Source organism: Lipophrys pholis, assembly GCF_963383615.2.
Source record: "Lipophrys pholis genome assembly, chromosome: 5".
Taxonomy (NCBI): domain Eukaryota; kingdom Metazoa; phylum Chordata; class Actinopteri; order Blenniiformes; family Blenniidae; genus Lipophrys; species Lipophrys pholis.
Genome location: NC_137628.1, coordinates 4,722,371 through 4,863,234, shown reverse-complemented (window position 1 = coordinate 4,863,234; position 140,864 = coordinate 4,722,371). Strand labels below are relative to the sequence as shown.

Sequence of the window (140,864 nt, the reverse complement as noted above, 5' to 3'; positions counted from 1 at the left end):
GCTTTTCAGCGACAACTGCTGGTTGTAACAGTCAGTGCTCGGATTTACAGCCTTCCTTTCCTGCTTCAGTTAAATTGCGATTATCATTTCAATCAGAAATAATAATTTAAACATTTTAATTGAACTTTCTTTTTTAAGACTGATGTTTCGTTTAAGACCCTAACTTCAGCTGGTGCCCCGACTTTGATTAAGTAACGGTAATATTCAATTGATTAATAGTTTGAATGGTTTAAATCAATTTCAATGATTTTAACGCTTTGGGTAATTTAACACACCTAGGAGGCGTTGGCGAATGAATGCAGGTTTTCCACGGGAATAACCCGCATTGCTTTTAAATAATTTTAAGTGTTTCATCGCATTTTCTGTGGTTAATTACCCGCACTATTATTGATTGATCTGTTACCCAGTTAACCTAATCACAACTTGAATTGTCTCTAAGCTATTGTTCATTTATTTTTGTTGCAGATAGATAATTTGTATGCTTTATTAATTAATAAATTAGTCAATTTATTCAATTAATACTCAAGAGTGCTTTTAATCATTTTTAAGTGGTTTTCGTGCATCTCAGCATCCAATTATCCAGTATTATTAATTCATAAAGCGCAAGTTTATCCAATTAATAATCCTAACTGCATTTAATTCAATTTCAATGGTTTAGCTCATTCAAATAACTCATTGTATTTAATTAGTAAACCCCGACTTTACTTAATTAATTCCAACTCCTCCTTGATTACTCCCGATTGTTATTAGATAAATAACCAAACTTGTTTGATTAACAATCCATTCTAAATTACTTGCAGATCACCTTCGGTGGTCCACTCCACCGAAGTAATTCAGCCTCCCCTCAGTTATTGACTTACAAATCGCAGGTTTGTTTCATTGATAACTTGAATCATAGGTTGCTCTCCGTAATTTAATCATCACTCGTAATCAAGTACCGTTGTTCATTGATAGGTCAATAGCCATTTGTGACGCCTTCGCAGCTTGAGCTTTTCCCCGGTTACTCCAGCGAGTCGCCTCCTGTGGGTCCACAGGCGCTTCGGTAGGTCACGCCACTGACCCGCAGTTGTCAACAAAGGAGTGACCCGTCACGCCTGTTGACCGGTCGTGCCACTGGTGGACCGCCTTCGCGATTGGACCCCGTGGAGGTTCCTCCCGTCAGGCGACCCTTTTTAGCTCAAAGCTGTTGGCCGATAACTGACTATTTACTCCAATCAACCTTTATAGCTTTGCATAACTTACACTTGGTACATTACCTTAGTAATCTATTACTCCAGTAATCCATTACTTTGGTGGCCTACCGCTAGTGATCAGTAATTGTCAACCCGTAAATAACAATTTACTTCTGTTTGGCGATTCGTTTATATGTAAATTACCTCTGACAGGGTAGAACCTTCCGGTAGCCTACCACTAGGGTAATTTGCATATTCTGATCACACGCTGACCCCAACAGCGTGTTACCCAATATGATGACATATAGAAAGAGGTTCATCAGATGTTGATATCCACATGTTTTCACTCGTCAGAATCAGCCAGGATCTCGCCAAAGATCTCGCCATGCTCGCCAGAGAGATTCATGATGTGGCCGGAGAGATCGACTCAGTCAGCCCTGCAGCGACGGACCCTGGAGCTCTGGTACAGTCATCACTTTATGCAACAGCCACCGCATGATGTGGGTTTTTCCCTCCTCTCGCCATGACTGCAGAACATCTGGAGGCTCCCTGATTTCATACTGTCCAAGTAAAACCTGTAATTAATGGGATGCACATTCCTGATGAAGCCACATGACGTATAGCTGGAAAAATATGTGATCCGATGGACTGATGCTTACTTTGAATGATGTGTTTTAGTTGGAGGAGAGGGTATTTGACGACAGCCTGGACCAGGGCCGTCCCTCCGCAGAGCTCAGCGGCGCTGCCGGGACCAACGGGCGGTCAGTGGAGCTTCGACCGCGTGGCTCGAACGGACAGAGCGCCCGCTCCATCCGTCGACAGACGTGGAACAGAGAGGATGTGAGTCTGCACTTTGATGCAGCATCACGTCGTCATACGCGGGCAGTTTATGAAAAGTATTTCAAAGTCTAAATTTGATCTGGACTCTCATTTGTACGGCGGGAACTTCCTCCATTCTGGGGCTTCGCAGAAGTGGAACTTACTGTGGGGAAAAGGCAGATTCACACATAAACAAGCCTGGCTGCATGTTTTTGGTTTGTGGGAGGAAATTGGAGACAGTTAAATCCATGCACAGAAAGACCCTGAAGTCTCAAACCAGGCGTATTCTTGCTATGAGGCAGGACTGCCAACCCCCCCAACCCCGTCCTCTAGCACAGTGGTGTCAAACACGTTTTAGCTCGCGAGGCCCATACAGCCCAATTTCGCCTTGGTAAAATAGACCCATAATAACCCTTACATTTAAACTTAAAAGTTTTGCCTTGTTGTTGAAAGGGAGGATATATTTATTTTCTATATGTTTATTGTTTTTATTACTGGTTTTTAATTATTTGTCTAACATCTTATCTTGCTCTACATCTTTTATATGTAGGCCACTTGTTGTTCCGACATGTCCCTCTGTCCCTTGCTTAAATATGCTTCCTTGGCAAATTGGTTTATTATTTATTTATCTTGTGCATGAGATTTCACTAAGAAGCTACAAATGAATTGCCGCTTGTTGATAAATAAAGTTATCTGAACCAAACTGAACAGAAAAATGACAATTTTAATGAAACTTTATGGTGAAAACTGTTGTATCATGCATGTTTTTACAAACTCACCCTGACAGCATGGCTGATGCTCGTTTGATCTCAGGGCCTCAGTGTTGTGTCCACTACTCTTAAGAAATTGTTTTTTAAGAAATCAATTTTTTCTTTTAAATTATTACAATTTGCTTGATGGTTTAGCCAGATTGGAGCCTCTTGCGGGCCGGCTTTGGCCCATGAGCCTTACGTATATCTCTGCTCCAGCCCAGCTTCATTCTGCATTTGTATTGCAGAAGTTTACGTTTGCCTCAATGTACCACTAGAGGGAGCTCCAATCTCTTCAATAGTCCTACATAATTATTAAACAACTTCAGCCACAAAAACTTGTTTAAAAAGAAGCATATTTTTATAGTGAAATCTATGATCAGGCTATTATCAGTTTTGGGTTAATATTTAACTCCTTTACCCAGTGAATATTTGTGACGTGAGTATTTTCTGTCTCGTATTATCAGGCGGTATTAGATGGTCTGCTGCTCGCCTCTGTGACTCAACTCTCCACCAGGATACGCCAGGCTGTGGACAAAACAAGCTACAAAGTCAGGTACCCATTAGACTCCACTACTCTACGTGAAGTTAATCGGCTTTTATTGAATTTTGCTCTATTTTGAATGCATTTTGCCATCAGAACACTGTGAACGCTCTAACTGTCAAAAGAGTAGCAAGTTACCAGGCGCGTTAAGATTCTTCTCAGTGGTTCCTGTTGGAAGTAAGCCGACCAGTAGAGTGTGAGTGACACATCACAGGGCTTTAATCTGGCAACCAGCAACATATTTTCCTCATTAGGATGACACCTCAAAGGCGTTTTGATTCACTCCTACGAACTGCAGTCGCTATCTGCAGGAAATCACTCCTGCAGTCAGCTAATACTTCTAACAAGATCTATAATAAGCATGTTGTTTTGTGCATTTCACTTTCATCTATTTCCATAACAACCTGGCATCCAGGATCCTCTTCAAGGATAAGGAACGCAAGTGGGAAGAGATTGAGACCAAACTGCAGGAGGAGCACGACTCTTTACTACTCAAGTGCTCCAACAAGGTGCCGAACGTCACTTCAGCACGTTTCATATTTTCTGTTCACCCACAAAAGCACTTTGGCTTGTTACTGACTTTCTTTAACGTTTTCTGTCATTAATGTGTGTGTCATAAACTGGAAATAGCACAGCAACACATTACATTTATAGTTAAACATTTATTGTAAAGATTAACGTATTGCTATGAAGCATAGGAAAAATTTCAGGTGTGCAGAGATTTACTGTATCTTTTCCAGTAATTACAGTAATCATAATGCAGGGGTGTCAAGCACATTTTACTTCAGGGTCCACATACACCGCTATTCGTTCTCAAGTAAGCCGGATTAGTAAATAATAGCATTATAATCTACAAATAAGGAGAACTTTCAATTCATGTCTTAGTTTTAATCCCGCAAGGTATCAGTATATCCATAGATATCAAACTGTCCTTTCGCAACACATGACAAACCTGAAATTTGAATAAAAGAACACCAATATTAAGCCTCAGTTCATTGTGTGCTTTACAATTTACAGATCAACGTAGATTTTTATTATTTACATCTTCAACATAAAACATTCGGTCACATGGAGCTGGAATTCAAAAATATAGTTGGGTATTTCATTTAATTATCAGAATAACTTGTCAAATCCAAGAAATAGTCTTTAATGTCGACACATTTCTGTATTAATACTGATCACCTGAGCTGATTCACCACATCATACAGACCAAAATGCGCCCCCTGGTGGTCAACTATATATATTGCAGGTATCGTCATAATTTCTCACAGCTTGTAAATGTCATCTCGCTCGCCGGGTTGGACTCTGGTGGGCCGATTCCGTACGTTTTACACCCCTGCTTCAAAGCACGACACTGACACCTGTTAACAAGTGTCCCTTATTGGATGTGAATTAGTAAATTAGAGCAATATCCTTTTCTTTTTGAAGTATTCATTCATTCCAAACCATGCTTAGTGTGAAATTAATGATGTACAACATAACATAAGAGGGACACATGAAGGAAAACCACAAAACTTTTAAATGCAACAAGGTGCATTGAGGCAGCCATCCAATGCTGGACTTTTAAGAGAAATGTAATCTACATAATGTGTTTTTCTTTTTGGTAATTTCTTGGCATGGATCGAATCAAACAACAGACTTGAAGGCAATGCAGCGCGCCCACAGTGAAGGATGTCCCCCTTATGAATGTATGGCTATAGTTAGTGATCTTTTCATTGGAACAAACCCAGGAGTTCAGTGCGATATCTGATTACTCACTGCAAGCAATCGCAGTGAGTGCTGACAGCGTTACGGCTCTTTGGGGGATCGAATCAACCAGATCTAAATCTTCCGCATGCCGGTTCAAAATACTGCAAACACATTTTTTTTTTTATATTTAGTAATCCAATTGAGTTGTTTCAAAGTTAAACTAAAAAGGTTACTTCAATAAAAAAAAGAAAGGGAAAAAACCCTCTCCTGCCTGCTGTGTCATTAATCGTAGCATTAACAGAGTCCGGCCTTGTGTGAACCCTGCCGAGCGATACAGTGCGCCAGACCCTGGCACGACGCAGGGCTCGTAAAGCATTCACTGAGTACACGAGGCTCGGCTCCAGACTTATGAAGAGATTCATCGAGGTGATTTATTTGGTGCGTGAGCTCACACCCTCAACCTCCGCCTCATTATTTATTTATGTTTATTTAACAGGAGATTTCAACTATTATTCACGACCTGAAGAGAGTGGAAAGACAACTGATAGGTATGAATCTCATATTTGTCTTTAATCTTCACATCAAAAGGAAATGAGAGTATTAGATCTTGTTGGGACTTGTTTTTTTTTTGTTTTTGTCTCTACTGTTTTGAACCGACAGTCATCGACATGATGGTGGACCCAGACGGCACCCTGGACGCTCTGTCCACCCTGGGGATAACCAGTCCACTGTCTGACCTGAAGATGGGCCCCGGGGCCCAGCAGGGGGCGCCTGGGTCGCTCCCCGCAGCCGAGGCCTCCTCGGGCTCGCTCGCAGCTCCACAGTCCAGCGAACCGCGCGGACCGTCAGACCGCGTCGGCGTGGCAGAATGAAACCATCAGAGCTGACACCTGACACACCAAGGACTTCATTCCCGACGCGTCCATCACATCGGACGCGTCGCTTGGGCCTTGGACGGGGTCGTGATGCGGCGGGAGGGGATGTTGATTTGAGACAAGTTGGAGGAAGGAAAACAGGAGAGTCTGATCCGCTCCCGGGCAAATAAAATCACACGAGTCAAGAGGAAAGCTGTGGTGATAAACTCACATACGTACTATATGAAACCCAACAGTATTAATGAAGGAGCCTTCATATATGGCAACCCATCTGTGTTTTTATGTTGCAGCTCTTTCCTCATTCTATTTGTTCCCTCAAAATATCTTAAAAAGGACAAAACATGTTTTTACAGTCAAACTTCACAATCACCCCCCCCCCCCCCCCCCCAAAAAAAAAATGAAACTGAATCTTGAATTTTCCAACTAAAACCTGTCAAACTTAACACCAAAACTATAAAAAGTGCAATGCTGCCCAAGAAGTGTTCTTCTACCCTCTCATAGAATTATTTCCTATTAAAAAATATATATATTTTTGTCCATCTCAGTAATGATTTTCCATCCGAAGAGGCCGCGGTGCTTTTCACAAGGGAAAGAACTGGGACTACATGATGTACGGGTGTAAATGTTTATTATAGTCACATTTATTACTTCTATCCATGCCTTTCTCGTGCCGATGTTACTTCAAACCAGTGTATCCAAAATAGATCCTGTGTGTTAATGGAAACTATGAAATCAAATGTAGCTCCCAGAAAAAAAAAAAGGTTTTTCCTCTTCCAAATGTATTTCGTCACAAGTGCCCTGGATCAAACAATCATTGCAGATGGAGGAAAGAAGGAGTGCAAGTTACAGGAGGCGGAGAGACGGGGGATAAACCGTGTTCTGTTTGCACATTTAAAATATGCTCATATTCATCTGAGAGGGGCCAGGACGTGTTCCCTCCACGTGTGAACGTCTCCGACCAAAAGCAGGGTTAAAAAGCAAGCAAACTACTTTTCTGATGGTGGTTGAACCAGCAATGACCTCCGAGTCCTGCAGCTGCATTTTATCTCCACCGATGCAATGAAAGGATCGACTGTGTAACCATTAGATAGGGTTGTTTTTTTTTTTTTCCTTTCTCTCCAATGTCTTGCCTCATTCCAATGTTTACACATGAATGTAACCTGATCAGAACTGTTGGAGAAAATTTTAGCCAAAACAACTTTAATAAATACGATTAATGCATTTTGCGCTCAGCATAACTCTGTCTTCAGTTTCGGTTTGAGCGTTTGAACGATTTCTGTTTGGATGTTTTGTACAAAGTTGTTGTTTTTTTTATTATTATTAATGTTAGGTTTAATGTTAACCTTGTGATATCTGAGCATTGTTTGTCTCATTTCCAATAAAATGCATGATAATCATGAAGATTGTCTCGTTTTTTCTGAATATGTGCTGTAGAAAAACACAAAAAGTACATATGGTAAATACTTCTCATCGCTCAGTTTTACAAGAAAATTAAATGATTTTCACATGATCAATTAAGTAACAATATGTAGGGTTTTGTATATATATATGAAGCAATAAAGTTTTGGTGGAGATTTTTTTCCCATTAAACAAAAAAAATCTAAGAAACGGGTTCATTAACCTGCTTTTTATAACTAGAATTGGGCTGCTTTTGTTGCTGTTGGTTCATAGATTTGTTTAGTGTGGCATTGAACAGAACGTTTTGTATGTAAATTCCATTCCAGTGCAGGTTCCCGGGAGAATAGTGCCATCATAACCTTTAAATTTGATCTTTAAACTTGTTCTGTGTTGTGGCGCAGAGTATAAGTGATGGAAATGCCTGTTTTCACAACGTCAAACTACTGAAAATTACTACCATCTCAACATAAAGCCAATTTTAATAAAAATCTTCTGGTACAAAATACAGTGAAATGTCCAAAAAAACCACCTACAGCTGTTGCATTATGGGTGTTTTTACAAACTCTCCCTGACAGAAACGGCTTTGACGCTAATGCTAGTTTGTTAGCTTTCATGGCAGCATCACCGACGTCTCACCCCGGGTCGCAGTGTTTGTGTTTTGTGTCACTACTCTTAAGGAGTTTGTTTTTACAGAAAAAGAAATCCTGGAGAAATCCCATGAAAGCGCTTTAAAAACAAGCAACATACACAGCAGGACATATTGAAGCTGAGCACAACACCACTGTGCGACCCAACAATACAATGGTCATTTACCATGTTTTACTGATTATTTTAAAGGTATCATTTGTTATTTTAGGTGAAGTTTCTGGAATATCAAAGATTCTAAATAAAAACGTGATTGCTTACCGCGTTATTTACCTTCCTAATAGAATGTTTTAAGACACAATGTGTATAGACTGATCATTTATAAATATTTGAAGCCTCTAAAGTCTCAAAATAAGTTTTTTCATTTTTGTTTTTTTTAATCTTGTGTGCACAAGGTAAATAAAAAAACACACCTTTTGAGACTTTGGGGGTTCCATATAAATCAAGTAACAATCATAATGTTATTCTCAGAGCTACTTTACGACAGTCATTCAGCGAAAGATCGGGCTGGGCTTAAGAATTAATCAATAACAGTAAACTGTGTTATGTTATATAGGTCCTAATGCGTACGTCTTGCTCCATTTAGATTCCCCTCCTGACCCCTCAGTGTCCTCTGGAGCCCCCCCCCCCCCCCCCCCCCCCCCCCCCCCAGCCCCTCTCCTGTCTCTGTCTTTGCAGAGCCTAGTCCACACGACAAATTAGTTTTTCGCAGGCCACACTGCCGGAGTTACTGGACGACTAATTGTATGTCTCCAGATATTCTGCTCCACTTCCTTAATCCTCTAAAGCTGTGTCAGGGTTTTTCTCCCCAGTGAACGACTTCCACCGAAGCCGCTGGTGCACATCAGCGCCGCTGCAGGTGTTCACCTCGGTGGGAACAGTTGGTTCCTCGCACTTCTATTAAGTTCGGGCTCCCGGTGGGCTTCGTTACCCCGCTCACACTGCCCGCATTTATTGCATAGGAATAAAATATTCATAAAGCTGCATTCCCGCTGAGGTATATATTTAAGGGCTGCATTTAGGTTGAGTTGCACTTTTCGACACATAACACCATGAAATGAAAACACATTTTCATCAGGCGAGCGAGACATTATTGGGTATTCAGGGTAATTTGACCTGCCGTCGATGATTTAGCACCGAAACAGCCTGAGAGTGAAAAAGATGTACGATGCTACACTGGATACTGTTATAGCATTTGCATATTCCGCACTCCATCATTGACAGACCGTCGCTGCTTGCGGGCGTTAGAGAGAAGGGAGGCTTTGTCAGCAAACTGTGTTCAGATCTGGATAGATATAAAGGAAAGAAGGAACCGTCCATCAGAAAGAGACGGCCTAATAGCTTCACACTAAAAAGCCATGACCACATATGTTATGAAAATAACATGAAACATGAAATGACTTTACTTCAGTAGAATAAAATGAAATAGAAGAGAATACTGTATTAATCCCAGAGGGAAATTCATATTACTTTTAGTTTTCCATGTGTAAATTTGATTCTTACATCAGTAATAATAGTAATATCACTAAACAGAATTAACGACATATGATTGGACTTCACTTCTGTACCTCATTTTAACTACTGAATTCAGTCAGAGGCTTTACAAAGTGCAGATTTAATTTTCTATGAAAGTTATGGCTGGTCATACTTATGGCTTTTGTCCACTAGAGGGCGCAGTTTTCTTTTTGGGAAGCTGGAGGCTGAGGACGAACTGAACAGAAATGTCCATCAAGTTGTGGCAGAGAAAACTAGCCGAAATGACATGAACAGTTTGTAAATACATCGTAGCAACCGACTGCAGGTTTTAAAATGAAATTCAAAGTTGTTCATGATTGTTTCAGTAAAATTAATTTTACTGTTAATTAATAAATAAAGTCTGTTTCAGACTTGACTCTTTGTTTGCTGTTGTGTTCAACCATTATTGTAATTTGGAGATTTAAAAAAGTGCTGTACATAATGTAATTAGAAATCCTGTGTCTAATTTTTAAGATGGAGAAGCAAGTATATATGATGGGATGGGAGACATAGTGCCACAATAACCTTTCAAATTAAACTTCAAGGTTTTGCTTTGTTGTGGCGCAGAGTATATGTGAGGAAAAGTTTTTAATTTTGGCAAAAGCAAACAATTACTATGGAAAATGACTACAATCACAACATAAAGCCAATTTTAATGAACTTTTATCAGTGTTGCATGTTTTTCAGAACTCACCCCAACAGGCTTGTTTGTTTGAGGCTAGTTAGCAACGAATTAGCCATCTTTCATAGCGGCGTCACCGATATCTCAGCTCGGGTCTCAGTGTTGTGTTGTGTCCATTACTATTAAGGAATATTTTCTTTGAAACGTTTACCATTGGTGGTTTGACAGGGCAGATTAGAGCCTCTTGTGGGACAGTTTTTGTTTGACAGCCCTGACCTAAATCCTCTAAATGCTCTGAACTATTAACTAAGGAAAAAAGCACAAAGTTAACTATGACGACATTCTTCTCAGTATTTTAAATGCATGAGAACAACATTTATGAATGTATGAAACTGCACTGGGAGTGTTAACACTGTGTTCAGGAGTTTATTGGTATTTTTGAAGGAGATTAGTGCAAAGTCGATTTGTCTTACACCAGCACCTTTTGGTATCTTCAATTTAAATTGCTAAGGCTTTAATCGTATTTGCATTTTGCCTGTGTGTGTGTGTGTGTGTGTGTGTGTGTGTGTGTGTGTGTGTGTGTGTGTGTGTGTGTGAGTGCATGTGTTCGGGCGTTCGTGCAAGTGTGTGTGGTACGGTTGTGCAGACCTGATTCTGCTAACACACTCAAATGGAAAGAGAATTGTCTTTCTTCTGGACAAGAGCCACATACCCTGGGGGAAAAGTGTGAGGTGAAGTGTTTTTACATGAGCCGAGAGTTAAAGATCAGTTTAGGATTGAAGTTGATGTGCCATTGCGTCGGTAGTGCTTTATGTGTAATCTATGGGTAATGAATGTAATTTAATGATATTTCCCCCGAAGCCTTGGGTTCATCAGACATGTCTGTGTCTTTCTAGCTATTGTAGGAACCCCAGGATCCATTTACACAACGTTTTCAAGTGAAAACCCTAAACTTTAGTTGTGTTTTAAGTGTCTGTTTATGCGACAATGTTTCTTGGAGCGACTGAATACACAACTTTTTGAAAACGGTTCCCAAGGCAGAACTTTTTGAATATGCTCCGACTCTGTCTTCATGTAGAGTACTTTATGAAAACTCTGCTACAGCTCATGCATCCCACAGCCAGGGTACATTCTTCTGCAAATGCTCAGTAGATGGACAATAACAACGTTGTTATGACTCCCAGTCCTTGTTCTCCTGATACTTGGTAGTTTTAGGCCTTGTTTACAGGACAACGTTGCAAGTCACAACACCCCATTAGTATTCAGAAAAGTAACGTTTTGTGTTTCCATGGCAACAGCAGAGACCCTGAAAATGATGAAGTTAGCATGACAGGCCATGAGGGGGCGCTGTTGCTTGTTTTTGTAAAGAAACCAGAGAACAATGTGCAATAAACATTAACATAATCGAGGGTACCTAACGTTTGGATGGACAGATGATGATTTGGATGCTATTAGGGGTGAGTCTAAACTATAAAACTCCCAATATGGAGTATAAAACGAGAATAAGGACTGGGAGTCATGCCACTTCAGACGCCGTCATATTTACCATGGCGGAGGGGAGCATGCGCAGCAACTACGATTGTCTCTGTGGGAGTAATCGCGAGCGTAAAAGAATAGCTCTGCCTTTGGAGCTGGTATGAAAACGCGATGGCTGCAGTGGATCCAAACACTGGTGTCGAGTAAACAGACCCGCCAACAGTGAAGAAAGTTTTACTGTTACTCTCGTCTTCGTTGTCGTGTAAAGGTGGCCTTAATGTGACTATTTCTGAAATAGAAACGCGAAAACGATGTGTTTTCACTTGAAACGTTGTCATGTAAACGGGGCTTGAGCTACAAATCAGGCTACAGGAAATTCTGAATATGAGACGGTGCTTTTTCATTGTGTGGGCAAATCAATTAGCCAACACCCTGACGTCTTCTGCTGTGTAATCTGCCAAGTGCCAGAATGTTTCTGTCTAAACGTTTGTGTCAAGCTTTTGCTTGTTTCTGCAGCCTCTTTCTACAATGTTAATGCTGTTTTATGATAGATGGAACCAGATTTCACTGCTTTGTTACAATTATTCTTCGCAGTGATTTGAAAAATTTCAGTTGATGTGGTTTTACACTATTTGGACAATGTGCAAGGTCTTTCTGTGGGCTGGATTTGACCCTCCGGCGGGCTGGTTCTAGTCCACGTGCCATTTGTTTGAAACGGAAAGGATACGTAGTGTAAGTGAGTGCAAGTAGGTGTAATGTCCCTGGGAGAGGAAGAAAGGGTGTGTGCCAACTTCCCAGCGCACATATGGCGCCTTTCACGACCTGCATGAAAGGTTTCCTGAGGTGAGGCCACAGCTCTTCGAGATGTCTCGGCCAGCATCAGTATTCTGTATGTGAGGTGTAAATGGATGAAATTTGATTTCAAGTAATGGTGTGTGTGTGTGTATCAGAGAGAGAGAGAGAGAGCTTGTACGTGTCTTCATGTCTGATAGAGTCCTCACTCTTTTTCTCAATTAGATTACTCTGCTCCAGTGCCTGCTGTGCTCTGTCTTCTCCAAACAGCAGCTCCTGTTGCACCTCCACCCTGTCAGCCCAATGCCCGCCCCTCCAGTGCCGCCAGAGAGACTGTGCTACATACACACACACATACACACACACAAAAGCACTCCAAAGAATGAGGAGGCGTTGGTGCTCTGGCCAGAAAAAGTCTGGATGCACACACACTGAAGCTCAGACGGCAAACAGGCCAAGAGTGGCTTCTGTCGGGGAAGACTGATCAGACGAGAGGCGGGAGTGTGCGCGTAAAGTGTGTAAAGAGTGTGTGCCTCCATCCCAGCAGGCAGCAGCACATCCACAGGTCATCAATGGAGCTGTCAAGTGATCCAAGGTCGAGGGGGCAGGACGAGGCCCCACCAGCACCGCTGCCCTGCATGTCCCAGCTGAGGAGCAGCAGCTACAGCGCTGTCCAGCAGCAGGGATACTCCGCATCCATCTTCCTACGGCGCAAAGACAAGCTGGAACGGGTGAGCCACTGCTCCTCTTCAACATTTAAAAAAACTGGTGTACTTTTTTTATTATTAGTAAAAGGATTGCCTTGAACTTAGAATGGATTTTTAGCTCATTTAAACAATGAATGTGAAAACGAACCCGGAGCTGAATGCAAAATGTTTCATTAATCTTAAACAAAAAAAAAAACACTATGCAGGAGGGTCGTAAAACTTGTCACTTGAAATTATACATCAGCAGCCCTGGAGTTTGCTGTAAATTCAGACGAGGCGTTTGTTTCAGTCACATTCGCTCTGCATGCCGGTGGCGCATCAGCCTAACACTGAGCTCTGGTCTCTCGCCTCCAATGAAAATTGATTGCTACTTTCTTCACTGCTGCAACACACCCAGTAAACACACATAGAAACATAGAAATCAAGCACCTCAAAGGAACGCGCGAGTTTAACACGTCACCGTGGCTGGGACGTTTTGTTTCCGAGATGTCTGACTGAACAGGACAGTGAGTTGTTTATGTATAAAACTGATAAACTGCCTTACCCAACAAATCTTGATTCCTCTGCTTGACATGAATCACAAAATGCTTTTATCCACAGAAGAGATGAGCCAGGCGGGGATGAAATGAATTATTTTATGAATTAACCCAATAACATCAGAATTATAAATAAGAGTTTCATCTTTTAGAAAATGACTTGATCACAGTTGGAGCGTTTGTTTATACATTAAATTATTTGTGTGTGTGTGTGTGTGTGTGTGTGTGTGTGTGTGTGTGTGTGTGTGTGTGTGTGTGTGTGTGTGTGTGTGTGTGTGTGTGTGTGTGTGTGTGTGTGTGTGTGTGTGTGTGTTAGAAACTGGCCGATTGGCTTCAGGTTGTTGCTCACAGGCATTTTCTCTGAAGACGTTTTTAGGAAAAATACAATAACTCAGTGTATTTTTTTGCTGTGCATGCCCCGGGAGTTTCCTCATTTCTGAATAATCCAATGTGTTGTGGCTCATTTTCATCAAGGAAAACACTCAAAAATAAGATAAATATGATTCTGGAATGAAATAAAACGATGCAGCCGTCCATCGTCATTATAGCTTGGACTTGATCCCAGCAGATTGAGTGAGTGAAGGCAGGCTTCAACCCAACCCCTCCACCCACCCGAGATGACTACAGAAGTAAATGTAAATAAAAGTCTGGAAACAAGTTTCTGCTTTCATAAATCTGACTCATTTAAAACTCGTCGACCCGGTGAATCATTTGCTCTCTTCCCTCCCGTAGAAAGTGAGTTTAAAATCAATATCTAATCTTCCCAGACAGGATTCAGGTCAGCTCTAATTAGGTCCTCTGGAATCACTGAGTATCTTTAATCATTAGAACAGAACAAACAGGGTTTCTTTTCCTTCAATATATTTATACCTGCTTACAAGCACCAAATTACTGTAATTTGTTACAGTTACTTCATTTGACTTTTTCAATGTCACATGCAATGAAAACTGAGAGAAATGGGGAGGAAACAATTCAGAACACTTCTGTTGTGTCATTTCTCAGTGCCTTCCTTTCAGCTTGAAGCACACTCAGATATTTAACCTTGAACCATTTTGAACAGGGGTGAGAAACATGTGGCCGGCGGGACAAAACAGGTTCACAAGAGCGAAACCTTTAAAAACGATGATTGGGCGGGATTTAACAGCTGCTTTTGACACAGTGGAACACGACACCGCAGTGGGAGGGATCAGAAGTCCGGAATGGTTAAGATATGACTATGCGGATCAAACTTTCTGTGTCGGCCTTGTCGAGTGTGTGTCAGCCACCGCTTCCCTCTGTGGTGTTCCACAAGGTTCAGTATTGGGCCCTCTGCTGTTGGATCCCTACTTAGAAAACATAGCGTTTCTTTCAAACTGCTCTGCAGATGACAGCCAGTTTTAGTTACCTCTGAAAAAATATGACTCTTTCAGTATCATTCCGCAGCCTCACTATCATAAGGACATTCAGTTTGAAATGAAGTGATGTAAAAAGTCAGAGCGACCACAATAGTTCTTTATTCATTCTTTATGGCATTTTGTTTTGCTGTCTGAACAGAATTTTAATGGCATATTTATCATCTTGGCATGTATATTTCAGAGAACAAAACTGCTGATAAGAAATAAGAACGATTACTGTGAGCCTTGACACTTTGAAGAGCTATTCTTTGAGACCTTGAACTCCTTTGTCTCTCTACATAAGCTCACCGGTAAAGTTTTGCTAAAAGTAATACGAGCAATGGTTTAACTTGATGTGTCATCAGCAGTGCTGCTCCTCACTGCAGGAAATCTAATTATTGTTCTTGCAACAAAAAGAGTTTCTTTAAAAGGTTTTAGAATCATCTACGTGTCATTGCAGGGTGGTTTTTGCCTACTGAGACAATAAACTGGTTGCTTGTTTCGGAGAACTGTGCGCCAAAATGATGGGAGGGAGAAACAGGAGGGAGCGACTGGGGCCAGCGTGACCTTTGACACCTGCAGTAGCAATGCCTAATTAACGGCAACTATCAAAGAAAGCTTCTTGAACTCAACCTCTCAGAAAACTAACTTGGACTTTTCACCCATTTGCATGTACAGTTGCATCGTTGCAGTGACCTCAGCTGGTGAAATGTTTATGTCAACAGTTTCCTTTCATGACCGCCCCTGACCGGCCGCAGAGGGGATCTTCATCATTTTGCTGCTCAGCTTAAAAATGTCCTTCGTAGGTTTTCTTTGATGATCTGAAAAAAAGTGCCTATGTGAACTTCACCGTTATGTCAAAAATGAAAATGATGAATGAATGAATGATGCTTGAAAATCATCATGCATGATCAACATGATCATTACAACATTGAGGCGCATTTGAAAGCAACTCTCCCAATCTGACGGGGTCGAGTCAGCCTTCATGAAATCCTCCATCCACAGCCTTCCTCAGAAAGTGTTGCAAACCTTTTTCTATTAATTCCACTTGTATTACTACCCTTTTTGGTGATTTTCTTTTAAATCAGTGTGTGTTTTTTAGACTTTCATCATTTCTTATTTGTAACCCGGCCAGCGCTCAATTATAAAAACCAGAAAAAGCATGGGCGGTGATACGTTGAAAAATCTTTTTTTTTTTTAAATCTTGTGGCCTCAAGGCTTTGGAGAGCTACAGGACCTTGTTCTGGGCTCTGGACAGCCTCATACTGATGGAACGAGACGACCTAACAGGATCATTTGTCACTGCTGGATCTCTATCTGCAAACTGTCCACAGTCGCCTCTGGCACCAGGCCCGGCCGTCCTCCCGTGCTGCTGCGCCCAGTCAGCTTTCACTCGCCACGTATCGCCCTGTGACGTCAGAAACCGCCCCGTCCTGCACACGCATGAAGACCCCGCTGTGGAGTTTTGGTTGTGAAGGTGAAACACCCACTATGAGGTGTCCTTCATGGGAAGTCAGTGGGGTTGCGTTTGCATGGGAGCGAAGGTCAGCATAATTTATCCAGATCTAAATGGCAACAAAATGTCATGTTGAGTAATGTAATGTCATCCTGGAAGGATAGTGCGGACGTTATGTCGGTCATAAATAATCTAGGTGTCATGATTGGATTGCGTAAAAAGGTAAAGTCTATAATGCTCAGTGATGTGTGTGTGTGTTTCCACATACTTGACCATAATTATACAGAACATTATGAGTTATTGTTATTGTAATATGTGTGGATATAATCATTAACAAATATTTAATAATGATCATGATTCAAATTGCATCATAGTTTTGAATCAAGATATAGGTTGCCATCTAATTAATGTAATAACATAACTGAACATTGATTAAAAGAATAATAATTTTTATCTCTGAAATAGGAAGTCGACTTTCAATTTTGAATTTGTCATTTTCTGCAGCTTCCGTCTGGGTAACAGTATGAGGATGTCAGCTTGAAGAATGATATCTTTTCTTCAAATGTCTGTATTGGCCGAAATGAGTAAATGAGTAAAGATGAAAAGTCATTAGAAAAGTAAAGTGTTGATCTTCTGATATGAAAAATCGACTCAAGTGCAGGGATGAAGGACAGAGACTTTCTTACTTAAAACTGCCCCCTGAAGTTACCACATATCTTCTCTTCTACTTTGCATGGTCACAGGAATTTGAAGGGGATCCCAGATGACTGTGTGAGTCACCTGTGGGAGGAGACCAGAGCCTTTGTGTAATCTTTTAGAAAACAGTAGCTGTTTTTGACTTCAGATGAGAATGACTCCAGACAACCATTAACATGAATTTATCGATCTGGCCCAGTTGTGTTTTTTAAAAGACACGAAGATAAAGGAATTCGCCAACAGAAACTGACAGGAAAAGATTTCACACTGAACTATTCAAAGTTGCATCATCAGTGACTGTATCGTTGTTTAAATATTCACAGCCACATCGGTCTGGCATTACCACCAGACTCTTAGCCGACCAACACATTCAGTGAAAGCCTGTGCACGTGATCGCTGGAGAAGCAGTGGCGTCGCGCTCCGCCCTGTTCCACCAGGTCGTTCGTCCCTCCCGTTGTCTGCTTGACCCCTCGTGTGCGGCCTCGGGAACGCGCAGCTCTCCTGGGAAGTGACTCAAACACTTCTGTCATGTTTTGTTTCCCTGTCACAGACAGCGTGACGTGCAGAGGGCACCCATCGTGGACGAACCCAGTAGGGAAAACCTGCTGTGACTTTGTTTGTCTGCTCGCAACTCACAAACAGCTCTACTACTCAAACCTGACATGCTCTGCATCACCTTCACCAAACCACTTCAAACACTATCGGAGCACTTTAAAGTCTCTCATACAGAAAACGATGCCAACTGCTAAAACGGAGGCCCCTCAACCTCTGCTGGGTGCAGCTCGGAGATCAGTGTCTTGCTCATCAGCATAGAGGATAGAACCACCAACCTATTGAATGGGAGATAAGTCACAATCAAAGTGAGCTTTATTGTCAACTCTGCTGTGCATACAAGACGCACAGTGGAATCAAAATCTCCTCTTGCCCTCCTTCGGTGTAGACATATATCACCCAGAAGGAAAAATAGAGACTATAGAATAAAATATTGGCAAGAAAAATTGTGCAATAAGATTTTAAAATAGAAGTTAAAAAATGAAATGTGCATGTGTAGTACATAATACAGTGTAGCCTTTAGAATAGCTTTATGGAATGTGTACAAGACCTCATTGAGGCCAGACGATCAGTGGGATCGACCAGCTCCACCAGAACTTAGAAGAAAGTTATTCCCCTTTTTATTTAATAAGTGTTACATTGATCTCTGTGCCAATCTTCATGGTAATATGTCCCAAAGGCTGTGATAACATTTTAGTGAGTACTACACATACAAGTGCCACCAGCCTGTTTAATAAAGACGTATTTGAATATTCTGAGCAGTACTGCCTCAGAAGTGAACAACATCCCCGAATAGCCTCTTTCTTATCCTTGCTGCTCTTCCCTCTGCACACACTGCTGGACTCATAAACAGAGCAGCAGCTTGCCTGCAGTCAGCAGCATATGTTGTTTTCTGTCATCAGGCAGTGCTGTGTTTATCTGCGAAGGGAAGGTTGTTGTATTCGAGGGTGCGTGTAGAAAGTGTGTGCATGTTTCATTTATTCATTTTTCTTTTTCCACCGAGGTCCTTTAATGTAACTCGGAGCAGTGAGAAGAGACAGAACCATTTACAGTAGAAGAGAATGAATAAATGCACTGGAATATAGTGCATCACTGCAAAGCACATTCATCAAAATGATTTAAAATGCACGGGGAAACGCAGACAACAGTGCTGACTTACTCATATGTCACAAGTTTAGCTCATTAATTTGAGCTTCAGAGCCATTTCATTATCTTTATACAGTGAGTGTGTGTGCAGGCTTGTTAGTGAGTGTGTGTACACACCAGCGGCAGACATGTCTGACCTGCCGAGTCCAGAACGATTTGAGAGTTTTTGCTTCAGCTGTCACACACAGTAATTGCATGTTTCAGCGTCACCCCCCTCTGTCGGCAGAGACCGGATGCTTTCTGCCAGATGAGCTTTGTTCTCAAGGAAGATAAAAAAAAAGAGAGATGCGATGGCAAACAGAAGAGGAGGGAGGACTCGCAGCTCTGTATTGGCCATTCGAAGGAGAGGGGCTGGTCTCTCTCACCACCTCCACTTAGAAACAGAGTGTGCAACACACACACCGCTTACACACACACACACACACACACACACACACACACCGTCTGAGCGAACCATGTCAGGACACAGTGGAGACCAGGAGCTAAGGTGCACACAAAACGCACACACACACCCTCACACAAAGCCCTGAGGACAGAGAGGGAGCAGCAGGATGGAGAGAGACAGACACACACACACCGAAGAGGCTGGACGAGTGAGACGGATAAAGATGTGTGAGTGAGCTGCTGTTTCCCACCTGTCAGAGAAGTTTAAGGGGTGCAGCTCCAATGGCAGGACCAGCTCCACAGGAGCCTCTGAAGGTGAGCTCTTACACCTATTCTATAATCATATTCTAACAGTTTTGTTAGATTTCGGTTAGTCTTCTTGGCTTTTCTTCGACTTGTGTAAATCATTTAAATGAATTGACCTTTAAAATACATGTAAGCCGACAAGCAGCTATTTAGGTTTAATCTTAATATATATATTGTATCTTAATCTTTTATCTTAGTTATTTAGCCATTAAAAAATGTTGTTCATCACTTTATTGTACAGTGATGGCAAAAAAAAGCTTCTTTTTTTTTTTTGCTTTTGGCTTCATCACATTTATATAAATTCGTCACATCTGGCACATTATTGTGGCATAAAAGCAAGTTAAAATTACATAAAACTCAAAAGAACAATCAAAGCATGTGTATGTGAATATATTGTGAACTCCCATGTTTAGAAATTTTAGCCGTCACTTGCTCGTTTGCATTTTTTCCAAATAAATGACTATTTTACTATTCATCACAATTCTTCCATGTTTTAGTTTGTTTCATTAATTATGATCTAGAAGCTAAAGGCTTATGTAATAAAAATTACCTGATATGTATGATATTTGTTGTTCATACTTGCTTTTGATGGGTGTATTTATAAGTCAGCTTTCTCCTTTTTTTTTTACAAAATACCTGATATCTGAGAAGAAAATATAACTTTACCATCATAAAATAAAAATTGTTAGTTTTATGAAGGTTGAACTAGTTATTGTGGTTTTGTTTTTAAATCAATTGATAAGCCAGATGAGATTGTTTTCACACATTTCGTGGAAGAAATGCTTTATGTCACTGAGAATGTGACCAACCTGTCTCGCACTGCCAGTCTTTATCATGAAGCTTCATTTCCTGGCAGTCGTGTCCACATCCACGGCCGTCCAGCGCGGTCCTTGACTGGGCTAACAGTAATGAAGAGCTCGCTGGTCTCAGAGGAGCGTGAGGTGCATCAGGCTGGCACCAGCCTTTCAGCCTCATTGCCTGAGACAGACAGTGTGGAGAGGAGTCAGGGACAGGGTCAACAAACACCCACAGGGGGGACTTTGTGCTGAACGGTGTGGTTTTTTTTTTTCTTTTAAATTAAAACCAGCAGCTGGGAGTTATCTTTCGACCCAAACTCATCAGCGGGATGTGACTTACCTGACTGATCAAACACTACAAAGGAGAATATGTAATGTGATGTTGACGGCTCACAAACCGACAAAGCAAAACAAGCGCGGTGGGGGAAAGAGATGGTGAAAAAACTGCAGTGGTAAGCAAAAACAGAAGTGCCCAAATGCACTTTTAAAACTGAGGAAATCAAGACTCCTCAGGCCGGATGAGGGTTGCAGTGTTATCACCCCTGACCGCAGCGGCAGCCATATTGAAAACCTCTGTTTAGAATAAACTCCACGCACATGATGCCTCGATATTGTTTATCATGAATGAAACAATGGCTCAGAGCTCATAAAATCCGTCTTCCACTGGGGATTACTTGAACAACAGGGCGAGCAATATATAACATAAACCAGACTTTTCCAATATTTCATTTTATGGCCGAGCTTTACTGTGCATCAATTTGTCTTCGGCTGGAGACTGTTCCACTTCACTTCTCCTCAGCTCTCTGGAATAAAGTAGGATTTTTGAAGTTGGGTGTCTTTTTGCTCCAGTGCTCTGAATCCTGCCGCACACTGGTTGTCAAATCAAGAGATTTCACTGTCGAATGGAGACATAGCAGTTGCATCGATCACGAATCCTAACCTCTAATCAATGTTATTGACTCAGGACATTAGCATTTAAGAGCTGATAGATTCCTTTTTGTGAACCACTCAAGACCAACAGTGTCACCGTGTTTACTGCACATTGTTACTTTGCAATGTAACTGGAGTCGAAGAGATCCTGACTTTATTTTATGTGTTTGAATCTTCTTCCAGACACAGCAGAAGTGCATTGCCGTCTTCGCCCTTCTCTGCTGCTTTGCCGTGCTGGTGGCGCTGATCTTCTCATCGGTGGACATCTGGGGGGACGACGAGGATGGAATCACAGAGGAAAACTGCAGCAGCGACTGCCAGTGAGTCACGTCACACTCAACTCAAAATGATGCAAAAGAAAAAAAACAAAAAACTGCAGCAATGGAAAAACAAGATTAATTAGATAAATTGTTGGAATTGTCTTGATTTCAGCATTGTGCTTGTGGAGAACATCCCAGACGACCTCTCTCTCCCGCTGGACGGCCAACCCCGGCTTCCCCTCTCTGCTGGCTTTCACACGCTGTTGGACTGGGCCAAACACTCCGTGGAGGTGGTCTCGCCTGTGTGGGACTTAAACTCCTGGGACGTGGAAATAATCCCCAGCACTGCCAAACAGGTAGCGAATCATCTGGCGAAACAGGAAGTTGAACGCACGTCCCACGTGCTCTGCGGGAGAAATGCAATTATTTTCACGTAAATCTTTTAATGAGCTCAGTCCTGCCGAGATACGAGTGTTGCCCTTTTCAGAGACATTAAGAAACGCTGCTCTCTTCCTCAGGGTCAGCTTTTGTTCCAGAGGCTGCTCGGCCTGAAATCTCGTGGGGTTAAACTGAAGATTGCCAGCAGTCTGACAAACTCTGCCGAACTGAAGGACTTGGCAGCGCACCGTGAGTGGCTGTCAGACTTTTATTCTGTGAAAGCAATTCATTTACTCACTGTAGCAAAACAAATCAAGTTGGTATTTTCTAAGCGTCAGCAGTTCGGACAAATTTCTTTACTCTTAAGTGTTGTATTTCAGGCAAGCATCAAAACATGCACATTGTAAGTTTGTATACTCATTTTTTATTCTCATACAGAAGCAGACGTTCGCTTCGTTAACATGTCAGCTTTCACCCGAGGAGGACTGCATTCCTCGTTCTGGATCGTAGACCGGAGGCACATTTACATCGGGAGCGCTGACATGGACTGGAGGTCACTCTCCAAGGTAACACCAAAACATCAGCAGCATGAGCGTGCAGAGTTAAAACCCAGAGATAAATGAGCCTCAACAGTCAGGTGAGGTCAGGTCTACTGTAGCTTTCCATCTTTTAAGAAAAAAAAAGAAGTTGGAACCTGCACAAATTTAATTAAACGATAACCTTTGCACCCCGCAGGGAGCTGGAAAATCACACAGACACAGATTAGCTCCACTGTACTCTTCTGTTCAGTTACTTCGGCGGCTCCTAATATGCATCAGGGATGATTTAAGATTGCTGTCCGAGGCGGTCCGCAAAGAAAAGTGGCATTTCACTTTTTATTTAGTATGTGATTCACAATAGAGGGGAGTATTAGCATCCTGTAACCTGAAGTGATTACCTGGCACTTTTAACGCTCCGGCAGTGTTGGCTGGAGGGAGAACCACTGTTCAGTGTAATTATAAAAAAGGAGCCAGAGGATGCAAAGAAATGGACACATGCACAAACGTGTGTGTCCATAAGACAGGAGGAAGAGACTGATAGGCAGAGGAGTTTAATATGTCTGAAAATTCACAATATGAACCTCTGTGTGTTTCCTTCTGGGGCATGCACACAAAAATAGAATAAACACTGAACACATTTCTGCAGTGTGGTTAATGACCAGGCAAGAGGGGTATATTTAGAAGCGCTTTCTCCTGCTCTCTCTTCATTTATAGTTGTGCATGGATGGCAGTTTGTTTTATCTATCCCAAAATAAGACTAAAACACAAAATGCGTGACGTGTTCTGGCTGCATGGTGGTGCAGGGGTGAGTGTTCTTTATTCACATTGAGAATATCCCCGGTTCAACTCCAGTTTGGGTTGGGGAATACGAGTTATGGTTAATTTAGCTGTCAGTTTAGAGAAAATGAATGAAAGCTCATGTCCAGTCAACTGGACGGATGAAATAAAGCTCTATGTGTGTGTTGTTTCTATACTGATGGGAACGGGAACCAGCTTGCATGCTAAGGCCAGACATTTTGGGAAATCATTTTGACTTGAAGACGGCATTTAATGGTTAGTGTTAGAAAAGAGGTAGTTAGGGTAAGTCTTCCAGAAGTGAATGAAAGTCATCGCTTAAATATAAATGGACTCACTTATATAGCGCCTTTTCGCTGACAACAGCGCCAAAGCACTTTACATAGCTCATCACACTCACCCATTCACACACCATTGGAGGCCGCAGCCGTGCAAGGCGCTGTCACTCCAATGGGGACAGTTTGGGATTAGGTGCCTTGCCCAAGGACACTTTGGCATGTAGGCAGGCAGGGATGGGATTTAAACCTACAACCTTCCGATTGGGAGACGACCGCTCTACCAACCGAGTTATGCTGCCCACAGTCTTGGGTCCCATAAGACATATACTGTATGTGTGTGTGTGTGGATCAGTAACTGTCTATACGCGTGTGTTTCGCCTGTGATGTCCCATTGTCATCCTATCACTCATGTTCCAATCATTTCAGGGTTTATTTAATTTTTACAATATAAATGAGGAATAACTACTTTACACAATCAGTGATGTAACGTAGAATTGATGATGTTTGGGTGGGAACCACAAAGATTATGTTACCATGCCACCCTGCCCATCCAGCTTTTCCTTGATTGTCATCCATTGGAATATTGGATCATAGGAGCTGCATTCAGAATCTGCTGTGTCTGTGTGAGCTGGACTGGCTCCACCCACATGCCCATCTTGGGAAGAGGAGGCAGTACCTCCTCTCGTGGTGCCATGTGCCAGAGCAGAGCTGTCAAATTGTGGGAGGTTCAAAGGGAGAGCACACCTTGATTGGGATTGGCTAAACCCCCAATGCCACTATATAGGGTTTGATTTCTGATTGGCTCGTTGGAGAACACACTTTTCAAAAATGAAACAAGCCAGGGAGAGAGATGACAGATTTTCCAGGTACGGGGATGATTATTACTGTTGGAAAACCATTAGAAAGTGAATTTTGCATAATAAAACCCCTTTAAAGAAAAGTGTGAACAGGCACCGAAGCACTTTCACCCAAACCATTTCCTGAGGTCTTCAGGCCGCAGCGACTTGGTAGTGTGAACAGTCATGCATCGCACATGCGTCTTGGGACAGTAGCGTCACATGAAAATATGTCATACATCAGTGCACGCCATCTATTTGTTTAGGAGAATGTGCCAGTCTGATGTATACAGTCTTTCCAATTTCCTAAAGGACCTATGGAAAAGAACATGGACATCTGGGGGCCTGTAGAGACACGGTGCCATCCGGCTGGATGAGTCTCCCCGCTTGGTCATGAAGCGAGGAAATGAGACACGTGCAATATGAGATCAGAGAATGCGAGTGTCATTTATAGCGGCCTCATCAGAAGATTCTATCCAGCGCAAGCTGGATGACTGTGCGCCGAGCCATTTAGTGGAAGTGACGTAGAGGTAGTAACACAAACTGATCTCAAGTGGTTATTCTGAAACATGTGATACTGAAAAGTATAAAACAGTCTGCATCAGGGCTCGCTGCATGTGATCGGATAATGCCAGGTCCGAACGGGTAGATCCAGAGGTGTCATCAGGTCAGCGCTGTAATTTAATATCCAGAGGACAAATAAAGTTCTCATTCGCCTCCGATGTTTTTTTTAAACCTGATGTCAGTTTGCAAAAATGATAGCAAGTTGTCAAAGTAATCTCAAAGCCTGATTTGGTCTTTGCGAAGCCGAAGGAGAAAAATGGTGGGATAATAACATGTAAAAGACAAGAATACTAACAGGTTTCTCTCAGTTTTAGTGAAAAAACAAAAGAGTTTTCTACAACACCTTCTTAGTGTCTTTTTCTCCCCGACAGTGGACCAATTAGAAGCAGCAGAAATTGCAGTTAATGTCCTGAAATTGTAAGATTATGCATCCCCCGGTCCAGATCGAAGCCTCCAGCAGCCGGTTTTGGTCCTCGGGTTGTATGTTTGACATCTCTGCACCAAAACATCTTCATCACACCTGCATACATCACATCTGATCTGTAGCAGCAGCTTCACTCCAGAGACTTTTATGTGTTTTTCATTTCCTTCAGAACAAAGCTTCACCTTGTTCAGCCTCAAAACTCCTCTGAGATCATCAATTCTCACAGATATTCTGAAATCAGTCCCCTTTTTTTTTTTTTTTTAAGTCTAATTAGTCCACTGCATCCTCGCACAGTAATGACACCGACAATTAGGGCTGAAACTTTTCTGCTGCATCGCCTCTTCAGCGCCGTGTGTCTCTCTAACGCTCCCACAGAGGAAAGAACTGGGACTGGTGGTGTACAACTGCAGCTGTCTGGCCCTGGACCTCCACAGAATCTTTTCCTTTTACTGGCAGCTTCACGAGCGGGACTACATCCCCTCCATCTGGTCGAAGAGAGTTACAGCCCTCTACGGGAGAAACGGCGCCCTGGAGCTGCAGCTGAATGCCACCCCGGCCTCCGCTTATGTGTCTGTGAGGACCCGCCTCTGTTGTTTTACAGGATTTAGTGCATGTTCACGCATAAATCAATAGTGCACAAAGTGTCAAGAAATACACAAGCTAGGGTTTACGTGTGTGTAATAAATGTTTTACAGGTTTGTATTTCACTTGGGGGCATCACAGCTTCTGGGTCTACATGGGGAATGTCTTTATAAAAATTTCATCACTAACTAATAACGTACACGGGCAGGAGGTGATTAATCATGTTAATATCACGCTGAGGAGCATGTTGATTCTGAAGATCTCAGTAGCTCAGCCTAATTTGACAGTAATGAATCTTGCAACCCTCGAAGCGACAAGCTGCTTATCAGTTGCATTGAGGAGATTCATCATCCTGCTGGAACTACTGGAGCCGTGCTGATGCAGACTGCTGGCAGCTCCAACCTGCTCTCAGGCTCCGGACTCTCTTCTAAGAAAATGTCCCAAACTATCCACTGCTTGTATTTTTTAAAAAAATTTTGCATTGGTTCTGAGTTTTTCTCCATCGAACTGAAACTGAATGATCTAATGTGTCAGATGTGTGGTCGTTCTGTAGACCTCTCCAGAGCTCTTCTGTGCCAAAGATCGCACCCGAGACGTGGACGCCATCTATCAAGTCATCCAGGGTGCAAAGAGATTCATCTTCATATCTGTGACAGACTACCTCCCTCTGGTGCACAGGACTTTTAGAGGAAGCTCGGTCACAAGGTGTGTGGACGACGCAACACGTGCAAACCTAATTTCTTCTCTTTTAGTGATGAGTTTTTAAGACATTTATCAGGCGTCCACATGCTTCCAGCAGGTCCTGGAAGTCCTGGAAGTCCTGGAAGTTAATAAGTGGAGCCTCCATAAAGTGGATTTTTTTATTCCAGCCCATACCCCAGATTGACCGTGCTGTGTCGAGGACAAATCAGAGTCTAAAACCGGTTCTTGTGTTTCTCAAATAATTTCAGAGTCCTTTTCTGCTTTAAAACAGCAAGGAAGCATCGTGCCGGAAAAACAGGAGACTCCATGAAAATCCAAAAAACATCTGCACAGTTGTCGTCAAGCCTGCTCAAACTCTGAAGCTCTTAAGGCTTTCTCCCGCTTCTAACACATCAATGTTGAAGATACTTTAGTGACTATTTTATAGATCCAACTCACTAACAAACAGGTCTGCAACATGTGACAGTAGGGCCGTCATGTGAGCTCCCTCAAGCTTCCACTAAATGAGACGTGACGTGACGTGACGTGACGTGACGTGACGTGACGTGACGTGACGTGACGTGACGTGACGTGACGTGACGTGACGTGACGTGACGTGACGCGACGTGACGTGACGTGACGTGACGTGACGTGAGCCCTTATTAGACACATAAGTGAGAAAGTGCAGTAAATTATGTTTAAATAAACATTTCTGCTTATTTTGCACACCAAAATCATCAATGTCAAAAGGACTCTAGTCTCCTGCTTAAAGCAGTTAAAACAGCTAAAAACCAGAAAAAAAAGTTAAAACAAAAGTCATTAAAGTAAATAAAAATGCTAACATTTTCCAAAACTACTAAAAGTGTCAAAATTTCCTGGAAGAAATACAAAAGTGAAAGTTCCTAAAATAGCTAAAACTGCTTCATTCATGCATTTATTTTTATTTTGGACATAAGTGAAAACAATAAGACTCAAGCACACATCAGATGGCTAAAAAATATCAAACCAAAGAGAAGCTGAAATCAGTGAAAAATTTGTAAACTGTCTTTTTCTGTTGTAGTGATGAAATTTCTGAATAGAAACATTTTATGGGCTGTGTTATCCTCATTTTAAAGCTAAACATGTTTTGTGGCTCCAGATGAATTCAAATGTGAACAGAGAATCAGTGGTCATAATATTCTGGCCGATGGGTGTATCTCCCTCTTCAGATGAAGCAAGAGAATGTCAGTCCTGCTGTTCTCCACTGATACTGAACAGGTACTGGTCTCCTCTGGACGAGGTGATCAGAGAGGCCGTGGTGCTCCGAGGAATCAGAGTCCGCCTGCTCATCAGCTTCTGGAGGAAGACTCACCCTCTCACCTTCAACTTTGTCAACTCCCTCAAGTCGCTGTGCGTGCAGTTCCTCAACTGCTCCATGGAGGTGGTGAGTGAAGGATGGAGGGAACGCCCGGGATCTGCAGTGAGCTCGTTCTGAATAACAGCTTCTGAACTGCTTCTGTTGACAGAGGTTTTTTAGTCACAAGGAGCAGAGAGATGACAGCCAGCAGGGACTCAACCACAACAAGTACATGGTGACCGACAGCGCCGCTTACATCGGTAGGTAGAGTGGGCTTTGTGCATGTTTTTTTTTTAAAATAAGCTTCTTGAAAGTCTCTTTCGACATCAGGGCTTTACAGTTATTATGAAAAATATTGGTCAATGTGTTTCTAATGGAATTATATATTAGTTTGTTATTATGCCAAGAGGATTCCTTAAATGAGCACACAAAACCTGGAAGTTAAATAAAATCATCCAAAAATGTGATTAAAAGATATTTTAATATTTTAGAGCAGAGTTGTCAAATATAAGGCCTGTGGACTAAAACTGTCCCACAAGAGGCTCCAAAAGGGCCAAAGGCATGACAGCTGGATACCTTTTTGCTCAAACCGTTTGTTACTGTCAGGGTGAGTTTGTAAAAACACCCATAATGCAACAGGTATAGGAAAAGTTATTTCATTTAATTTTCTTCTTTTTTTTTCCACTGTAATTTGTACCAGAAGTTTTCAATAAAATTGGCTTTAGTCAAGATTTTAGTCATTTTCAGCAGTATTGTTTTGGTCTCCCAAAAATATAGATATTTTCATTGCGTATACTCTGCGCCACACTAAAGAAAAACCCTGAACTAAAAAGTGTTTGACACCCGTTTTAGAGTCTGAGGTGTCGTTTAAATCTAATCTAATCTGTTGAAAACTATTAAGCTGAATAAAAGGACACACAATCCATCATTTATAACATCAGAAATTCCCTTAATCAGTTAACATTTCACTGAAATTCTGTAAAATATTGGAAACACAGTATAGAATACCACTGTATTATAATGTAATAAAGTATTTGCTAGATTAATAAGCCTAAATATGATTGGCTGTATCTCTGGAGAAAGGCACTCAGGCTACTTTATTTAATCCATATTCATGTGCTCCTTTATCAAGATAAGATTCATCTAGAACTAGAACCTGGTTAACCGGCTTGGTCATACGTATGTTTTAATACTTTAACAAAACACAAAAGAAACTATGAGTTTAAATACCTGAGATCAACAACATTTAGTTAGAAGAGCCACTATTTCACTGTGATGCTCTGCTTTTTTCTTTTAGCGTCAACCAGCAACGATTTGAGTTCAAGGTTTCATCAAAATGACAAACTGTTTTGATCTAATCTTCCTTTTTTTTTAAATACGACCAATAAAATATTCCTGCCAATCTACCATATGTGACTAACTAGATTTTGTTTGCTGTTGATAATCACTACAAACCCTGCAACTCTGTTATTTATTAACACTTTCATGACGAGGATTGTAAATATGCGACTAAACTGGTTCAGTGCAAAAGACATGAACAAAAATGACACAAATCTATATTCACCACTTGAGTAGTAAGTTACTATCTGCTTGTCCTCCTTTCTCTCTTCATTGACCTATGTCATCTCTGGTTTAACTTCTCGTATTGATGCCTCATCTCTCCTTCACTACAATTATACCATTTTAAAATCTGTTAAAAAGCTTAAAAACATGCTGATGAACTGACTCATTCCCTGTATCTGCATAAATTCTAGGCCATCCCAAATTTTATTAATTGCATTAATACAAGATATATTTATATATATTCATATTTTCTGTATTTTATGTCTGTAGAATTGTTGAAAATGTGAGTGAGTGTTCCTGCCTCTTCCAAGACAAATGTGTTTTCTGAAAAACTCATGTTAATGTGTGACACATCTGTGAATCTTGTTTGTTGGACTGGCCTGGCGTCACTGTAATGATTGGTAGAAAAGGTACGAAGCTCAACGTTCGAATGTTCATAACGACATCAGAGTCATGGTTATGAGAAGTACACGTGTTAAATCCGGTCAGTGGCGGCAGGATTGGAGTAAAAGTTATGTAATCATAATCGATCTAAATTTAGCAATTTTTTTTTTCTAAACACTGCAACTTGAATCTACTGTTCTAGAAATTCTAACTGTATCTGTTGTCTGCGTGCGCACAGGAAACCACGACTGGGTGGGAAGTGACTTTTCGTCCAATGCAGGAGTCGGGCTGGTGGTCCGGATGAAGGACAGGCCCGAAGACGGAGGAGAGACGATCCTGGAGCAGCTCAGAGTTTCTTTTGAAAGAGACTGGGGTTCGCATTACGCCAAGACTCTCCAGGGAAACAAGGACCAGCAGGGAAGATACAGAAACGTACAACATCTGAAGCATCATACAGACACTAAGGAGAAAAACAGATGGAATAACCCTTTAAATATAGTATAAGCACAGAATATTTCAATATAACCTAAAGCTTTGTATGCCTGAATACTTCCTATTTACAAATATGTACTCAAATGAGAATGTTGACCTTCATACTTAAACTTTGTTTCAATGGATATTGATTTACAGAGAAAGTATGGCTTTGACAATAATATCGTCTACCTAATTAACTACTGACTGTTATATAAGCATGCACTGCTGCATGGATACCGAAAGCAATACTCAAATACAAACTATATACTTGAAGTAGCAATATGCTCCGTATGTGAACTCTGCATAAATCCCATTAAACGCACCAAGACCGTTTACATTCAGTACTTAATGATAATGCACTATTTTGTCTTTACATGTTTGTTTGTTTTTTCATATTTTGTGAAATGCAGTGCTGTTGAGATTACTTAGCATTTTGTTATTTAAAAGCCACAATGTACTGCCTGCAGTTGTAATCAAGTCCGTCAGTGGAACGGCACGCACAGACTTATGCAGTAGTTTGGACATTTTATCTGTTTATCATTGCATTCAGATTTTTCATCTGTCTTTATAAAGTGTCCTTTTTTTTTTTCTTACACTGGCGTTGTGTTTACTTCATTTACATGAGTGCACCGATTCCAGACAAACAAGGTCAGATGTTTCTCCAAAAGAGAGATTTTAATAGCTCTGGCCCATCGCATGCTTAATTTACTTCTTGTTTTACATAATTCAATTAGTGTCGACTGCCGAACCCAGACATTATTCAAATGTTCTCTTTGTGCGGATCACTAACAAGCTGCTTCTGAAGTGATGAAACCAACACGAGAGGAGGAACAAGATCGTTGACCTTTATTAATAATGATGCCGTTAAAGCTACTTCAAGACTCAGTTTCAGGCTTCAGTCTTTTTTACTGTTAAATCACAAATGCTGAGCCTAAAACAACCTTCAACTGGGAAAAATATTACCCATATTACACATCACTAAAACGTGAGATTTAGTAAAAATAATCAGGTGAGACAACCGAGTGTTGTCTGTTACAAGATTTGTCCACATGATGGTGCTGTTGTATCTTTACCAGAAGTTGCAGAACTCAGTTGGTCAGAGGTCCTGAAATATTGTATTATATAATATATATAAAAGAATATATTTAAAAATCTGGGTTTTAATATTTGCTGTATACGTTGTTTGTCATTTCATTATCTGTATCTTAATTCATGTTGAAAATAATTCTGTATTTAGTTTTAATTTTCAGATTTACCTGTTTACCTGTAACTTTTCTCTCTCTCTCTATTGGTGTCAATAACACTTTGAATTTCACCAGCCTGCATGAAACTTGATCAACTACGTTTGACTAGTTTATTAGTGTGTGTGTGTGTGTGTGTGTGTGTGTGTGTGTGTGTGTGTGTGTGTGTGTGTGTGTGTGTGTGTGTGTGTGTGTGTGTGTGTAGAAGATGATGAAGATAATGATAATGATGATGAAGGGGGGGGTTGGGGCTCCGTCTCCATGGTAACAGATTAAATTCAGAGATTTTCCGGTTGCGTTTCAAAACTACAAATCCAACGGGAGAAAACATTTCTATTGTATTTTTCAGGCTTTAGAAGCATAGATCTTTATACATAGTAACTTTTATTTTAATTTCAGTTATTTATAACCCATTACTCCATTGGAGGAAGAGGAGGAAGAGGAAGAAGAGGAGGAGGAGGAGGAGGAGGAGGAGTTGTCGGTGGGACTGACGGCAGATGCCTTTGCAGCAGAGGACCAATGAGGTTGTGTGCGCGCGCGTGTGTGCGTGTGTACGTGAGAGTGTGTGCGGGGTGTTGCGGGACGAACTGCGGATGTCTCTCAGCGGCGACTTTGCGACGGATTTCATGAGTTTTGGTGCAGAAACGACCTGAATCACACTGCAGGGACTGAAACCTGGACCGGACGACTTGTGCACATGTGAATCTCGCCTGAACGGGGATGTAATCCAACAGCCTCTTTCTGATCCACACAGCTCGGATGTCCTGTACAGAATAACACACACTCGCACTCATACACACACACACACACACACACACACACACACACACACACACACACACACACACACACACACACCTTGGACAGAATGGAAAGCGGAGTGTTTCTGGCCTGTCTGGATCAGTTCATGCTGAGTCCACTCGTCACTTGGGTAAGTGATGCACAGCGGCCACATTCACCCTGAAAAATGAGCCTCAGGGTTCACGTCCTCCTTCTCGTTTAGGTGAAGACATTTGTCCCAGGTGATGGAGGGGTCCACCTGGATTTCTCTGAATTGCTGGATGGAGTCTTTTTGAATGACATCATGACTCAAATGTAAGTCACTTTATGTCCGTTTGCTTCTCTTTCCAATTGAGGTTGTGAGTCCAATCAGTGTCCAAATGGATGTTTACATCAGCCTCAAGTGGTGAAGAAGCTGCTCCAGACTTCTGTCATTTAGTTATGATGAATCATGACACTTACCGTACAACGTGTGTGTATGTCATGTCAACCATGGGACAAGATGTGTGTCCTGAAGCAGCTCCTGATACAGTCTCAAACGTCTGCTAACATTCTTATCCTGCCTGTAACAGTCCCGGCTTTGTCAGCCTGCAGTAATAAAGAAGAGCTTTGTAGTCTGCAGAATTCTTTAAATAGAGCTTCCTCATTTCTTACAGGTTGGGGTTTCTTTAAAATGCTATAATTAACATAACTGTTACAGATGGACGTCCAGTCTATACTGAGGGGCAGAAGTTTGAAGCAGAAGAGCTTACAAAGGGGCCAGATCTGACGAAAACATGAAGAGCATCATAAATACTGTCAAATGCTACTTAAGAGATTATGATCCGGTTGCCTTATGCCATGTGGGGGGTTACTGTCAGCCTTAACAAACACTGTGTAATCTTACATGCATGTTTCAACCTCATCTCAGAATAGAGCGACTCTTTAGACACTGATGGCGAAGTCCGAACTAAAAGTTGCTCAAATGTGAAAGAAGTGATGACCCAGAGCGCTGGAGGATAAAGCCGTCTAGCCATCCCGAGTCCACAGTGTCCATTCATCCCACTTATCCCCCGGGTCACAATAACCAGCTCCAAGCGCAAAACAAAGCAGCGCCGGAGGGAGGGGAAGAGGCGGGATAATCTCCTGGATTGAGAGACCCTCTGGGATTAGGGCCTGGTGTTTAGTGCCACAGGGACACAGATGGGAACAGCGTGCAGGGGGAGACAGACCAGGCCAAGCCAGGCCAGGCCAGGCCAGCATCAAGCACCTCAAACTCACGTGTGTCTCTTTCTCATCCAGGAAGTGGAGGTTTCTTTTCACCAAGGTGTTGAATACACTCAATATGTTAGTTCTGTGTGTGTCCGATTCCTCGTCTTAGTTGAATGTGACTTGTTTCAGAGCTGCACGGTCCAACAGATAATACTGTAACAGTGCAATCCTTCACTACAGCTGGCTGAAGCTAGCCGCCCAAGAATCCAGCTCAGGCATTTCTTCAGAGTGAAAAGCTTAATGCCTCCAACATTTGGCTCAGAACGTCTCCACTTTGAAAGGAGTGATCTCACCCAGGCCCAAGTTAGGAATGAATAGAAACTCCATGGATGTCTTCATGTTGATCCTCCGGCTTCCTCCAAAGAAGCAGAAACGGCAATTTAAAAAATCCCCTTTTTACCGTTTCTTGTACAGAAATCCTTCAGCCGCGCCTCAGAGTGCGAACAAAGTGAGCCGAGATCCGGGTCAGAGGATCCACAACTTAAACTTTCTCATCCAGCGAATCAAGACGTATTATCTGGTGAGTCTAAAATGCTCCCCCCCCCGTGTCCTCTGAAATGCTGTGTGTGTTTTAAGCTTTCGATCTGCAGGTATGAGTCTTGAGCTTGAGTTTGAATCCCAGTCGTAGCAGGAAGGCCATCCAGTGTGAAATCTCGCCAGATATATTCTGCCAAGTGTCCTGACCTGCTGCGGTGACCCTGTGATATTCCAAAACTAATACACACGATTGTAATCTGTGTCAACATCACATTATACACATTTATTTAGGATTTTCCATCTCTAATTCAGCTCCAGATCGTGCGCGCGCACACGTTGGATCACTTGTACGAGATGAACTAGTTCTTCCTGAGATTCGTGGCCTAAATATCAGCCATGTCAACATGTGTGTAATCAGCGCAGGAGCGAGGTTAGAGCTGCAGCGGAGCCACGGGAGCTTTGGACTGATTCACAGACACACGCCAGTAATGCAACCGTCTTTGATTTTCTCTCCATGTCAGAGTCATTTTAGATTTCACGTACAGTTTGTAGTCACGTTGTGTAGATCAGCGCAGTAAAGAAATACTGCCTCTTATCATCTGGTGAATGAGCTCCACCACAACAGCAGTGTTTCTACTGTTGCTGCTTTGCTGGAATCAAACACTTCAATTACTTTTAAATAGTCATGCGAAAACTGTAGAGTCACTTATTTAAAATTTGTCTTTGATAAAAATGATGGCTCCTAACGTTTTTGCCCTATATGATGTATATGGAGAACATTTCTTGAAATGCTGGTGTTGTTATTAAGTCTGTGAGAATACTTGACCACGCTGCTAGTCTAAAAAAAAACTAAAACAAACTGTTTTTATTTGAGATCAAACATTATATCTGTATCACATGTTTACACAATCAAGAGGACGAGTAACAAAAGCAATGCTCTCATTTCTGTGATTCATTTTTGTGTACTTTTATGTTGTTTTTTCATACCTTACAATTGACACCAGGTCTGCTACTTTTATTTTAAAACCATATGCTGCAACTAAATACGCCTAAAGTTTGAATGTATAATTAAACCGTTAGATTTGCATGTTTGTAGTCAATAAGTGTGTCCATTGATGGAATGAAAGAGTTCAACCGGTCGCGCTAAATTACCTGTAGAAGTGTGTGCATGTGGGTGCATGGAGGATTTGTAGTTCTTTTCACCAATAATACTTAAACCAAAAGGTACTTTCATTGAGGCTCAGCAAAGATTTTCAGATTAATTGTACAATAGATTTCATTTTCAGTCACAGATTAACCTCAATGGGAGTGGAGAACATGCAAACTCTCCACACTCAAACCTGAGACTGTTCACTTTCAATGCAAGTGCTCACAGTGTTCTACATGTACACCTGATGTGCACTGGATAACATGAAAAGAAGCATTTTTGTTATATCTGGTGCAGCTTATTTATTTCACACTGTCCTTGATAATAATAATACATGAAACAAAAAACTACAGTCGGGATGATTTGTCCTTTCAGGATCACCAGAGTCTGTATCAAACTGTTGAAATCCTTCCAGCAGAAGTTTAAATATTACATTTTCCTTTCATGGAGTTGTCCACTGGGATTAAAAATAAAACCAGGGGAGCATCAATTCCAGCTCCTGGAAAACATGAGAGGCAGTATTTTTTTGATACTGAAGTCTGAAAAGAACTTTGAAGCACACAGACGTCAACAAACAAACTGTATTTCTTCAAAACAGGCGACACTGTTGAGTAAAGGTTTTGAATGAGGAAAAAGACATGCAACTTCTGTCACTGTCCCCCACAAATCCTCTCTTCGCAAAGCTCATTAACATCCGCACATCCAAATGGATGAAGTCAGACTCTTGTAGTCTACAACGAGGCAGCGCCGCACAGTTCTGGAGGATTTCTCCCTTCCAACCAGGGAAACTGGCTCCCTCAGCCCCCACTTTCAGAGCTCTCGTCCATTTGTTGGCCGTGCTTCTATACATCCGTCGAAGCAGGTGCTATGTGCCGTCCATACATACGCCTTCGAGCTATTCAAACCATTTGGCTGGACTCCAAGAAGTGTCTCATTCTGTATCTCTTTTCCTTTTTTTCTCCTCCTCCCATCTCGTCCTTTTCCGTTCCTCTTTTCTTGTGTTCAGGATAATCTGAGACAATTGATCATGACCCCTTTGCCAAAAGTGTTGCTGCTTGGCAGGACTCCGTACTGTGGTGAGCTTTTCCAAAGCAACTTTTAGTGCTGTTCGTCTCAAGTTAGCATGTGGGGGGGAAAAAGGTGTGATATATTGCTGATGCTCACGAAGAACAGACACAATCCTTGTCAACATAAAAACACGTGTAATCTGCAGCGATGCTACACTGTCCTTGTTATTGCAAAACATTAAAGAGTCTCACAAGTCAATGTGGGAGCATTTAGTCCTCCGATGTGGCACCTAAAGCTGCAGTAGTTTCAGTATTTCCTTTCTGTTCTAATTCAATTGCACACTATCAGGCTGATAACCACACTGGCTTTTGATGGCACTGCTCTGGCAAGCGGTGACCCATATTCACTCTTCACTGGTTGACTCCATGCCAACAGACTTCGGTGAAGTTTTATCTGTTTTTAATTCTCCACAGAGCAAAGTCTGGATGAAATGAAGAAACTTCTGTTGTTACTGTTGGGATGTGCAGTCCAGGTAAATTCTGACACCTGATTCATATGTACACGGTAGTGTATAGAGTGATATTTGATTAAATTTGCATGTATTTTTCTGTGTTTGCAGTGTGAGAAGAAAGAAGAATACATCGAGAGAATCCAGACACTCGACTTTGACACAAAAGCTGCGATAGCCGCACACATTCAGGAGGTATTTGACCTTGTGTGCCGTGAACAGCAGCTGCAAGTCAAAGTAAATCCATATTTGTTTTGGTTATGTTGAGTCATTGTTTCCCTGTCTCGCTTCATGTCGATCAGTTGACCCACAGTCAGGAGAATGTGCTGGACCTCCAGTGGCTGGAGTCCAACGAGGTGCATCCAGATGAGATGGAGGCAGTGGCCAGAAACATGGCCGCACACCTCCAACACCTGCTGGACCAGAGAGACGCTCACCTGGAGGTACAGATCAAACTCAACACAAAAAAACAAACAAACATTTCTTTTGTTTAAGTGTCATTTCTAACCTGCAGTATTTTCCTCTGTGTGCAGACTATAGCAGAGCTGATGCAGGAAAAGGAAGGCGTCGGCAGCTTGCTCAGCAGCCCCTCCAGTCCACAGCCAGCCAGCTACTCTCCCAGCATGCAACAGCAGCAGGTCGGGACACAGCAACACTTGGCAGTGGAGCTGGCTGACTCCAAAGCAAAAATCCGAAGACTTAGACAAGAGGTGTAAGTATATGCAGAAAACATCAGCAAGAAGGCATGAAAGCTTCCCGGAGAAAAATAATACATCTTATTTCTAAGTGACTTTCAGGACACTCAAGGTCACTGGACTTCATCGAAATGTTAAAAGATGGGTAAAAAGAAAAAAAACACACACACATAGTAACGTTAATAATAATTAATTATATATTGAATATACTAAAAGACAGGTTTTAATGAGGGATTTAAAAGTGTCCAGAGATTTCATGAGTAAAATCTTATTCTAAACAAATGAATGCATGACATACCTTTTTTTTTATTGGTATACCAATGCAAAGCAAACTGTCTGAGATTCAAATATCCACCTTTATTTATCCACGTCAATGAGTGACGTGGATAAATCCCAGCTGAGAAACTACATAAATCAGGGTGCATTTTGTACAGACAACCACACAAAGTCACACATTATTGTCACATTAGTGTCACATATCATAATTTGGACTGTGGAAGAAAGCTGGATTACCAGATAACTGAGTCACAGTTTTCCTCAGTGTGAAGCCACAGAGTTAAACCTGAAGAACACAGCAGGAATGAAGGGCTTGGTTCAGTTTAAGCTCTTGATATTATCATTATTGTATTTATCCTTTCTGGAACATGCAAAAAAAATGAATAGACATCACAATCTCTTTTTCAAGAAAGACCTGACAGAAAGGAACCAATTTACTTTTATAATTCCTCTGCTTCACTTTCATTTTTAACGAAAAAATTGTTGATATTACTGTGTTGTGAAATGTGCATTTATCAAAACAGAACACCATCTTCCGAATGAAATGACCTTTTCTTTCTTATATGCAATGTATTAATACATGGTATTTATTCTGCTTGTTTAAAGTGAAATATGGCAAATAGTTAAGAGTTTAAGACTGCGAGAGCAGAAAAAGTGTTTTCATGACAGATTTCAATTAATGTAGTCTGAGAGTTGGGGGGGGGGGGTTCTTCTTTTTTTTTTACAGTCAATGATTATCAGTAAAACGTTGTAAAGTTTCTATTCATGCTGGTGGTTGGTAAAGAGGTGGCTCTTCCCCCTCCGGAGCTGCCAGTAGAGAGTGAATGAGAAGCAGAGTGAGCCAGTGAGGGGATACTACAGGATCAGAGATGCCCCAGGGAGTTTGGCCCATATTACTGCCTGCTTGGCAGGTCCCATGGCTGTGCACCACCACTGACCCACATTGCATGTATTTTTGCAAATACCACACACACACACACACACACACTCGCACAATCACTTACACACACACTAACTGTGGTCTGATTGAGGTCTCTGTTCCTTCTCCTCAAGTTATCAAACACAATCTTGCATGAAACCAAAAAGCAGATCGTGATTCGACACTTTTGAATAGCTCAGACCTTTCAGACCTTTACATTCAATGATGTGCGCCGTTAGTTTGAACTATGCAACTTTCAGCAACGCGAGTGACGAGGGCATGCGTTAACTCTTGAAATGTGGTAACACTAACCTCAATGCCCGCTCGTCTGACCTCAGAGAGGAGAAGAGCGAGCAGATGCTGGACTGCAGACATGAGCTGGAGAACATGCAGGCGGAGCTGAAGAGGATCCAGCACGAGGTTCGAACTCAGATAAGACGAAGCATGAAGTGACGCTCACAGTCACCTCTTGATCTCACTGCAGCTCACACCGGTTCATAGAAGATGCACCTCTGCTGTGGAGCCATACTCAAACCTCCGACATTGACTTCGACACACGACTAAAGCTCTGGTGGATTTGTCTAAATAGGCGATCTCAGTTTGTAAAAGCGTGTTTAAGCCTTGTAGCATAGACGGTTGCATGAATGAGCATGATGCATCGCTGTCCAGTAACCTAATGTGTGGTAGACTTGGAGTTTTGTTTGGTGACAATAGAACAAGTTACTGAAAATGAGTACTGTTGTGGAGTTACTTTAGATTTGGAAAGATAACTTCCACTGTCTCTTTGATTTAGGATGTTTTAATAATGTGCATGTCGCTCTATTATTGAACAGAAACAAATGAAACAAGCTCAGTGAAAATGTAGTAATTGTGACCACATCTTTCATTTATTTTAATGATCATCACAAGTGCGTTAAGCCCAAGAGTAGTGTGATTACAGACACGCGTTACTTTATAACGTGACGTTTCCCACGCTGCTTAAAGGTTGTTACAAACTAATGTGATGTGTTATACTCAAACGAGGGACGTCTGTGACTGCCAAACTAAAGTAAGTTCATGTATTTTACCTCAACCTTTGAAAACTGTCTGGTTCTGCAGCAGCCTCATGCACAACAACCGCTCATTGACTGAATCACATTGTGGATTTATCAAAGCATTTTTGGATTTAATTACCTTCAAAGCCTTCAAAGAGAATTGAGCTGTATACAAAACAATGTACTTAAAGACCCCAACATGCTCACCAACTGTCGAAACCTGCAGAGTTCATAAATTAGGTGGGGATTCTTGAAGATTCCCAGTTAAAGATTGCAGATCTGTACTTCACTTAAGTGGCCTCTGTCTGCACTTTCACCAGAACTCGCAGCTACTCGTGGACGCCCGCGCAGCTCGTACGTATCGTGATGAGCTAGACGCCTTGAGAGAGAGAGCCATCAAGGCAGACAAGCTGGAAAGTGAAGTGGGACGCTACAGGGACCAACTGCACAAGATGGAGTTCTACAAGGCCAAAGTGGAGGTGGATGCACTTAAGATACTTCTTCAGAGACTTCACTTTTAGATACATTTCGTATGCATTTTGATGACTATTGAAGTAATACTGTGTTGATACAATTACCACACAATAGAAATAGACTTGAATTCATGATTAGCATAATTAATAAGAGCTTTATTCAATGTCAATTCTGAAAGATGAAGATGAATACAGATGAAACAAATATCATGCATTGCTGTTTTTTTTCATGTGTTTTTTGCCTCAGGAACTGAAGGAAGATAACAGGGTACTTCAAGAGACCAAAGAGGTGTTGGAGGATCAGCTGGAAGGCTGGAGGGGTCGATCAGATAAAGTCCATCAGCTGGAGAAACACAATCTGCTGCTGAAAGCTCAAGTTCATGATCTGGAGCAGGTCAGACCTGCACAGATAACCCCCACAAATGACAGCAGTCACCTTCAGAGTGTCTGAAGTCCCTTTTAAATATGAATAAACATAGTCACACGATGTACAGTGTTTTCATGTTTGTGAGGATTTTTCTGTTTCAGGAGAGGGAGGCAGATAGGAGGCGCATAGAGGAGCTGCAAGAGGAGAACCTGAGCTTGTGTTTGGCACAGAGGAGGAGCATGGAGGAGTCCCAACATCTGGGCTGGGAGTTAGAGCAGCTCGCCAAAACCTCAGAAACCTCACAGGGTAGGAGCCATGTTAATGAGCGTAAGGAGGGCAGATAAACAGAAGACGTTTTGAAATGTAAATTGATGCATGCATGATTGCTGCCGTCTCCTTGATAGTTTATCTACTTGAAAGAGCCACAGAGTGGTGTTTATAAAGATAGCCTCTCTTTTAATGCTGCTTTCACACATCCAGGGAAGTCATCCTGTTTGATGCAGCTCTCTGGGTCAAGATTGTGCCAAACAACATAATGCTGTTTATATAAATAGGCACAATGTGCTAATACATAATTTTTCCATCATTCGTGGCACTTTCCTGACATTCTAAATGTGACTTTCAGATGTGTTATGTCACATTAAGAATGTTAGGAATGTGCAGCGAATGACGGAAAAATACTATTCCCAACGCATTGTGCCTATGTAAACGCGGCAAAATAACATGCTGATAAGTTATAAGTTTGTCAAAAACCTTGCTGCCATCCCTGGACTGAAAGTTGAATGTGATCCTGTTTCTCTCAAGGCCAACAGACTCTGAGTGAGGAGGTCAGCGAAAGGACGCGGAGTCGGATGCTGAAGCTGGAGAAGGAGAACCAAAGCCTCCTCAGGACCATGGAGATGCTCAGAGCTGCTTCTCTGAACAACAACACTCAGACCAAACACAACCACCAGTTGGTGTGTAGCACCAACCACTGTACCTCAACGGACGAGTCCCTGCTGTTGCAGACCTCTTGCTCAGATTTGGATACAGCAACACAGCAGATGCTGAACGGAGATTTAAACTGCAACCGGCAGCTCCTCGCAGACGCGCTGGACGGAGTCCAGAGTGAGATCCTCCTCACAGACAGTCCAGACCTGCACATCCAGGAGAAAGGACAGCTGGAGGATGGACGCAGCGGAGATCATTTCAAAGAGATGATATCAGATCTGGAGGTCTTGGAAAACAATCACAATAGGCTTCACTGTTTTGTTGAGTCACGTGATCCTTCCCCCAGCTCTCAGAACAGCAGTCCTGGCCGCGGCAGCATCTTCACAGGTCTGCCAGCACGGCCGTCTTATGCCAGCAAACACACACAGCGACTTGAGGCCAAGTGCAGGGCCCTGGACACAGTTAACCAGCACCTACAGACCTCCCTTGACAACACTGGTAGGCTCTGAACACCAAAGTAAAAATGTCAATACAGAGTGCTGCCATGAACTAGTTATTCAGATCAGCTGTTTGTGTTCAGAGCGAAAGGTTCACCGTCTGGAGGCCGAGGTTCAGGAGCTGGAAGCAGAGAACCAAACTCTGCAGGCCACCTTAGAGAAACTTCGGATCTCTGCAAGACGTCTGGAGCAGCTGGAGATGGAGAAGCAGAGCCTGGAGCACGAAACCACCGCCCTGGAGAGAGATAAGAGGCAGCTGGAGAAGGAGAACCGACGACTCCGCCAGCAGGTAGGTCGGCTTGTTCAGATGTCAACGATATTGCATGCGGAGGACTTACGTTTCTTTCCAGTGAAAAGACTACTGTTCCACTTTGCTGTGATCTCCTCCGTTTCAGGCAGAAATCCAAGAGGCCAACCTCGACAGCAGCAACGTCTGCATGGCCAGCTTGGAGCGGGAGATGCGGTTTCTCGTGAAGGAGACGGAGGGGTTGAGAGAAACTGCTGAGAGGGTCAAAGGCCTGGAGAGAGACAACAGAGAGCTCGCCAAGCAAGCTGCTATTGATCAGAGGACTCTGGCGACCCTCAGAGAGGTGAGGAGCGACTGAAGGAATAATGTGACGGATGTGAGTGGTGGTAATATCGGTTGGTGGAATGAACATGGATGAAACCCTGAAAAGGGCATTAGTCGAAGACTTTACACTTGGAACAAAGTGGCACCGCCACTCCCTCCCAAGCCTTGTCGCTAGTTTATATGTATTCAGTGTAACTGGGGTATTTCATCCATCTTCAGGAGCTGGTGAGTGAGAAGCTGAAGACCCAGCAGAGAGACAATGAACTGGAGAGCCTGGCTCATGAACTGGAGATGAAGGTCCTGGACCAGGAGAATACACAGCAGACTGACGAAGAGACGGCAGATAATAGGTGCACACATTTTGTTTTTATATTTCTCGCTCCACACTTCAATCATTGAACTGTTTCAGTTTGACTTTTTTTTTTTTTTTTGTCAGCAGCAGGTTCAGGATGCTCGAATCAGAGCTGGAGTCATCACTTAAAAAGTCTCTGCAGATTAAAGATGAAAAGATGGTCGCTCTGGAAGTGCGTCTTCAGGAATCCTCCTCTCTGAACCAGCAGCTTCGCCAGGAGCTGAAGACTGTACGTCACATCACAAAGTCCAGCTCGGCTTGTATGTTGTTTTCCATAAACCCAAGTGTTTGACTCAACTGTAACACACAGGTCAAACTCAACTATGAGGCTTTGCAGCAAAGGCAGGAGGAGGAGTGGACAACGTCGAGCTCCACACCGCCTGTAGAGACCGGCAAGGCCATGAGCGAATGGCTGCGAGAAAGCCAAGAGGCGACCAAGGAACTGCTGAAGCTCAAAGATCGCCTCATCGAAGTGGAGAGAAACGTAAGATCCCCATTGATGTACAGCAGGACATTTCAAATGCAGCACATACAAATACACTTGGGAGCGTTTTAAAGCACTACAAATATGAACTGGAGCTTTATTTCAATTTTGCTTGACCTGGTATTTTAGTCACACCCGGGCCTCATTTTCAAAGATAGACTTGTACTTATTATAAATATAATAAGTTTCATAATGAAAACAATCCCACTAATGCGTCGTGTCTTTGCAATGTGTTCGCAAAAGTTATGTTGATGGGATCTATTCATCCTTCCATCTTTTATACCACTTCATCCAACGTACGGGTCACCAGCAGCTGGAGCCACACCCAGCTGACTATGAGAGACGTCACAAGATGTTCAAACCTGAGTTTGAATTCAAATAAATGTTATTCATATGGCACCATTACAACAGTTACTTCAAGGCACTTTTACAGAGGACAGCCCAATAATTCTACATGAGCAAGCAGAGGAGACGGTCAGGTCGGGGTGGGGAATGTCAGGAGTGATTCAAACAAGGAGTGCTCTGCACAGAAAGTCTGCCAATGGACTTAAACTGGGATATTTTCACTGTGAGGCAAGAGTGCAAACCACGACAGCACTGTGCCGCCTGACAGAAGAACTGGTGTTCTGACAATATAATAGAATTTGTTCTATAAGTAACAATAGCTGGATGTTTATAACCTCTATTCCCCTCTTCCCTCCTCTCCTGTCCCCTCTCCTCCTCTCTTCTGCAGAATGCGACACTGGAGGCAGAGCGTCAGGCGATGCAGATCCATCTGAAACAGCTGGAGAGTCAGTGTGACAGCCAGCAGGCTCAGGTCCTGGCTCTGCAGAGGCAGGCTGCCTCGCTGCAGGAGAACAACACAGCCCTGCAGACACACAACGCCAACCTTCAGGTGCCATCCCAATACCACACTAATGCCTCGAAAAAAGAGCTGTGTGAAGAAGAGCCTGTGAAACACACACACAGACTTCTAATGCTGCTCCATCTCCATGGCCTCCCGCTCCAGGTGGAAAAGTCCACGCTGAATTCCCAGAGTGCCTCACTCATGGCCCAGAATGCTCAGCTGCAGCAGCAACAGTCTGGGACCGAGAGTGAGCGGGACAGCGCCGTGCGTGACCGTGAGGACATGCGGGGCGCTCACGAGCAGCTGTTACGGGACCATGAGCGGCTGGCGGTTCTACACGAACGGCAGGCAATGGAGTACGAGGCCCTGATGGGCAAACACGGCTGTTTGAAGAACGCCCACCGCACGCTGGAGCTGGAGCATCGCACACTGCAGGACAGGTGAGAGAGAGGTCAGAGGAAGAAACAACAAGGAAAGACACAGAGGTTAAACTGATCCCTTATGCCACATTTAGATACAACAGCGTGCTGCAAAAACGGGACAAGCTGGAGGACCTGGAGAAAGCCCTGAAGGAGGAGCAGATGAGGATGGCTCTGGAGAAAGAGCAGCACCGCACGGCTGCCGCCGAGTGTGGCCGGCTCCGCGACGAGAAGGACTGGTGAGAAAACACAGCGTTCACACACTCACACTGGATCACATGCTGTGTGACAAGCTTTGACAAGGAGCATTTAAAAAAGATTAATGGCTGGACCGGTGTTCAGGCTGAACCAGACCTACCGCCAGCTTCTCAATGACAACGAGGCGCTGACCGCAGATCACAAGCAGCTCAAGAGCCAGCTGAACGAAGCCAAGCTGGAGCACACCTGGCTGGAGGCCGACTTCTCCAAACTCAAAAAGGAGTTCCAGCAGCTGGACATCGCCTCCACCAAACTCAGCAACCAGTGTGAGGTATGAACGCTTTGCTTTTACTATGAGAACATCACACATTTGATTTACTTCTCTGCCCACTTTATCGGTGTTTACACTAGATATATCCACATGTACATGCAGTGAGTCTACGTGTGTGCGTGTTGTTTAGCTGCTGGGCCAGTTAAAAGGAAACCTGGAGGAAGAAAACCGCCACCTGCTCACCCAGATCGAGACCTTGATGATGCAGAACAGGACTTTATTGGAGCAGACGATGGAAAGTAAAGATCTGTTTCACGTTGAAGAGCGGCAGTACATGTAAGCACATAAAGCCACCGACACGCCACCATAATGACGCTTCAAAGACGATTTCATCATTTTTCACAAGATGCATCGTAGTGGAAATCTAGTAGGTGGTCCGATTTGGATCTTCTGTCTTCTAATGTGTTTGCTTTTGTGTGTTTAGAGACAAACTTAATGATTTGAGGAGGCAGAAGGAGAAGCTGGAGGAAAAGATAATGGATCAGTACAAGTTTTATGAGCCCTCGCCTCCTCGTCGGTGAGTCCATATTAGCGACTCGACTATTTCTTCCTCTGAAAGCTCCTCACTGTTCACCTGCTACTCACTTTTTTCATGGCAGCCAGTTTTTGACTTCAACTCAGAGTGCATTTTGATTTATTTATACAATTTATTACTATTAAACTCAACTGTGTGTTTTGGGGATTCGAAGTAATCTTTCAACATGAGTAATTCTTTTTCCAAAATGGTCTGTGCTTCGGAATTCTTATTTTAACGATGTTATTTATTTTGTGGATTTATTTTGAGGATGTAGAAAGATGGGAGAAATCTAGTATTTACATGTAAGCATGACGTCCTCCATGTCAGAGAAGAAGTCCCAATATTTATGTTTTAATGTATGATAGCGCTACTATTCATTTATGAATAAGCATACGTAGATATAGAGACGCTTGTGAAAAGGACTTTGTTAAAAGAAAAAGAACAGAAGCAGGAAATATGTAAATATGTAAATACTAACCATTATTGATGTCACTTGGTTACGTCCTGCAGTTTCAGTGTTGATTGTTTACAATTCACTGCTTTGAGTTTTTTCTCTGTAACTCTTAAATGTCCTCACAGAGTTTAAACAAGGAACGAGACAGTTTTGATCGTGCAAGTAAAATGTGATTAGAAAGATAAATACTCATCTGAAGTCCACATATCTGAGAAATCTACTAAATACAAGCAAAGTACAGAAACTTTGATTTTTTTGTATGAAATAATTTGTTTACAATATCATACAGCATGTGGTCAGTATACAAGTTGTAAGCAATGATAAATGCTGATGGGGCATAGTGTTAATGTTTTTAGCTCTCATCTCATACCGAGAATCGTCAAATGGGTCTCACGGTCACAATGCCTAAGTGTCGCCAGCCATACTAACTATATTTCTCTAGTATTTGGTTATTTGAGCGATTCTCCTCAGCTTTTTATTTTGTCATCACATGCAGACCTAAAAATGAGTGATTGTAACACTGAAGCTCCTGCCTCACCTCTCACCAGCCTCCCCCTCCATGCGTGTCATTTCGTTTGAATATCTGCTCCTCCACAGACGTGGGAACTGGATAACACTGAAGCTGAAAAAGCTGATGAAATCCAACAGCCGTGAGCTCGGGCCTGAACGCCCACCCACCCCCACGCACTCGGGCGGCGCGGAGCCTCACCTCCTCTGTCACGACGGCAGCTCCTTCGTCAGCTCGGACGGCTCCAGGGGCTCGGCCTCCACCGCAGCAGGTGAAGCCGTCTCACCGCAGCGTAACAGCAGTGAGTATGTCTTCGTCACGTTCAACCGATTGCTGTCGTCGTCGGAGCCAGGGCACACAGGTCAGCCAGGAGAGTGTGTGTGTGAGGTTCAGCTGAAAGTCAGTGTCCAGGGAGGCAGACCCATCATCACCGCAGTGTCTTCAGCACTTCAAGGAGAATCAGCCCAAATTTGATAAACTGCCCTTTTTATTTTTGAAAGATGTTATTAAACATGTGTTTTAACACTGTTTCTAGTTGCATGATTGGTTATCTGTCACACACAGCATGCCCACAAACCTTTAAATTATTTAATTGAAGGATTTAACATCAGTGAAACATGTTTTCTTGGGATTTTGGTGAATCAGACATTACAGTGTCACGCGTGAGGATAAACTCAGTGTGTTCAGAATCCAGCGTCCGTGTCAAATCCAAGTGGCATTTCTTGTTTTGCATGAAGTGTTTGAAGTTTCCTCGACCATCCTCAGTATGTCTTCCTTTTGTCTTTATCTTGTCTTTCTGTTTGTCTATGCCTCCCATCTCCCTTGGCCCTCTTCCCTCCCCTTGTCTTTTCCCGCCCCAACAAACACCCCCCCCCCCCCCCCCCCCCCCCCCCCCCGTTCTCCGGCCACGTGGTCTGACTCACTCCATGTTAAAAAGTCCCTCTGAAAATGTTTCCCCGTATGAGGAACAGGCTGAAGGACAGAGACAAAGTCAAGTCCCTCTTCCGTCGTTCCATGTGTAAGAAAGCCTGTGGTCCGGTGTCTGCTCTCGTCTTGACTTGTGCTTTGCGCCTTTCTATGACAATGCAAGCATAACGCTGCTTTTAACAGGGTTGATTGATGTCAGCAAGGTGTCTTAACTACAGCTTAGCGGCATGTCAATTCATGCCAGCCTCATTTCACCCTATTAACTTACAGTGAGTTATCACGGATTTAAGCATCTGCATCACTAATTTATTTTTTACAAACTTGGTATGTTAAACAAATTCATCTACTGCTGCATGAGAGACAATACTGACACTAGACAAGTTTACTCTTTATAATCCTGGTAATATAATAGAATTGGATATTATTGAAAGGAGCTGCACAAAATATACCAAATTTGTGATGTTTTCATCCACTGTACATTCATCCTATGCAACAGAGTGTTTAATTATAGAATAAAAACATGGTTAGTCATGGTTATTTTACAAAAACAGTGAATAATAAATAATAACTATTTGATTGTACTGTCATTATGGTCCAGTCACAGCTGGCGTAAATTAGGGGCACGAATAATCTGAAATTCTGGAGCTTGTATCACGAATCATATAATCGCATTATCATGCAGCCTTAGTATAGAATAGTGTTCATTTTCACTGTTTGAACAGCAAAATATTAATATTGCAGCTTACCGCTGGCAGTGCAGATTTATGGAATCGTATATATATATATACATGGTGCTGGGGATTGTTACTTCTCTGGGGGCAAAGGGGGTAGAAGCTGTTTGTTCCTGTACCTATTTTTCTTGGAAAACTACAGAATTCGAGCATAATATAATATTTTATCTGAGGCCACAGGCCAGTCATATGTGTTTCCACCTTGTCCACTATGGGATGAAAGGGATCATAATCTCCATGACCATCTCACCTGCCCATCCCTTTCCCCCATCCATATCCCACTTCTCCCATTCCTTCATCCAACAATGTAGCCTTGAGCAGCTTATCCTTTCCCTCGGCCCCATTTGAGGCGAACCGATGGGCTAACAGCTCAGAACAGCTGGAAGGATCAGAGGCCGATGTGGACACAGGCAGGACTGACCCACTGACCTCATCTCCTACCACCTCCATCTTGTCCATCCTCCACCATCATCATCCCACCACTCTGCCATCTGGCCACCTCAGCACCACCACTGACACCACTACAGATCCATCTGAGCTCTGGGTGACAGGTACAGGCAATAGCATCCAATAACATCTGCTCTGTTTGACTTCATAGCTCACAAAGTGTACAAGTAGAACAATTCTGGCAGTTTCAGGTGCTTTTCGCATGTAGACTTGGAAGCTAAAAGTGTTAAAATTTTGTAAATCACGAGTGATTTCTCATTTTATGTCCTATAGACAAAGACTCGAATGATGGCCGGGTGCCATCCGGATTTGAAGACAATGACGAGCTGCAGAATCACGGTAAAACCTTCTGGATTCAGAGGATTCAGCAAGCATAGTCGTACAGATGTATAACCAGCTCAGGAATTAGAGTAAATCCATCAAACTGCAATCATGACCTTGTTTCATTTTAATCTCCTTCCTGTTCACCAAAGACAACAACCGTTTTAGGATTGCTTGACTCTGCTGCTCCCTGTTGGCCATTAAGAGTATTCTGCTGCTGACAGATGTTTTCAAGAATCGTATGTTATCTTTTCAGGGCTAGACGGTGTCCAGAGTCGAGCCCAAAGCGAGAGCAGCGGCGAGTTCAGCCTGAGTCTTGAGAATGAACCGTGGTCGAATGGCAGCAGCCCAGTGCAGCATCCCCCATCCCGCCGCTCCTCCTCGTCCTACCCGCCCCCCAGTGATACCTCCACCCCCCAACACAACACAAAGCAGGCGCAGAAGGAGAAAGCCTCGACCATACCCGCTCATAACAGTCACAATTCAGATGTCCAGTCCACGACCAAACAGAAAGATCCCGTGTCCCAGGAGTTTTGGTTTACGAGGAGCACGAGGAGCATCCGGAGGGGGTCGAGACTAAAAGTGACGCGTCGCTCATCAGATTCTGCAGGAACGGCCAAAATTAACCCGGAGCTGAATGAGATGAATTCAAAACTGAGTGCTTGTAAAGCTGAAACTGCCCGTGCCGCTGCATACTCGCCAATCACAGTCCTCTATGTGCAAGGAAAGTCCTCGTCGATGTCAGGCTGCCTCAACTGCTTCTCCACACCTCTGGAGAAAGAGTGCCGACTCAGGGGCTTCAAGTCCCCCAAAAGTTTGCCCCGTGCAAGCAGTGTGATCTCTACAGCAGAGGGCTCATCCCGACGCACCAGTGTCAGCAGCGACTGCAAGGTAGCGGTCCAAAAAGACCCACTTCCTGTCCAGGTTTTAGAGGACAAAGAAACCCCAGATGAAAAGAGTCAACAACCAGAGACAGATGTGAAGAAAAGTGAGCCTGAGCTTATTCCTCCTGTCAAACCTCCAAGAGATCCATCTGTTGTTGTTCCCGCCGACCTCCCCAAATCTCCTGTGCAGGAGTCACTGTTTGGCTCCTCGTTCAGCTTCAACTCTGTCTTCTCAAACACCATCTTCAGTGATTCTGTCATCACTGCCACAGCTAATCTGGATGCGCTTGATGCCAGCCAGAGTTATCTCTGTCCAGATTTAGATGAAAACTTTCCCCTCGAGACACCAGAATCCACTGAAAACACTCCACAGACACAAGTCGGTGTGGAGAACGAGCAGAGTCAAGCTGAAGAGCAAGAAAGGAACAAGACGCTCACGATTGCTTGAAAGAAGACTCAGTTTGTCCGGTCCACGCCGTGTGAGGGGGCTCAAGCCCACGTCATCATTATTCTGATTCAACGAGACAGGCAAACTAAAGACCAAATAAAACCCATCACAAATTCATCACAGGGTGATGAAAACAGAGAAAAATGGTAGCAAAGAGGCAGTTTATGGTCCCCAGCTGACCTACCAAACATGTCTTTAGATTGTATGATGAAGCTGGACTGTGTCACCTTGTGTTGAATCAGGCAAATCTGAAATATAAAGGCTTCCAGGACAGTTTTCATCACAGCAACTCAAGCACACACTTTAAGTCTTTGCGTCTATTCATTAATCTTCTTTAACCATTTCATCAAAGATAAGGTACACCTCGAAAAGGTCCCAAAAAAATCACACGCACACACACATTTACATTTACAGATTATTTAAAATCACCAATTTACCAGTTACTCCCCAGAGGCCCAGTCAGAACATGTAAACTTCACAGAGAAAAGCTTTGTTTTGAGGCAGATTTCAACCAGAAACATTCATGCTGTGAGGTCATTGTGCCAATAAGGATCAGTCAAATCATAAATACGACGGCTGTCAACTTCATGAAACTCAACCAAGCACACATGAATGTGTACATTTAAAAGGTGAGCTCGTTTTACACAATATTCAAGTCCTTTTTGCACACTGCTTAAAACCTTGAACCTGAACCCAGGAATTCTAAGTATCATCTTCACATGATTTAGTCCTAAATGTATTCAGGTGCTTCCTTTTATGAGGAATCAAGTCAGTGCAATTTGTGTGTATGCTCTTTGTGGCACAACAGATTTAAACCTTGGTTTCAATTTAATTCAGTTTTATTTGTATAGCACCAAATATAACAGTTATTTCAGGGCACGTTTACAGAGAAAGCCCCAACAATTCCACATCAGCAAGTATAAGACAAGAAACCTGCAGAACCAGGCTCAGAGGTGGTGAATATCTGCTGTTCCTGTTTTCCACGCTCAAGGTTGAAACTTAACCCTTTTGGGCCACTCACATCTTTATTGTTCACGCAAAATTCCCCTAATGGCATTTTAAAAAATAGAAATCTTTGCCTATAAATAATTACACTGTGTTTATGTGTCTGACGTGTTTACTTTTTTCTGTGCCACCGTGACAATCCTGTGATATGTGTATTTGTTAAAATATCATTTATCTATTGTCTTTATTTATATAATTCTGTTACTAACGCAAAACATTTAAGTTATTACTTTCTTTGTCCATATGTTGGGAATATATGTACATTTTGTAAAGCGGTGAACCTGAATGCTATTTTTCCCAGAAATAAAACCAACCTGTGTGAAATGTGTGTTTTTAGTCTTGTCATCCTTTTATAACGGAGCGGCTTGTGCCCGCCCTCCTATGCTCCCATTGGCTGTGCGGGTGAGTCACGTGGGGGAGATGCGGAAATGGACCATTTTGAGTGAAAAACAAAACATCGTGGGTGGAGTGGGATCAGTCAGATCGAGTCGGATCTAATCTAGCGTTACAGACCTGCCGGAGTGGATCGACTCGGTTGGATCTAACGTGATACGAACCCGCTGGAGTGGCTTCGTAAGCTCTGGTTTGGCACGATGCTGTGCGCCGCCGCCGCGGAGAGGAACAAGGAGCCGATCCTGGCAGTGCTTCGGGATACCGTGAACCCGGGGAGACCCCTGCATGCCCTGGAGATCTCCTCCGGGACCGGGCAGCATGTCACCCACTTCGCCCAGGCCCTGCGCAACGTCATGTGGCAGCCGTCCGAGTACGACCGCCAGTCGCTGGCCAGGTAAACACGCTCATTTCACCTTATATAATCTGTTCAGGTGTAATCCAGATCCATCACTCATTTCCCTTATGAAACAGGTGCAGTAGATGCTTTGTTCTGTGGGTCTAACATTGTCACTATTTTCCATCATCATCCTGGAATTGACACCAGGAAAATATGTCGTTTACAGGGTAATACGGGTTTTTATAAGTGTGTAATTATTTCAACGTAGAACAATATAAAGGTGCATCCCACCATCACTCCTCTCGGCGTCACTCATGCCAATACAAGTGCATCGCTCTGCTGATCGGCTGTGTTTTGCTGGAGAGCTCCTGCAATAACAATCACGTCTTTTGTTTCTATTCTCAGTATAGAAGCGTACAGAGCTCACTACCAGCTCCACAATGTGATGCCCGCCATCCACCTGGATGCTTCTCTGCCCCATCAGTACTGGGGGGGGATCCAGCCCGAGAGCCTCGACCTGGTGCTCAACATCAACATGATTCACATCTCTCCTTTTGCATGTACAGAGGTAGGACTGCTGCTGTTTTCTTTTTCTTTTTGTCTTCTTAGATGCGGGCCTGCTCTGGTTGGTTTTATATAACCCAAGAACCAAAGGTCCTGCCTGAACTGAATTAGCAGCTGGTAAAGTGGGCTACTTAAAAGAAACCTTTTTAAGGTCATCACTAAATGTGTACAAAGGAAAATAATATTTTAACCTCAGGGTGTTGTTGATGGATATGTATATAACTAGGTACTTTAAAATCTTTATATAGACACATCATTACACTTTGGTTACATAATCAAATCATTTGAAAAGTGGTATAAAACTGACCAGAATCACACATATTTTATCATGCGTTTCACTTAAAAAATTATTATTATTTTCCTCTGATACAATGTCTGTCCATCCATCTACCATACCGCTTTATCCTGTTTAAAATCGCAGGGTGCCAGATTCAATCCCAGCTCACTATGGGGGAAGGCAGGACACACACTGGACAGGTCACCAGTCTGTCACAGGACACACACACGGAGACAGACAACCACACACACTCACATTCACATCCTGGGCAATTTAGGATCACCGGTTAACCTCACATGCATGTTTTTAGCCGGAGGAAGCCCACGCACACACGCAGGGAGAACATGCGAAAGCGCCAAGCAGCACCATGCGGCCTAAAGACTATGTTGTTATTGTAAGATTTTCCAAAAACTAATCTTAATCACCCAACTCTTTTTTTTTCCCCCCTTTATCTTAATATCTCCCTCAATGTACCACTGTTGGTTTGCCTGCAAGGAAAACAAGAATAAAGCAGTGGTTCAAAGTGTGGCTCGGGCCTCAATAAGGTGGCGCCAGAGAGCAGGATTTATTTTCTCTTGAATTTTCTGAGAAGAAATTGCTGATAAAAGGAAGTAAGTGAAGGGTAAAACTGGCCATTGTTTTGTGAAAACACGCATTTCCATTCCTAAATTTGCTTTGAGCATCATGAAGAGAGATTAAAATTATAACAAGCTTTTTTGCAAATACATATTAAGACGTATATTATACTTTTCAATTAGACTAAACTAAATTGCCTGTAGATTCCAACAGCCTTTAAAAATTACAGTATATCCCATAATGTGCATAGGGGGTGGAAAATGGGGTTTAATCTCTGCAGGGGGCTAATCCCAGACATGGAAAAACTCCTGGGTTAAAGTCACAAACCTAAAACGTGCAGATTATATGAGATTACATGATCCACTGTGACAAAAGAGGCAACTGAAATGGCAAAATCTGCAGAAATTAAACACACACACACACACAGTACAATCCAAAGTTTTTAAAAGACAAAATCATGACAAACAGACCAATTTATTATTATTTCATCCACACGTTAATTATGTGTTGACTCAAGAGGGAAGAAAATCAGATAATGGAGCAATGAGCAGAAAGTAAAAAATATTGATTCCATTAAAACACAAGTCTGAACATCTTCACATTTTTGTACACTAAATATGGAGTACATTTAATTATATAACAAAATTAGAAATGTTACACGTTTACTTGTTGCAGATACACACTTTTGCTTCTAATAGATTATAATCTGTCAACATGTCATGCATCAAAGTGTATGACTTGTATTAAGGCAGATGGTGTGTGGTTGAACTTCAAAGTTCTGCCTGACACGTGCCACCATTGTCAGATAAAAAAATTTCAGATTTTAAAATACACCTGTTTTCCATATTTTGGTCCATTCTGCTGATGAACTACCTAAAATCAAAAACCACAGCCTTATTATGGTTATTACAAAATATATGATGTTCATATTTTGGGATCCATGCACTTTTCTGTGTGTCTTCTGTTAAAAGCCCCTATTCTGGGGGTGTTAAACATAAAGCTCTCAATAGGCTCCAATCCACCACGTTTTAATTATGAAGGTGATTTTGGCTCTGTTTTTCCAGTCCGGCCCACTCGAGATGAAATTATGTTGAATGTGGAACCGGAACTAGAATATGTCTGACACACCTGCCCAATTTTACTGTTCAGACCATTTCTGAGACGTGACAACAGGATATTTTTCTCACTTCATCCATTTTACACATGAAGAAAAGAGGAAATTCCTCTCAGAAATGAGTTGGTACAGGCAGAATAAGAAAAATCACAAACAAGAACATCTGCTCTCATATTACTTCATCCATGGGATTATTTCCCCTTTCAATTTTGACCTAGTTTAGCTTTCACTTGTGCCCATCTTTAGGTTACGTAAAGTGGAAATAATGCAGTTTATATGCATCCAGTGTATGTACACAGCGGCCCTTTAGATTAATAACTCCTGAGATAATGACTGGAAGCACTGCCCCTTTACTGCCTCAGGTTATTCCAGCTATAAAAAAAAAAAAAAAGACCCGAGTCTTCTCCTTCTGCCACTCAGCCTGCACTGCCTTCCATGCTTTCGCCCTGAAGACGTTGCCGTTTTCTTGCAGGGTTTATTCAAAGGAGCCGGAGCCGTGCTGAAGCCACAAGGTCTTCTGTTGACATACGGGGTGAGCGACAATAAAACATTTCAACAGCATAAACACACAAATCACGTGACGCTATAAAGCCTAACATGATGTTGTGTCGCTCCTCTCAGCCGTATGCAGTGAACGGTCAGATCACTCCTCAGAGTAACATCGAGTTCGACTACAGTCTTCGGCAGAGGTGCGGGGCTTTGGATTTTATTATCCTCTGTTAAACCAAATGTTCCGGCTTCATCTAAACATTAGATTTTTTTTATCTTCCAGGAATCCAGAATGGGGTCTCAGGGATATCTCGCTCCTCCACACTTTGGCACAAAGAAATGGTTTATACCTGGAAAAAATGGTACGCGGCTTGGTGTGAAGGAAAACTACAAAAACTGTATAACCGTTGGTTTACAATCTTTGTTTTTTTATCTTGCAATGTTATCTTTTCTAGGTGGACATGCCAGCAAACAACAAATGCCTTCTGTTCAGAAAGGAGAGTTTGGTGTGACGTGTGGCTTCACGTCTCTTTTCTGGACTCGGAGGAGTCGAAGCGCCTTAACTAACACTTGACGCTCAGATACGTTGCCAAATTTTCCAGACCTGTAAATGAATTGTGTTCTCTCCATATTGTGTTCCACCCATCTGTTTGACACACTCTAATCTATGACACAGTATAATCTTCTGTATTGCACATTTGAGTAAAAAATAATTAAAGCTTGCAGATAAGTTGCCTATGTACTATATTTACCTGACAGGACCCTATTCATTTTTCTATTTTTTAGCTGCAAAGACTAACTTCGAAGAAGTGCTTTTAGAGGAAATACACAATACATTAGTTTGAAAAACTTACATGAAACAGAACAATTCCTATGTATATATCAAATAAAGCCAAAACAAGTAATATTAGGTTTAAAATAGACAAGTATTTTGTTTGCATCACAAGCTAGCAATTTTGGCAATGTGAAAAATTCAAACTATTCTTTCTTTAAACGTGCACGATACATGTAATAGGTATTCATATTTAAACTTCTTGATAAAAATGGGCTCACAACACATGTGGAGAGGAGGACAATCGTGTTGGAATGAATACTTCCTGTGATGCTTATAACTTAATGAATATGTGATTTTCATCATGTTGTGTTTTGATCTTAAGAGGAATTAAATTGTTTCCTTCTCAGCTCTGGTGTTTGTCATTTTGAAAGCGATGCGACTTTCACGCCACCGCGCAGGTCTTTTTCCTCAGGACGTCACGCAGCTTCTTGAGCCTCCGCTCCGTGATGGCTCGGACGTAGCTGTCGGACTGAATGATGGCCATGCCGTCGTGCACCACGCCCATCACCAGCAGAGGGTTTTCCTCCATGGTGACGTTGGGGCAGGGGCAGCTCCAGTCGATCTTGGCGATGGTCACCTCCAGGTGTTTGGTGTTGAAGAAGGTCAAGCCCATCTTTTCGTCTCTCAGCACCTCTTCCAAGCTGAAACGGGCCAAGCCAGAGTCCAGGTCCTCCACCAGCTCCGTCAGCCGGCCCACTATAGCGAAATCACTACGGCACAAGCTGGGAACCATTTTACCCTTCACTCTGCAAGTCTTACACGGCTTCCTCTTGGGCTGCGGGCAGTTGGCCTCGCACTCCTTTTTGGTGAGAAAGCTGTTGGCGTTGCCGTGGCAGCCACCGTAGGCGAAGGCCTGGCACTGTTTCATCACCAAGTTCCAGGCCCAACGGGCCTCCCAAGACTTGCAGGGGCCCTGCACGGCAGGCAGGAAGCAGATCCCCATCCCCTCCCTCTGACAGGAGGCCTTGCACTCCTCGTAAGTCTCAAAGCGGTTGCGGCTGTCGTCACATCCGCCGTTGCTGAAGGTTATGCAGGAGCCCAGCTTGCTGTCGTAGTACCAGTCGACGTGGCGCTCTCCGCTGCACACCCGCAGGTCCACCTCAGCCAGGCAGTCTGCTGGTGAGAACGGCCGCCCCATGGGCATCTCGGGGTCATCGGAGAAGTCGTCATCGGACCTGCGGATGACGGACAGCGGATAATCTGCACGAAGAACTCCCACTGAATTCCGCGCAACACAGGTGTAGATGCCTGTGTCCCACACCTGGGCGTTGTAGATGACCAGCTGTCCAATGTTGGTGATGACCACGTTGCCATACATCTGGTCCGGTCTCATGACCAGCCGTTCACGCCGGTCGCTCTGCTTTTCCCATGTCACGTCGGGCCTGGGGACGCCGATGACATCGCAGTGGAAGCTGACTGTACCTCCGACATAGATGGACTGGTGGTGAGGGTTGGAGTACAGTGTGGGAGCCATGGGGTCCTCCTGGGAGGACGTCGGGGATGGGTTCGCCGTCGTGTCTTGAGGCAGAGGACTGGTGTGAGGCCCGGCGAGGTAGAAGCGACAGGGGACCACAGTTAAAGTCACCCCCCGGATGCAGGCTTCAGCGTCCATGTAGCAGCGGTTGAAATACGTGAGACCATCAGACGCACAGGTGAAGTTGGGCTCCTTCTCGCAGCGGTCCTGGCACTTGCAGATGGGCTGTCCGTCCCAGATGTCACAGGTCGCTCCCTGCTGACTGCAGATAAAGCCCTCACAGGTTGCCGTGGAGGCGGAGGCTTCATCTGCCTTCTCTCCGTGTGGCCGAGCAGGAGTGCCATCAGAGAAACGAGCAGCAACACAACTGTTGAGGCCACACACATTGGTGCAGCATTTCTCAAAGTCAGCACAGTCCTACACACAGAATATGCAGCAGGGATGAGTATTTCTGTTAAAAGTCTAAACACAAAAAGTGAAATATATGATTTCTAACACTGGTGCTCATATCGGATTAGATGATCTCACCTCATCGACGTTGCATTCCCTCTCGCAGGTGCTTTGCGCATCAACCCAGAGATTGGAGTTTAGTTTGTTTGGACAAAATCCGTCATGTTTAACTTTGGTTTCCGTCACGCTTGAACACAAAGACAGTCGGAGTGAATCGCAAAACACAAGTATCAACAAATACACACGTGCCCATCCTGGAAGTCTTTTTGAGCCGGGGGCGTTACGCCAACTAGTGTCCTTTGTTCGTCTCTCATCCAGGAGTTTGAGGGGAATTTCATACATGGTTGCTTTTTTGCATGGGTCGCCCAGCAAATATTTCCATTCCTCATTTGACTCTCGAGAAAACTAAGATGGTTGTGATCGATTGCCAATTGCGTCCGTCTGTTCTGCGCGTAAACAAGATCGGTTTGCTGCGCGCAAAGACGAAAGTAGTATCAAAAAACAACAGCAGACATGTGGTGAATCAAATAAATCCCGGTCCTGTGTGAAGGGACGCAGTGGTGATGCATGAAAACTTCGTCTTGGTGATGAAAAATGCATGCAACAATTAGCCAGTCCGCCTCCCCGAGCTGCGAAATAAGCGAACCAAACTGCACAATGAGAGCGAAAGACGCAACATCAGCCTTTCAGAGTGTGAATGGAGGTGGAGAGGGCAGCCCCTCTGACCGCCCCCGTGCTCGTCCAGTGTCTGAAACTTTTATGAAGCAGTGCCATGCACCAAGCAACTGGACAAACATTGTAAAAACATCAAAGAAAACATGCAAGCTGTCTTAACAACCGTGCGCACGGAGCTACGCGTTCCGGTGAGAAATCCAACGTTAAATGTGTCCAGACAGGATTTATAGAGCTCTTGCATGTCATGAATAAGTAAATCAAGTGTTTGTTTCTCGTTTTAATCTGTCATCAGGGCAAGTTTTTTTTTCCCCTATGAAAAGGAGTGATACTTAGTCGTGCACATTATCCTAAAAATCAATCCACAAGGAACGGAATGTGTTGTTGGTCTTCAGGTGCGCAATGTGCAGAGCGTTAAAAAAAAAAAAAAAAAAACACGGGGCGTGTCGCGTCCCGTCTTGTCTCGCAAAAACACGCCGTTTACATCCTCCTTGTCTAGACGTGGGTCAATTTACCAGCGTCCCTCATTCGCGCTCAGCTCAGAGATGCCACGGTCAGGTGGGAAAACGTAAAGCGCCACATTTTCAGCAGTGTGTGACCCATGTTTGTGCCGGGGGGGCGGGATGTGTGTGTGAGAAGCAGCTCCCCTCATCTTTTCTTTGCAAGTGACCCTGCAACCTTTGGATGACTTCTGACCGCGCTGCATTCAGGCTCTACAGAGATGATGCCCGTTTATCCAAAAACTGGCCAATACCGAAGGAGCAGATAATCAATTCAGTCCCCCCCCCCCCACCATCACATCCACCACCACGGGCTTTATGGCACCTCCACACCGGCAGTGGCCCCTGATCGGACAAAGGAAACAAAAAACATCTCCCACAATGACCCCGATCAATGTTTGCAGGAGAGAGTGTAATAATGCAGAGGACGAATCAAAGGTTTTACTCTTTATTTTGATGGAGGGTTGCTTCAAATGGAGACCAAACCTCCAGACCCACAGCTCTGGTAGTAACAATCATCATTAAACGTTTACATATAGTGCTTTAAATGTTCACACAGGAGCCCAACACGTTAAACAGGCGACAGTATGACACATGCACCGGGTCCGTTTGCCCCCCACCCCACCGTCGGGACCTCGCGTGTTGGCGTGGAACAAAAATGGAGCGTTTCATCAGAATAAAACACGTCTGCATTTAAATGTTAGAAGAAAATATCACAAGTTTTGGTTAAAATACTGTGCGTCTTCTCTGCAGATTTCATTGCTTGGTTCCTGCATTGTGACAATACATTGTAAACAACCACTGTTACCCCACCTATTACACACACGCAAGCACACGCTCACACACACACAGGTTCAGATGCAACTTCAGCAGCAATAGTACAAATACTCAAAACAAGCAGCAACGCTGGATGAAACCACAACAAACTGTGCACTGGAAAGCGACCCACCTCCGATTCTCACAACACAGAAAAGAAGTGGCTTTACATTCATAAATACAGAACATGTACATGAAATATCCAGAAAGCAACCGTATTAAAAACATTCCTCTCACTCGTGCCTCGATAAGAACGGATGTTTAAAAATTTTAAATTTATGAAGTTGAAATGGCAACAATGAGCATAATCTGTACAAGACTTTGTACACGGTTTTCTCACCGAGAAATCATTTATTCCCCGCAAGAAGTTCAGCGTATAAAAACGTTTTCATGCTGGGTATGGTCTGAACCATTAAAGTAGCGGCATAACAAAGAGCGGTGGATTTGTAGGTCAGCGTGAGCAAACACGTGTCCGAGCTCATGATGGATTGAGATGGAGAGTGAATTCATTTGGCCTGAAATTTAGGGGCAACGCTGCAGGTCTCACTAACAAGACAAACTTGGCTTTCACATGTAAAGTGGAGCCAAGACTGTTTCTCAATTGCTAACGCTAATTCTTTTTCTTTTCTTTTTTTTTTCGTCTGGGAAACCACATCTGCTCTTCGCGTGACATTCAATTCAGGCCGGACTTATTTGAAACATAACTCGTCTCTGATTTGAATAAGTCGGTCACCACCCGTCGAGCTGCCGAGTCATTTCTCAATGGGATATAAAAAGGCAAGAAGACACAAACATCAAAGCAGACCTCTCAAAAAAAAAAAAACATCCAAGACCAAACAAGTTTTAAAACCTCCACCTCCAAGACGGTCACTAAAACACAGACCAACACATACACAGTATATTTACAGCTTTGAATCCGACTTTAAATACCAAGAAAACAACCCTTTTTCCACATGAAAGCTAGTTGTTGTGCATCCACTGGTTTGTAGTGTTTACAGGTGAGCAATAATCCTCCATTCACATCTTGTCCTGCGTGATCACAGTGAGCCCCTGCAGCGAAGGGTTACAGGTAAACGAACATCCACAAGATGGCACCCGTAAGCGCAAAGAGAACAGAAACCAATCCAACCAGTTTCCAAAGGTCAAGGTGAGTTCACAGCTATATCTGTTTCAGATGAGCGGTGCTGACAGCTCTCCTTGCTTTCCTCTGGCCTCATGACCCCTTGGAGCAACAACACTTTTAATACTAGCCCAACAGAGGCCGCTGGTGGGAGACTCCTTCACTATGAGATCTTACAGTTCCCCTTCGAGGACACCGAGGAGTTCTTTGGTGGACTCTGCGGAGGCCTGAAGGACTTTGAGCGTTTCAGACTGTTCCCTTTGCTCCCGCCGCCGCCACCTCCTGAAGTCGCGCTGTTGGCCACAGAGTATGAGCGTCCGTGCATCATGACTGCGTTCATGCCGTTGGCCATGGAGAAAGACTTGAGGTGAGACTTTATGGCAACAGGGAGGGGCAGTTTGTCGATGAGGTGCACCGGCGTGCAGGAGACGATCGACCGGCAGCACAGATCCTGGAGGCTGAAGACTGCGGATCAACACAGGAGACATTCAGTCAAGAGATGCTGTGAAAGAGTACCCCCCGATAGATGGAAGAGTGTGTATTTGATCACACAGTGTGTGTACGGCTTAGGTGGTGGAAAAGACAGCAAAATGGAAATCAGTGCCGTGGCTGGAGAAATAAATGAATTGTGCAGCAAGAGAAATGTAAATGCAATGTCATCAACAGAAAAACACAAACAAAACACAAGTACATTAAGTGAGTGGAGTGGTCAAAAAGTTGGATATAAATATCGATCCACACACCTCTGTTGGGCCTCCAGAACTTCTCCATCCCGTGCCTCATCAGCACAATGCGCGAGAGCTCTGTGAAGGACTCGATGACGTTGAAGTTGCAGAGTGGACTGACCTCGAAGAAAGTCATGCTGTTCTTTTCTGCGTACGCTCTGGCCTGCTCGGTCGGCACCTGCCGTTTGAAAGCCAGATGGAGCCGGTTCCCCACAAGGATCCTGGGCACTCCAGGGGCATGCTGATGAAAGAACGTAAAACTGTTGTAACGTCCCATTGCCAAATCCCACCATGCGATGCTCAGCAATAAAATGTCATTATGAGTAGACGTGGATGATGGGATCTCTTTAAAAGTCAGCTTGTGTTTTACCTCGTCAATTTCCCGAATCCAACGATCAATGCCATCGAATGACCAGCCATTGGTAATGTCGTACACAAGAAGGATGCCCTGTGGAAGAAAAAGATTATATTTTTAAGACAAAATAACATGTTGTTCCTGTTCCAGATCATTCACATTAAAAGTTTGTACAAGAGTGAGTCTGCTGGTGAATCGCAAAACCACTGAATGGACTGAAGATCTGTGGGTTCTGTGTACAATGTAAGAGACTGCCCATCTATATCAATGTAAGCTGCAGAACTGACCGAAGACCCTGTCGTCATTCAGGAATGCAGCTGAAGAAATTCTAGGAATTAGGAGGCTGAAGAAGGTTCAAGTAAAGATTGGAAGCTGGAAGATTGAATATATTGTCCTTCCTGCACAGGCATTTGGTGAAAAACAGGAGTTATTTGAAAAGTCAAGTCTCCTAAAGGGCAGTTTTTGTTGCTGTCTGCTGGACTTCACAACACAAAGGTAAATCGCACGATCGATGTTTGAGTTATTTGTGTCCGTCGGCTATTTTTCCACATAACAGCACCTCTGCTCGCTTGTCCCTTCTGCTCCCGTCTTTGTCCCAGCCCACGCAGGGCAAACAGCGGAGGAGATACTGGGCTGGTTGTGTATTACATATCTGACACAAGAGTCACACATCCAGCATAAACAAGCACAGTGATAACCTATGTGACCGGCATCTGGATTGTGACAGTGAGTTGTGATACTCAAGAGGAGAAATTACTCACAGAAAGGTTTTTTTTGTGCTGCAATAGTACAGAGCTATTATACCACAATGCCAATTTAGTTGTTTTCTGATTTACTTTACTTGCTTTGCCTGGTGTTTACCCATTTATTTTACTTGTGAACAACAAGTTGTGAATGGCGATATCTCACCTTCCATCAACAAAAACATTTACCTGTGCTCCACGAGAGTAGGATCTGAAGATAGTGCAGAATCTTCCTTGTCCAGATGTGTCCCTTTGAGAGAAACAGACAGATGTTAATATACCAGCATGTCATGGGCTTGGTCATCATATTCTAGCCTTGATTGTTTTCATTACTGCTTACCACAACTCCAACTTCACTCGTCTCCCATCCAGAAGAATCGTAGTGGTTTTGTAATCAATCCCTAGAAAATGGGAGGATAGTTTAAAGTAGAGACGTGTTGATAACTCCTTAAACAGTGAATTAAGGTGGAGACCGGTTCTCACCACTGCTGTAGGCATATGGAGACTCCACCGACCCGTCCTGCAAACTGTCCAAGATCTCTCCTTTTCCCACGTCGCTGTCACCCACCAGGAGAAACTTCAAGAGGTAATCGTAACTCTTTACAGGGCTACTCTGAGTCCCCATCATCCCACGCATTGGCTCCGGTTCACAGAGAGCTTTTTAAGACCGTAAAAACGTCCACTAATCGGGGAAAACCCGAACAAACGCCCCCCGAGCTGAGCGCCTTTTGACGTGAGCTAACCAACTAGCTGATACGCCACCAACGGTAAAGACAATATTTATCTTTCTGCGGGGCTTCTAACACATAAATCCCCCTGATTTGAGTTTTAAAAAGCGGGTGGATGTTAACACACCGGAGTCTAACCTCAGAGATCGTCGGTACTCCTCACATTAATAGTCAAAACAAGCTTCGATGCTAGCGGGCTCGTTAGCTCGCCAGCTAACGCGAACGATCGTAACGCATTTTAGTCACAAACTGACGCACAAAGGTGGATCCTCCGCTGTGTAATCCCACATACAATGATACTCCACCAGACGGAGACCGACGGTTTGCCTTTGTTTAAGAGGAAAACGCGAACAAAAGATGTTCAGCCTCTGAGAAAAACGTACATCCAAAGTGTATGTGCTGGAACTTCCTGGTGGTGACGTCATGGAAGCGTCACATCCGGACATGAGTTCAAAAACATCGTTTTCCAAATCTCATTAAAATTTAGATCACTGGTTTTACTTTAGGACTTCATACAGCCCAATTTCATTTTGAGTAATACAATACCATAATAACTTTTAAATCTAAACTTTAAACTTGTTCTTTGCTGTGGAGCAGATGAAAATGTCTTTTTTTTTTAACAATACCCAACAATTACTATCAACAATTATTCCAATCTCAACATAAAGCTAATTTTAATGAAACCCTCTTGTGCAAAATATAAAGAAAGGTCCAAAAAATTTCTCCTACAGCAGTTGCATTGTGCCTGTTTTTACAAATGCACATTGACAGCATGGCTTTCAGGGTATAAGGCCCCATTTAGGATGTTTTCAAGTGAAAAGGCAAAACGTTTGTTGCATTTTGGATTGAATTCTTGAAAAATGTTGTATAATCTTGTTGTCATATCGTATACGCCTTTGACCACCACTGTCCGATAATGTACTGTGGTATTTGCATACAGAAAAAGGATTGTAGGACAACTTGAACATGGATGAGATTTCATAAATTTTTAAGAAAATAAATCCTGTACAATGTACTTTATTAGCTCATTTATATATTTTCATGTATCTAGTATATGTCCATATATATTTAGGAAAGTATCATATGGCATTGTTTCTCTTTGTTTACCATTCTTTTAATGGTAAACAAATTGAACAAGTGCATGTAAATAAATTTTTAGGAATTACTTTTGATGAAAAGCTTCATTGTAAGCCACATCTAATTATTCTGAAGTCAAAATTAGCAAAAAAATATTGGCATATGTCTAAAATCAGATCAGTATTAGATCAAAATTCACTCAACTTATTATATAACTGCCTCATTCTTCCATATCTGAGTTATGGTGTGGAAATATGGGGAAATAATTATAAAACAAACCTTGATCCTATTTTTTTTTTTACTTCAGAAGAAGACCATTACATAATATTGTCGACCTTAATACACTAGCATGTTTTTGTGTCAAATATACTTAATTTTTCTTCCAAATGTGTCACAATCCTTTTGAAATCCAATCCTTCAAATCAATAATGCTGAAAAAATGAATTGTGGACGAGATGTCCGGAACCACATGGACGAGTTGTCCAGGGTTGCAGTATGGTGGACGAGTTGTCTGTGCACCTCCACTGCTTGATTTGATTTAAAATGAGGGTGCCAAACATAATTCAATTCAACTTTATTTATGTAGCATTAAATACAACATAATTATTTCTAGGTGGTTTTTACACAGAGAAACCCAATAAATCCAGATGAGCAAAAGGCCCGTGGACCAAAACCGTCCCGCAAGAGGTTCCAATCCGGCACAACAAACCACCAAATAAATTGTAAAATTTCAAAGAAGACATTGTTTTTCAACTTTTTAAGAGTAGCAGACCCAGAACAACACTGAGCCCTGAGCTGAGGTGTCAATGATGCTGCCATGAAAGATTGCAACCTCGTTGCAAGTAAACCAGGATCAAAGTCATGCTCCCAGGGTGAGTTTGTAAAAACATGCACAGTGTAATATTTATGGGAAACGTTTTATGGACATTTCACTGTATTTTGAACCAAAAGGTTTAATTGAAATTGGACTTCATCTTGAGATTGTTGTAACTGTTTGTTTTTGCAAACTTTAAAACATCTGTATTTGCGTGACAATGAAGAAAAACGTTAAAGTTTAAATGTAAATAATTTCACCGGTTTGGGCTACTCAAGATGAAATTGGACTGAGCATGGCCCCTGAAGTAAAATGTGTTTGACACCCCTGGGTTAACTGAACTGAATTTTCTTCACTACAGAAACATTTTGATTATAATACCCTTGAAACTGTTGAGTTGAGGGGATTGCTCCGTTATCATGCACTTTTCCCTGCTGTGTTTTGGGACCGATGAGGATGAAGGTGATTATCATCTGTCGCCTCTCATTGGTTGTACTTAATTATCATGTCCACCAGCTGTGAGGTGTCGCTCCTGTTTGCAGAATACAAAAAGCAGGTGAGGCCAGGTAATCACACTTCACTAGTTGAGTCGGAGGGGTCAGCAGTAGCTGCTGGTGAGAAAATGAGGCTGCTGCATATTGAGCTTTTGTCCCTGCTGTTTTGTTCTGTTTTTTGTTATCAGATTAGAACCAGAGACGGGGAAGCCCGATATGCGCAAGATCCTGAATTAGAATGGACAGGAAAAGAAGAGCCAGATGAAGAAGAAAAAGAAGCTCCTGCACCCAAATCTTGGATGAGTTTGTCTGAAGCGAAGAGATATCCAGAGTATGTTATTGTCTCCAATGACCATACGGCGCTTTTCAAACCGGAGACGGGTGTCAGACCTCTCCCTGCATTGGCAAAGAAAATTCTACTCGACCCTCACGTTGCCACTATTCCTGAAGGCGGATCGGACCCATCCAAGAAAATTGAAGTCCTGTGTCATATTGACAGGATGTATGTCCGAGTCAGAAGAGATATGTTCAGAACACCAAATGCATTAAAATTTTTGAAACTTGGAAGCTGTCCAGTTAATGCAGGCAAGAAAGATCACTTCTTCCTTTTGTACCCCCTGAGCTCTCACTGTGGATTCAAAAAAACGGTGGGTGATATTTTTGACATTTTTTTTCAGTAAATTATTTTCCATATTTAAAACTGCAACCAACAAATGTTTCTGTTCCAGAGTAACCGAGACTGTGTGCTAATCAGCATCGTGCTCTCCTTTAACCCAAACACCCCAATTCTGAGGGACCTGCCATTTGAAATTAATTTACAGTGTCGCTTTCCCAGGTGAGTTGTTTGTGTCTTCAGATTTGGCTCCGTTTGGAGGGCGTAACGCTTTCTTTTTTTTTCCACACCAGGTTTTTCCACTCTTACAAAGTTGGATTCTCTCCTGAACTACAAGGTGGCACGGTGTACAGGCAACTCCAGTCACGAACCACTTTTGCCCTCACGCCTCAGGATGGTACGCACATTAAAATGAGATGCAATTTCAAAGTGAACATAAAAATGGACATAACTCATTGTAGATGTAGAAATTTGTTAAACCTCATTTGACAACGTGACGCCGATTTTTCCAGTTGACTCATTTATTTTCAGGCTCTTATCCAAAAACACAGCATACATACATGTATTGTCAGGATGTTGAAACTCATACATATGCAGCGCCTGTTTAACTGTTGACCTGCTCAAGCACCAATTAATTTGTCTTCATCATAAATTTCCTGAAGAATTTGGGAACAACATCATGGGACCCAGAACCTTCACTTTGGGACAGCCGATGTTCTTCCAGGCCAGTGGACCTGGCAGCATGACCAGTGCTGGAAACAAGCGAATCTACATTCAAAAATGTCACATGACGGTCTCCCAAAATCCCAACGCAACACCGAGATATACAGTCATCGACAACCAAGGGTAATTGATGTTTTCCACAACTAAAGATGACTTTTTTTTTTTTGGCTGTGTATATTAACTTTACCTTCCAGCTGTATGATTGAGAGCAAGATCACACCAACGTCTCGGTTCATCAAAGGCGACCAGAAGAGGAATCAAAAATTTCGAGTGGCTGCCTTCATTTTCAGGGACCAGGTTTCTTCTGCCTCGACGCAGGTACCGCCACGGGCCACGTGGACCTTGATGCAGTCGTGCATGAAATGTTTGCTGACGTTGGAACTTTCTTTCAGCAACTCTTCATGCACTGTCAGATCTCTTTGGGCCCACTCACCCCAACTCCAAGTTCAAAGGCGTGCAACTTTGATCCAGTAAACAAGAAGTGAGTTCAAAACGTTGACTGGTTGTCATGTGGGTGGCTCTGACCAAAACTCTCCTGTTTGTGGGGTAGATGGAAGGAGCTCCACGGTCCCGACTGGGTCTGCGATTGTTGTGAATCAACTTGCCCGTCACCGCACCCACGAGGCAAGTATAATTTACATTTTAAAATGCAAAGTCTATTCAAAAGTATTTTCTTTTGTACACTTCTTTGACAACAGTAATTTATTGCTGTATAAATTTCTTTCAGCTGCGTCCAGTGCTGTAATCTCCACTCGGTCTTGGAAGGTTGGGACCAGCGGCGAGGACTTTGCGGAGGTTGATCCTCTGAAAGAATCATCTGAGGCTGATCCATCGCTGGAGGACGCTACTGCGGAAACTGACCAGAGTGCCTTCTCAAGTTCCTGGGATGATTAATACTAAATGGCATTTTGAAATGATTTGACTTTTAAATAAATGAATAGCCTTCTTAAGAATACTCTGCAGTACATGAGCCTACTCCAAATGTCTACATTCTCACTTTGTAGTTTAGGCAACTCAAATGTCTTGAGTCGACACCGTTGGTGCGTAATCCTCGATCAGCATGTGCGCGTTCCGCAGCATCTCCTGGAAATGCGTCACAGCGTTTCTGTGCATACATTCGTGCACCACAAGGGGATGGAAGAGATTCACTGGCTTTGCTTTGGTGAACTCTGCTGGCAGTTCAATAATGGTTAAAGGGTTTCCAACCAGCGCGTGGTTCAGCAGCCTCTTCTCCAGGCCGGTTTCTATGACTCCCAAAACGTCTCGTAGCCTTGACGCTATGTTGTTTGGTTTCCACTGTGCTGGATCGTTGTTCAGTAGCAGATGTAGGAGTGCTGTTTTGAAGTGAAAACCTCTCAGACTGCTTCCTCCTGTCAATGCCGTTTGTCTTTTGTGAAGGAAAAGTGCAATTTCCAGCACCTGTAAGTGGCATGAGTCTTCAGGCAGTTGTCTAGAAAAATGCTGTAGGAGTCGTTCCTCAAAGGCGGTCAAGGACGGTGTCCAGAATGTATCCAGATCGTTTGAGGACAAAGGTGTGATGAAGAAATGAACGTCATTGTTTTTAACTACTGGCTTCATCCTGAAGTGGATCTTCCTCCCTGATCTGAATCGAATGGTCAGAGTGTCAATGGAGTGGAAGAAGAGGTTAAAGTCGTATTTATGTGAAATCAGTCCCCAGGCCTGTTTGACGATGCTCTGAAACCATCTAATAATTTGTGACGTGGACAGGAAAGGAGTGCCATTAAAGCAAAAAGGACCATTGGACGCATCAAGAGTTTTTGTCTTTACCTTCTCGTTGTCACCGTGGAGAAGACAAACCATGTCGTCGTCTGCATCGGAGGACTGACAGGGGCAGCCGTTTTGGTTTCTAATTTTTTCCACCACTTTTATTTGACCACAGGCCTGCAGGTGAAAGAAATCGCTGGTCTGATTGAGGCAGAGGTGACACTGGAAAGTATAGGGCTCCGGTGGAGCAAGAGGAACAATGATCTCACATCTGTTGATCCTCTGAAAGTCCTTAATCACCATCCCACCATTAACGCTGACAGTCCTCATGACCTCGAGTAGGTCCTCTGCGAATCCTTCCAAAAATTCCCCTTCCCACTTCCTTTCAGATGCAGTCAGACCACATTTGGTGTAAAGCATCTGCAGGCAGTTCGTATCTGGCAATGTTACATCTGCAGCGGTGCACAACGCTGGAACATTCTTGTTATTTTGGCGACTTCTACTGTGGTATTTCCTAAAGAAGCGAACCATGGAAATGATAGAAAATGTGTTCCAAATGTACCAGAGATGGTCCTCCCACTCTGTGCTGGCTTCCTCTCCCGTTTCATTTTCAGATGATGCAGGGTAGACGTGTGAAGGATGTCCTTCTGTTTCTCCAGAGCCAAACTTGTCTTTGTCAGGTTTTTCATGATGTCCCTGTTGTCCGTCTGGCTGTCTGAAAGGCCCATCACTGTGAATGTGGTTTGTATTTTGCCTGCTGGTAACTTGTGAAGTCTTCAGACCATTTGCCATTTCATTATATTTCTGTGTCAGACTTGGATCCAGTTTAGCCATGAAACGCTGCCGTCGTCCTTCTTTGCTGATGACAGTCGTATCAGACGACTCATCTTTTTCAGTGACAGGTTGGTCAGGGTGATTTTGTTCCAGAAAGATATTTCTTATGTCGTCTCGTCTTTCTTTGTTGCCACTGAGTGTAATTTCCTCCTTGACAAATGTTTCTTCCTCGAGTTCCTCAATTCTCAGCACATTCTCTTCATGGTTTTGTATGCTCGTCGTGATATCGTCCCAGTTCTCGAGTCCACCCTCGTCCCTCGGACACATTATGAGACTCAGGGCCACCATAAACACTCGAAACAGAGTTTCTTGCATCATCACTGGATCTGATGTCTGTGAATGGATTAAACGGCCGAATCAAAAGCATGCTTAAAAACTGCACCAGAAATCAATTAAATGTGCGAAATCAATACTTGTGTAGGGAACATTTGCAATTATTTACAAAATATGACTACAATGTAATTTTTACAATGATACAGAAGTCTGGGTTACTTCCTCGATGGTCTTGAAGCATTCACTTTTTTTTTCCCCCCACACTATGGCTACACTGACTATGAGGCATTATTACTCATTGTACATTAACATTAAAGGAGAAAAAGGATACGCACCAAAACCAGTGGCAGTTTGTCTTAATAATGCGACGCTTTGGTGTTGTGCGTGAAAAGGAGGAAACAGACGGCACCTTTCACAGCCACCAGCTCTGTGATCTCTTCCTATTTTAGATGTAGTTTGTCTTCCGTGACTTATTTCCTGCACACCCTGCCCCTGAGCTCCGCAGTGACATTTTTCTCTGCAATACACAGATGAGAAAAGATAGCACAGCACACTTCCTGTAATTTCAACTGCATGCATCTTCAAAAAAAGAACTGAAATGGACCGTTGCGCAGTTTCAATCGAAGGTAACAGAGGAGGTAATGCATGTAGTCACAAAGAAAATGTCTTTATGAATACGCAAAAAAAAAAAAAAAAGTGATTTTTATAATCACTCCTGGAACTGATGTAGTTTCATAAAGTAATAAAAAAGTGGTATTTATTTCGTGAACTGTAGAGGTTTCAGAGGAGAACAATATCATCCTGACTGGCAGATTTTTAAAGGCCTGAGAAAGTGGATTTGTTATCTTCCAAGGTTAGCAGGGGTAGAGGAGTAACATGCTCGCCATTGTGAAAGTAATGACCTTCCTGATACAGAAGAGTGGCTCAGATAAGTGTGTGTATTCCTAGCAACCACTACAACGAATAATGATTTAACGATCTTGTAGAATTTGACCAATCACGGAGCCCTGCGAGGAGCAGCCGGATAATCAGGAATAATACACCCCCACTCAAGTCAGCATGACTTTCTGATTTATTTATTTGTTTATTTGAACTGTTCTGTTCTATATCAGTGATTTGCATTTAGAAAAAGAGAAAAGGCTATTTAGTCCACGCTTGTCTTTGTCTTTTTCCCATGAAGCTCGAAGTGGATGTTTTACATGAGACAGCGAATATTCCACGTCAGCTGAGTGAGATTTTGCCTTTTATCTTCTCGTGGGCTTCTAACTGGTTTGTCAAGCTCTATCCCTTTCAGTGGGTCCAGGTGTGTACAAAGGGAAATATAAAACTCATACAAATGACATTTTGCATGTCACAAACCACCTTTCCCTCTTATTTATTTGGTCCTGATCGGGCAGGTGGAACAAATTCACCCCTCACCTCTGAGACAAAACCAAATTTTCCAGCCGAAACCGCTGATATTTGAATGGCTCGAGGCTGTTTGCATGCCTGTATTGTTAAGTGACACATGAGCATCAGGCATCCTCAAAGTTCACATACGTGACACTACAATCACGAATAAGTACATTATTATTAAATTCTGAAAAGCAATGTGTAAGCAACCTGTTTGATTTTGATGACTTTTGGGGGATTTTACTTGTGAGAAAGTCAACTTTTAGTGAGAATCCTCGGTTACGTCACAGGCAGGTGTCCGTGCAGGGTGGAGCCTGATGATGAATACTGCGGTCGGCTTTGAATTTCTCAACAAAACCAAAGAGTTCGAGACTCACATTTCAGTCAGTCAAAGCTACTATGTTTACCAAGAATAACGAAAACTACAGATTATCTATTGAGGACACTGGCGTCATATAGTTTTAAGGTTTTCGTCCTCTCACAAGCTCCTAAGTAAAAAGGTAAGTGTGCTTATAATTTAACTTATTGATAAATATCCACAGAAATGTAATTGTATAGTGGTGTCTTTATCAATCTAATGCACTTTGTTTGGTTCTGGTATTGGAACATAACTCACTGAGATAAAAACCATGTACCACTGGATATTTTCCACATGATTGTTATAGAATTGCTAATGACAAAAAAAACTAATGCTTAATGTAACTGGTTCATTAGTTTATCACAAGTTATTCATTATTTATCATTTATTACTTCTTTTTATCACTTACCGTTTAGTAACAACTATTAAATCAATGGTTTGTGCCATTAAGTAAAACATTGAGACATTATTAATCATTTTTAAGACAAATTGGTGGAATGTTCTCAATGAAATCTATTTTATCTGATTTAAACTATTTCTTTAATTGAAAAGTTTATGGAATACTAACAGAGCAGACATTCACTACTTATCTTTTTTCCAGATTAACCAGAACATCGCATCCATACACTGAATTTATCAGATGAAAACATTTACACGGGTTCACGTTGGATCAGATATTTTTGTGTATTTGATCACAACTGCTTTTTTCTTACAAAGAAGATCATACCTTCAATGGATTCCCTCTAAATCTTCATTTGACACATCAGTAGAAATCTTTATCTGAAAACTGCATTCAAGGAGATTTGGGGCGAAAAAAGTTACCCTAGTTTCTTCCATGTTTTCTTTCCCAGAATTAACCCCATCAGAACCAAGAAATATCCACCAACCCTGCCAAGATGGATAAGTTTCGTATGATGTTCCAGTTCCTCCAGTCCAACCAGGAGTCTTTCATGAATGGGATCTGTGGCATCATGGCGCTGGCCAGTGCCCAGATGTACTCCGCCTTCGAGTTCAGCTGCCCCTGCATGCCAGAATACAACTACACCTATGGGATCGGACTGCTCTTCATCCCTCCTATATGGTTCTTCTTGTTGGGTTTTGTATTGAACAATAATGTGTCGGTGCTGGCGGAGGAGTGGAGAAGACCGACCGGGAGAAGGACGAAAGATCCCACCATCCTGCGCTACATGTTTTGCTCCATCACACAGAGATCCTTGATAGCGCCCGCGGTGTGGGTGTCCGTCACACTCATGGATGGAAAGAGCTTCCTGTGTGCTTTCAGCATTAACTTGGATCTTGACAGGTTCGGGAATTACAGCATTCTTAAAGGGATGTCGGAGGCGGAGAAGATAAGGCTGCTGGCAAAGATTCCCTGTAAAGATCTGTTCGAGCATCAGGAAATCCGAGTGGCAGCATCCCGATACATCAAGTGCATCTCACAGGTAGCTTAGCTGAAGTTTTTATCGTTTTGTGAATGATATTTCACTCAAACCCGTTAGAACATAAAACATTTTGAGCCAAACTATTGTCAAAACCACTGAAGTCACCAACGGCTCATCGCTGCATCCACAGAATCTCAGTAGGTTTCCTGTCTTATGAAACTTCACAAAATTCACACCAGGAGATCTGGGATTACTTCAATTTGTCCCAGAATGTTGCTCACATCAACAACCATCTGTGGTTTTGTGTCACTTTAAAAAGACGTCACACACCTTTTGCATGGTGGTAAAGTCACCGGCTCCACTGATGGCAAAACAGAAATCAGTATGAGCACTTGGTACTGAGAAACAGTGACAATAAGAACACAGACAAGGGCAGAGAAAACAGTACAGTGTGAGGTGATATATGGTATAATAGATACTACAATAGGCAAAGGGTATGCTTTGATGGCATGCAAGAGTTCTGTGGATGTCGAGAAGGTCCAGTTCATCATTTATACAATACCTACAGTATTGTATAAATGATGAGCAGGTTTTTTACATAGGATTCAGGGTTTTCATTTGAAAATGCTGTTAGTTTATACGAGGATTGAATGATCAGTAAGTGGATTTAACCATTGAGTTGTGAGCATCTTGCCATTATCTTTCAAATTTAAGCAAATGTATTTATAGAGTACCAAACACAAAGCAATTCACAGTGATTTACAAAGAAATACATGAAAGTTTCTCACACACTCTCATCCTTTCCCCTAAGCTGACTTTACTTTGCACTGTTAGTATTTGGCATCCCAAATTACCCACAAATATTACGTCCTCTCATCAGGGAACCACACATGTCATGCTGTTCCGGGTACTAATGGACTCGCTGTTTGAGATCTAACAATATTGTCTTATTGAGATGATAAAAAGGGTTTTAAGTGATGAAACAGATGAAAAGTTAAACAGTAATGTTAAAGTATTGCCGAGTAAGACAGGGATCCCGAGGCCTCGTGTCTCTTTGGTACTGTGAGGAATTGGAGCTGAGGACAACAGAGTTGAACTGAACTGAACTGAACTGAACTCTGCTATTTATCTTCTATTTATCACCTTTCAACCTATGGACCAGGTGAGCTGGCAAACCGCTCTACCATGTGAGCCACACCCTTGAAACAAAAATCTAGATCCTAAAATGAACGGAATGTTACAAAAGACATGTCTGTTCAAATTCATTTAAGCCGTTTGGAGACTTTCTGTTGTGAAGAACCTCGTGGCCTCAGGATTTTATAAATCCAGACTGTTGCTTCATTCGTCGTTCCACTCAATAATTTTAATTTCCAGCTCATTTCATTTTTTTCCCCCTTACTTTATTCTTCAACGACAGCAGTGACTTGAACCTTCCTTTCAGACTGTATTTCTCCTAACTCTTTGAGCTCCCTCAACCTTTCCTGGTGGCTTATTAGAGGGCTAGATGAGTCTTCAAATTTATTATTCATGGAACTGGGACCTATTCCAGTCCTTCAGAAAAAAAATATCCCCACTCTGTTATTTAGGTCTTTGATCAGCTGAAGGGCAATTTTATAGGCTTTAAAGTTACACATCTGTAAAAGTCTGGTGATTTTCAGATTCTGGTAATGAGATGTGAAACTCAGCACGCTGTTGAAAATGCTGTCTGCATCACACAACTGACAACTTGACCAAATAACTTCAGCAATGCGACCACAGAGGTCTGAAGATTTATACCAAACATGTTGAGTGTTTTAGGTCAGTCATGAAGTCAATAGTTTGACTGAAATCTGTGTTTTGCAGGCTTGTGGATGGATATTTCTGCTCTTGATGACCTTCACCGCCTTTCTGATCCGGGCGATCCGGCCATGCTTCACCCAGGCTGCCTTCCTGAAAACCAAGTACTGGTCCCATTACATCGACATCGAGCGCAAGATGTTCGACGAGACCTGCAAGGAGCACGCCAAGAGCTTCGCCAAAGTGTGCATCCACCAGTACTTTGAGAACATCAGCGGGGAGATGCAGAACCTCCACCACCGCCACAGGGACGACAGCGACGAAGAAGACGACGAAGACAAACAGAGGAGCGACGAGGAGAAGCTGCTGGGCATCAGGGCCCAGGACGATATGAACAAGGTGTTGTGGAACTGGCACACCTGTAAGCCAGCTTTAGCTCTGAGAAAGGAGCACATGGACGATGAAAACAATGGGAAACTGAATGGAAACGTCAACGGGGTGGCGAACGGGTTTGTGAAGGGACACACCCATGATGTGGAGAAAAAGGAATGGGCAGTGTATTACAGCAAGGTCTGAAGAGTCCCAAAGACAAAGTGAAAGACTCCCGTTGGACTTTCTAGCAGTCAGACTGTGTTCCCAAGCTACAGATGTAATTGTTAATCATATCTTTAGGATTTTGTAAAGATAATCATGTTATACACAATAAGTGTCATCCTGTGTTTGATTTACGTGAGTGTGATAGTTTGACTGACGGTAGCTCACAGCTATTTACAATACTTGAACATTATTCCTTACTTAAAAACTAAAATCACACAGATGCAGTTTAGGATTATGGTTCACATGCAGCTCAGTGGAATCTAATAGGTGTGGTCCCAAACCAGTTGTTTTTACTTCTGTCTCAGCTGTGATTGATTTCAGTTCTTCATTGTTGTAAAATCCGTCTGACGTTGCTCTTTGCGGTGCTCTTGACAAAGAAACCCTGAAGTCTTTACATTCCTGGCTGCCCATAAGAACTGTTTGCATGAGACTGATAGTAAAATTACATTACAACACGCTGGAGGGTTCTCGTCAATAGATCCACTACCGGATGTTTGTGTTGCACTCAAGCACAGACATGTTATAAATATTCCCACAGTGCAAGACAGAAACTGAAACATGAGTTTCAGAAGAAAAAATAAAAAAAAGTGTCATGCTTGTCAACTCTGTGATGTAAAATTGTTTGCAAGTTAAAGGAAATGTTACAACTTTGACACATTGTGAGGATTAAATGTTTGTTTTAGTTAAGTAAGAGATCGCTGTGCAGCATTACTGGGTCAGTCCTTTCTGTTCCGAGCTGATCTCCCTACAATGCTACAGTAATTTGCAATCAGGCAAACCCTCGATTTACGCAAAAACAAAAGGTTGTGGCAGTCAAAACTATTTACATGTCACCAAGCAAACAAGGTCAGCATTTGCATTTCTCTCATTTCCTTTGCTGGGTAGTTCTCCCAGTCGCTCCCCGTTAACGTCTCACTCACAGAAAACAACAAGAACTATCGAATATGTACGTCCTGTTAACATTTTCGTCTCGTTGTAGACTTCCAGGGAGCCGCTGATACAAAGCTTGCGTTCCCTGGAGGGTGTGCAGTTACCAAAACCACCACCCTTAATGCCAACAATGAAAACACAGGCCTGCAGCTACAGCATGACTCTGGAAACCTGCACACGCCCAACAATGCCTGTGGTGTATTAAGGCCTGTATTTAGGCTCATGCATCTGTGCAGTCCATCCAGCTGTTCCTCAGTACTCGGGAGTAATGTCATTTACTCTGGCAGGGCCGGGAGGGAGGGAGGGAGGGAGAGGTGGGCATCGTGAATGAAAATGGCATGTATCCCATTGAAGTCTCTCCTCCCTGCCCCCAGGGATTAGTGAAGCAGCTCTCCCCCCCTTTGACCGTCTCACAGCTTCACCCAGTAGCCCAGCAGCTGTTCTCTCCCCCTGTGAATATGCAGCCGAGGCCTTGCTGGTGTGGGGGTGGACTTGCATGCAATGTCTTTGTCCCGGTTGTGATTTTTACCCCCCTCCCCTCCTCTCTCTGTGCGTCTCCCACTCCTTATTATGTCATGTTCACATCTTGTCGTTTGCAGATCTTCTTGTTCTTTGACTATGAAAGCGGTGGCACAGTACTTATAATTAGATCTAACAAAAGCAAAGATCAAAACAATGCTCTGCTGCGAAAATAAAAATACAATCACGGTCTGCATTTGTGTGAGGTTGTATGATTTCTGAATGTTTTTGGGTTGTTTTTTTTTTCATTCCTGACCTCCACTTCCCACAAATGGCTATGTTTTGGTTGTCAGTACATCAGCCATGCAGGCCTGTGTGTGTTATGCATGTGTGTGTGTGTGTCCTGTCTCCCTCTCACATCATGCACAGAGGTGTGCGCACACAGACACACACACATAAGCATGCTTGCAGTCGTCCCATTGGCGCGCGCCTGGCTCATTCTGCCTTCCTGCCGCCTGCAGATTGGAGGAGGGAGGTTTGGAGGGAGGGCCCAGGCAGAGGAGAGTTGCGAGGCAAAACGGCTGGTCACATGAGCGCGGATCTGTTTACAAACCCAGGAGCGAAGGGAGGAAAGGGAAGGAGGACTGCAGCCACTCTCTCTCTCTCTCCATAACCGAGCGCCATGGAGGATTGACGGAGGGGAGATCCAGCCAGGACACAGCCAGCTGGAGGACAGAGGACTGACTGCGACACACACACTGTCTTTGTCTCCTGTTTTCTCTCAGCAGATGGTTAGAGGGAGAGTAGGATCCCCCTCACACACATGCACACACATGCACACACATGCACACACACACACACACACACACACACACTGACACACACCAGCAAAAACAGTTGTTGACTTCATGGAGCTGTCCTCACTTTGTTTGGGCTTCTGAGGAGGGAGGTTTCTTTTTTTTTGTTGTTTTTTTTCCTTCAACTGAGGAGCAATAATAACTGCAGGATCTGAAGAGACAATAAAGAGACACCAGAGGAGACAAGGAGACACCAGAGGAGTCAAGGAGACAACAGAGGAGACAAGGAGACAACAGAGGAGTCAAGGAGACAACAGAGGAGTCACCAGAGGAGACAGGAGGGGGATGAGACTTGTGGAAAAGCTGCTTTAGGAGGAAGACAAAGCACAGATTAATGTCAGATAATTGCCCCCATTGGGTGAGGATTTCCATTCTGAACGCTGTCATTGAGATCTGCTGGAGCCCTCTCTGCTGAAAATGTGAGTATTTCCTGTTTATGGCATTGTGATGAGAGTCAGACGCAGAGATTTGACAATAACAAGTCCATGATTGCACATGGTGTTGAGGCGTCTGAGAGGCTAAACATGATCTCTTTGTCTCTCCTCTCTCTCTTTTTCTACATCTACCTGACATCCTCGGTGGTGGGATCCAGGTCCACATGAGGTCTCCATCCTGCCTCAAACCCCAGCCCCAAATCTCACAATCTTAACACGGACTGGTTAATCCTGATTTTGGGGGAATGCTGGGCTGCACAGACTGCTGAGCCATCAACAACAACAACAACAACAAAAAAAACAAAACACCAGCACCTCTTGAGGATTTGTGGGATCTGAGAAAATCTTGATCGCTGTGTTTTTTTGTTTTTTTTTGGTTCAACAAAAGAGCGACTGAGTTCAGGCTCCAAAACAGATTCAGTGTCCGAAGCTTCAGCCCACCAGTTTGGCTCTCCTCCAGGCCTCTCCTGACTGAATTTACTCCTGCTGCTTGCAGAATCAGATTTCATGCAACCATTCCAATGGTGTAATGGTAAGTGAGAGGTGCTCTACCCCCACCCCCCCCCCCCCCCTCCTATAGGAACACGAAAATCTGTAACTCCTGTTACTTGTTGATTAGTGGGCTCTTTGTGTTGGACCTGCATGTGGAGGCCTCAGGCTCAGTTGAGGGGTTAGGTTAGGACACGTTTCTTTGACAGCCAGGACATCTGCATTAGAGGACATTTCATTAAATTTCTTTTTAGTGGATCCATTATTAAATCTCTCTTCTTATGTGACAATAGGTCTTCCCTAGCTACCCTCGCCTCTCCTATTGTAATTCCCCCAACCCCCCCCACCCCACCCCACTCCCAGCCAAGTCAAATTATCCTCCCCATACCCCCCACAGTGTGCAAGCTGTACCCATTCATTCTCTGTAAAGAGAGACACATGGACGTTTCGAGGCTGGCAAGGAGCATCCTCGCTGCAAATTAATAGGAACACATGTGTCCTGTGGAAGTGGGGCTTCCTCCCGTATTGTTTTACCAAATGGCGCTCGTCCCCAGAGTTCATTCCAGTTAACTGACTCCCACCCCCACCCTGCTGCCACCTGCAACGCACACACACACACATTTCAATCAGTATCAGATAGGCCTCCATCCCCCCAGTGCTGACACACACACACACACACACACACACACACACACACACACACACACACACACACACACACACACACACACACACACACACACACACACACACACACACACACACCACCTCTACCGAGTGTGTGTGGAACAGATGGCGATGTGGCGGAAGTGGTGTCTGTCCTTCATGTTTGTCTTGTTCACAGCCAATTAACGCACAATCCTACCAGCGTCCCAGTTGCCACCGCAGCGCGAGTCGCCGCTCCCTCGACACACCTGCATCCAACCAACCAATTATTACAATTAGGCCCCCGTCAAGTGTTTGACACTGTCTGTTGGTCTCCCGAGCTCGTGGAGACGCAGCAGAGTGCCACATGAATCCACCGTCAGACTCGAGGGCTGCTGGAGCCGTTTGCTCCACGCTCTAGTTAATGATCAACAGCACTCCCACACCGATCAGCCATAACATTAGGAACACGGGGACAGGTGTGGTGAATAACACTGCTTATGTGTTTACCATGGCACCTGCTCACGAGTGGGATGTGTTCGGCAGCAAGTGGACATTTTGTCCTGTGAGAAGGAGGGAAGAAAATGAGCGAAAGTGAGGATTTGAACCAGTTTTGATGAGGTCTCGTGTAGAGAGGTCATTGTTGATCTGTCGGGGCTGTTTTTGCCCGCAAGATGTGGATTGTTATGCTGCCTGTGCGTCCTTGGTGGTTTGTGTCTCCCTTCAGCGCACGTTCATAACGCCGTGTTTACAGTTTGCAAATAATAAACGTGGCTCACGTCTTCTTCCTTTCAAGGGGACATGACGTGCACGTTTAACTGCTGTCTGCACTCATAACAAAGCAATTACCTGAACGAATCACACAGTGTGGTGTTTGTGCCACCGGTATAGACCCAAAACGGCCGATGTTAATTACTGTATGCTTGGTATTTTTAACATGGGTGAATAGAATTGGAAAGTAAACAAGCAAGTTATAAAGCAGCATCTGTTAACAAATTTGAACTGTAGGTGCCCATAAAGAGAACAGAGGGTTTTGCATTTTCTACTCGTCTCCAAACACAAGAAATGAAGATTTATGACTTCTTAAACTTGAGGTGACACATTTGACCTTTTCTTCCACGGCGTGACAGTTTTGCTAATCTCTGTTCTCAACCTGTTCCCAGCAGGATGCATGTGCGGTTTGAGTCCTCGAAACCTTGAACAAGACTGCACCATGACGTCTGACATCTATCACCTCCCGCTCAACGTCTATGTCATCGTGCTGGGCATCGGCCTCTTCGTCTTCATGCTCAGCCTCATTTTCTGCTGCTACCTTTTCAGGTATGTGGACAGGTCTCCTGAAGTTCAGGGAAACGAGCGTCGCGGCACACAGAGCCACAGCAGGTTAAAATAATCCCAAACTGCCTCGGTAATGAGCCACATCGTCACATATTGATGCCGCATCGATTCCGGTGTTCGGGATGCAAATTTATGCAGCGATTCCCCGCAGAGCTGCCAAAGTTGTGACATCCGAATTTATAATTGTTAAAAACTAATTAATAGCACGTTCGTGCTTCTATATTTTGAGTATTGCAACATGCATTTTTTTTAATTCTTTTTTTTTTTTTACATTCTGCAAGAGAAAGAAAACTTGAAAAGAAAAATAACATATTTGAAGAAGTATTTAAACAATTTCAGCCGCAGAACATCTTGATTCACTGAACAGCAGATTAAATTCCTGTTGCATGACAAAGTCGGTGATAATAATCAAAGTTATAGCTTCTGAAGTCATTGTGGGTACTGTTTTTTTTTTTTCTTTCTTTTATTTTAATTCACAGTCTGTGCTCCTATCAGCTTTGTTTACTGATTCTGCAGTTGCGCCACACTGCAGAGTTTAGTGACTGATTAATCTCGACCAACCTGAGGTTTTGCCCCCCCGGGGGGTGCCGCAGATCACATGAGAGGCTGAAGGGTGTGTCTCTGCTCTGAACATAACACACTTCATAGGATTTGAAGATCTGGAGAAACTTCCTGTTGTAGAAGTGTCCAGACTGTTTGGCTTCACTGCAAAAGCCGGATATGAAATACTGAACACTTCTTTAGAGGATTACCTGTACTGCTCTGTGTGATTGTGTGCTCGATCTGCTGACAAAGTTTGTGTTTAACCATGTTATGAGAATATTAACCCCAACCGGAACAAGAGAAAGTCTCCACCTGTCAACCTGGTTTTGCAGGTTTCTTCCTGCTCAAAAGAAGTTTTTATGCTTGCTCATGTGGAATTGTTGTTTTCTCCCTGTAAAAACACTTTGAAATAACTGTGGTGTATTTGACACTATAGAAATTAAATCAAATCAAATTGAATTATGATATTTTGTGTCAAGTGGAGCACCGCCATAAAAAGAACAAAACAACTCCTGATACGCTGCTGTGAACTTTCAGAACACCTCACTACGCTGAAGTGCCCAGTTAAATGTGAACCCTGTCAACATTTAGGAGCGAAACTGCCGCGGTACAAATTTAACAAGCTGTGCATGCAGGCGAACTTTGCACGCTCTTGAAGAGGTTTCCCCCGCCCTGACCTGAGTCGCTGTTGTTACGACAGTCACGTCTTCATTAACACCGTTGTGCCCGTGTGTCTCCCAGGTTGAAACAACAAGGAACCAGGGAGCAGTTCAGCTACAATGAGGTACGTCGCTGCGGTGTTTTGCCGCTGTGGGTCGCACATGTTAACGCCAGCAAATGAGGCACGTTATAAATACCAGCGCAGCATCTCACGCCGGCCGTTTATAGCCGACCTTGAATCCACCCTGGAGCCCTTTACCTCCACTCGGGTTTTTAAAAACGCAGGGAGGGAAAAGCTTCAGAAAATGAGCGGGCAGCAGAGTTCGACAGCGTGGCGTGTGGACGTCTTAAACCTCGGGGAAGGTTAAACTGCTTCCACTGGATGCTCATGATGACTTGTAGTGCACGCGGCTGTTTTTCAAGATGATCCAGTAACACCGAAAAACACCTGAAGTGTTTTGGGTTTTTTTTTGCTCCGCTGCTTTTCTGTTATGTTGGAACATCACATTCATAATGCTGTTGGTTGTTTTGTTTTTTTCTCCCCTGTAAAATGCTTCTCTCCTCTCTCTGCTGTAGGTGGTGCTGAAGGGCGCGAGCAAGAAACTGAGCCTTCTTGGAGTGAGTGTCTTTGTCTGCAAAAAGCTTCCACACGACACATACATGTTTGGGTAGAAACACTGGGGAGTCTATAATCTCATTTTCACCCACACCGTCTCACAGTGGACGTGATTAGCAAGCTGCACCTACTCGGTGTGGAGACGTCCTGAAAATATCTTTAAAAAAATAAAAGATGTCAGTGCGAGAGTGCCTGCAGGATGTAGGACTCCCAAGAATAACCACACTCATTCAAAATGCATTATGAAAAAAAGATCACTGCTCTCTGTTGTGATTCTTAAAAAAGAACTGCCTCTCAAAAGTTCTTTTTTTATTTTTATTTCATCAAGGCGTTAGAAATAAATGTGACGTACATTCAGCATCTGATTTCTCTTATCGAGTTTGAAATGCTGTTATTGCTCCGAAGCATAATTAGAGTGAAAGCAGAATGTGGCAATACCTGTGTTTTACAGTCAGATGACCATAATTTACCAGCTACCCGTGGTCACGGCACTGCAGCGGATCAAACCCGCTCTCAGAGACACACGTGTAATCAGCTCACCTCACTGTGCGTTCTGTTTGGTTTCCTGTGCAGCAAACCTGTGCAGTGTGTCTGGAGGAGTTCAGGACTCGAGACGAGCTGGGAGTGTGTCCGTGCTCACACGCATTTCACAAGAAGTGAGTGTTGCGACACCGAGAGGCACAAGAGTACTCTCTCTTTTTTCTTTTTAACATTATAGCTTGGCTTACTTGCTTTCCTGTCGAGTTATGTGAGAAGTGAAAAGGAAAATGTATCCCTGTGTGATTGGCATAGGAGAATTACACTACAGTTAAATGGAAACGACAGCACAGATCCTATATATATATATATACATTTTTTTATTATGATCCCTAATTTACCTCATCTGCATTTGCAGTGATTGTTAAACAAAATATATTTTTCCAATAGGATATCTGGACATCCAGTGAAAATTTGAGCCTATTTAGAGAATTTCGATCTATAAACTGTGATGCCATTTTGGTCAATTGTACATTTTGACATTTTTGTTTAATTAATTGTTTATTGCACAAAATTGGTGAAATTTTCCCTTTCTCAATACTTCAGTGAGTGCCGTGTAAAGGGGTTGGATGGCCTCTTATTTTCGGGTTCTTGTACCTTTATGAGTAATCTTTTTAAGTAAGTAATATTACAGAGTAGTTTACCCCATGTAATCATTGCTACTTTGAAAAGATTTCAGATTGTGGCTCCGCCCACAATTTGAAGTGACATTCATATGACTAATTCACTCATCTGCATTTTTTGTAGCCATTGTTTATTTTAAAACAGTTTCTTGAGAGATGTTGTGTGTTCGTAACTTGGATTTAATGACTAAGCAATGAAGGTTTTTGTTCCCATCATGTCACCGCATACTTCTCTTTGACTGTTTATGATAACTACAAAATTCCTAAACGGCCATAAAAACAGAGCTCTGCACTGCGTGAACTAGTTATTATGGTGGCCCACAGGATTTGTGCATCTAAATAATGATTCACCAAGCTTGTCTGAACTGTTAAAAGTAGAGTAACACTTATTTATTGCCATTTTTAGAAAATTCAACAGCCATATAATCAAACTAAAAGGAGGCTTAAAGTAGCTTTGGGTTTTACTTAAGTTAAAGCTATGTAGCAGTAGTTATTTACCTGGGTATAAATTCTCATTACTCAATCCAGCCCTGAAAATGATTATTTATAGTTTCTTGTCTTTAGTTTTGTCTGCAGTGATGAGAAATCAAGGTTGTCAGAATTCAGTTAACTTTATCAGTGTTTTTCCCTGCCACTGTTATGCGTGCACATTCCTGGTAACCTATCCAGTTTGAATCATGCACGCTACTCATTGAATCCTCAGATTCGGTCATTTAAATTTGTTTTCCTGCAACTTTTAAAACTGTTCGTCTGGCCCATAAATGCCAAAACTCGCTCAGAGGACAAAGGTTAAAGATTAGCTTTAATTATAATGTTGTGTAATAGTCTGTTTAGAAATCCAATATCAGCACTCAGACAGGAGTCGGCTCCAATCATTGAGCTCTCAGAAGTTTCTGGATGGAGTCCGGCTGACAGTTTCTTTTATCTAATTAGTTCCCAATAGTAGATTACCGAGCATGCAGTGCAGTGTTATACTTATATATTTTTTTTTTTTGCCAGGTGCCTGCTCAAGTGGCTGGAGATTCGCAGCGTTTGCCCGATGTGCAACAAGCCCATCCTGCGGCTCCACACAGACGCTCCCCAGGGTGCCGAGGGTCCCATGGACCCCGAGGAAGTGTGAGACGGTGCTGGGGACGAAGGCACCGAGCTCCTCCACAAGAAAACTCAAAACATCAAATACACTAGAGATGATGGACAGCGGTCATCTATCAAAGACATCTCACAGGAAATGTTGTTAATGATCCCAAGCTGCAGCGCTGCTGCTGCTGACTTTTGAGCAATATGCCTCCATGAGAATTGGATATCAGTAACACAGACATGTGTTGGTCAGAACAGCCAGACGAGAGAGTGAATGAATAGGGATTTTTTTTTCTTCCCCATTTAAAAAAAAAAAATTATAAATGCTCCTAGTTTTACTTCCATGTTGCACTGTTCACCCCAACAACAACAAAAAAAAAAAACAGGAGGCGCATTAGAGAGCCGGACTTCATTGCCATCGTCACTGGACGAATTGTGCAGCACTGCCAGAGACAAGCTACCATACAGGCATTGAGCAGGACATCAGAACACAAGGATCAGTATGGAAACCTCTAATATCTCAGGGGGTGTTACCAATACAGCCAGCACAAACCATGTTGATCACCCTATAACCCCGTGCCACACACGCATCGTCAATACTGCCAACGTAGGTGAAACGCCCTAGCAGGTAGCCGCACGCTCCGGCCGCAACAAAGAACCAGCCGGATTACAACCATGATGATTTCAATTGACAATACTGTTACTGATTGTGTCCCCAGGCCCTTTTCCTTTAAAGAAGAGACTGATAGAAAACTAGTCTTGCCCGTATGTATTGTACGTAATGTCTCCCTATATATTGTTTTTTTTGTATTTTAAATAAAGCGTCACGTAATGTATTGTAATGGTGTTGATTTATTCAAAGTGACACAATAGTCAGTCCATCCCTCCTCAGCTCACACACATTGTTTTACAAAAAGGTGTAGAAATGCAAGTTGATGAAATGTTACATACAAGTTTGTTTTTCCACTTTTATAGACGTACTTTACAATGCCTGCTGTGACGAAGACTTGCAGGTCAATAGTTCACATGGAAATTTAAAAAAAATAAAAGCATCGGAAGCGAAGGTAGTTTAGAAGAGGAAGCCACGCGAGCGTGTGATGAAGCACGCATCAATCTAACTCGACCCGATCGCCTCAACGCGTACATTCGCTCCTCAGCAGGCGGCCTCGGTGCCTTTAGCTTCCACAAACTCCACGGCTTTTTCTTTGACCACCTGGATGCTCTGAGGAGTGCCGTGTTTCTTCTCATACTCCAGGTAGCGCTTGAAGAAGAACTTGATTTTCTTAGCCGAGACGCTCAGGTGGATGACTCGATCGAAGAGCGCCCTGCAAGAGTTAGAGAAGAGCACGTGTGGAAGTGACTGGTTACAAAAACAGTTATTGCAATTTGTGTGCTCTGGGATTATAATTCACTGGTACTTGAAGATGCACTTCTTAAAAGTCGTCAGTCTTAAGTGAAAATGCAAAACTTCATTGTGTTTCTGGGTTCCGTTCACACGACAACGTGGCTCGGAGACACTGAAAACGCAGCTTTTTGAAACTGGCTTCCAAGGTGGATCTTTTTGAAAACGCTCCGACTCAGGCCCTGTCCACACGACAGCACCATTTCATAAAACTGCATCGTTTTTGGCCGGTCATCCACATGGCGCTGCCTTTTAGGAGCCGGAATTTATATTTCTTTTTTTCTTTTTGAGAATGGGTTCGAGAGTGGAGAAATTTGAAAACGCTGCCATGTTGATGAGCAAGACGAACATTTGCTAAAAAAAAAAGAAAAAAAAAAAGACGTCACCGACCCAATAACCCCGCGAAGCTCTCTGCAATGTCACTTAACGACAACAACAATGGCGGACTACATGCTTCAGGTCATGCTGCAGAAGCTACTGATGCTATTTAGTCCACTATGACCATGCGCCGTGTCGTCTTCTCCGTTTTTGGTGAATTTCTGTGGCAGAGTTACAGCGCCACCTGTAAGCCTGGCATATGGACTACATTGTTTTGAGTCATTTTTATGGTGCCGTGTGGATGGGACACTTTTCAAGAACGGCCCGGGAGAAAAAAAAAGATAATTTTGGCTCATCTGGACGGGACCTGAGTCTCCGTGGAAATGGGGGTAAACAACTTTTCAGATATGCTGCTATTGCGCGTGTGCACCACGGCTGTAAATAGTTGTTCTGCACATGCACGGTAGATGGACAATAATAACAATGTTTTCCTCCAGAGTGCCATGACTTCCAGTCCTTATTCTCCAGGAACTTGGTAGTTTTACAGTTGACAGTCACCGTAAGAACAATCCGATTTGGTCGTCTGTCCATACCAATGTCTGTGTTCTCCCATTGTTAATGTTTAACATGTTGTGCTCTGCTGCACATGTGTTTGATTTCATTACTAAAACAACCAAAAGCACTGACTAGTGGCTCAAAAACAAACATGTGGTGTAAGAGTTAAAGAATTCTGGCATGTCATTGCAGATTTTTTAACAGTTTACTACAATGACTCACTTCACCATCTAGTGGTATAAACTGGTTTTGCAACACAGGACAACCCAGCTTATCTAACTAGAAAATATCCAAAACTACTCCAATGCAGTCATGACAGTGGTTTATTTGCTTTATATGTTGCTTTAGGGTGTTTTTGAATGTTTATATATATTTATCAACAATACGTAATTCTGTTTCCTACGACTGAGATCATAACTATCGACTGAAAATGGCTAAAGTTTCAGTCCATATAAAACTTTTTTGATCTACATTTCTTTACAGAGATAAATGCTTCATCATCTTGTGTTCCAAACAAATAGCCAAAATGTGACTTTTACATACTTAATTGTTTGATATTTGATGCAGGCAAAATTAGCGAAATTACTGCTATTGTGATTAAAATGCGGTTCTGGAGTTTTTCTTACTGCAGTACTGTGTCGGTACTGTTCTTTCACTGTCTGAAGGTTGGGTTTGGTATGAGTTTATACCCCCCCCCTATTTTTTAATATTAATCAAAATGAGAGCAACCCAAACGGAGTGAGGAGCTTTTGTTTACCTGACTTCCTTCTGCGAGCCATGTTTGACCATCAGGTCGATAAAAACTGACCACAGGTCGGTGCGTTTCGGGTAGCTCGTCAGGACTTTGTCGAACATGTTACGGCCTTTCTCTGCATCGCCGTAACGAAACTCCAGCTGAGCAAACTTGGTGATGACGTCGACGCCTGAGGAGGGACGACAATAGAAACAGATTCATATCAGTGATCAGGAAGTCTGAATGGCTCCACTGATCATACATTACATTTCAAGATAAGCAATTATATTATAAAAAAAGAATAGAATTCACATCTAAACACCATAGTCAGTTATAGTTATAAAGTCACACCTTTCATGCAGATTCTTTATGACATGTGATTTAAATAAAATGTTAAAAAATATCTGATCTTATCAAATCCTGATTTTCATGACGAGGCTGCATGACAGTGTGACGGTTCATACTCCTGCCTCACAGCTGCTTTAGAATGTGTCAAAGAGGCAAAAACAGCTGCAGTACAACTGCTCACAGTAAATAAAGAGACTGCAGTGTTAGACGCCCTTCACCTCTTCAGCTACACTTGCGACGTGACCTGAGTGGCTGCCCGAGGCATCCTCTATGGTTCAATTAATAACGTTCTCACTCCTCCAATGCAACGCGGTAATGGATCAAACATGGCGAGTATGCACACAGCTTCAAAGCCTGCAAGTCTGAACAGGCCATCTTACTTTCTTTGCTGGGTAGGCTGTTTAGCGCCCTCTGTAGGAGAGCGCTGGCAGCGTCGCTCTGACCCTGCTGGAGGAGGAACGTCCCGTAGCTCAGCCACACCGATTTATTCTGACGGAAACGCTTCACCATGGTTTTGTACAGGCCCTCTGCCTCCTGGAGGACAAATACAAACCGTGAGAAGAAAAAAAAAACAACCAAAAAAAAAAAACATGTACTGGAAGAACAGAGAAATATATCAAATTGTAGAGCAAAGATATTGGTAAGTGGGCTCCGAGAGAAACGTTTCCGCACCTTGGTTTTGTCTGACTTGGCGTAGATGTCAGCCAGCTGCTGGTACACCGGCATGGGCTCGCAGAACTGCACGGCCCGATCGAACACCTTCCGGAGAGTCTCCGGGGTGCCGTACATGTTCTCCAGGTTCAGTAGGGCCACCCACACGTTCAGCTTCTCCTGCTCCTCCCTGACCGGCACAGGATGCAGTTCAACACATTTAAACTTCTGGCCCAACTTTGGATTCACAGGAATCAGAGAGGAACCCAGAGAGCCTGGGAGTCATTGTCAGGAACTGCAACAGGATTTAATATGAAACTAAAGTGACGAGCAGTTTCCCCAGGGGCTAAACACAACCGACTGAAATCACTGCGTTTTATTTGGCACAATAGAAATAAAAAAAAAAAAATGAATACATTACGGATTTTTCACGAGCTCATTTTGATATCGATCATGTCTTTCAATAAAATAGATATTAGTTTTGAACTCAATTTACCCCTCCCTTTTTTTTTTTTTGCATTAATCCCTTGTAAAAACCAAAAGCATTGGAAATAAGACATGTAAAATAAACAAACCTCTTTTCCCTTTATGCTGCACCGACGTGAAAGTATTTGAGCTTCACACTGGCATCTTTTAAATAACTTTTTAAAACAACATCACAGGAGAATCATTGAGATATCCATGTCTGACATATATGTCACAGCCGTCACATTCCTGCAGGATCATCTCATCTTCTGGACCAAATTAAAGCTTTTAGTTATAATAGTTAAAAAAAAGTATAATTTTTTGTATTGTTCTTATTTCCAAAAATTCCTGGCATGTATCCATGTCCACCCCTCACAAACTTTTTTTTTAAACACGTGAGGTTTTTACGACGTTGACCTGAGTGCATGTGCTCTCCAGTGCGTTACCTGAAGGAAATGGTTTTGAGGGCCCTCTCAGCCACGGCCCGGGCCTGTTCGATCTGCGTGGCCTGCAGGTGGTGAGCCATATACTGGAGCCAAAGCAGCGAGCTGTTGGGCGACGCCAGCAGCAGCCGTTCAAAGGCGGTCGCGTCCTCCGGCCGCAGGTTCGGATCCATCAGCTCCATTTCCCGCTGGACCAGAGCTTTTTCCACAGCCTTGTCCTCCTGCTCCACCTCGTGGCGAGACTTCTTCTGGGACTGTCAGGTGAGACGGGGCAGATTAAGGAAGCTGTAACGGGTCATTCGGGTCATGCAGAGGATGCTCCTTTACGAACGTCTCACCTTGGCGCTTTCTTCTTGCTCCTCTCCGTCACTGGAGTCTCTGTCCTGCGCGGCTGAGGCCGGTTTGAGCGAACTGAGCCCCACGTCCCAGGAGAAGCTGGCTGCGACCTGCAGTCTGGAAGGACCGGCTGAGCCGGGTGGAGGCTGCTGACAGCGAGCGAGAGGAAAACAAGGTTTCAGACTTGCTTGTAATGAAGAGTTTTCCAGGGAGGATAAAACTTACTGTGGCAAGTTTGGCTTTGTCTTTATCCTCCTCTTCTCTGAAATACACCTCCACTCCGCTGTCATTATCATCGGTCCTCGATTTCTTTGCTTCCTTCTTTTTCTTCTTCTTTGGGTTTTTGGAATCGGTTTTTTTCTGGAAAGTTAAACAAGATGAAGGATTAAGACATGATACAGTAAATGATGGATTTACATAAAAGGTCTGAGTATTTAGTATGCAATGGAAAATGCTCTGTGAGAAAGGAAAAATGGATACCAGCGCTGGGGTTACCGGCTCGCTCTCAGACAGGCTGCGCTTCTTGCTCTTCTTGAGATCGTGTTTCTTCTTCTCCTCGTCGACGAGTCGCAGCGGCAGACCCAGAGAGTCTGGAAGGACGTCCGGCTTCCCGGTGTCCAGAGGGAGCAGGGAGAGATCCACAAACTCCTCCTCGATGTCAATACTGAGGACGGAAACAGAACGATGCACTGAAGACTCCACAAAGACTGTGAAGCGCCACAAGCGGCTGCAGCCTGAAGCTCCATCGTACCTGAGGATTTTGGTGGTGACCAGGCTGTTAGCGGGCAGGTGAGCTGACAGCACTTTGTGGTTGGTGACAAAGTACTTGGTGGACTGCTGAAGTTGTGCTCTTCCTGTGATGCTTCTTGAAAGCCTGGAGGTGAAAGGTGGAGAACAGATGTGACGTTAGCCGGTGGAATCTTTCCAAAACAATCAAACTTTGCAGTTTCAGCTTTGTGTGTGTTGTGCCGGGTGAAGTTCTCAGTTACCTGATGAAGACTCCCTGTTCGCTCACAGATCTGATAAAGCCTCGGATGATCTGGCCCACCTTCAGCGCGTGGACAGAAAAAACTTCCGGGTCTTTTGCCGGCTTGGCTTGCGGGTTTATCCTGGACGAGCATGTCGTATTAAGATACATAATCTCTGATTAAAAAGTCACAAATGCAATGATTTGAAATGACGCCCTCTCTCACCTCGATGGACGCAGGGACAGTTGCCACTTGCCCTTCTCGTTTTCTAGGAGGTAACATCTGAGGACAGAAAATCAGGCAGGAACTTTAAACAAAGTGTGTTTCATGGAAGAGTCAAGAGGGCAGAGTCTCTTGTTGCAGCTGAGACAAGTTACAATCCTGGATATAATCCCAGGGAGTGTTGGAACCTTTCAGATCAGCTTTTCTTTTGTTTTTTTAAACATGTCCGGAATTTTCTTTGTATGAGAACTCTGCTGCAGGTCCCAAATATTTAATGAAAAGATAAATAGATGTGCATTTTCTACTTGCTTAAACAGCTTAAAATAAAGTCTATAAGTGAGAAGAAAGCAGACAACAAAGCTTTAAATTAAATGTAGTTCAAGCATTTTTTCTGCAAAAGTAAACACAGAAATTCTCCAACACGTCTCAAAGTTTAGTTTCGCAACCTTTCTTAACTCTGGGATCTGCAGCTGGCTTCATGTATTCGTCTAAGAATCACACGTTTCTGTAAAAACAATGGTCATTCAATTTCTTGTCATGTTTTCGACCTAAATGTCAGGAAATGAGCCTGAGTGAGAGGAAAAGGTCACGGCTTGCTTAAAAACGTGTGTTACTTCAGAATAATAAACAATAGGGCATCAACACTGCAATAATTCTAAAGAAAACAAGTGAAAAAACAAAAAAACTTCAGGACAAGTGATGAGGGTGAATTAGATTTTTTTTAACTGGAGCTGCAGATTGAAATAATTGTTAAAGTATAATTAGACACAATCAATGTTGATACATGAGAAAAACAGAAAGGAGATTTATCCACTGACCTGAGTATCTGATCTTTGCTGAACGCCTCCAGAGGGTTGGGCTTGTAGGCGTCAGCCAGGTCGGTGACGGCGACTGTTCCCATGCAGCCGAAGGGAAGTTTAACTAGGAGGCCGATCTGTGGCAGAACACTGGCCACCATCCCCAACGTCACGCTGCCTTTCACCAGCTTATAAACGTCTGAGAGAGAAAACAAGGTTTCACATAAAAGTTTGTGACACTTTTCTAATCGGCTGTTTGTTGACAGTCAGTAAACGCATCCTACACCATGGTTTTAGGCAGCGAGCCATTTGGCCGGTCAATTTTCGGAAAAGACGGACAAAAAAACGGCGGACGTGTTGCTCAAAGCCTCTAAAATATGTGTATGATGTCCATCACCTCTTGTGACCGTCTAATTTTGCCTAAAGCCATCTTTTTTCGCCAAAATATAGCGACTTATCGGCTTGTGTACACAACTCGCAACTGACTTCCGGTTTTGTATTACGCCCTGGAAGGAGCAACGTGATTCGTCGATTGGTACCACAATTAACACAATTTCCTCTCCCAGGATGCTGAGGAATTATACATATGCAGAATCCACACAGGTGAGACTGATTCTATGGACCTATGATCTATCTCATTTTTAATTTCAAAAATGTTGACACGTTTGGATATCTGTACATCGCTGACGTTTTTTTTATTGAAGACTGAAATATTCTTTATTATGAAAATGTTGATTTTGATATCAGTATTGACAATCATGCTTGTTCCCTCCCCAAATGAATTATGTGCGACTGTGACACACTATGGCCTTGGGACCGAGCTATAGGTGGCATGCAGATAACAAGATCCAATATTCAATTAAAAATTAATAAGAGGATAACAGAAACTATTTCAGAGTCTACAGGTGCAGGTAGAAGCAACGTGTCAACTACAGGGATGGACACCTAAAACACCAATTTCTGCCTAAAACTATGTTCTAAACTCTACATAAAACACCTGATTGTGAGATGTGTTGCTACCTGTGAGTGACAGCATGAAGCGATGAGGCTTGAAACTCAATTCCACCACTTTAGCTCGGACGGCTTGGCCCTGCCTGTACAGCTTCTCCGGGTGGCCTGCGTCCTGAAAGCATGATTCAGAAGTAAATCTTTCAAATCTGGTTTTCTGTTAAAGCCGAATCCGAAATCCTGCGACATCATGAGCTGCTTTCCACCAACGTACTTTTGCATCTTTGATCATGGCCAGCAGATCGACCGTCCCGGTCATGCTGGGATCAGTGGTGACCTCCAAACACTTCCTATCAGGATGAAACTGCAGATGGAAACAAGTTTGTGTGGGCAAATATTCAACTGACACAGGTCTCTTTTCAAAATATTAGAAAAATACTCATAATACAGAAAAAAAGTCATATGAATTAACACTAAAGTAACCGTAAGGTAGATTTTCTGTCCACACATTTCAATAACCGACTGTGTTCCTATGAAGTCGCTTTTCATTTGTAAATAAAGAAAAATGCTAAATTTGAAAAACAAGACAAAAACATACAATTCCCAAAACTCACCTTTGATACAAAGCATGTAATTTCCTCTCCGACCTTGAGGTGGCTCAGTTTTTCTTTTGTCGCTACCGATTTGAACTCACTGTTCTCCAGTTTGCTTCAGAAAGAAAAAGAAAATAGATAATTTTTCCTCTAATACACACGTTTTCCTCAGAGACTCGGCTCAGACCTCGAAAAGAGAATAATCGTTTTACAGCGGGGTTGAATATTAAGGTTTCCAAGATGCATTTAATAAAAACAAATAAATTCAGCATACACAGTTACCTGGGGATGAGGGTGAGCTCCGAGATCGTGAATTTAAATTTAGGATGGGAGAATGGTAAGAATCTGAAAGAAATGCACACAATTTTGTTTTAAACTCAATAGAAGTTATTAAAAAAATGGAAAACTCATCAGAATGACGACTCTTAAAGGCTTTACATGTCATAAAAACAGTCTGTCAGTGAGAATGGGCTACACTTGCTCATGTTTTATTGTAAATTCAGTTCATAAAAAATATACATCAGCTCCAGTTGGATGCTGGGATAAAGAATATATATATGTGCAACTGTCACAGCTGTTCACCCTATTGCATAATTCTAACTTCTCTCCATTATACAGATAATGGATAAGGTAGAAATTACCTGTGACTGGAGGCTTCCCGCCCTCCGATGACCCTGGCGGTGACCGTACTACCCACTTTCACCGAGGACGTGGGGAAGGACCCAACCCGCACGTTTTCAGGCTCCATCACCTCAGACACGTGCACGCGGCCGGAGCTGCCGTCGCCTAGCGTCAGGTGGATGCAGGTGGGCTTCACCACCTTCACCTGGGCCTGCAGGATCTCGCCGTAGCAGTAGCCTTTGGAGCCCGACTGGTTCTCCGAGCTGGTGCGCTGTCGCTGCGGCGAGCTGCGGCTCCACGCCAGCAGGGGGAGCCCCTGCAGCTCCTCGCAGGCGGCTTCCACCACTTCGACCTCCACAGTCGTTCCCACTTTGATCCTTCCGGACTCGGATAGGAAAACCTCGTTGAGGTGGCTGCGGGTTTGGATCACGGACAGCTGAGCCATGCCGTGCAGGGAAACCACGGCAAAGTCGTCGTCCACGTGCTGCACCATCGCGGCGTATTTTAACCCTTCAGTCAGCTGCAGAAGAAGCACAAAACACCAAAGTCACAACTGGAACTCACTAAAGGTGATATTGCACTTACATATAGGCTTCTAATCAAGTCGCAGTATTTTTATATTAAATATGGAAGAAACGCTCACAGATTTCTTCTTTCCCAGCAGTTTGGGATTTAAAGTAACGTGGACACAGGAAGTCCAGACGTCAACATGGAGGATCACGGCGGTGACTTTCTGTCCCTCAGTCAGATTTACACCTGAAACACACAGAGTTCATTTTACTGCAAACTGGTAGAAAAATAAAACAAAATCAATCTGTCTCTGGTCTGTGGGAGGCTGACAAGAACAGTCATTTCATTTTAATTTTATCTGTGTAAAGGGTGTGCAATAAAAAAAAACCCAAAAAAAAAAAACTACTTTAATTTGTTCTTGTCTCTTGGTTTTGTTTGAAAGTTGCACATATTCTAGATTATCATTCCGTATTTATAGGATAGACATTGACGCGCTACTGGATTCAGCCTCTTACTTTTATTGGTCATTTAAAGTGAAGAGTACTTTGTTGGTGTTTGTATTTTCTATGTTTTAAACTATGACCAGACAAACATTCATTCACTTAAAATGTTTTCAGATGTTGAAAGTACACGAAAACAGTTCAATGTCAAATAACCAAACAGTTTTTCAGTCTATGAAATGTCAAAATACAAAAAATTGAATTTACACTCAGAGTATTAAATGAAATAAAAAGAGCTTGAGAATCAGTTCTTATTTCTTTACGATAAAATATTAACATTTTAGGATTAATTTAGAGAAAACTAATCCAATTTTAGAGTAAAATAATTACATTTCTGTCACTTCCAAATGACAAAAAACTAAGAATTAATCAAGTTTCACACCAGTAATAATTCAATCTGCTCTGAAAGTAATCGGTTTATAATGGAGAAGCTTAATAAATGACTTTATTTTTGCTGCTACGAAAATAACAAAAACATTTTTATTATCATTTTTTGAATACAAGGAAACTGTAAGAAACACAAGCTGTCACATAAACTTCATTACTCTTAATGCCACTTTTACTCCCCCCATCTGTATTCCTGTTTTTGTGAATTTAATACATTGCAGACATTTATTTCTCCTTCCTTCTTTAAATCTTCGATTATGTTGGTTTACGTGTTATTTTGAACGTGTAAATACATTGTAAGTGTTGGAGCCAAAATCCTTTGTTCACTCACCCTCATGAGGAAGGGGGGGGGGGGCGAGGAGGGGGGTGAGCCACGTTTCTTTGAGAACAAAGAAACCATGTGCTCAACCCTGGAAAATTCGCCATTGATCACATGACCCCCCCCTGGGGGGCCCCCGGGTCCCCCCTCCTCTAGCTGCGGCACTGCAGCTCGACGGCAGGGGGACCCAAAATCCCGTCATCACCGGGTCACCGGCCCGGTGACGCGCAAGCCAACCCCGCGTGGATTGGCTGAACCACGGCCAACGCCGCGGGGAGCCCGGAAGACATCATAACGGTATAAATTCAGGCCCGGGAAGAGATCCAGCCTCTTCCAAAACGAAATCGCGTCAACCCAGACGCACCTTTTCGTAAGGAGACAAAGCGCCTCGTGTTAACGCACCTGGACCGGGCCTGAATTTTCTTCACCTCGCTGGACGAGCTCAAGAAAAGCGGGAATTCCCTTTATTTTTGGTTTCCCCTTCTTTTTTTCTTCCTTTTTTTTGTTTGCATCCTCCGGACCCCGAGCGCGCGCTGCAACCGCACGCTCGTCTGCAGACCGACCTGAGCATCGCTTCTTCACTCCCCCCCTCATCGCAAGAAGCTGCTGATCGCCCCTCGGATCACACTACGGGTTTCCCCTCCGTAGTCCACGTCAGGTCTCTATTTTCTGGGACGCCAGAGAACCGCCCGCGGCCACAAATCGACGGATTTCACCTGGCCACGGAAGCACGTTTCCCCCTCGTCCAACCAAGTAAGGCTTAGAGTCTGGGCAGGAATTAGAATAACGTGATATTATTATTGCTGTGTGTTTATTGTTGGTACTTGTAACTTTGGGACGCCGATCCCTGTTTCTGAGTACTTTTGTGTCTACGCGTGGACGGCCATCCACGCGAATCATCGCACGCACGCGCGAGCCTCCTCATCCTCAGCTCACGCTTCTGCTCCCAGAGTCCATATCTGCCTGAACAGCCGTTTTTGGACTCTGTACGTGTAAGCTGAGGCGGTCGCGTCAGTGTACACAGTCAGACACCCCCTCCTCTCTCCTCTCTCTCTCTCCTCTTCTCCTCTGTTTCCCTGTTCACTAACCAGCGCACGGTACGGCCGCCGCTGCCTCCAAGCGCCTCCTTTCAGTGCGTCCCTGGGACCGTGTGTAGTTCACTGCGGCTCGGATTTCTCGGCCACAAGGAATCCGGCGCGCTCCCGACGGCTACGGCCCGTGCGGAGCTCAGTGACGTCACGCTATCCCAGGCAGAGCACGCCGAGCGCCTCTGGTGACCGGGTGGGTAATCACATCGATTTCCTCGCCGGGTCGCCGAGCCGTTTGGCGCCCTCTGGTAGTCGCGTGGGTAATTGCAACCGCTCGTACCGCCATCTGGTGGTTGCATTAAGTCATCACAACTGCCCCGCGCGCCGACGCGCACCTAGTGGCCAGATCGGGTGATTACACCGGACCGCCGACGTCTACCTCCCTCTGGTGGACGTTCGTGGTCATTACCCTCTCACCAAGTCACGCCCCTTTCGCTCCACAAACCCGCACACACACACACACACATCGCTCCCCACACTCGAACACACACACACCCACTCACACACACCGCTCCCCCACACTCGAACACACACACACACACACACACACACTCACACACACACACACACACTTTATTAGCTGGCTTTGTTTTGTATTGTGTTGTTTTATGAGATCTTGCTTGATGTTTATTGATTAGATGTGATTCATAGATTGATGATTTAGGAATAGACGTTTGTTAATAAACACTTAATAGTTGAATTGAACGATTCTTGGTGGTTTTTGTGTGCTTTTCAGCGACAACTGCTGGTTGTAACAGTCAGTGCTCGGATTTACAGCCTTCCTTTCCTGCTTCAGTTAAATTGCGATTATCATTTCAATCAGAAATAATAATTTAAACATTTTAATTGAACTTTCTTTTTTAAGACTGATGTTTCGTTTAAGACCCTAACTTCAGCTGGTGCCCCGACTTTGATTAAGTAACGGTAATATTCAATTGATTAATAGTTTGAATGGTTTAAATCAATTTCAATGATTTTAACGCTTTGGGTAATTTAACACACCTAGGAGGCGTTGGCGAATGAATGCAGGTTTTCCACGGGAATAACCCGCATTGCTTTTAAATAATTTTAAGTGTTTCATCGCATTTTCTGTGGTTAATTACCCGCACTATTATTGATTGATCTGTTACCCAGTTAACCTAATCACAACTTGAATTGTCCCTAAGCTATTGTTCATTTATTTTTGTTGCAGATAGATAATTTGTATGCTTTATTAATTAATAAATTAGTCAATTTATTCAATTAATACTCAAGAGTGCTTTTAATCATTTTTAAGTGGTTTTCGTGCATCTCAGCATCCAATTATCCAGTATTATTAATTCATAAAGCGCAAGTTTATCCAATTAATAATCCTAACTGCATTTAATTCAATTTCAATGGTTTAGCTCATTCAAATAACTCATTGTATTTAATTAGTAAACCCCGACTTTACTTAATTAATTCCAACTCCTCCTTGATTACTCCCGATTGTTATTAGATAAATAACCAAACTTGTTTGATTAACAATCCATTCTAAATTACTTGCAGATCACCTTCGGTGGTCCACTCCACCGAAGTAATTCAGCCTCCCCTCAGTTATTGACTTACAAATCGCAGGTTTGTTTCATTGATAACTTGAATCATAGGTTGCTCTCCGTAATTTAATCATCACTCGTAATCAAGTACCGTTGTTCATTGATAGGTCAATAGCCATTTGTGACGCCTTCGCAGCTTGAGCTTTTCCCCGGTTACTCCAGCGAGTCGCCTCCTGTGGGTCCACAGGCGCTTCGGTAGGTCACGCCACTGACCCGCAGTTGTCAACAAAGGAGTGACCCGTCACGCCTGTTGACCGGTCGTGCCACTGGTGGACCGCCTTCGCGATTGGACCCCGTGGAGGTTCCTCCCGTCAGGCGACCCTTTTTAGCTCAAAGCTGTTGGCCGATAACTGACTATTTACTCCAATCAACCTTTATAGCTTTGCATAACTTACACTTGGTACATTACCTTAGTAATCTATTACTCCAGTAATCCATTACTTTGGTGGCCTACCGCTAGTGATCAGTAATTGTCAACCCGTAAATAACAATTTACTTCTGTTTGGCGATTCGTTTATATGTAAATTACCTCTGACAGGGTAGAACCTTCCGGTAGCCTACCACTAGGGTAATTTGCATATTCTGATCACACGCTGACCCCAACATAATGGTGCCCCGTGTGAGGGCGTTGTAAACCAGCATTGTTACGAATAACTGCACAAAATAATCCTGAATCGTTCACTTAAGGTGTAGCCGTTAACTTTATTCTCCCAGAATTGGTTTTCAAGATACACTTTTTCAGCACTGTCGAACAAAGTCACTTGTGGTGTGAAATCAGTTGTGAAGTGGTTAGTGCCTTGCTTTCCCTGCATTCTACGCATGATTAACACGCTGTGTTAAGATTTCTGACTACGATTAATAGACACTAACAATATTGCTCGCCAAGGTGTTAGACGCATCTGACTAACTTGGATAGGGTGCAGCTCGAGCAATTAACGAAACCGAGAGGTTTGTAAGACACAGGTACAGCCGTTACCTGTGCAGTAGCAAAGCTAATTTGCCGTTAACCACAGCTAACGTTGTTGACTTCGGGCGTAAATCTCAACCACTCAATGGAGGGTAAGAGTTCCCGGGCACAGGGAGCCGAGGCTCCGCCGGTGCTAACTGAGCCGGCCATACGAGACGTGGTGTCCCACCTCGTCCGTCTCTCCTTGGAGGAGAAAGCAAATCTCGAACGCTACAGCGTTGAGATTTGCGAAGAAAAGATCCGAGAGCTGGTAAGTTTTGTCAACAACCCAGGGGACAAGCCGGCACGTACAGTGCCGGACGTCCTGGGCCAGATCAGCCTGCTCTACCAGCGTAGAGCAGAGCTACAGTCAAAGGAGGCGGAGGAGCGTACGGATCGGCTGCGTCTGGACAACCAGAGGCTATCCAAGGACAACGCTCGCCTCCGACAGGAGCTGGACGCCTCCAAGGACGAGGATCAGCCTTCAGAGCCCGAGAAGCAACGGGCTCTGCCTCCTCATAAGGAGACGAAGGTCGATGAGTGCACACTAGAGAGTGAGCCTCAGATCCAGGAGTTAAAGGAAAACCTAGAAGAAGCTCAGTCGCTAATCGCGATGGGCATGGAGAGGGAAGAAAATCTCCGACACCAGCTTTACACTGCCACCCTAGGTGCGCAACGTGACCCTAATTGGGGTCGTCGTAATCTGGCTTCGCCAGAGAGGTCTGGCACTATCGACTCCTCATGCGCCACAACGCAGAGGTATGACGCCTCATATAGCTTAGATGGTGATTCTTTTCAGCCCACGCGCAGCCGCAGCACGGTGCGCTTCGACGACTCCGCCACTCCTTCCCATCTGCAGCCCCCACGCGACGCTAGCAGTCGGGAGCAGGGGTCCAGGAGGGTGCCTCTACACCCCAGTAGACCTCCCTTGTATGGCCCTAGCGGCCCCGACCCGCGTCAGACAGCAGTCCACGGGGAACTGTCGTCAGAGGACTCTGACGGCCCCAGTCCCGTGAGGGGGTGGGATGTCCGGACCCGCCAGCTCGAATCCCTCGCAAAGGACATCGAACGCTTTGACCCGAGCAACAAGGACGCGAGTATCGAGGACTACCTCCGTGAGGTTGAACGCTGCCTCCTCGACATCGCACGTCCTTCCATGCGGGAGAAGCTAAAGCTTCTCTGGAAAACAACGTCCAGAACAGTCCATGTTTTCATGGAATCCCTGCCGCCAGACACCCGAGACCGGTACTCCACCCTCTGCCAGGCTCTCCGGGAAGAGTATTCATTGTACAATGACCCTGCTTCGGCAACGTTTGGTGCATTCGCGATCACCCAACGGAAGTCTGAACCTCCAAAGGAGTATTACAGGCGCCTACGAGTGGCCTACTTCCAAGGCCGCAATGCACCGGGGTTGGAGGAAGATCACGCCTTCAAGTCTCTGTTTGTCAACAACCTCCACGACAGTGGGAGGTTCGATGTGGCTCTATTTTGCAGGACCGCCAAACCCACCATGAAGGAACTGCGCCAGCACGCGCAGATGGTGTGGGAATTGCGTCAATGCCCGGGTAAGAAGCCTGACATTGACCAGAGGGTCCTGGAAATGGAGCCAAGGGAAAACACGGATTTGAGGCTTGGGGGCGATGAGTTGCCGACACCCAGAACGAATGCTGGAGGAGGGTCTGGTACACCCTCTCCGTCTGAGCAGAAAGGCGCACAACCAAATCAAAAGGGGGGACAACAGAGCCAGAAGGGTATTCCACCGAATCAAAAGGGTGGAAAATGGGCCAGGTCAGAACAAAACTTCCAACCGAAGAAAGGGCCCGACCCGAATTCAAAGTGGAAAATGAAAGGTTCGGAAAGGGACCACGGTCGCTACAGAGCTGACCAGTTAAAGACTGAGCTACAGCAGTGGGTTCAAACCTGCATCAAAGAGGCTGTACAGAACTTGGACCTGTCCAACCAAAGGGGGCGCCACCCCCCCTCAAGGGGACGGGGACGTAGGCCCCCTCCCTCCTGACTAGAGCGGCGGCCCCGACCCACCACAAACAAGGTTTACCTTGTCGGGTGGGGGGGAGAAACAGGTGAGGCGGGAGAACGTTCAAGAACGACAGCTTCCCAGTCCACCGATTTGCCGTTCCTGACTTTCTTAGGCAATCTCGTGCACCGAGAGAACGCCAACCGCATCTACACATCCGTGGTGGTGGGAGGATGTGTAAACGCCCTCGCGCTGTTAGATTCCGGGTCCGAAATAAGCCTAATGTGTTCAGCCACCTTCGCCGAGCTTGCGAGAGCTCTGCTGTCTCTTGGAAAGCCACTGCAGGTCGAAGCTTGCAGCATTAACATCAGAAGCTTCACTCAGGACACTTCACCCATCACCCAACGCGTCTGGGTGGATGTCACTTTCCAAGAGATGTCTTTGGTGCATCCCATCTATGTCACCACGCTGGACACAGAACCATTACTCATTGGCCAAGATCTCCTTAACCGATTAGCCCCACTGATCGATTGCCGTCGCGGGTACCTTTGGGCCCAAGTACGCAACCCGACTCGAATCGGTCCAGACATGGACCCTCCCTCTTCTGACAGCATGAACGCTGCCATCGAGTCCAGAAGTTCTAATCCCATGTGTACGCCTTCCAAAGAATCTGGCTCAAACACCCCTCTTGTCATGCTCCCTGACGGCCAGCAGTCGCGGCAGTCTAGGAGCTATCAGTCTCTGAGAGAGCATCCATCATTCCTATGCGCACTGGCGAACGATGGATCTCCACTATACAATCCCCACATCGTGGGGGGGGTACACCTGAATGGGACCTTGGTCCCAGAGACACTCTTGGCTCTGTGGTCAGAGAAATCTGCCATTGATGCCGATCTTCTAAAGGATCTGTGCCAACACAACGCACTCCTTGTCCAAGTGCAGCACAGCCATCGCCTGCTTGCTGCAGGGTCGCCGCAGACACTAATCAAAGCAACTGGTGTATGTGCCCTCTCCGTGCAGATAGGGCAGAAGAAAGCCATGCACTATATGAGTGTCGTCCCGCAGCTCCGCCCTCCTTGTCACATAGGAGCGGATCTCCTTGTCAGGCTTGGAGTCCAGCTGGACGCCGTGAACCAGGTTTTGTGGTCACTGGCGAGCGCGGACACGCAGCATCTGACGACCGAGCCGGAGCAAATGGCATCCGGTCAGACGATCCCGCAGGCGTGTCACGCTGCTAGTGAGTTGGAAGCCACAATTCCAGCACGGACAGCCGGGTTCCCAATCCGTCTCGCACTGCTCAAGGGGCAGAGGATGCTTGGCCCACAAGCATTCTTTCAACCCTTACCGTGCTTTTCTGACCTTTGCCTGACAATTTGTGGCACACCCCTTCTAGAGCTAACCAACCGCTCAGCCTACCTGCTAGTCCAGAACCTGACCCACAATCCGGTTCAGGTGAATGCGGGAAAACCACTAGGCGTCTTGGTCGACAGCTCATTTCACGACTTCGAGCTCAGGGTGCCCGTCATTGGCGACCTACCTCCATCCCTCATCAGGGACGAGACACTCGACAAGGTGTTGTACACGTTCCCCACCCGCATGATCACCATTGCTCGTCACGAAGCCCTCGCACAGGAGGCAATCTGTGGTTCAACCCTCAGCACCGAAGGTGACATGATAGTGTACGCGCTGGCGACTCAACCAGAAAGTGCTGAGAACCCCGGTGGGCAGCCAGGGTCTGCACCGGAGGAACCGTACTCTGGTTTTGAGTCAGAGATTGAGCAGCAACTTGAAAAAGCAGATGCTCTCACGACACGGGAACAACGAGAAGCACTCAGAAATGTTTTCCGCGAATTTCAAGCGATCTTTGCTAGGGATGCACATGATTGTGGGGTTACAGACCTTCACCTAGTGCGCATTCCTACCGACCCAATGGCGCCACCATCCTTCGTACGCCAGTACAGAATCCCGCTGGCTGCCTATGAATCCATCCAGGAGATCCTTGACAAACTGCGAGAGAAGAACATTATCCGAGAGTGCAACTCGACGTACAACTCGCCAATCTGGCCAGTATTAAAACCCACTGGTAAATGGCGGCTTACCATCGACTATCGCCCGCTGAACAAACAGGTTCCTCTTTCTCGCTGGCCCATGATCCACCTGGATCAGGAGCTGGCCAAAGTAAAAGGTGCTCGTTTCTTTTCCACAGTCGACGTGGCAAATGGATTTTGGACCATGAAAGTGGATCCATCTGACCAGTACAAACTTGCTTTTTCCTTTGGCAACCGCCAGTACACCTGGAACCGGTGCCCATTCGGCTACTCAAACTCACCATCTGAGTTCAACATCTTCCTCCACAAAGCGATGAGTGACGCCGCCGCCCGAGGCAACCTCATCTATGTGGATGACATCCTCATGAGAAGCTGCACCTTTGAGGAGCATTTAGCCGAGATAAGACACGTCTTGAACCAGCTCCTGGCGGCAGGCGCCAAACTGGCACTTCGCAAAGGTCAGTGGTGCCGTACCAGGGTTGAATACGTGGGGTTAACAGTTGGCGCTGACGGAATCGAACCCCAAGCGGGGAGGATTCGCGCCATCCAAGACATCAAAGCCCCAACTAATGTGTCAGAACTGAGGAGCTTTCTTGGGGTCTGCAACTACTCCCGTCAATTCATCGAGGATTATGCGGACATTGCCAGACCCCTCACAGAACTCCTCCGCAAAGACAAGGCCTTTGAGTGGGGAGCCCCCCAAGAACAATCCTTCCGCCTCATGAAGGAGAAACTCTGCGTGGCACCCTGTCTGGCGTACCCAGATAAGGACAAAGAGTTCCTCCTTGAGGCAGGGTTCTCTGCTCAATGCCTGAGCGCGGCTCTGGCACAGAAGTACGACACAGACAAGAGAGTCGTGGCCTACGCCAGCCGACCTCTTAGCAGTGTAGAGATTAAGTTCTCCGACTGTGAGAAATCTCTCCTCGCCACCGTCTGGGCTGTGGAGCACTTCCGCAGCTACATTGGGGGTCAGAAGGTGACAATCGAAACCTGCCATCAACCAGTCTCTTTCCTGAACAGCCAACGTCTCAGGGAAGGACGCGTGTCCAACAGCCGCATCGCGGCCTGGATGATGGCACTCCAAGGTTATGACATCGAGGTTAAATACGCACAAAACCACAAAATGGCTTTGGGCCAAGGTCTGGCTGCGTGCCAACATTGTGACTGTGAGGGACAGTCCAACATCCAACCTCTCCAAGTCAAGACACAGACCCTCCCTTCCAATCATCATTACCATGATGAAAACATCTGTGACGGCATGCCGAAAGTCTATGTCGATGGTTGCTCTTTCCACCACGACAGCCAAATGAGGGCAGGCGTGGGCATTGTTTGGGTCGGCAGAAGCGAGGTGCCTGATCACTTCCAGCTGGGTCCGAAAACCAGTCAGTACGCCGAAATCGCAGCAGTGGTCATCGCCCTCCAGCAAGCAGCTGGGCAATCCATCAGACAACTGGTGATTTGTTCTGATTCGAACTATGCCCGCCATAGCTTCATTTCGCACTTCCCCACGTGGAAAGCGAATGGCATGAAGAATGCCCGGAACAAAGACGTCAAACACGCCGAGCTGTTTTTGACATGTGACCAGCTCGTCACTGACAAGGGAATGACTGTGTACTGGAAAAAGGTCAAGGGTCATTCCCAAGTTGAAGGACCCGACAAAGCTGGGAATGATGAGGCTGATCGCTTAGCCAAGCTGGGGGCAGAACAGGGTAGGCCTTGGGAATTCCGACACGAGTGGCTCCCTCCTCAACCGTGTGGGGTCAACGCTATCACCCGCAGGCAAGCGCGAGAGAGGCAAGAGGGTGCCGACGCTGACGCACAGACACTTCACCTCGGACGCAAGCCAAGTGATGCAGACCTGATCGCGATGCAGGAACAAGACCCCGTGCTCGTGATTGTCCGACAGCTGGTGGAGGACCTGTACACGGACGGGACCCCACAAGCTCCAGCGGGCAGCCCAACCGAACTGAAAGCCTTCTTCCGCGAGCTGCCACACCTGACGCTAGAGAAGGGCTTGTTGGTTCACACTAAAGGCCAGGGTCCCACCCGTTGGGTGGTTCCCACCGACCACAGGGGAATCATGTTAGCACACGCACATGATTTACCGGTGGGTGGCCACCGCGGCTCCCACGCAACCCTCCAAACCCTCCAGCAGGTGGCATACTGGCCCACCATGGCCCATGACACCAAACTATACGTCCAGAGCTGCCTAGTTTGCTGCCAGTTCCAACCGTCACAACCACTGAACCGAGCCCCACTCCAAAGGAGGGGGGTCACTTTCCCGTGGTCGCACCTGCAAGTAGACTGGGTCGGACCTGTCCCCAAGTCCGCCAGAGGTAACAAATACCTCCTCACAGTCACTTGCTCCTTCACCAAGTGGGTCGAGTGCCTCCCAGCACCCAACGACACAGCCACCACGACCGCTGTGCTCCTTCTGAACCACGTGTTCAGCCGCTGGGGACTTCCCCTTTCCATCGACTCCGACAGAGGTACTCACTTCACGTCCCAAGTCATGACAAACCTGTACCACATCTTAGGAGTGGAGGTAAAATTCCATCTGGCATACCACCCCCAGTCATCTGGTCAAGTTGAACGGGCCAACCGTACCATCACGCACATGCTCAGGAAGTATGTCAGCAGCAATGGTAAGGATTGGGACGTGAAACTCCCCCTGGTGCTCATGGCCATTCGGTCCACCCCGCACCGCTCCACAGGAGTCACTCCCTTTGAGATGATGACCGGCAGGGAAATGACCCTTCCACTCCACTTGTTGTACCACCCCGAAGATGTCAGTGTGGCCACAGCCTACACTGCACATCAATACGTGACCGATTTGCGGGAACACCTTAAAACCACCTTCTCCTGGGCCCAAGGAAACTTGGAAGCCAGCGCTCAGGGGGCAAAGGCCTACTATGATCGCGCTGCATCCCCAAAGGAGTACCAGGTGGGCGACAAGGTGTTCTACTTCAAATATGCTCATCCCGCAGGGACCTCAAGGAAGTTCCTCCCGAGGTGGTCGGGCCCGTTTGAAATCGTGGGGAAACTGTCACCGGTGGCTTACCGGATCAGGATCCCAAAGCCAAGACAACCCCCGGTATACAAATGGGTCCATGCAAATCAGATCAAACCATTCAAGCCATTCAGTCTCCCGGGCCGAGAGGTTGAAACCCCTCCAAGCGAGGGGGGAGAACTTCTCGGCCAAGACCAATAACAAGCTCACTAGTAGGGCCTGGCAACTTGCATGCAAATAACACCCTGCATGCACTAACCCTGCTACCACCATCCACTCCCCAATAGTGATCACATCTCTCCGCTTCATCTGTTCCAGGATGGATCTCCCTTGGATTTTTGGCATCCTGCTCAGCCTCCGAGTCACCTCATCCATGGTGATAGTTGAACCAGGCCCCCCAACGGGCATCATCCTTCAGGGGTCGCCTGGACTTCTCATCACCCGGTGCGGCTTATACACCCAGAGGTTCTACGTGCGCCTAGACCCCTGGGATGTATACCGCAACCACATCCGCAAGCCCCCCCAGCTGACTGAGGGAAGGCTAAGCGGAATCCAGACCACCGACACCATCGAGCATGCGAAACAGGCAACGGTTCACATGCTTGAACAGTTGGACAAATTCATGGTCACTGAGAAAGACCTCAGCGACGGTAAGCGACCCAAGCGGTTCCTCGGTGCACTGCTCTCCGCAGCAGCAGGCATCGGCTCGCTGTTCTCGATTGGCCTCTCCGCAGCCAACTCGGTCAGCCTGAAGGCCCTTCAGAGACATGTCGGGGAACTCGAAGAAGAAATGCCGGAAATCCAACAGAGACTCCTAATACAGAGTGAACAGTTACAAGGCTTGACCAAAACGGTTCAGGGAACCATACTCACTGTAAACTTGCATTCTGCTTTAATCAATAACACCTTGCATGCCTTAACAACCTTGTCAAGTATCGTCAGTGAGGACATAACGTATGTGCGAATAGTCAGGGATCTTATGCAAGATCTCCTTAGAGAAGTCAGTTCCTCCGTGAGTAGCCTCAGTACCGGGAAGATCCCCACGTACTTAGTTCCACTAACACTGGTTGAACAGATTCTCAAGACCACTACCACCACTGTTGTACAACCTTCACAGGTACATCTGGCATATAGTCTCGGCAGTGCTATTCCGATCTCTGTGAACCCACAGAACCTAGAGTTAGGATTTATCCTAAACCTACCAATCATTGAAAAGCAGAATGTGTACCGTTTAAAAACCGTATTGAATGTGGGATTCTGGGAGGGTAACACACACGTACACCTCCGAACGCCACCCACACTCGCCTACCACGACGACAACCCCTCACTCTACCTGGTCCCCAATCTCAGCATGTGCACAAACACCAAAGACATTCACTGGATCTGTCCCAGCAACCCTTTCATTAGAGATGTCACCAACTATCTATGTGGGCTGAGGGCAGACGCCCCGGAGCAGAAATGTCAAGGTAGTTTGTCCATCAAAGATGAAGGAACCGAGACCAGAGTAGAGAGAGCAGGTAGTCGATGGCTCGTCAACACACCTCATTCTGAAGCGACCATGTCCTACGACCGCCATGATATAGCCACCAAGCTCACCCTGCCCAATCAAACAATATTCCTCAATGTCCCACCAGGGGCTACAGTACACATTGACGACATAATCCTCCATCATCTCGATGCCGACCGACACGAGGTGGAGATTGAGATGATGGATGCATTCGTCGGGCACAATTTCACAATTGATGCCACCCTCCAAAGCCAGCTTCTGGCTGAGGGAACCAAATTGATTAAATTCAATTTAAAGCCCACAGGGCTCTCAGCCACTTTCCCTAGGCGGGCAGGTGGACACCCATACCAAGACCATCCCATCAGCATGGCAGCGCTCGGAATGTTGCTCAGTGGCTGGATCATCACGGCCGTAGTGGCGTACGCGATGTACAAGTACATCCAGAAACTACAGGCCCGACTGGATTCCCTGACCCTGGTCTCGCCACGTTTTGTGGGCCCATCCACAAACACACAATAGGCCAGCCCTCACCCAACCAAGAGGTGAAGGCACGGCCTACTAACCCTTTTCCTAACCACCCGTTCCCTTCCTATTTCTCACTCTCCTGTCCCTTTCCTACCTCTTTCATGTTCACTGGTGACGACCCTTAAGAAATGAAATGTATGTGTGCTTAGATAGTTAGAATAGAAATAGTAAGTCTGCCCAGACTAGCCTTAGCCTGCCCAGACTAGCCCAGCCTGCTCAGGAAATAACCTCACATGTGAACTGGTGGACAGAGAAGGACAGTATGTTTCACAGGACATGGGGACGTTCACAGATTCTATGGATTGTTCGGCCCAGGTTTGCTCCAAAGACTGTGACCTGCATCCCACTCTTCGGAACAAAGGGGGGATGTTGGAGCCAAAATCCTTTGTTCACTCACCCTCATGAGGAAGGGGGGGGGGGCGAGGAGGGGGGTGAGCCACGTTTCTTTGAGAACAAAGAAACCATGTGCTCAACCCTGGAAAATTCGCCATTGATCACATGACCCCCCCCTGGGGGGCCCCCGGGTCCCCCCTCCTCTAGCTGCGGCACTGCAGCTCGACGGCAGGGGGACCCAAAATCCCGTCATCACCGGGTCACCGGCCCGGTGACGCGCAAGCCAACCCCGCGTGGATTGGCTGAACCACGGCCAACGCCGCGGGGAGCCCGGAAGACATCATAACGGTATAAATTCAGGCCCGGGAAGAGATCCAGCCTCTTCCAAAACGAAATCGCGTCAACCCAGACGCACCTTTTCGTAAGGAGACAAAGCGCCTCGTGTTAACGCACCTGGACCGGGCCTGAATTTTCTTCACCTCGCTGGACGAGCTCAAGAAAAGCGGGAATTCCCTTTATTTTTGGTTTCCCCTTCTTTTTTTCTTCCTTTTTTTTGTTTGCATCCTCCGGACCCCGAGCGCGCGCTGCAACCGCACGCTCGTCTGCAGACCGACCTGAGCATCGCTTCTTCACTCCCCCCCTCATCGCAAGAAGCTGCTGATCGCCCCTCGGATCACACTACGGGTTTCCCCTCCGTAGTCCACGTCAGGTCTCTATTTTCTGGGACGCCAGAGAACCGCCCGCGGCCACAAATCGACGGATTTCACCTGGCCACGGAAGCACGTTTCCCCCTCGTCCAACCAAGTAAGGCTTAGAGTCTGGGCAGGAATTAGAATAACGTGATATTATTATTGCTGTGTGTTTATTGTTGGTACTTGTAACTTTGGGACGCCGATCCCTGTTTCTGAGTACTTTTGTGTCTACGCGTGGACGGCCATCCACGCGAATCATCGCACGCACGCGCGAGCCTCCTCATCCTCAGCTCACGCTTCTGCTCCCAGAGTCCATATCTGCCTGAACAGCCGTTTTTGGACTCTGTACGTGTAAGCTGAGGCGGTCGCGTCAGTGTACACAGTCAGACACCCCCTCCTCTCTCCTCTCTCTCTCTCCTCTTCTCCTCTGTTTCCCTGTTCACTAACCAGCGCACGGTACGGCCGCCGCTGCCTCCAAGCGCCTCCTTTCAGTGCGTCCCTGGGACCGTGTGTAGTTCACTGCGGCTCGGATTTCTCGGCCACAAGGAATCCGGCGCGCTCCCGACGGCTACGGCCCGTGCGGAGCTCAGTGACGTCACGCTATCCCAGGCAGAGCACGCCGAGCGCCTCTGGTGACCGGGTGGGTAATCACATCGATTTCCTCGCCGGGTCGCCGAGCCGTTTGGCGCCCTCTGGTAGTCGCGTGGGTAATTGCAACCGCTCGTACCGCCATCTGGTGGTTGCATTAAGTCATCACAACTGCCCCGCGCGCCGACGCGCACCTAGTGGCCAGATCGGGTGATTACACCGGACCGCCGACGTCTACCTCCCTCTGGTGGACGTTCGTGGTCATTACCCTCTCACCAAGTCACGCCCCTTTCGCTCCACAAACCCGCACACACACACACACACATCGCTCCCCACACTCGAACACACACACACCCACTCACACACACCGCTCCCCCACACTCGAACACACACACACACACACACACACACTCACACACACACACACACACTTTATTAGCTGGCTTTGTTTTGTATTGTGTTGTTTTATGAGATCTTGCTTGATGTTTATTGATTAGATGTGATTCATAGATTGATGATTTAGGAATAGACGTTTGTTAATAAACACTTAATAGTTGAATTGAACGATTCTTGGTGGTTTTTGTGTGCTTTTCAGCGACAACTGCTGGTTGTAACAGTCAGTGCTCGGATTTACAGCCTTCCTTTCCTGCTTCAGTTAAATTGCGATTATCATTTCAATCAGAAATAATAATTTAAACATTTTAATTGAACTTTCTTTTTTAAGACTGATGTTTCGTTTAAGACCCTAACTTCAGCTGGTGCCCCGACTTTGATTAAGTAACGGTAATATTCAATTGATTAATAGTTTGAATGGTTTAAATCAATTTCAATGATTTTAACGCTTTGGGTAATTTAACACACCTAGGAGGCGTTGGCGAATGAATGCAGGTTTTCCACGGGAATAACCCGCATTGCTTTTAAATAATTTTAAGTGTTTCATCGCATTTTCTGTGGTTAATTACCCGCACTATTATTGATTGATCTGTTACCCAGTTAACCTAATCACAACTTGAATTGTCCCTAAGCTATTGTTCATTTATTTTTGTTGCAGATAGATAATTTGTATGCTTTATTAATTAATAAATTAGTCAATTTATTCAATTAATACTCAAGAGTGCTTTTAATCATTTTTAAGTGGTTTTCGTGCATCTCAGCATCCAATTATCCAGTATTATTAATTCATAAAGCGCAAGTTTATCCAATTAATAATCCTAACTGCATTTAATTCAATTTCAATGGTTTAGCTCATTCAAATAACTCATTGTATTTAATTAGTAAACCCCGACTTTACTTAATTAATTCCAACTCCTCCTTGATTACTCCCGATTGTTATTAGATAAATAACCAAACTTGTTTGATTAACAATCCATTCTAAATTACTTGCAGATCACCTTCGGTGGTCCACTCCACCGAAGTAATTCAGCCTCCCCTCAGTTATTGACTTACAAATCGCAGGTTTGTTTCATTGATAACTTGAATCATAGGTTGCTCTCCGTAATTTAATCATCACTCGTAATCAAGTACCGTTGTTCATTGATAGGTCAATAGCCATTTGTGACGCCTTCGCAGCTTGAGCTTTTCCCCGGTTACTCCAGCGAGTCGCCTCCTGTGGGTCCACAGGCGCTTCGGTAGGTCACGCCACTGACCCGCAGTTGTCAACAAAGGAGTGACCCGTCACGCCTGTTGACCGGTCGTGCCACTGGTGGACCGCCTTCGCGATTGGACCCCGTGGAGGTTCCTCCCGTCAGGCGACCCTTTTTAGCTCAAAGCTGTTGGCCGATAACTGACTATTTACTCCAATCAACCTTTATAGCTTTGCATAACTTACACTTGGTACATTACCTTAGTAATCTATTACTCCAGTAATCCATTACTTTGGTGGCCTACCGCTAGTGATCAGTAATTGTCAACCCGTAAATAACAATTTACTTCTGTTTGGCGATTCGTTTATATGTAAATTACCTCTGACAGGGTAGAACCTTCCGGTAGCCTACCACTAGGGTAATTTGCATATTCTGATCACACGCTGACCCCAACATAAGTATTTCAGTGTAGTTTGTTTGTTTGTTGGTGCGTTTCATGTTACTCACCCATCATATCGTGCTTGCTGGCCTGGATCGTGGCTCCGGTCAGGTCATCGGATTTGAACGTGGCGCCGCCGTCCTTCACGCCGTCCACAGTCAGCTTCAGCCTCTGAGCCACGCACAGAGCCGCCAGGGCAGGGCGAAGGTCGCCGTCATCTACAGAACGAAGGCACACGTAGGGCTCGTTTGTAAAATGATGATTAATGGGAGACAGGAAGGAAGTTTACAGGTCGATAAGTTGAGTTCAGTTTATGGTTAATAAGTTAATGGTTAAAAATATATGCTGTTGCACCAAGTCATTTCTTTTTTTATATATATGTTTTGTTAAAGAACATTGCAATGATTGGATTATTTTAATAAAGACCATTTAAAAGAATTTACCCTGTGTAACAGCAGCTGCAGACTTTATATAAAGACCTGCAGTATTTCCAGCACAGGGAAGTCAAACACATTTCAGTTCAGAGGCCAGAAGCAGCTGTGTTAGTTGTGCAGATTCAGACGTTTAATGACCCGATACTTTCATCACCATATTTTCAAAGGACTTTTTCTTCTCCCGACAGCCACCGCAGAGATAAACGAGCCCCTCCGTACCTCTTCCCGCCAACATTTCAGAGACGGATCTCCTCTCCCGCAGACCGTGGATCAGCCTCATCTGGGCGTCGCCCTCCGGAGACGTGATCTCCGCGATTTTCAGCGTGACCAGGAAGCGGCGCTTCTCCTCATCCAGATTGGTCACCTTAGCGACGACGGTCTGCCCGAGCTGGAAGGCGAGCGCCGTGTCGCTGAGGAACTTGTCGGTCATGGCCTTGAAGGGAAACCAGAACAGAGAGATAATCAACACATGCAGACAAACAGAAGACTCTCGGCTTTATAAGGCAAAACTTGTCTCACCGATTTGGGCGCGAGTCCTACGAGGCCGTACGGGAACTCCACGAAGATGCCGTACGACATGATGTTCTTGATCCAGCCGACCAGCTGAAGTCCGACGGAGATCTCGGAGAAGTCCTTGGCGACCACTCCTTCCTCTAAAGACCAACGTATCGCCGGCTTCTTGGTGAGAGACTGTAAATAAAGCAGCTAAGGAAACGACACTCTTCACATCTGACAGATTTCTCCCCTCCAGAAGGACGTTGTTCAGCTCAAACTTTTCTTCAGTGGTTCTTGAAGATGAAATGAACATCAGACCTGTGAAATCGTTAAAACTCAGATGAGGATACGATATTGTGTTTGTTTTTGTTGAAGCAGATGAGGTTTGTGATGAGGTCTCCTTCCTGCAGGCTCTCCAGCAGCAATGGGCAGTTGGACAGGTGATCGGAGAGGTGCATTGTGGATAGCGTGGCACGGATCTTGTCGGGTAGGATGGACACCTCCAGACCGTTGGCAGACTTCTTCAGCACCTTCGCCTCCAGACTCTGAATCACGTGAACGACGCGGAACATCAGAGACAACCGGCAGATGGAGGCGAAAACACAGCCGAGGATTTCCTCTTACCTTTCCCACCTCACAGTCAAACTGAGGCTGCGCCGCTTCTTCGCTTTGTTCTTCAAACACCGCTTTGAACGACAGCACCATTTTGGCCTTGTCGGGGTCGCACTGGAGAACCTTCGCCTTCAACACCTGGAAAACAACAGAAACTCATCAGAACCCGAAGCAAAGAAATTCTAAACAATCACAAACCCCAATGGAGCAGAAATGAGAAGCAGGTAAAGCAATATCCTTTTAACTACATTTGAAATAGTGTAAACTGTATTGGCTCTCTAATTACAGGATAATTAAATGCATTGCAACCCTTTGAGTTCATTAGATATACAAAATGACTAAAGAAAGCTGTGCATACAAATACTAATCTTTACGATCGTCCAGCCACAAAACTCCCCGGAATGTTAAACAGTTAAAAGCACAATAATATTGAGGGTGAACGTTAAAGAGATCTTGAAAAAAATGTGGCAAAGCTTTCACTTATTGTAATTTGTAACAAATGCAGGCACCTTGAATGTGACCACAGTCACAAGAAGATGGAAGTGAAAATTAACCAAATTCCTTCATGTTGATTTAATAAACTTACCTTGGAAACAGTTCGCTTCTTTTTTTATTACATTTATAGCCATTAATCAAAAATAATCTTATGTTGGTAAATCTTAGTCATAATTTAGTCGCGAGGACGAATTCTCCAAACGACAACGTTACATTTCCTCACGTCTTCCTGGCCTCACCTGTCCCACGTAGAAGACGCCCTCCGGGGAGATGATGGGCTCGGTGCTCAGCTCGCTGAGCGGCACCAGGCCCTTGACGTTGTTGTAGAAGCGAATGATGCAGCCAAAGTTTTTGATGCACACGATGAAGCCGTGCGACACGCGGCCGGGCCGGGCGTCCGCGTAGCTGAGGAACGGAGTCAGGGGGCTTTCAATCAGGGCCTTCTTCCTGGTGAGGTACAGCTTCTTGTTCTCCGGCTCCACCGACAAGACCTGAAGGCACAGCAACGTAATCAGACACTGGACTTGAGCTTTTCAGAGAATCGATGGCATCGAACTGTTCAGCGCTTTGCATTCCACAGGAATGAACTGACCCGACATTTGAGCTTCATGCCCACGACGTACTTCTTCTCCGGGTTCTTCAGAACGATGTCTGAAAGGTGTGTCCGAGGGACGAGACCTTTAATGTGGTCGGACAGATGCACCAGCATCCCCTGAGTCAGCAGGACCGACACCGTGCCCTGAGCGGAACAAACAAAAGGAGGAAATAATTATAGAAATGTCTGTTAGAGTAGGGGTGTTGAATACGTTTTAGTTCAGGTGCCATATTCAGCCCAATTTCATCTGAAAATGCTGGTATTTTCACAAAAAACAAAGAATTACTGAAGAAAATGAATCCAATCTTAACATAGAGCCCATTTTTATGAAACCTTCTGCTGCAAAATACGGTGAAATGTCGTTATAAGTTCTTCTGTAGCTGTTGAGTTATGCATGTTTTTTTTACAAGCTCAGCCAGACAGCATGACTTTGAGGTTTCATGGCTTTCATGGCAGCATCACTCATGTCTCTGCTCGGGGCTTCAGTGTTGTGAAAAAAAAAAAAAAAAAAAAAGTTTTCTTAAAATTTTTCCAATTTGCTTGACGGTCGATTGAGGCAGATTCGAGCCTCTTGTGGGACAGTTTTGACCCACATGATTCATGTTTGTATTAGACGCTATTTCCCTGTATTAATCCATCGTTAATCATTAGTACAGTTCTCTACATCTATGAGGAGTTTGCACGTTCTTGTGGGATAGTCCAGCTTCTTTCCACAAACTAAAGACTTAACTGGTGACTAAAACAAGCGTGTCTGATCTAACATGGATAGATCCTGCTCTTTCCCTACTGTAACTTCGGATGGTTTAACACACCAACTTGGATAAAGCAGGCAAAGATTATGAGGGAGATTTTGGTCAAAGACGCACATTAATATGACCAATCAATGTACTGACGTTACTGTCTCCAGACCTGCTGAGAAATGTCAGGCTAGTTATATAATTATTTATAATAACAGAAGCTGTCACAAACTCATTTTAGAATTTGTTTGTTTCTTCCATTTACTGTCACACTTCAAGTACAGAGTCATGGTGAGCTCCAGCTCACCATGACCCCCCCCCCCCCCCCCCCACACACACACACACACTCACCTCTACAACCTGGCCGGCCTGCAGGTCATGGTATCTGTAAAATGGCTTCTCGATCACACTCCTGAAATCAGACCAGGACAAGGTTGTTAGGGATAAAATCAAATCAGGTCGTCGTTACACTTCAAACATATGTGGATGAGACACTACTTACATGCGTAGCGAAACAAAGTGAACTTGGTCCATGGGGCTGAAGTCCAGGATCCTGCAGGTGTGCTCGGGCCTGGCAAACACTTTGGCCTCATTCAGTTCATCTTTTGGCTCTTTCAGATGGTTTTTCTGTCAAAACAGAGGAAAAAAATGCTATCAAAACCAGACTGAAGCCCTGCAATACTTCTAAAAACCTTGTCATGGCCCGTCATTCCAGTTTTAATGAAAATAAAAAATAAAAAATAAAGATGGACTCACATGCACGAAGGCCGGAGTGTTGTCCGGAAGCTCCAGCGTGGCTCCAGACATGTGGTGCATAGCGGTCATCTTGCAGTCTTTCACCACCTCGCCGATCCGGTCTCCTCCAGCCGGAGTGGGTTCGACTGAGGCGCCGGGCTGAGTGAGGAAGCTGCGCAGGCTCAGTCCCACCAGACGGGCGGTCGGCTCCACATACAGCACCCGCGCTCGCACCTGTGCAAGAGCAGGTCAAATACGGAGAGAAGTCAAGAGTACGAACGTAAAGTGAAGTCAGAACGTCGAGGTATGAAGACTGACGCAGTTAACAGGTTCCCATGAGGCTTACCTGAAGTCCCTCAGGGTAGCTGGACGCTTGTTGTGGCTCCATGTGAAGGAAGTCCACCTGTCCACTGAAGGAGGACAGAAAGTCCAGGACGAGGCCATGCTTCGTCACCTAAACGGAGGAAATTGTTTTTGAGCGCAAAGAGGGAAGGTTAAAGGTCAAACACTCAATCTGGACAACAAATCAGGGCGGGAATCTGGGTGTAATTGTGGAGACAGACCTGAAATTAAACATCCACATTCAGACAATAACAAATCCGGCTCACTAACGTCTGACAAATATTGCAAGAATGAAAGGGTTTCTGACCGAATGCGATTCAGAAATACTTGTTCATGCATTTATTTTCAGCAGGCTGGATTATTGTAATGTTTACAGGTCTCAGTAAACAAATCTGTTCAGACAGCTGCAGAGTTGTCACCAACACAAAGATGGCGGAGCACATTACCGCTGAGCTTCAATCTCTGCACTGGCTGCCTGTGCGTCAAAAGATCCACTTCAAAATCTGACTTCTGCTCTATAAAGTTTTAAACGGAGCTTTATAGACTAGAAGAACTCTTTTGAATTAACCTTAAATGGTCTTAAATACAACGCAGATTTGCTAGTGGAACATGAAACATCCAGACCCCCTGAGGTCCTCAGGAAGAGGTTTACTAAATGTTTCAGAGTCAGAAGAAACAAGGTAAAGCAGTTTTCTAGTTTCTACACTCCTCACCTGTGGAACAAACGTCCTGCAGACACACTTCTTCTGTATTAGGACTTAAAACACTATTATCAGCTCAGGTCCTCTATTAAACAATCGTTTTTACTAATTTCATTACGTTCATCTTGATAAAGTTCTGAATTTATTTGCTCTAAAATTCTATGCTGTCCTTAATTACCTTGCTTTAATATATGTTTTTTCATTTCTTTAAGCACTGTCAATTGCCTCGTGTCTGAATGTTGCTACATAAATGTATTTGCTTCGTCTGTTATGTCACATCTTATCATGTTAAGTCATAACAATGAAAATGGCGTTTGCTGAGCGTGTCTGGAGAAAACGTGCGGGGGTGCGTGTGTGTGTGTGTGTGTGTGTGTGTGTGTGTGTGTGTGTGTGTGTGTGTGTGCGTTCTTCTACCTTTTTGATGGTCGCGTTGACCAGAAGGCCGGGCAGGAGGTTGGTGAGGTTCCAGCCCTGACTGGTTTCAGCACAAGCCTCCGCGATGGCGGCCGGGTTGATGGAGAGTTGAACCACACGTCCATCGTTTTTCACTGCGTCGATCTGACAGGTCACACATTGACCCGCATTCAGCTCTGGAAACATGAAGAACACGCACAGATCAGAGTCACACCCTGAATTTCTCGTATTTTTACGCCAATTATATCTTTCAAACCTTCAGGATTGTTGTGTTTCGCCGTCACGGCCGTCTTCAGCAGGAACGCTTTCGTTCCACTCAGGCCAATGTCAACCACATAGCCGTGATCTTCGACGCTCTCCACACAGCCGCTCAAGACCTGAACCGCACAGTTAAGTGGTTGGAAATTAAATTTTGAACTTTGAATAAAATAAATGATGGAATAAAGCTCAACTTGTTTCTCTCTCACCATTCCAGCTTTTAAGGAGCTTGACGCCAGACCCTTGTTGACCAGTTTGGGATTGATTGACAGCTGGATGCTCATCGATCCACCTTTAGCAACATCCAACTTGGCAACCACACACCTGAGCAGCATGCCGACGTGGAAAAGGTGTTGAAGAGAATACATCTCCTGTTCAGAGAAGAGTGGACAAAGACTCATGTTGTACTCTAAAGCAGGTATAATCACCCCGATGACAAACTTGGAGCCAAATTAATATTAATATTTAATTTATAAGACCAGAAAATTAACCCAAACATCAATAATGAAATTCCCTTTAATGTATTTGAATTAAAACCAAAACTTTGCACTTCACTGTCTTTGGCTTCAGTCGTATATTTCTGCCCAAACATGACATCAAACTGATTTTTGAAGGCTTCATCCATGCCAACTTCTCACTGCACAATACACATGGATGTTTTCATCCTCGGTTTATCAAAATTCACATCTATTATTCGGTCAGCATACGTACACAAACTTTGAATCTTCTTCGACAGTGTAAACTGATTTGTGTTACAAGAAGCTATGAAAGAGCCTAAACTCTGTATTTTGTGTCCTACAGCACCAGTGAAACTGCCCTCCGAGCCGTCTGCTGTCACCGTGCCGTCCCTCCGCAGACCTACCTCAGTGTCCAATGAATCCAGCTGGTCATTGAGCAGCTTGGTGTACGAGTCACAGATGTTCCTGATGCTGAGAAAACCCTGCAGGCCGCAGGGCAGGCCGACCGTCATCTCGAAGTCTGACACATCCTTCACGCAGCCGAGCAGCAACATGCCCTCCTTCACATTCTGAAGGGAAACGATGGACACATTCAACTCTGAAGAGGAAACAATCTGACTGACTGACTGTCACATTAAGAACAAGATTCTGACCTCCGCTTAGGGTCGACATGGACACAGGGAAATGACACATATTCTGCATTAACTGGCTTTATTCATTAACTGGCTTATCATGGCGTTACACTCACTAACTTGTGGCTCGTGTCTTCTGCCTGGCACTGGAGCACAGCGGGACAAGACAAACTACACTTCCCAAAACCAAAACATGCCACGACTCCATTTCCCACAATGCACTTGTCGATTTAAACTGACAGGACAAGCATGTTACCATAAAAAGCGAAATTCAAATTTGAAACAATTATTTTTGATGTGGATCACCACCAAGATTTAATGGTTCTTCCTTTGATCAAAATGCACCCGTGGAACTATTTTCATGAAGATCAGGTCGTTAGTTTAACAGACAAAGACAAATGAACGCGGGTGATTTTATAACCTCCTTGGCGGATGTAATGAATTGAGTTAACTTGTTTTAATGGATTTAAAACTTTGTAAAAATGGCATCAATTCAGCGTATTGTTTGAGGTGCACAATATGGCATTTATGGATTGATTGCATTTTTTTTTTTTTTTTTTTAAGGATGAACAAGAGCAATCAGAATTTTCTGAAGTCATCCAGAATCCGGATCATCTCCAACTTTAAAATGGATTTTTGCTGGCCTAAAATCTATCAGTGATGAAAATTCGGCTAAAATATGTCATGTAGTTTTGACGTAATCCTAAAAAGCTTAGAAAACGAAATCCGGATCACCTCTAAAAAAATTCAATGGAATGTTCCATGGCCTAATATCTATCTCTGGTGACAATTTAAACAAAGTCAGCGCAGTAGTTTGGATGTAATCTTGCTAACAGACACAGACAGACAGATAAATATACGCCAATTATTTTAATACGTCCTTGCCGGACATAATAAAGCTATACAAGTTGGATCTGTCATTAGGTCAACACACACAGATCCGAGAAGAAGAAAAAATAACCTTAAACTACCAGAAAAGGACAAAATGCTACCTTGGCGTGCAGGATTTCCACAGTTTTGGCGGCTGTGTTGAGGGTCAGACCTCCAACACCTTTTTCTTCCGTCTTTTGCTTCTTGAGCTTCTTGCTTTCATCTCTGGCCCCTCCTTTTCGTTTCTTAGCGTCAACTTGTTCATTTGACTGCTGAAAAATGGGGAAGGAGAAGCTTTCAATAAAAAAATGTATTTAAAAAAAGTTTCTAGCACCAAATATAAGAGATTTTGATTTGGCTAATTTATCAAGGCAAATCCAAAATGACTTAACATGATAGACATGGTAACGTCATTTACATGAAATGTTTCTCCATCAGATCTTGAACTGTACCTGAAACAGGTTGTCCACTTCTGTCCGCTGCCCCACTATTTTTCTCTCGGTGGCCTTCTTCGCCGTCCCTCCTCGGGGGAAATCCTCTTCCATTGATGCCATGTTTGATATTAATTATCTGAGAAAAAGAGAAAAGGCTGATGACACACCATCGTGTGAAGAAGGCAAAATGAGGACTGACCAGCTATAATCAGTCACTTCATACATGTTTTCAGAGATAATAGTTACATCAAAACAGACTGATAGATAGACAGAGCTCAATCAACAAAACTGAAGATATACAAAGAAACCCTATTTTTATCATCAGTAGTATTAATTTGTGTTTCATTAACTAACTTAGAGGTCTCATTCACTGGAATGCCCCTTTTATTTTGAAATCCGTTTGCTCTTACGGTAATGCATTGTGTGAGGGCGCATCGCTAAAGAGAGCGGCGGCTGGCTTGACTGTGTTTTCCGAAGTGGTCTTCACAGCAGCTCCACATTGCACAAATAGTCAAAATAAGATAGCGGCACACAAGAAAAATGAATATGTATACAAAAATAGACGATCCATCTGTCTATTCAACACACATACACGGAAACCCAGATGGGGGAAAATACACACAGTAGAAGTAATATTTACAATTATTCTGTGCAAGTGACCCTTAAACGGCAACTGTGTGACAGTTCTTCACAAGAATACAAACGCAAAGCGACGTACCAGGAATTATGTAAAAAGAAATACGATTGTAAGAATCATCCGTTTTAATTCACCACGTCAACCACTACATTAATTATATCGAAAATCTACACCAACCAAAACACCGATCTCACTTCTCGTGAAGGTACGATTATAATTTAACCATTTCCGCAACCCAACACTTAATTTTACAATATTTACAGCCCGGTGAGCCCCAAATTTAAAGATTTCTACACTCACATGTTGTTCAGCAACACGCCATGATCTTCACCCGGAAGAAAAACCCATGAGGGCGTTTCATTTTGTGCCCAATCACAGGCCAGGAAAGCACGACTGACAGTGTTTTCGGCGAATGAGTGACCGCTTCCTCTTGCCAGTTTGACTGACATTCATTTTGACCAATAGCAACTCAGGATTGTGTGTCTCACTGGGGGCGGGACCTCCTCGTGATTTTAGCATTGCGGCCTCTGCTGAAGGACACTTTCTTCAATCCGGTTCCGCAGCGGTCGTGTGTGTAAGGTAAGCCTCAATCTGTCCATAAATAAACCCAATTTATCCCATTTGGTGTGTGCATTATGCCGATTGGATTTTAAAACGCCTTTATGATGCTGTAAATAGATAGGAAATCTGTAAAGCTAGGAGTGTAATAGGTTGAATTCGCCTGCAAGCTAACTTAGCATGCTAGCGTCTGTGCTGAAGAACAAACTGCTGGAAGTGAGATATAAAACCGATAAGTCACATTGAAATGTCTTCTGCATGTTTAATTCACAACAGGCTTGGGTGTTTGTAGCCGCAATCTAACTGGTTTGTCCTATTTTAGAATAACATGTCGATATACTTGCTACGTGAAAGTTGTTTGAGCTGAATCTTGAGAAAGGTTGTTTGGTTTGTGTAATTACTCCACAAAAATATATTTTTAAGTTCTGACACTATGAGTATATCAGTATTAATCACTGCAGCTCATTTTGTCTCATGTCTTGTATCCAAGGTCAATAATGTTAATATTTGTGGCCATATTTCTCCTCTCAGGACCATCGAACAGCCACCATGGGAGGACACGATGCAGGATCAGGGCAGCAGTTCACTGGGCTCGCCAAGCACTTCAATTCATTCACCATCATAGGAAGGAGGAATGTAAGTTTTTCACTGTCATATTTATGAGGAAATAAAACATGTGTGTGCTGATTCGTTTCCGGATTGTCTCCAGTGTGTCCTGGCCACATTTGGCACCCTAGGAACTATTTACCTTTTCTTCAAATTGAAGCCCAAGAAGCAAGCCGCGATCGCAGAGAAGTGATCTTGTGTAAGTATTTTTCTTATCTCTAATTCTGCTTGTGTTCAGTGTTACTGTTTGACTCAAAATGCCTTCTTGCGTCCTCGCAGGTTTCCATTTGACCATCATTTCTCACTGTTGAGGGTGGAGAGAGCAGCTGGACATGCTTGTTGTTAAATATGATTGTTTGGTTTTCCCATGTAAACAATAAAAACATATGCCCCAAGCTTAGAAAACATGTTATTTTTATTTACAGTGTGCACCAGTACAAAAGTCTATATTACAGAAGTGTCACCCATGTACAGACACTTGTGTTTCTTTTCTCTGGAGAAAAACCTGCTTCATCACACAGGACGTGGAAAACGGTTTACACTAATTCACAGTCGGACACATTTGCCAGTTAAACTGATAATACATTTGAGTCAATTATTTTTGCTCTGAGTCCCATAATTCCATCATTTGATGATCCAGTTGATTAGTTTTCAGTGTCAGGGGTTGTAGGCTCCGGCGGCCAGAAGCAGGTTCCTCCGGGTGAAGTGAAGGTGGATGACGGGCGTAGATTTACTTAAGTAGGTGCCCAGCAGGAGCTCCTGGGAGTTGTCCTGTAGATGGACGTGTCCCGTAGCTGCCGTGAAGTCGTCCGTTTCTAAATCGTCAAAAGCTCTCATTGCATCCCAGAGCCGTACTGTGTTGTCCATAGAGCCTAGAAAACAAAGTAATATCAGATTCACTGTCTTTTGTTGTGCAGTATTATTGAGTACAGGCGCATCGCAATTCAAATTCTGAGGCTTTAATATATTTCAGATTATTCAAACTGAAATATTTAAAGTTGTTTTAGCTCAAGTCTGTTGAGGCATTTAATGTCAGAATAAATAAAGTTTGTGGGTCATGAGTCGAATGAAATCCTAAAAACGCTTCAACAAACATCCATCTTGTCGATGTAAAATGTATAAGTGAGAGTTAACACCCACCAGAGGCGAGGATCTCGGAGTCTCGGCTGAACTTGAGGGAGTAGATAGTGTCTGTGTGGCCCTTCAGCTCTCCCACCATCAGTCCGTGGCCGATGTCCCACAGGAGGACTCGGCCGTCTGTGGCTCCCGACGCCAAAAACTTCCCGTTGTTGGAGAAAGCCAGTGCATGGATCGGCCCCTGAGCCAGAAAACAGGGTTAGTACTTGTTCCTGGAGCATTCAGCTCTGTGGGTTGTGCTATTTTCGAAACGTGAATTAACCTGTTTTTTTGGAAAAACTCAAAAGTGTCTAAACACAAACTGGGGGCCTCCAGAGGAAAAAAGTTGGGAACAACTGACTTAATTTCTTTCTACCTGTGCAGAGTCCTGAACCAGACAGTTTGGGGTGAAGGTGTGTTCTGTACTCTGACCTTATGTCCGGTGAAGATGCGGACACAGTTTCCATTCAGGACGTCCCAGATGCGAATGGTGCGGTCGGACGATCCCGTGGCCACATAGTTGGAGTTTGGATGGAATCTGGTGCAGGTGATGTCAGCCAGATGACCGGCAAACATCCTCAGAGGCTGGTAGTGATCTGTGGCCCACAGACTGGGGGAGAGAGCATCAAAACACACAATGAGAGGCATCTGAATAAGAATCCAATGACACAAAACCTTCATGTCTACTAGAACAGAGAAGAACAGTCGTCACAGAATAACCTCTGCTGCTTCTTACCGAGCAACTCTGTCGTGTCCCCCAGACACAAAATAGTATCCGTGGGGGGAAAACTGTGTGTCCCACACTGGATAGTTGTGGCCTTTATAGCCCACCAGACAAGTGAATGTTTGGAGGCTCCACAGTCTGATTGTTCCATCTTCAGAACTTGACAATAAATAGTTCCTGGGGGAAAAAAAATAAAAAATATATATCCACCCACTTCTGCTTTTTTCTAAAACACATCTTAATAGCATCTCCGATGAGGACTACTGAGTTCTACCTGTCCGGGCTGAAGCTGATGCCGTACACCGGGCCACTGTGTCCGTACAGTATCTTTGACTCGCTGGCAGTCTTCTCGTCCATGATCCTCTCCAGCACGTCGTCTGACTCTTTGTCGATCAGGTTCAAGTCTTGATGGAAGAAGAGAACCATTTAAGATGAACTGTTTTTCCAACCATCCATCTGCTGTGCGGATGGATGGGGAGCCTCGTTTTGGGTCCAAAGCAGCAGAAAATGTCTGAAGCTATTTTATAAACTGTCACGTAATGTACCTGCTGCTGATTTGACCTTGCGGAGCTTTTTGGGAGTGAGGCTCCACACTCGTACTGTGGAGTCCGCGAAGCCGCCTGCGACCTGGCTGGAGTCGTCTGTGAAGTCCACTGCAGTCAGACCCTGCAGATGACAAGAAGACGGAACTTCAGCGTCTCACAAACCATCCAGAGAGAGGCTGCAGTCACAAGGATCTACCTGGTAAGCGTTGAGAAAAGAGTAGAAGCAGATGGAGGGGAGGTTATCTGGTCCCAGGCGGATCTTTTTGGTGGCTTCCTTCATGTACATGATCTTGTCCAGCTTGTCCGAGTCTTTTAGTTCTGGAAGGGGGATTCTAAAAAAGCAAAAAAAACAAACAAACTGATGAGTAAACACTGACAGAATCTGGACCTCATTCAGAAATGACTTCAGAAAGGTTTGAATTTATTGAAAGGCAGTGATGGGATGTTGCCACTAGAGGGCCTGAGGTTCAGGTGCATCATGACATCCTTAAAAATGAATTTTCAACATCAAAACCCATGTAAAGATATTTAAAGGAGAATTCCCACCTGTTCTGTGAGGGAGCATTCGGATCCTGCTTCTTGCTTTTGGAGCCCATGCTGTCCTTCTTGGGCTTCTTCTTCTTGGGTTTTCCCTCCTCGTTCTCCGCTTCCTCGTCCTCATCGTCAAGAGGAAGCTCTATTTCTGGTTCTTTTAGCAGTCCGTAGTAAACCTACAGCAGGGGGACATGTGATTTTCAGGAACAATAACAACACAGACGTAATGACACATGCAGCGTTCAGAGCTCACCTTGGTCTTGTTGGCCTCCCGCTTGGCTTCTCCGGCCAAGCTGCCCGACATGGCGTCGATCTGGCTCTTGCTCCGTGGCATGCCGTCGAAGATGTCGATGTACAGGTGCTCCTGGATGATGTTCCAGATCTGGTTGTTCTGGCGCTCCTGCAGGTGTCTCTTCAGCAGCTGGTAGGAGTCACGGGATATCCGCAGGACAAACTTGCTGGTGCGAAAGTCCAGCAGGGTCTCGTTTCCCCTCATGTGCTCCTTTTTGGTCAGGCTGGATAAAACACGCAGGTCGTCCGCGTAGTAGCACTCCTGGTCGCCGCTGAACCTGAGATTAAAAACAAAGTGAGCAAAAAGTACAGCGAGAGTGCAGCAGAGCTCAGTGAGGAGACTCACTTTTCAAAGAAGGCCTTGGCTACGGTTTCATGGTTGTTGTACACCAGCTCCAGGTACATGTGGACAAACAGCGGGTAGAAGACCTGCGACAGTTCTGCTCGATGACAATCCAAAACCGTCTCTATGAACTTCTTCAGGCCGCTGTAGTAGACATCATACAGAGGTGGATCTCCCTGCTGGCTGTAGGCTGACAGCACCACGTTGACGTCTGGCTGATCCTCTGCACCGGCTGCTGGACGAGTTACAGAGAGACGTGGAGGTGGATCAGCAGCTGATATCGTTACTTTTCAGACTTTCCACTCGTACCCATACTGCAAATTTACTTTAGATAGATAATAACCAGGAATGGCCATTAAGTCAGAGTCGACATGGGTTGGAAATGGAAAAAAGACTGAAAAACAACATTTGAATTCTTCTTTTCACTGATGATAGCAATTTAAAATCCTTACAGAAAAACATTTAATAATCAAAAGTCAAAGCATCAAAGAGATCCAATTTAAAACTATTAAAAATTGTCTAAAACATTAATTAATTTGTAAGCAGCTGTCTTTTGGGCTATTCTTTCTAATGTGTGCTTCATATTCACTTTTATTTGTAAAATATATTACCATCATTATTTTGTTGTTGAATTGTATTTATAGATTAAATTTATCTTTGTAAATATCTACAACTATATGGATGTATTTTTATTACACTGTCGTTATGTTAAAAGTGCTTCTAATGCTTTATTACAGTTTAATAAAGTTATTCAATATGTGTATCTGTTGATATCTCTCTCTTTCATTGTGTAAGCAATTGATGCACAGTTCAAAAGTATTTAATCTGGTCTTGAATTGAGTGTTTTAAACACACCTTTATAATGAATGAATCCTCCATGTACACCAAAACACACTCAACGTGGGTCACATGGCAACTTCCGCTCACTGTAAGTAGTTTGATCTCATTCTTATGATTACATTAATCATGTCTCTACATCACATGGACACAGACAGGAGAAGCTTTGCGTCACTTTTTACTAAAGAAAACTCTTTTTTTTTCGAACCTTTACTTGACGCCTGAGAGGCTGAAACGGTCACTCGGCTGAGGAGAGAGCTCGCATCCCCGCCTCCGAACTCCCCAGAGCCCGCAGCACCCCCGGTCCCGGTACCGGAGGAGTCAGCCCCCTTCCCGTCCAGGGAATCCTCCGGTAACCCCGCCTCACGCCGCAGGATATCCACGGACTCGGTGAGTTTGTTCTTCTTGAGGAACTGAAGAACCGCCAACAGGGTCTGCTGGTCCTCCGGGGGTCCCGCCGCCGCCGCTTTGCTGCTTCCAGACGACGAGCTGGAGCCGGGGGACGTAGACAGCGCCCTGCCATCATTAGCGCTGTTATTTGTTAGTCCGTCGGCCGCACTTTCAGATTTTAGGTTCTTTTCTTCGACCGCGTCGACCAGTCCCCCCTGCACGGCCGCCATCTTACAAATGAAACGCGCATGTGCGGATCTGAGAGCGGAAACCTCAGACCTGAGAAGATCAGCGAATTTGATTGGCCCTTACTGCTGTACGTCAACTGTTCAACGGCGGAGTCCCGCCCCCTTTTTGGACAAACTGCTCAGAGCTTAAAACAAGGGGGCGGGACTTTGGTGGTTACGTCATCTGTTCGTCCATGTAAACCTTCCCCGCAGCATAAACCTGTGCAGATGCGTTTTTCAAAAATCACGTAAAAAAGGAAACTAACAGCAGCATGGCAGAGACACACTCCTGAATGTGTCAGCCATGTAAATAAAACAAGTTCTATTAATTGTGTTGTTTTGGACTCAAAAAAGATCAATTGTTCGTTTTTAGTTCTCTTTTTAAATCCTGTGGAAATGGTGAGTTTATGAATTTCTAATTTAATGGTGAGTCCATCGAGCTGTAAACTCTCCGAACTCCGAGCTGGGAAATCCCACTTTAACAAAAAGTGAAATCAGATAATAAACTGCAGCTAAATTTTCATCAGGACTATAAACCAGCTCACTAATAAAGTGTATAGATATACGGGCGCTTTATTAATTAGCACACTTTATTTACTTAAAAAAAATCTCCCTGGGGTTAATGACGTATTTCTATTCTATTCTATTCTATTCTATTTAGCCGCAAACCGGGACAATGAAGGATAATGAATAAAATGTTATTTCTCATGTGAGTGTGAAAATGCAGTCACTTTTATCAATTTCACTTTGGCTTCCGGGACTTCTAGAAACTTCGCACATCTCCAGTGGGATAATCATTGCTTTGCAAATAATAATGACATTTTATCAAATACACTTGATTTTGTATGTAATGATTCATTAACCATGACGCTGTGACTCCTGATAATGATTCACTGTCTAAGAAAAATCACTTTGCATTTCATTTTGTGTTATGAGATACAGTGTGAAACCAGTTTTCTTAGCTTTAAGAACCTAATAAAATATATACAACATGGAATGTGGTTAAAATTATAAGCACATTATTAGTTGGGTTAATATTAGGAGATTATTTATATGAGAGAAGTTGTGATTGTCGTGAATGTGCATGTAATGACTAACCTACACCAAAAATTATTAAGCCATTTGTCAATAAAAGGGTTTATATATTCCTTCAAAACTTTTAGATTTTCTCATATTATTTGCATTTCTGCAATCTGAAATGTTTTACCCTAAAAAACAAATTTTAATTTCCTGTATATATTTTCCAGTTTTCTATAATCTGTACCATTTTGTACCAGGTGGTGGCATCTCGCTCCCACACAAACTGTGCAGGCTGATCCAACAATAACAATGTGAATCACAATATGAACAAACACTTAAATAAAACGGTGTTTTCGGCCTATTAAAGGTCTGAAAGCTAAAATTCCAAAGTTTTGAATATACCTCCATATATTTCCTGTTTTGTCGCATCACAGTGGGTCTAAAGAATGTCTTACATTAAAAAAAGAGTTTCTCTACTGACTAATCAGTACAAATCTTAAGTGTGACAGTCTTTGAAACATGTGTGATATTTAAAAAATATATAACCAGTGACAATAGAAGCGTGTGTGTGTGTGTGTGTGTGTGTGTGTGGGCGTGGGTGTGGGTGTGGGTGTGTGTGTGTGTGTGTGTGTGTGTGTGTGTGTGTGTGTGTGTGTGTGTGTGTGTGTGTGTGTGTGTGTGTGTGTGTGTGTGTGTGTGTGTGTGTGTGTGTGTGTGTGTGTGTGTGTGTGTGTTTCCCTAAACTATTAAACACACTTTATGAACTCCACGGGGAAATTCAAACAGGAGAATGTAAAAGTATATATTAAAAAATTTAAGTTAAATCTCCAAAGGGTTGCAGGATATGAGAAAATACAGAAGAAAGTAAACTTTGCATGTACACATTTTCTGAGGTGTAATCTAAAAAGACAATTACACATTTTTGGAGCACTCCCTTGGAAACTGTAGGAAACATCCAGTGTCTTCAACAGTTGGTTTAACTGAAGGTAGCAAACATAAAGATTTCTTTCTACACCTTGTAAGAAAGTGAAAACCCCCGTGAGACCGAACCTGCACACACGTATCAGCTCCACTCACTTTACATTGTGCTGAGGCTGGATTTCTTCCTCTACAGAATAACACACCACCTTCCCTCAGTGAACACACGCTGTCATGAACATTTGTATACTGCTGACTGTGCATATTCCAGGTCGGCAAGGCATCTGTTTTCATTTCAAGGAGACTGTCTGAATTTAATACTTCTCGTTCGGCTGTGTTCTCAAACTATGTTCCCATTAACTTTAAATATCTATTTCAGTGCAGCACCGTATTGATTGTGATGTTGGTGCAGATAGAATTTGCAGCAGTCGCAGACTCTTTATGTCGTTGCTGGACCTGTGTTTCCAATGCAGCCTGACTCAGTCTCCATCGTGCACAGGTGCAAACCAGGACCCGTCCTGCACAGCGCGGGCGAGACCTCAGGTCCACAGCGAGGGCTGGGACTAAAGAAGGGTTCACAGCAGAAGCAGCAGCGTTGCGTAACACTGCGGCGACATTGCTCCGTGCGTAGGAAAGATGGGGGTGGGGGTGGTCGGATGAAGAGACACAGTCGATGTTAACATCAGCAGCTCAGGGCGTGGTCATCAGTGCGACCTCAGTGTGAAGCTGCTAATTATGGAACGGAGATGCTTCCCAAAGTGATAGTAAAGATTTAACTATGCAGCATGCACAACAGCATGCTGTCACATTTGTTTTAAATGCCTGTAAATATGCACGATAAGACATAATGAGGAGCCGTGTTTATCTGTAGCTTCTTTGTGTTTCGTACGAAAATGTGCGGACATTGATAGAATTACACGCTGTGGTTCTGGTGGAATGGCACGGTGAAAGTGAGACTCATTAAAAATGCATTTGCAGGTAAAATCATAAAACAGGATGTATACAGCCTCTTGGATCACATTCTGCTGACACAATGAAGCGCCACAGCTTTATGATCTGAGAGGGACCGTCTTTACTGAGTTCTGCTTTACTGCAGAAACACTTTCACTGGACCTTTGCAGTGATGGAGAGCATTGGTACGTTATTGGAACAATTGTTGTTTGACTCGAGGAAGCTTTATATCTCACATGATCACAAAGAAACTCTGAGCCTCTGAATTGTTTTCACAAGCATGTCCTTTCCCAGCCCCACCCTCACTCACACTGACGTACTGGAAGATTTCCCAAAGCTGGCAAACCGGCAGACCCAATTTGAGTGTTGTTGTTTCATTTGGTTTATACACTTTTCTCCAAATCTGTTTTCCAATGTTGGTCACTCAAATGTATTTTTTGTTTCCGTTTTAGTTCATGTGATCCAGTGCTCTCCTCAAGGATAATAAAATGGGAGGCTGATTTGTGGAGAGACTCATGTTCAGTCTCATCCTCCCTTCACACCTCAGTAATGGCTTTGCTTGGTTCCTTTGTGTGTGTGTGTGTGTGTGTGTGTGTGTGTGTGTGTGTGTGTGTGTGTGTGTGTGTGTGTGTGTGTGTGTGTGTGTGTGTGTGTGTGTGTGTGTGTGTGAGAGCAAGAGCTGGAGGAGTTTTCCACCATCCACTCCCCCCCCCCCTCTCTCTTGCTGTCAGGAGGCAGCAGGGTGTGGCCTCCCCCCACAGAGGCAGGTTTGTAGAAGCACACATGAACCATCAAAGGTAGAGAAACTGCTTTTCTCTTCACATTCACAGTGCAGAGAAATAGTGAACTCTACCTCTTCCTAACAGGCTTACACAGAGAAGCCTGTTATATGCTGTGGTTGTTGTTAAAACGTAATGCTTTACAGGTCTGAGTTAGTACTGTGCTGGTCCAACCCCACATGCATCAGTGATCTAAATTAAAAGGCTTACACTGTTTAATGCAGACGAGCAGGAGATGTACTGTTTTGCCTTCTGGAGCTGCCCATAGTTGCCAATAAATCTGGGAAGACGGGTGATGTGCTAATTAGTGTTGCTGGCATCGCCAAAGTCTGACTGAAAAAAAAAAAAAAGGGTGTGTTTTTACAGATAAATGTGTTTGGTGGATTTCAAAGCTTTAGGAAAAGTTTCTGCTGAAAAGACCTTGCAGTGAAGAATATTGTGTGCGTGTGTGTGTGTGTGTGTGTGTGTGTGTGTGTGTGTGTGTGTGTGTGTGTGTGTGTGTGTGTGTGTGTGTGTGTGTGTGTGTGTGTGTGTGTGTGTGTGTGTGTGTGTGTGTGTGTGGGCTACACAGTGATGTCGTCCTGGGAGTGCAGGCTGGGGCGTGGTGGAGGAGCTTTCACTGTTTGAATCATCACAAGATGCTTTTTTACAGAAATGCTCCAGTCAAGCTGCATCTGCTGAAATGAATCCAGCAGGCAAGCGAGAGCTTAATTATTTGTGCTCACAAACTCATTGGTATCCAGAAGGTGATTGACAATGACAGCTTTTTTTTTTTTTTTTTTTATTCAACCTTGAGTGCCCTTGCACAGACCTGTCTGTGTTAATTCTTCAGTACTTTGGCAGGATCTTCTCATTGTTTCGCTACAGGAGCATGAAGCGGGAGGGGGGGGGGGGGGGGGGGGGGGGGGGTTAAGATGTGTAAAGATGACCTGCATCTGAACGAAACATGACGGTTTGTCTGTGAGAAATGCTGCATTCCTATCTTTGAGCAGTAAACGGTCAGGAAGGAGAGCAAAATCCCCTGCTGGGAAACACAGGTAAATAATTCATGAGGTGTGACTCTCAGAAGAGGAAAGAAAAAAGCCAGAGGAGGAGAAAGGAGGAATAGGGAGCGTGAAGAAAGGATGAAAGGAGAGAAGCATGGTGGGAGTGGAAGGCATAGTGGTGGGTGGGGCAGGAACAAAAAGAGAAAGAAGAGTGTATTTGAGAGTGTACGGTTGATGGAGGGAACTGAGGAGGATACTGAAGGATTGTGAGCATTAGAAGTGATGCATAGGGGTGACAGGCAGGTGTAAAAGAAGGTGTGAAACATGTGATATGAGACTAAAGCAGCGAATGAGATGAGGTCACAGTAAAGCAGATTTTCCCGCAGTCGTATATGAAGAGAGCGCTCTTCCAGAAGCGATAAGCAACAAAAGCAATTTATATCTTCATCGGGTTTAATCACAGCGAGGGGAGGTAATAAAACAGGGCTGCAGCGTTTTCATGTACTGAGTGAAAAAAAGCCATTCTCAGCCGATCATCCACTGGTGCATCTAAAGAATAACAATTCACATGAACAATTATTTATCTTCCGGTTTTATTTAAGTCCCCACTTGTGCCAGTGGAACCAGCTGCATCCCAAACTTTGATATGGAGCTATAAATATCATGTTGGTCAGTATCTCGTTACACTAAAATCCTCCTTTATTCTCCAAAATCAAGTACATTTTTTGCAGCTTGTCTTTCTCGTCCCTGTCTTCTTGCAGGAGCAGCGCTTTGCTTGTGTGAGGCAGTGTATGAGTGTGTGTGTGCCTTTCCAAGCTTTTTGCCCACCCGAGTGGAATAATGGTAGCAAAGGCAGAGACGTGACGCTGGAGAGCTCCATCTTGATGGGGGGATGAAATGTGGGGAGTCTGCATTATTCAATACTGACCTAACTGAGGAGCTGGATCCTGCACGCAGTTGTCAACGCCGCTGGCCTTACACAGGGGCGGTGGCAGCTGCTGCAGACCAGCAGGGTCATTTCTGGGGGGAGTCGATTGAACATACTCTTTATAGACCATTTGATAACAGACACGCACACACATCTCAGTTTCGTTTATTGAGCCACACATAAACTGGTGTAAAGAGTGACAACCATACAGCCTTAAGTCCAGGCTGAGCCATGTTAGAGGCTTCGTGTTTTCCCCAGGTTCTTTAGTCCCGCAGTCCAAATATATGCATTCGATGCTGACAAGGGGTTCGAAATGTCCCATATGTGTGAATGTGTGTTTGTAATGAGTTGCTAACCTGTCCAGGGTTTACCTTCCTTTGCTTAGTGTCAGCTTGGATTAACCCCAACTCCACCCTGTGACCTGAACCCTCAACAATTCAACCCAGAGGTGTTAATGAAAATCATTTCAAATAAATTTTTGTGCATTCATTTTTAAATTCAGTGTAAGTAAACACACTTATATGCCATTTCTATGTTGTAAAGTATGTAAAACCGGCCAGATTTAAACTTATAACAGTGTAAAATAACCTCTAAATGTACATCATGTGAATATTTGTCTCAGTGGATTTCTATAAAAGGCAATAGTTAATCTCTATATGATTGTTCAAGAACCTCTTAAATATGTCTTATTACTTAATATTATAATGCCAGTTACAATAGTTGTATGTGCAGTCCCACTGAGCAAATAGTGGTCCAGAAGACGTGTAAAAGACGTCATTTCTATACATCCAGAAGACGTCCTCAGAGGGGCCAGAATGAAAGATTTTTATACGTCTTTCTTGGACGTTGTCTGGATGTCTTTTCTGGACATCATATGGACGTCAATATTGGACATCCAGAAGAAGTCCTCAGAAGAGCCAGAATGAAAGTTTTTTAGACGTCTTTCTTGGACATCATATGGACGTCAATCAAAATACGTTGCGAAAGAACGAGGACATACAGGAGTTATTTAGCAATGCCATTTACAATCACATGCATGTTTTGGGGACGTGTGAGGAAACCAGATCAGACTGGTGAGTTTCTCCGTGGAGACTTAAAAAGTTCAATGCCTTGCGACCAAAAGAGTAAATGGTCATAACTCAGACATTGTTCATTAAACTTCACATGCTGTCTCCTCTTGCCTCTCATGATCTACTTCCCTCATTATTTTAATGACAAATCAATAATTATACAGGCAGTTGAACTTAACAGGCAGCCTGTGACCTGTCTCATTCAACTGATTCTTGGCGTCTTAGATGTCCATCATTTTTATAATGTATCATTTTTATGTCATTTGTCAACTAGTTCTGGCTGTCAGATAGACGTCCAGATTACGGCCTGGATGGACAGACGTGTTTTGGACGTGTTTTGGACGTCTACGGGCGCCGCATGCTCAGTGGGGTGCACATAGTCAATCACGTTTTTGTTTATTGTTGTATATTGCTTTAATCTTTCAAAATTATGTCCACAAATTACAATTAGTTTCACAGCAAAAGTGACAATAAAGCTTTAAGAAACATTTGCAAATTTGCAAGCAACAGCCAAAGAAATCAACAATGTTGTTTTTGTCAGGAAGTGTGAGGATGGACCCAAGCGCAGACTCCAAGTTTCCATAAAGACTGAGTTTATTTAAATAACAGTCCAGGGAACACAAGGAAACAGAAGCAACAAGAGGAGCCTACACAGACAACAGGGGGAGAAGGGTCTAAATACACAGGGAAGGCAGGCAGACCACAGGTGCCACACATTAATGCTGAGCAGGGGAAGAACACGACATGATAATTGAAAACGTGAGGTGAGACACACAGGGGCAGGGAGACACAGAAACCTAATAGTCCATCCATCCATTTTCTCCCGCTTATTCATTTCCGGGTCACGGGGGTGGCAGTCTGACCACTGTCACCCAGATCACATTGCACCGATTGAGAACCTTCCTGCAGGTGGTGAGCCCACGGGAAAAACCTGATAGTTTTCCTGTTTAAATTTGAAGGAAACAGGGAGAAACATGGAAGGTACCTGGATGAACTTAGATGAAGTTGTAAAGAAGATGAACAGAGAAATGCTTCCCAACGTCTGAATCTTTTCTTTCTTTGGTTTCTACCATGACATGTGTTATCATAACAGATATTACTGTACTTATGTTACCGCTGGGTTAAGAGTGCGCAGCAAGTATCTTCCTGATAACATCTCACCTTCTCTGTCTGAACCGCCCCCACACACAAACATGATCACACACAAGCACAACTGACCTCATGAACATGTGTAAACACCATTAATTCTATCTAAATAAACTAAAATGATTGAGTGAATTACAATTACCAAGCATTATTGTTCAGTTTTTAACATTTTGGAGTATTTTAAGCTTAATATAAATCATCATAACCTGAAATAATCTGTGGCATCAGACAAAATTACATCTGAAAGAGGCTTCTGTCATGTGCTGCTGTTTTCCTCAAACAAATGTTTAGCTTGTTGAAGCTTGTTCAGTGTTGCAATACAAGTATGAACCACAAGATGGTGTATTGAGTCACTCAAAGAAGCAACAGGAGGATTAGTTAACTCAATAACTTCTTGGATACAACACAGCGGTGTAGTCCATCTTATCTAAGTTAACCTCAATCTCTTGGACCAAAATCAAGATACAAAACTCAGGCGAACAATGTAGGGTGTGAAAAAGACTCCATCCTGCATCCTGTACAACAGAGGCGTGACATATTTTACATGAGGTTCCTTTAAGCTCTCAAAGGTCCTGTCCACATGAGCCAAAACTCTCTTTTTTCTCGTCGTTCAAAAAAGTTTCAACAAAAATAACAAATAAACTACATGTGCAGCTGCGAACTCTAAAACAAAATATTAACATGTACTACTGTAGTCACACAAAACTATCAACCCGTAACACTGACACACACTATTAAGGCAATTCAGGATGTAATCATCAACACACACTCCCCAAAACCAGATTAAACAGTGCTCAACACTCCCTAAAAACATATCTTAGAGAGGTGAATTATTTAACTACAGTTTTACTTATACATTTTGTGCAACATATGTGCTGCCCGGAGCGCTGCTTACCTTCAACAACAGATAGAAAAGAAAAGAACACTTGGGGCACGTCCGAATTGTCCCTCCTATCTCCTTATCTATCGACTTTTCCTTAACCCCCGAAGTGTTTTGTGTAGCGGCCATGATAAGGACTGTCTGAATTCTCAATAAGCAAAGGAAAGGAGGCTCATTGCTTCCTTTAGAGCCTCCTTTAGCATATGAACCACTGATGCAGCCTTTATCAAAGGAGACGAACTCATGCGGCCCCACAATTCCTTGCGGTGACAACATTTAAAGGAACCCGCTCATCCGAGCGTTCAGGGAAACTCACGATGTTGGAAAAGGGGAGCAGATCATGTGAATTACCAAATCAATAACCTGCCTTGAACAACTTCAAATCATATAAAACCTAAATGCGCTTTTTGTAGTCCATTTTTGGAAACTTGTAGTTCGTTTCCCCAACAAAACCTTGGATTGAGGGATGACTGGCCACACTTTGAACCTCTCCTTCTTTCTTGGGCCCCTGGTACTCCACCATGGCCAAAAAATGTAAGTTGTGCTCGCTCATGGCAATCCATTTCAAAAGCACAGCAGATCAAAGGCTGCAGATCACAATTGCTCTTTTTCTGAGTCATAAATTTGCCTACTTTAGTCAAAAATGTACTTGTAGAAAATTCTGATGCAATATATGAAACCAACCATTTGTAAACTGGCAATTGAATGTTGATCCATGGTTCATATGTTTATAAATCACACTTGAGCTGTAGCTTCACTTGCTACAATCCTCACTTTACATCACATAATAGAAAAACAGGAAATGTAGTTCGTCATGCTGCCGCAGCTGGTAGGTCTTCCCATGTTTATGGAAAGGACCTGCACTACATGAACATCTCCACGTGATCTCAATAATATCCTAAAAGTGTAATTTCATCAGAGGAAGTGTTCTTAACTCCCCTCACTGGGTCTCTCTGTCTCTCTGCTCCCACCCACGTCTTTTCTGTCACTTGCAATCTAACCAGCCACTTAAGCAGCGCTCTGCTGCAGGTCTCTCACAGCACAATGTTGCACACCACAGTTTCTTCATCACTATAAATAATTCACTCCCCATCTAAAACTAATAGAAGCAGCCCAGCACAGTGAGGCCACCTGACAAACTCACGCCGATAAACTGGCGGCTTCCCATTGAAGCGTTTCAATTCATATCATTAGTCCATCCCAGGACATCCATCTCCAGATTACATTATTATCATGTTAATGCTGTTTGTTTTTTGAAACACACAGTGTTGTTGCAGAATTAAGCTTTTAGGTCAGAGACATTATCGTTTGTTCCAGGCATCCACACCTCTAGAAATAGCTGTGACAGACCAAATTAGCTTGGTTTGCAGTTCACTGAGTGTGTATAAACAGAGAGAGAGAGAGAGAGAGAGAGAGAGAGAGAGAGAGAGAGAGAGAGAGAGAGAGAGAGAGAGAGAGAGAGAGTGACTGACAGCAGCTGTGAAGATAAGGGGGGGGCTCTAATTTGCTAAAGGTCACAGCCTTGCCACTTAAAGCTCTTTGGAGAAAAATAGTCGATCAATAATTACAATTTGTAGCCAATGACAATGCAAACATTTTAAAGGCAAATCATTTCCATAATTTCCCAATTTATGTCTCCTTCTGCAGCTGTCCATGCATGTTAATCAGGTGGCATGGCTCCTCCATGCCGTCCTAAAGATAAGGAGCAATAAAGCACTAGCAATGCCAATACGACAGTGAATATTCTAAAAAGGTATTGCAAGAGAGATTGTTATGTTATTGTCTCTAACCCACCGTTTGCACTTTTCTTGAAGCATAATTTAGAATAATTTATTGGACTCTATCACACCACGTCCCGCCTCGCGTGTGTCATATTGACAGGAAATTTTCTCTGAGGTCGTCCAGGACAAAAGAGCGGCTGATAAAGAGCCCGTCTCCCTCATAGATGGAGAGCTTCAATAAATTCCTCAGAGTCATCAATGTGACCTGAGCTAAATCCCACTACGTTCGGGATCACCTTCCAGTGTACGTTGTGATTTAATTTGTAGCTTGTGAGGATGCATTGATTTTCATTCAGTGGCATAACCTTTTCTTCGAGCTTACTGCATGGCCAAGGCGACTCTACACATGTTGTTAAATCGTACGCACACACACACACGAAGAAGTGGCAGTCCGTTGACGAGTCCTCTTTGTTTTCCTAGAGGTGTGTGTGTGTGTGTGTGTGTGTGTGTGTGTGTGTGTGTGTGTGTGTGTGTGTGTGTGTGTGTGTGTGTGTGTGTGTGTGTGTGTGTGTGTGTGTGTGTGTGTGTGTGTGTGTGTGTGTGTGTGTGTGTGTGTGTGTGTGTGTGTGTTTAAGAGTCAACATAGAGGATGGGGGTGGACCAGGTTTTCCTTTGTTACCACCGTTTGATGCCACGGGTAGGGGCGGGTGGACAGGATGATGGGAACGTCCCCGAGGACTGACTGACCTGTGAAAACGAAACAACAGACGGATGTGCGGGGGCACAAGCACAGGGTGGTAGATTCACCAGGAGGGCCAGGAATGCACAGATGTTACACACAGGCACACGTGTGAATCCATTTATGTGCATATTGCGATGCTCGTTTTCTGATCCTCCTCTTCATCTCACCTTTTATAAATGCCTTGTAACGTGAGGCAGTCGGGTACTTCTTCTTTAAATTTCCTTCTGTGTGAAAACACTCGATTAGTTTTTCTGCATAATGCTCACATCATTAAGTATCATGGAAATGGGAATTATTCCAAAAATATATTGGTAATATGTAATTATAACCCAGGATTTGTATTTGTTCCATGTAAACTACCCACATAAAAATATTTTTTTTTTACCTCAAATATACTTCAATCTTATTTTTTAAGTTGCTGATTTGATTCATGCCAGTATTTGGAGAAATCCCTTTAATTCTAAGACTTCCATCCTTATAGTTTTGTAGCAGATGTGGTAGGATAGTCTTGTGTTTTCTTGGTAAAATTATGGTCTTACCCTTCAATGTGTTCTTTATTTATGCTCCAATATTCAAAAAGAAAACTCAAGCTGAGGTCCACCCCACTAGCAAATCATTTCTGTGAAATTAATGACGCTTTTCTTGCAATAATGACACGTTTTCACCCCTTAGAGAGCCAGTAATTATGTTACTTGATGAAAAAAGACGAGCACAGGGAGAACCACTTTAGGAGTCAATTGGATAATAACCTCATCCATACACGTGCAGAGATACAGATATATCTGAAACTCTTACAGTGACGTGTCGCTGAAGAATGGCTCATATTAAGACAAGTGATCTATGTTAGCTGGGTATTGGCTCATATCCATGCAGCCCTCTAAACTGCTTTTTAATTAATAGCTGATCCTGTTCCATCGACCGACTCTCTAATTATAGGGCGTTAGGCTTTCAATAGATCAGCTGACCCCCCCCCCCCCCCCCCCCCCCCCACACACACACACACCCCTCCACAGCACTCAGCCAGACCTTTTCCCGCAGCCACTTCATTGTGGCAAGTAAATATTTTAACGGTTTTCCAGTCAGAGACATTGCCTGAAAGAGTCTTCAGCCGAGAGTCCCAGAGGCTCGTTGTGAGCTGATGATTTTAAATACGGTCACGCCAACATAATGGAATGCATTTGGTGTTTTCTGCCCAATCAATAGCTGTTTATGTGTGTGCAGCGACACAGTATATCAGCCTCTGGGCAGACTGCCAGCAGGTAGGGAAGGAACGGTCAGCACTTTGTGAGGTGCGCACCACACACATATTACAAGTAAAACTCCACGCACAGCGGTGCACGTGTACATGCACGCACACTGAAGGAGTGGGATTTCTTCGGGTGGTGTGTAGCCGCATGCTCGATGAGGAGCCAGTGGTGGCAGGAGAGTATTGGCGTTTGATGCATGATGGATTTACACGTTGTCTGTGACCGATCTGCAAAGTGCAGCACTGCAGTGAGAGCGTGAGGCAGGAGCGAGGAGAAGAAATGAGACACACAAACTAAGAGAAGGAACAGGATGAATTCACTCTGATCAAGAACTGAAACATGAAACGTTTTGGGTGTGGAGACTCCAGCCCGTCCTCGTAAGACACGTTAAGAGAGACAAAATCACCTCCACAGATTTTAGAGTTCAGGTTCCCTTGACTCTCCGGTAGGCTTGGTATGCTTCCTTTCTTTAGCGTACACTTCATAGAGTGTGTTTACAGGCTCTTTCTTCATGGCCTGCCCGCAGGTGAAGATGTGATAGGCGCTCACACTCTTCATCACCGTGTGTCAAACAGTCACTTCCCACAAGATGAAGTGAAACAAATAGCACATGGTCACTGTAAGAAATGGCTATGCTTCAGTTCATCCTTATGGGTTTTTGAGGTGCAGTATTATTTGTCATATTTGAAATCCACATCCGGGCAACGCTGGAAAGACATAATGAATAGTTGAGTCAACGCCGTCCGTTGGAAGGTTTCTCACACTGAGCTGCTGTCAGGAGGGCAATGCTTCTGATCAATGATGACACTTTATTAATGTAAACAGGCATTAGTGTGTGCCATAACAGTCTCGCTTTCATTAGGAGAACAATCACTCTGTTAGCATCAGATGGTTATTTTCTCCTCGGTAGTGGAAAATCAAAATGGCATGAAGCCGTTTCTTTTGACTGATGTCCTGTAATTTCACCGCACTCACCCATGGGAAGCAGGTTAGGGTGAATGACTCACTTCCAGGGAGCCCCTTCGTTGCTCATCTTAATGTGGTTTCTTTAGGTTTCAAGGTTGAAAACGGTATTGCCACTCAAACAGGCTCTGGGGAGAAAGGTGCTGAAGGGTCGATTTGACACCTGAGCACCAATCAATCAACCACAACTTATCAGACCAAAGGACATCCTGGATTTCATTGTCTCCTTCTCCGTAGTTGGTCATTGTTCCATACGAACTCCTTTTTCCCTTCTTCTTAGAAAATAGATTGATCAAATGAAAAAAACATGAGTCA

The 140,864-nt window shown here is 44.0% G+C and overlaps 12 protein-coding genes across 16 annotated transcripts in view; 7 read left to right on the top strand and 5 right to left on the bottom strand.

The window, feature by feature from the left end:
* Window positions 1–6,236, top strand: part of cep170ab (centrosomal protein 170Ab) — a 34,662-nt gene extending 28,426 nt beyond the window's left edge. The window contains exons 15-20 of the mRNA XM_080462873.1: window positions 1,527–1,635; window positions 1,851–2,012; window positions 3,208–3,296; window positions 3,700–3,793; window positions 5,470–5,521; window positions 5,634–6,236. Of these exons, the coding sequence (XP_080318999.1) occupies window positions 1,527–1,635; window positions 1,851–2,012; window positions 3,208–3,296; window positions 3,700–3,793; window positions 5,470–5,521; window positions 5,634–5,845 (718 nt within the window). The 3' untranslated portion in view covers window positions 5,846–6,236. The remainder of the gene's footprint in view (window positions 1–1,526; window positions 1,636–1,850; window positions 2,013–3,207; window positions 3,297–3,699; window positions 3,794–5,469; window positions 5,522–5,633) is intronic.
* A 6,626-nt stretch (window positions 6,237–12,862) lies between these two features.
* On the top strand, window positions 12,863–30,303 carry pld5 (phospholipase D family member 5; the record flags this gene model as incomplete). Its single annotated transcript, XM_080463587.1, has 10 exons — window positions 12,863–13,027; window positions 21,363–21,499; window positions 21,612–21,795; window positions 21,958–22,066; window positions 22,256–22,383; window positions 25,629–25,826; window positions 26,389–26,540; window positions 27,774–27,939; window positions 28,022–28,112; window positions 30,038–30,303. The coding sequence occupies exons 1-10, from the start codon at window positions 12,869–12,871 to the stop codon at window positions 30,301–30,303; spliced, it is 1,590 nt and encodes a 529-aa protein (XP_080319713.1). The 5' UTR covers window positions 12,863–12,868.
* A 2,079-nt stretch (window positions 30,304–32,382) lies between these two features.
* Window positions 32,383–51,642, top strand: LOC308109361 (girdin-like; the record flags this gene model as incomplete). Its single annotated transcript, XM_080462872.1, has 29 exons — window positions 32,383–32,445; window positions 32,518–32,609; window positions 33,960–34,065; window positions 36,176–36,245; window positions 36,651–36,709; window positions 36,797–36,880; window positions 36,988–37,128; window positions 37,219–37,397; window positions 38,914–38,995; window positions 39,930–40,088; window positions 40,330–40,476; window positions 40,611–40,755; window positions 41,254–41,877; window positions 41,960–42,165; window positions 42,272–42,466; window positions 42,667–42,797; window positions 42,887–43,028; window positions 43,110–43,283; window positions 44,017–44,178; window positions 44,293–44,570; window positions 44,645–44,788; window positions 44,892–45,078; window positions 45,209–45,354; window positions 45,503–45,595; window positions 46,647–46,858; window positions 47,495–47,575; window positions 48,527–48,766; window positions 48,936–49,001; window positions 49,240–51,642. 29 exons carry the CDS (start codon window positions 32,383–32,385, stop codon window positions 50,313–50,315), a joined length of 5,484 nt encoding a protein of 1,827 aa, XP_080318998.1. The 3' UTR covers window positions 50,316–51,642.
* Window positions 51,643–51,734: 92 nt separating this feature from the next.
* On the top strand, window positions 51,735–56,251 carry mettl26 (methyltransferase like 26). 2 transcript variants are annotated; one of them, XM_080462868.1, is made up of 6 exons: window positions 51,735–52,107; window positions 52,456–52,618; window positions 55,054–55,113; window positions 55,203–55,270; window positions 55,354–55,432; window positions 55,526–56,251. In XM_080462868.1, the coding sequence occupies exons 1-6, from the start codon at window positions 51,914–51,916 to the stop codon at window positions 55,580–55,582; spliced, it is 621 nt and encodes a 206-aa protein (XP_080318994.1). In that variant the 5' UTR covers window positions 51,735–51,913; the 3' UTR covers window positions 55,583–56,251. The 2 variants fall into 2 exon arrangements, with proteins under 2 accessions (XP_080318994.1, XP_080318995.1); XM_080462869.1 differs by having other exon boundaries at window positions 51,864–52,107; window positions 52,461–52,618.
* A 36-nt stretch (window positions 56,252–56,287) lies between these two features.
* wfikkn1 (WAP, follistatin/kazal, immunoglobulin, kunitz and netrin domain containing 1) lies at window positions 56,288–58,171 on the bottom strand (the record flags this gene model as incomplete). Its single annotated transcript, XM_080463586.1, has 2 exons — window positions 56,288–57,796; window positions 57,908–58,171. 2 exons carry the CDS (start codon window positions 58,169–58,171, stop codon window positions 56,288–56,290), a joined length of 1,773 nt encoding a protein of 590 aa, XP_080319712.1.
* A 1,263-nt stretch (window positions 58,172–59,434) lies between these two features.
* LOC308109358 (ras-related protein Rab-40C-like) lies at window positions 59,435–63,919 on the bottom strand. Its single transcript, XM_080462867.1, has 6 exons — window positions 63,244–63,919; window positions 63,101–63,161; window positions 62,950–63,010; window positions 62,033–62,110; window positions 61,681–61,903; window positions 59,435–61,402 (listed from the first exon to the last, which is right to left on the bottom strand). The coding sequence occupies exons 1-6, from the start codon at window positions 63,395–63,397 to the stop codon at window positions 61,101–61,103; spliced, it is 879 nt and encodes a 292-aa protein (XP_080318993.1). The 5' UTR covers window positions 63,398–63,919; the 3' UTR covers window positions 59,435–61,100.
* Window positions 63,920–65,884: 1,965 nt separating this feature from the next.
* zp3c (zona pellucida glycoprotein 3c) lies at window positions 65,885–67,336 on the top strand (the record flags this gene model as incomplete). The annotated part of the gene is made up of 5 exons (XM_080463585.1): window positions 65,885–65,935; window positions 66,062–66,520; window positions 66,602–66,708; window positions 66,780–66,883; window positions 67,149–67,336. 5 exons carry the CDS (start codon window positions 65,885–65,887, stop codon window positions 67,334–67,336), a joined length of 909 nt encoding a protein of 302 aa, XP_080319711.1.
* LOC308109355 (inositol 1,4,5-trisphosphate receptor-interacting protein) lies at window positions 67,001–70,472 on the bottom strand. The gene is made up of 2 exons (XM_080462864.1): window positions 70,377–70,472; window positions 67,001–70,101 (listed from the first exon to the last, which is right to left on the bottom strand). The coding sequence occupies exon 2, from the start codon at window positions 70,084–70,086 to the stop codon at window positions 68,224–68,226; it is 1,863 nt and encodes a 620-aa protein (XP_080318990.1). The 5' UTR covers window positions 70,087–70,101; window positions 70,377–70,472; the 3' UTR covers window positions 67,001–68,223.
* Window positions 70,473–71,786: 1,314 nt separating this feature from the next.
* Window positions 71,787–77,187, top strand: calhm1b (calcium homeostasis modulator 1b). The gene is made up of 3 exons (XM_080462866.1): window positions 71,787–71,933; window positions 72,643–73,233; window positions 75,016–77,187. The coding sequence occupies exons 2-3, from the start codon at window positions 72,688–72,690 to the stop codon at window positions 75,523–75,525; spliced, it is 1,056 nt and encodes a 351-aa protein (XP_080318992.1). The 5' UTR covers window positions 71,787–71,933; window positions 72,643–72,687; the 3' UTR covers window positions 75,526–77,187.
* A 304-nt stretch (window positions 77,188–77,491) lies between these two features.
* On the top strand, window positions 77,492–85,594 carry LOC308109360 (RING finger protein 122). Of its 2 annotated transcripts, none has more exons than XM_080462870.1 (7): window positions 77,492–78,211; window positions 78,385–78,758; window positions 80,524–80,680; window positions 81,983–82,025; window positions 82,478–82,519; window positions 83,091–83,173; window positions 84,677–85,594. In XM_080462870.1, the coding sequence occupies exons 2-7, from the start codon at window positions 78,734–78,736 to the stop codon at window positions 84,795–84,797; spliced, it is 471 nt and encodes a 156-aa protein (XP_080318996.1). In that variant the 5' UTR covers window positions 77,492–78,211; window positions 78,385–78,733; the 3' UTR covers window positions 84,798–85,594. The 2 variants fall into 2 exon arrangements, with proteins under 2 accessions (XP_080318996.1, XP_080318997.1); XM_080462871.1 differs by having other exon boundaries at window positions 77,523–78,211; window positions 80,527–80,680.
* On the bottom strand, window positions 85,587–121,373 carry pdcd11 (programmed cell death 11). Of its 2 annotated transcripts, none has more exons than XM_080462859.1 (36): window positions 121,328–121,373; window positions 120,409–120,526; window positions 120,079–120,228; window positions 118,859–119,023; window positions 118,206–118,367; window positions 117,995–118,115; window positions 117,739–117,914; window positions 116,628–116,735; window positions 116,303–116,515; window positions 116,049–116,173; window positions 115,898–115,958; window positions 114,807–114,953; window positions 114,454–114,705; window positions 113,732–113,857; window positions 113,458–113,652; window positions 113,132–113,302; window positions 112,832–113,045; window positions 112,247–112,396; window positions 94,798–94,910; window positions 94,175–94,674; window positions 93,816–93,878; window positions 93,555–93,648; window positions 93,215–93,304; window positions 93,013–93,115; window positions 92,014–92,191; window positions 91,199–91,255; window positions 90,995–91,114; window positions 90,757–90,879; window positions 90,486–90,669; window positions 90,231–90,365; window positions 90,008–90,154; window positions 89,673–89,923; window positions 88,783–88,951; window positions 88,491–88,644; window positions 87,787–87,952; window positions 85,587–86,079 (listed from the first exon to the last, which is right to left on the bottom strand). In XM_080462859.1, the coding sequence occupies exons 2-36, from the start codon at window positions 120,508–120,510 to the stop codon at window positions 85,908–85,910; spliced, it is 5,457 nt and encodes a 1,818-aa protein (XP_080318985.1). In that variant the 5' UTR covers window positions 120,511–120,526; window positions 121,328–121,373; the 3' UTR covers window positions 85,587–85,907. The 2 variants fall into 2 exon arrangements, with proteins under 2 accessions (XP_080318985.1, XP_080318986.1); XM_080462860.1 differs by lacking the exon at window positions 121,328–121,373 and adding an exon at window positions 120,801–120,823.
* A 1,216-nt stretch (window positions 121,374–122,589) lies between these two features.
* Window positions 122,590–127,217, bottom strand: taf5 (TAF5 RNA polymerase II, TATA box binding protein (TBP)-associated factor). 2 transcript variants are annotated; one of them, XM_080462862.1, is made up of 11 exons: window positions 126,790–127,217; window positions 125,748–125,979; window positions 125,364–125,679; window positions 125,123–125,286; window positions 124,773–124,908; window positions 124,577–124,697; window positions 124,306–124,435; window positions 124,044–124,208; window positions 123,740–123,917; window positions 123,332–123,509; window positions 122,590–123,063 (listed from the first exon to the last, which is right to left on the bottom strand). In XM_080462862.1, exons 1-11 carry the CDS (start codon window positions 127,199–127,201, stop codon window positions 122,849–122,851), a joined length of 2,247 nt encoding a protein of 748 aa, XP_080318988.1. In that variant the 5' UTR covers window positions 127,202–127,217; the 3' UTR covers window positions 122,590–122,848. The 2 variants fall into 2 exon arrangements, with proteins under 2 accessions (XP_080318988.1, XP_080318989.1); XM_080462863.1 differs by having other exon boundaries at window positions 125,748–125,976; window positions 126,790–127,211.
* Between the last annotated feature and the right edge of the window lie 13,647 nt (window positions 127,218–140,864).

What these genes read in the sequence shown, in the direction of transcription:
- pdcd11 (XM_080462859.1), bottom strand. Translation starts at nt 120,510, where the DNA reads ATGGCATCAATGGAAGAGGATTTCCCCCGAGGAGGGACGGCGAAGAAG. An exon ending in AAGTGGACAACCTGTTTCAG is followed by an intron (nt 120,229 to 120,408) that starts GTACAGTTCAAG and finishes CCCATTTTTCAG; the next exon opens with CAGTCAAATGAACAAGTTGA. An exon ending in TGAAATGTTGGCGGGAAGAG is followed by an intron (nt 112,397 to 112,831) that starts GTACGGAGGGGC and finishes TTCGTTCTGTAG; the next exon opens with ATGACGGCGACCTTCGCCCT.
- LOC308109358 (XM_080462867.1), bottom strand. Translation starts at nt 63,397, where the DNA reads ATGCGTGGGATGATGGGGACTCAGAGTAGCCCTGTAAAGAGTTACGAT. An exon ending in CGAGTGAAGTTGGAGTTGTG is followed by an intron (nt 63,011 to 63,100) that starts GTAAGCAGTAAT and finishes TTTCTCTCAAAG; the next exon opens with GGACACATCTGGACAAGGAA. An exon ending in GGATTCGGGAAATTGACGAG is followed by an intron (nt 61,904 to 62,032) that starts GTAAAACACAAG and finishes TTCTTTCATCAG; the next exon opens with CATGCCCCTGGAGTGCCCAG.
- taf5 (XM_080462862.1), bottom strand. Translation starts at nt 127,201, where the DNA reads ATGGCGGCCGTGCAGGGGGGACTGGTCGACGCGGTCGAAGAAAAGAAC. An exon ending in GCCAAGGCCTTCTTTGAAAA is followed by an intron (nt 125,680 to 125,747) that starts GTGAGTCTCCTC and finishes TTTTAATCTCAG; the next exon opens with GTTCAGCGGCGACCAGGAGT. An exon ending in GGACACGACAGAGTTGCTCG is followed by an intron (nt 123,918 to 124,043) that starts GTAAGAAGCAGC and finishes TCTCTCCCCCAG; the next exon opens with TCTGTGGGCCACAGATCACT.
- LOC308109360 (XM_080462870.1), top strand. Translation starts at nt 78,734, where the DNA reads ATGCAACCATTCCAATGGTGTAATG. An exon ending in ACCATTCCAATGGTGTAATG is followed by an intron (nt 78,759 to 80,523) that starts GTAAGTGAGAGG and finishes ACCTGTTCCCAG; the next exon opens with CAGGATGCATGTGCGGTTTG. An exon ending in AGCAGTTCAGCTACAATGAG is followed by an intron (nt 82,026 to 82,477) that starts GTACGTCGCTGC and finishes TCTCTGCTGTAG; the next exon opens with GTGGTGCTGAAGGGCGCGAG.
- LOC308109355 (XM_080462864.1), bottom strand. Translation starts at nt 70,086, where the DNA reads ATGATGCAAGAAACTCTGTTTCGAGTGTTTATGGTGGCCCTGAGTCTC.
- calhm1b (XM_080462866.1), top strand. Translation starts at nt 72,688, where the DNA reads ATGGATAAGTTTCGTATGATGTTCCAGTTCCTCCAGTCCAACCAGGAG. An exon ending in ACATCAAGTGCATCTCACAG is followed by an intron (nt 73,234 to 75,015) that starts GTAGCTTAGCTG and finishes TGTGTTTTGCAG; the next exon opens with GCTTGTGGATGGATATTTCT.
- mettl26 (XM_080462868.1), top strand. Translation starts at nt 51,914, where the DNA reads ATGCTGTGCGCCGCCGCCGCGGAGAGGAACAAGGAGCCGATCCTGGCA. An exon ending in GTCTTCTGTTGACATACGGG is followed by an intron (nt 55,114 to 55,202) that starts GTGAGCGACAAT and finishes CGCTCCTCTCAG; the next exon opens with CCGTATGCAGTGAACGGTCA. An exon ending in GACTACAGTCTTCGGCAGAG is followed by an intron (nt 55,271 to 55,353) that starts GTGCGGGGCTTT and finishes TTTATCTTCCAG; the next exon opens with GAATCCAGAATGGGGTCTCA.